At 42.3% G+C, this 110,725-nt stretch overlaps 4 protein-coding genes across 4 annotated transcripts; 2 read left to right on the forward strand and 2 right to left on the reverse strand.

Moving 5' to 3' along the window:
- Positions 1-213: 213 nt before the first annotated feature.
- cep126 (centrosomal protein 126) lies at positions 214-7,819 on the reverse strand (the record flags this gene model as incomplete). The annotated part of the gene is made up of 11 exons (XM_079224495.1): positions 214-305; positions 407-471; positions 560-769; positions 969-1,038; positions 1,401-1,519; positions 2,084-3,986; positions 5,001-5,172; positions 5,263-5,374; positions 5,473-5,618; positions 6,904-7,023; positions 7,785-7,819. The coding sequence occupies 11 exons, from the start codon at positions 7,817-7,819 to the stop codon at positions 222-224; spliced, it is 3,036 nt and encodes a 1,011-aa protein (XP_079080621.1). The 3' UTR covers positions 214-221.
- Positions 7,820-11,919: 4,100 nt separating this feature from the next.
- On the forward strand, positions 11,920-18,307 carry trpc6b (transient receptor potential cation channel, subfamily C, member 6b; the record flags this gene model as incomplete). Its single annotated transcript, XM_079224496.1, has 12 exons — positions 11,920-11,934; positions 12,051-12,854; positions 13,025-13,210; positions 13,500-13,664; positions 14,456-14,672; positions 15,220-15,447; positions 15,789-16,053; positions 16,185-16,380; positions 16,997-17,203; positions 17,432-17,488; positions 17,786-17,861; positions 17,955-18,307. 12 exons carry the CDS (start codon positions 11,920-11,922, stop codon positions 18,119-18,121), a joined length of 2,583 nt encoding a protein of 860 aa, XP_079080622.1. The 3' UTR covers positions 18,122-18,307.
- A 3,161-nt stretch (positions 18,308-21,468) lies between these two features.
- Positions 21,469-27,978, forward strand: pgr (progesterone receptor; the record flags this gene model as incomplete). The annotated part of the gene is made up of 9 exons (XM_079225527.1): positions 21,469-22,032; positions 22,165-22,346; positions 22,875-22,984; positions 23,948-24,064; positions 24,298-24,603; positions 25,045-25,189; positions 25,356-25,486; positions 27,417-27,574; positions 27,689-27,978. The coding sequence occupies 9 exons, from the start codon at positions 21,469-21,471 to the stop codon at positions 27,842-27,844; spliced, it is 1,869 nt and encodes a 622-aa protein (XP_079081653.1). The 3' UTR covers positions 27,845-27,978.
- A 1,861-nt stretch (positions 27,979-29,839) lies between these two features.
- Positions 29,840-86,290, reverse strand: arhgap42b (Rho GTPase activating protein 42b; the record flags this gene model as incomplete). Its single annotated transcript, XM_079225257.1, has 24 exons — positions 29,840-29,928; positions 30,857-30,936; positions 31,041-31,103; positions 32,303-32,456; positions 32,770-33,159; positions 33,344-33,494; positions 33,857-34,016; positions 34,251-34,356; positions 35,175-35,233; positions 35,406-35,490; positions 36,168-36,242; positions 36,403-36,465; positions 36,798-36,837; positions 37,139-37,217; positions 39,711-39,820; positions 40,460-40,560; positions 40,921-41,050; positions 41,883-41,987; positions 43,409-43,519; positions 43,709-43,810; positions 51,889-51,960; positions 66,555-66,616; positions 69,545-69,640; positions 86,137-86,290. 24 exons carry the CDS (start codon positions 86,288-86,290, stop codon positions 29,840-29,842), a joined length of 2,637 nt encoding a protein of 878 aa, XP_079081383.1.
- Positions 86,291-110,725: the final 24,435 nt, after the last annotated feature.

Raw genomic sequence — 110,725 nt, forward strand, 5'->3', positions numbered from 1 at the left:
ATACAAAACTACTTTTCAACTCACCAACTTTAAAAATTATGTTTAGTTTTATTGGCTCTACAGTCCACTGCTGCCATCTCTCAGCTCTTGGAGATAGTCAAGGGGGAGTGGATAGTTAAAGTGGTTGGTATTACAGGTATATTATAGATATATTACAGATATATTACAGATATAAGGCACTGACAGGAGAGAAGACCACTGTGAACCACGAGCGCTGAAAGTCAGAATCTCTTCTGGGCCCGAGAGCGGCTGTTTGCTGAGGACGCACGATGCTTGTGATGGCTTGTGACTTTCACTTCCCTCGTCTGAAAACAGTGGAAGAAGGTAAGTAACACAACATGTTCAACAAAGTCCTCCCATGCGTTAATAAAGCAAGCAACGAATCCCTTACAAAATTCATACTCACAGAGGGTGCGTCAATAAATAGGAGACCACACGAGCCAGTATCACCCCCCATGTGTGCCCGCACACCTACAAAGAGTAATAGGAGTGGTTGCTCTGAATGGAAATGGTGACACATTTAACAGCCTAATGCAAACAGCCTTGACAAAGTGCTCACAGTACAGCTGCTGGTTGAGTCTGTCCAGAGAGAGGAGGATCTTCTGCTCTTCCAATGAAATGGCGGTGGGTCCCTGCTGTTGGCTGCGCTGATGCGTCGTGCCGGGCCTCGGTATTTGGGCTGTTTCCACGGCAGCCACGATGTCCGTTTCCCCCAGCGGGCCTCCGGTACGTCGTTCGGCCAGGTGTAACTGGGCTGCACTCACCAGGCCTGAGAGCACATGTCAAGGTCACTTCAAAGGCTTTCGTTTGTTGGGGCTTTTTATGCATTTATGTGGAAAATAAAGATGTGCTGTTATCTTTCTCAATTCATGGTGTCTTGCAACAAGAATATTCAGAACAGTATCGGCTCAGGCTTTTTATCTTTTGGGTTAAAAAGCATAAACACGGAAACACAGGAAACACTCTACCTTCATATGGAAAGGCCATGTTGTAAGAACTGGAAAATGGTCGGACTGGCTCCGTAGTCTGTTTTGTTGCCTACACAAAACAAATTGAACATGTGTGCATCTTAGATGAATCTCAAATCATAGCCATGTAGCTTATAGTACACTGCAAAACAATTTTTATCTCGGCGATAGGCATAAAGCGCAAAGAACAGGAAAAACAAGTTGTAAACACAAAACATTACGCATCAATGCTTATTTCTTTGAAAAACCCCAACAACTCAAGTACATCCGGAAAGTCTCGTCTTGGGAAGCATAAATCAGCTTTACAAACACGAAGGACGGCCTGAAAGGGACTCAAAAGAACTGATTCGACAAGTTCAAACACACCCGTTTACTGATCTTTAGCAATTATTCTCGCTTTTCTTCCCCCACGGGACGCCCGCATGCACGTACCTGAGCGGCCGCAGGAAGCCTTGTGAGCCCTGAGCCGGGAGGCTGTCTGCTCTGCTCCACGCAGGGCTTCCTCACAACTCGCCCGCTGTCCAGGGCCTGTCTGCGGAGCAGGTTTTTTGCTGAAAGAAGAAGTATTCGCTGAAATCATTGAAATAACACAACCCCTAACATAAATGATAACTATGTGGTGAGCTCAGGCTCCTTGAAAGAGGATACAAAACAAAATAGTTTCCATCGTAGATGACTGAAAAATCACAAGAGATGATGATAAGCTTATGAATAAGAACTGCATGTGCGCATTATTTTTGCCTCAATATGCAAAAATAAAAGAAGATAAAAGTACTACTTTGTAATATTGCACTGTAATTGTTGTTCCGTCTCGTTTCTCGCTCTGTTCGTCCTGCCAAAAGTGAGGTTGCAAGCTGAATCCAATGTTTTGTAGCTCAACCTGGAGCTTCGCAATTTTTAAACTGTGTTAATGTATGAAGAAGCTCAGATGAATTATTGTTCAAGTACATTTGTAGTACTTTTTGATGCATTGGAAAAATGTGGCTTTCACCAGTAGAACGCTCGCTTCTGATGAGACCATCATTGAAATGGGGGGTGACTGGCACTGGTTTGAGCTTTCAGCGTGATTAGGAGGAGATGCTGTGAGTGTTGAGGGACTGTCAACCAAAATATACCTTCCTTGGTGGCTAAGGCGCTGCGGACACCGTGCCAGAGCTGTGAGATCTCCTCATCCGTGGGAGTGCAATGTAAACCGAGGCCCTTGTCATTGCACCCCATCCCTCTCCTTCTGCTGCCGCAGCCCGGGGTTTCCTGAGGGCCTGAGCCAGGCGCGCCCTTCGCGTTGCCCTTTGCGGCAGAGTGGGTGCACGAGGGTGGCAGTGGTGTGTACATAACAGTGCTATCTGGTCTCACTGCGTCATGTGTGTGAGGTGAGAAGAAGCCGTCTGAGGCGTCCTTGTGCAGGGCCTGCTCGGCCAGTGCTTGTTTACAGCTGACACCAGCCAGATCCACGCCGTAAAGAGCCCTGGCAATGCTCGGCGTCCTTTCCCACTCCACCCTCGGGGGTGGGCGGGGCACCATGATGTTCCCTCGGGTTTTGGCAATCTGACTCACCTCGGTGGCAGATTGAGGTCGGATAACAGTGCCCTTTCTAGTCCGTGAGGAAACAGGACCCCCTCCAGCTCTGGCGGATCGCTCTCTCCGAGGGACCCTGGGGCCACCGGGCCTGGTGCTGCTCCGCGGCACCTTGACCTCGTCTGCTCGTTCTTGGGGCGAGCTGACTTGAACCCCGACATCTGCCCATGCTTGCTTTGTAAAGTGATAACCAGCGGAGGCCGCCGGGGTCACGTCGGGTCCAGGCCTGGAAGCCCCTGAGACAGTAGCGAGTCTTGGCTGGTGGTCTTCTGAGTTGTTGTTGAGCTTGGGAGACTTGCCTTTCTCTGCGCTCCGCTCTGTGTCCTCTTCTTCCTCCACATGCACCTCATCAAACCAACGCAGTTTCTTCTTCACGGCGTCGTGGCCCTGCACACCTTTACTTCTGGACCTCGTCAAGTCAACGCTGTCTCTGACCGCTAAGGCTACTTGTCTGGCAAAAATCAAATGTCCTGGGCCGAACGCTCGCGTGGTATCTCCGGGCATATATTTGGACGTCTTTTTGAGGATTCCTTTTAGGAATCGGACTTCACACACCGGATGAGACGCCCTCGCAGAAACAGGCACGCTCTGAGCTTCCTGCTCCGGACCCTGGAGGCCCGCGGGAGGGTCCGACTGAATGTTCGACAAGCCTGCGCGCTGCAGTGATGCTGTCTTGGGCTCTGAGCTTGAAACCTTATTGAGGTTGTTTACTGAAGCACTCAACTCTTTCTGTGCCAACAGCCTGTGGATTTCCTTTCCTGTTTGCTGAAGCGTTCCCTCTCGTGATGCATTATCTGTCGCGCTGTCGCTCAGGACAATATTGGGCTTTGGGGGAGGCCCAAACAAAAAGTCTCTGCTGTCGCCAGTTGGAGCAGGCAGAAGAATTTTAGTGGCTGACAGATGCTTAAACTGTCTGTCATCGTGGACCCCGTTCTGCCTGAGTCCTAACAGAGCCTCCTGTTTAGGACATGAAGAATCAAGTGCTGCGTTGCCAGGGGCAACTCTGTTTGTAGCGACGATGTGGTCACTGGGACTGTTTGGTGAGTTTACCTCAAAGTGCTCCCGGCCTGCACTAACAATTTCACAAAGAGTGAATAAGTTGCAGTTGTGCAGAGCGGGCTGGGTCTGCGTTCTCGGTGTGAACCCCCATGAGGCTTTGGGAACGTGCATCTTGTCGGGCCCTTCAGAGTCCGCTTGTTGTTGCTGCTCAGGTTTGTGCAGTTTTCTTGACGGGGCTAAGTTATCACCGAGGAGCATCCCGGCTGAGAGAGAAGTTAGCTCTGATGGGGGACACATCTTTTCTAGGTCTGGGCGGGGTTTCTCTGAGTGGAGTTGGAATGACGAACCGGAATACTGTAGATTTGTTGTGCTGTGGTCCTCATTCTCTAAACTGTCCTTACTTGAAATGCTTTCAGAATTGCTGCAATCAGACAGTTGGCTGTCCTGAAATATGGAAACAAAAGAGAGGAGCTGATGAATGGAAATTAATAATATGAGTTACATCTTCCATGTACAGTTTAATACAGGGGCGGAGGAGTAGAGAGTGGAAAAGAGAAATTAATGGCTATTGCCACTTTCCTGGGTCTCAAATCAGGTTTCTGTCGTAGAATAACTTTATGCCAGAGTACACAAAGCTGAGAGAGTACAGCAGTGGGAAGAGTCGCTTCACTGTAAAATGTTTGAAGTGACTTTTTTTTTGCTACGTTGAACATGACATGTGAACATTTCATAGCATAACCAAACAACACACAGTGAATGATACAAAAGAAAGTATGAACTGGACATATCTTTGAAGGAGTTTTGGTGGGATCATCTCCTCTTTGAAGCGGTACTCTATCAGTACATTCAAGCTAATTTGATATTGCAGATATCACTACTTGTTCTTGTTCACGCATATCAATTCAAGTCTCACTTAAAAAAAACTCAAGAATCTCTGTCACAAATAATGTCACTTTACACAGCTATTCACACACATTTCAACAGAGGATGGGTGCTGAAGCCAGTGGCAGATGAAAGGGGTGTTTCCGGTGCAGGAAAGGGATTGTGTCACACTGCTGCCCCCTAGGGGTCTACTGGTGTCGGGTGAGCTATAAAAACAAAACACGAGGCATTTGAATTGCTCAAGATGGAAGCCATCTATCACTAACAGTCAGACGTGTTGATGATTTGTATTCTGATTATAGCACAGAGACTCTTCTAAGCAGTAGACAGCGGTCGCTCCAATGACATAAAGTATTTTTTATTTAAACTTTATTAAACCAGGTAAAATTAAAAATCTTTTCTTGTTACGCTGACCTGCCAAGACGTCGTCAAAGTTAAACACGAGTGCATGTCCATTTCATACATAGACTATGAAACGTGGGGGGTTTGTGTGTTAGAGACAAAGCAGCATCAATGGGGAGGGAAGAAAAATATAAATTCCATTACCTGCACATTCAAATGAAGCAACCGACATACCTGAGGACTGCGATCGTGTTGCTTCTCTTGTGTCTCTTCAGTTTGCGGACTGCTCTTGAAGCACGTCACGCTCTGCTCCTGGAGCCGTTTAGTGTAGGCCTCCACAGCAGAGAGCGCCTGGCGGTGAGAGGATTTACAAACTGTGGGCGGCTTAGGAGAGGGAGTGCAGCTTCTTTAGGAGAAAACAGAACAACATGAACACAACTTGGGACTACCTCAAGAAATAATGACACATGTAGTACACATGGATCAGACTGTTTACCTGCTAATGTTAAAGTTGCCGGATAAGAAAAAGGACTGCTGGGTGGATGACCTTGAGGAGCCTTGAATTTGATTGAGCGCATCTTCAATATTTGGGACATTTCTTCTAAAAGCTAGAACACCACAAGGAAAAGCAGACGAACAAAGTGTTACAACTGTCAGTGTGTTATGTCGCCGTTCTTGAAAGGCACATGTTGGATCGGTCACTAACATGGTCTGCGTCTCTGAGAAGGGGGCAAATGGGCTCTTTGGAAGCGCTCAGTTGCATCCTGTACACGCTGTCTGCGTTGCTTCAGGATGTTCTCGATCAGCTGTTGCTCGTGCACGTCCTGCTGCTTCTGTCTTTCCTCGAGAGCCCTGAGCCGAGAGAGAGTGAGAGAGCGTGAAGCCCAGGGCCCATTTCAAGTGATTAAGTGCAGACGGGCCACGATTTAGATGCAGAAACCTGAGTGCGTTCATCCAGATGTATTTCAACACGGTCATCAATAAATTAAAGATTCCACTCAAGACTTGGTTCACGGAGGAAGCCGAAAACAATATCAGGTCAATCAAGTTCAGCAGTAATGGGTTCTATAAATAGGCAGACGTGGTAATCACAAGAGTGTTTTAAATGGCGCCGAGAAGCAGAATTAAAATTTTACAATTTAGATTACACATTCCTTTTCTATTCAAAATAAACAGATCATTTATTATCTTAAAAAAAAAAGAAAAGTTTTGATCTAATATCTTTTTTTTAAATAAATGCTTTAAAGTTTGGGCTTCAACATTTGATATGAAGGCATTTAATTTGAGACTGATAAGGTTAATCTTCAATTTAAAGTGAAGGTTTTTGTTTCTGCTTATCTACTAAAACATAATTGTAGAAAAGCATTAATGTACTCAGGCAGTATTTTGGTGATCCGCATCAGTGTGCTGAGGGACAAAAATGTTAAATTGCATTTCATATTGATTAATAAACTCTGATAGCCTGTAAAAGTTTGTCAATGCATCGTAATAGTTTTCTGTTGGACATTGTTCTCTAAGGTGAGAATCAATGTATTCTGTAGGTTAAAACATATATATATATATATATATATATATATATATATATATATATATATATATTCAAACATGTGTTAAGTTATTTAATGGTTTGCCCACATTATATAATAATGATCACCTTAAACAGATATTACACAATAAATCTGACCTCATGGCTATCCTCGCATAAACCTTCTATTTCTAGCTCACACGAACACTCACCTTTAGCCTCTGCCGATGAACCCACATTTAGAAGTTATTTATACCTGTAAAGGACTTGAGCCCTGCGTGGTGCTGCGCAACTGAGCAGCTTTAGTTGTCAGACAGGTGACGTGTCAGACACTGCTCTGGCCCACAGTTACCCTCTGGGCCAACAGATCTATTTCCAGGTCTAGACAGAAAACCCCCGTCAACAGCACCCATCCCTCAAAGGTGCTCAGCACAGGGCAGGACCATAAGCTGCTGTCCAGGAGGTGCATTCAGTACACCAGTAAAGCAGGGAAAAATGGAAGATGCTACTTGTTTAGACTCCCAAGGAAGCGACGCTCTGGGTGGGTTTGGGCTGCAGACTGAGATGACATGAATTAAAACAACAGCGACGCATAATTAATATCAAACTGACCTCCTGCGTCGGTTGGTTTCCAGGGAGAACTTGCGAGCTCGGGATCTGCATAACTTTTGCTCTTCAACCAAAAGTTCCCTCTCTTCTTCGAGGCCTCCGTCGGCTCCCAGCCTGCAGTTTCTGGAAGTGAGCCGCTAAGTAGAGCAGTTTTAGTAGAGATGTGTCACCTACATGTGACGTGAACCTTGACTTCGTTTAGAGAATGCAACTGAACTTTGTGTTCTCATGAATCGTACAGGCTGGTTGAAATCGGTGGAAAGTAACTTTTTAGGTACTTTAATTGGGTATTTCCATCTCATGCTATACTTCTACTTCACTACATTTCAAAGGGGAAAGTTGTTGCCTACGTTTTAATCTACTGCATTTCATGTTATGTTAAGATGCTTTCCAGATTCAGATAATGAATGATGATTATTATGGATGAAGATGTATTGATCCCATGGTGACATGCCCAAGCTCCCAGGCAGTATATATATATATATATATATATATATATATATATATATATATATATATATATATATATATATATATATATATATATATATATATATATATATATATATCCCCACCATCACCAGCTGCACATGTAATAATACACACATGAATGCATCAACAGTTATAAGCCTAATATTATATAATTTATTATGAAACGTTAGTATTTTACCACTGGTACTATAGGCTGTATATCGATGCTAGCTTGAATAATTTGTAAAAGTCTTACGTAACATGTTGAAGGCAGAACTTCTAACATTACTTGAAACAAAGTACTTCCACACGTTACTCTAGTTTCTAGTTACTAGTTTCTCGACACAGTTAGACGTGTAATACACGTTTCTACAACAACTCTCCGGGACACACAACGCAACGTTAGAGGATACGAGTGGTAGAAGAAGGGGCCCTGGACATCTTGCATCGTCCGAGGCGGCCGGTCCTCGTTGACACCGGACAGACACACACGTCCAGCTCCCCGCAGAGCTGCTGTTACTTTAGCTAACGGAAGTGGAGCTCCGTTTAAACTCCTTCAACCCTTTGTCGGGACGAAGATAAACATGCAACGGACACGTTTGAATCCACATCGCAGCGACTTCTCCTGAAGACCGAGAGCCTCATCTGTCGTTTCAGGAAAAGTCAGAAGTAACACACGGCGGAGTCTGGTCTGTGTACGGCCGTCCCTCCTGGATAGCAACCGCAGACGCAGCTCCATGACAACGGGGACAGGTTATTCCCGCCATGTCCAGCAGAGGGCCCGGGCTCAATACGGGCCTTGTTGCCTTCAGGTACACCTGGAAAGTGTCGTAAAATATGGCTTTCAACAGCAGAATAAATACACTCAAATAAATGGGTTCACACAAATAGCAAATGGGGAGAGTTATAAAGTGAGGTTCAGACAGTGTAAGATATCGTTTACATTTTAGATCAGGAAAAGGCTGCGTTTGTGTAAAAGGAGGCTACGTCTGAATATGAATGTCTGTGTAATGACTGTTTTCAGTTCATCTTGTAAACCGGCAAATTAAATGCATACTAAAGATACGCCCTGGCCTAATGTATGAAGTCAAATCACATATCTGAAATATGTACAGTTTAAACATGTTTAATGACCTCGAGCTATGCGTATTCAAATAAATATATGTGGTGAACTGTGGCCTGTCGACACTTTCATTATCACTTTATTTGATCATAATTGTTTCTGCATAGCATATATCTGCTCAGAGATGGTGCCCCTCGGGAAATAAAAAGGGTCTGACCTGTTATATTTGATGGCACCATTAGTTAAGAGGATTTAGGAAAACCTTTCTTCCAGATTGTTTAGGCTGTTTTAGAGACGGGGATACTCCCATTAAATAATCTATTTTCAGTGTGGCAAATGCCAAATAGACAACGAATGGCGCTCTTTCCTGCAGTTTGCACACGTTACATATAGTATGTAATTAAACAATCTCTTAATCCTCTGCCTCGAATTATGATGCAAAAGGTCTGAGCATTAAATCATCTATTAGTCTGACAAAGTGCTTTAATATCTTTTTTTGGGGGGGGAAATGGGTAACTATGCATTAGTGGGAAATTACGGAAATTAAACTGAGGTATAACCAAGTTATATAATCTCCAAAACAGGGACCTAATGAAGTCGACAAATGCTAATATTCTACGTTATAAAACACAGCTAAAAGAGCTGCCAGGACACCGCCCACTGGGCGCGCAGAGGCAGCACCGTCAGCATCAACCCGAGGTGGGACGAAGGGTACCGCCGGTCAGGCACGTGGTCCAGGGGCTGAGAGGAGTCGGTGTAAGCGGGCTGCAGCTGGACGCGCGGACACGTATGTGGGTCCGGATCTGTACGACCCGGGGAAGTGAAAGTGAAGTTATTTGGCGCATCCGTCTTCTGTGAGGTGAGTGGAGCGTCCTGTCAGAGTTTCTTAATTTAGATTTGACACATATAGAGAGGAGTCGTGTGTAGATAATGAAATTGGTGGCCCATTTCCAACGTTTTAATTGAGATGTGTCGGTGTTTGGTTAGGTTTGTACAGTGAAGTACATGATATTCCTAAAAAAAACAACAGTAGGACAGTACTCAGTGATCTCATGCTGCAGTGTCCCATTTTTCAAATCTCCTAGTGTGCCTCTACTTGTCATCTATACACTGGTGTCTTCTTCTCTGCATGAGGACGCTGATGTGACACATATTCTTTTTTTTCCAGTTACATTAAATGTTTAGTGTTAATATACAAATGCCCACAGCTCACCTATAACAATGTTAATTGCAGAATTTTTTTTTTAAATCATCAAAGTAGTATTGTTGCTGCTAGTTTTGTACTTTTATCGTGTCACAGCATTTGTCCTTTTGTTTTGCTTTTCCATCCGTCATGGTGAAGAGGAGCAGCAGAACAGAAACAGAAATCCAGGAAGGTAAATCCACATGGAGCAGCCTGTGCCATTTTAAAAGGCAAACCACACCAATAAAAACTACGTTATTGATCCATTCCATTTGTGATTTTCACACCTTTCCTCTGGCTGAATGGCATGACACCGTTTTCATTTCATCTGGTCTCAGCTGATATAGACTAGATGCCACAGATGAATCATTTGTCTGTATTATAACTTTCTGTATACTTCGAGCTCTTATCAGATCACTCAGTTATGTAAAATCTCATTAACACTAATTAGGATTGAATGAAGGGACGTTGTCATCATCTATCATCATCAGTGCTGAATTAGCTGCAGAGATAACCATGTTATTCAACTGTATTTACTGGACAGAAAGTACATTTACTTGTTTGATAATGACGCAAAACATATTTACAGTATATATTACTATTAAAGATGGTCACTGTTGTATTAGTTGTATCAGTAAATACAGTTTGCCACTTGATGACATTGTGTTTTACATGACAGTTGACTAAATACAATTCATATTATAATATAAAATGTATCTGGTCAACTTTGCAACTATGCAGAGGCTGGACAGTTCCAGGCAATGAAATGAAGGCGAGCAGATGATGACTCTGTGGGTGGTGTCACACATATAGTGTGAGATATAATTCAGCCGAGACCAGCTGTCCATTGCACACTGTTGTCCATTCACTACTTAGGTCATCGCTGTCTCCTTCCCAAGGCCTTTTCTTTGGAACAATAGATTGGGCTGATGTTACTTTACCTAAACCAGTAGACCTATTAAAGGGGACACATCATGAAAAATTCACTTGTTCAGTGCTTGTGCACATAGAACTGGGAAGTGCCAACCAACTCACAAACTGAAATAAGACAACAGTCAGTTTTTTTATGTGCTTCAGAAAACATGCGATTCGTCAACTTTCTATGTCACATGCAGACTCATTCAAACATACTGCCCCCATCTGAGTATCTCCACTCACGGCTTGAGAACTATCTTTACAGAGGAGACGCGTCATATTAAATAGTAAAATCCAATCGGCACTTGCCTAAAGTACCAAAAAACTCATGTAGCCCAATCCCAATCTCCACCCTCACAGACTTTGAGGCGCACTCCCGCTAACTTCGTAATGGTTTAGGGCTGTCCCAATGTCACATCGTTGAGTGTTTGAGGGCTCTCTGGCAGCCATTTTGAGCCCTTTATGAACACTTTCCGTAAATCAGCATCAGATGCCGACTTTGTCCAAGGGAATTACTCATAATTCATAGCGCTCTGACTTTAAACACGCAGTTACCAATGTAAGATGATGGCACGTGGGTGTTTAGCCTGATAAATGACATTTACACAACAACATTAAGGATTAAAGATGGAACAAAAAAACTCGTGAAATCCGAGGAATGCAAGCAGAGATTATATATGCTAATGTCTTACACAGATTTATTCAAAAACGACTAAATAGATTTTTTGAAATGACGTCTCATCCCGTGAGGAAAGAGCCTGGAAGACGTTCAAATTAGGGAGTTAAAAGTCAAAAATAAATACCCACAATTAGACAATATTTTTTTGATTTTGTCATGGTCAAAGTGCTGTCCCATTCGTATTTACACCAGTTCAAGCCCTCACAGCCTCTCACACTCAACTATTTACCAGGTGACGTCAGTAAGTCCCTGAGGGTTCAGGGTTTGAGGGTTGAGGGGGGGGGACACTGGGATTGGGCCTATGTTCTGTCAGGCCGAGTGCAACCAACGAGCACCGGAGTGGTCGCCATCCTTTATTTATAGCGCCACCTTCAGCAACCCTCGACCAACGCTGCTCCAGTCACACTGCACATTTGTCCTAGTCCGTCGGTTAAGTCTTGTCTTTGCAGCCTTCATTTATTTTAATAGGCCTTGTACCAATGTGGGCCATATTTTTCTCACAAGCCAATCAGAGCAGACTGGGCTTTTTGTGAAGGGGGCTTAAAGAGACAGGCACCGAAACAGAGCGTTTCCGACAGCGGGTGTACACAGGTATATTCAGACAGACAGTATGATCAATATATATACAGTATATACTTTTACCATAAAAGCATGCAGACATCTAGCAGAAAACCGAAACACAATAATTAACCAGACATTAAGCATGATATGTCCCATTTGAAGGTATGTGTCTGCTTTGTAAGAAAATAATAGTACATCTTATTTATCCAGAAATTTGTGTGATGAGGATTTGAGAGTGGGATTTGAGGATTTCGGCATACAGGAATACATTTACACAGACATGGTCTTCAGCCATATGTTCACCGGTGTTTAGGTGGAGGAATGAAGGGAGAGCCATGATGCAGCAGCAAGTCAGAGCCAAACCCCGGCGCCAAGTCTTACGGGGAGCCGGTTACCTGTATCACGCTCAGTCCTCCTCCTGCCTTTCCACGACGGAGGAGCTTTTCTTAGATGCTGCAGAATACGGCAATGCTCCCGAAGTGAGGCGGATGCTCGAGGAGCTGCTGGAGCTCAACGTCAACTGCGTGAACTACATGGGCCAGAATGCGCTGCAGCTGGCGGTGGCCAATGAGCATTTAGAGGTGGCCAAGCTGTTACTGAGGAAGAAGGACCTCTCTAGAATAGGAGACGCCTTGCTGTTAGCCATCAGCAAAGGCTACATCCGTATAGTGGACGCCATACTGAGCCATCAAGCCTTTGCAAACGGAGAGAGGCTGACCAACAGGCCCAGCCAGGCGGACACACACGATGACTTCTTTGCCTACGACGAGGATGGCACGCGTTTCTCTCAAGATATCACTCCGATCATCCTGGCCTCCCAGTGCCATGAGTATGAAATCGTGCATATACTTCTGATGAAGGGGGCCCGCGTGGAGCGGCCCCACGACTACTTCTGCCAGTGCAGGACCTGCAGCGAGCAGCAGAGGCATGACTCCTTCAGCCACTCACAATCCCGCATCAACGCGTATAAATGTCTGGCCAGTCCGGCGTATCTGTCCCTCTCCAATGAAGACCCGGTGATGGCGGCTCTGGAGCTGAGCAATGAGCTTGCAGTACTGGCCAACATCGAGAAGGAGTTCAAGGTACTAAGTTAAACTTATTTAATACTCAAATTACAGTGACAATGGCTGTATGTGATGTTGCTTCAGAGATTGCTGGCTGCAGGTATGACAGGATTTAAGGTAAATTGATGATGGTGATTCATTAAAGTATATGAATAAGGAGCTAGAGATGTTGTCTTTGTCTGTTGTAGAATGATTATCAGAAACTATCCATGCAGTGCAAAGACTTTGTGGTGGGAGTCCTGGACTTGTGTCGAAACACAGAGGAAGTGAAGGCCATCTTAAACGGGGACAGTGAATCATGTCAAAGCTCGGAGACCTTGGGCAGACAAAACCTTATCAGGTTAAAACTTGCAATAAAATATGAAGTTAAAAAGGTAAGCAAAAGCACTTTCATTTTTTTTTTTTACGAATAGAATTGATGCATTTGTTTTCATATTTAATCTTATGTTTTTTTGTGTCCTTAACCCTTGTGTTGTCTTGGGGTCAAAATGACCCGTGTACGAGTGTATATGTATGTGTGTTGATGGGTCATTTTGACCCCAAGACAACACAAGGGTTAAATAATTCTCTCTCTCTCTCTCTCTCTCTCTCTCTCTCTCTCTCTCTCTCTCTCTCTCTCTCTCTCTCTCTCTTTCTCCAAACACACTACTGCTAACGGGGCAGTTCGTCGCTCATCCAAACTGCCAACAGCAACTCCTCTCCATCTGGTACGAAAACTTATCGGGACTGCGTCAGCAAACCACCGCGGTTAAAAACCTTCTTGTCCTCGGTGTGGCTGCTGGGTTGCCTGTTCTGTCCTTCATATACTGGATAGCACCATCGAGTAAGGTGAGTTCCAAAAAAGCCGTACATGTTTCAACTTAAAGGGGAAAATTCTGCCCCTTTAATCTCGGATTTCTCTCGGTAACCAGAGGGCGCACACAAACAGAACTACCTTGTTTTGGCTGACTCGGATATACAGCCGTATGAAATCAAGCCCAGCGTTCTCATTCCAACTAATCCCATTCTGACGCTGTCAGACCCATTGGTGTATTTTTCCTAAAAAACTGCGCGCTGGCAACAAAACCACTTCGTTAGGTTGACGTAAAATATCGTGGCTGGGCTTAACATAACTACGTACGGTAAGTAAAACTTCAACAACAGAAGTACGGAAAACAAGTCACAATCACTTTGGGACACGAACATGGGCCTACTGGTTGAAAGTCCTGTGTTTGTTTGACTCAGCCTTTAACCACAGAGTTGGTGGTTCGATCCCCGGCTCCTCTTGTGCACATTTCAAAGTGACCTTGAGCGAGACGCTGAACCCCAAGTTGCTCCCGAAGCGCTTCACAACAGCACATCCACATAAAAGGGGTCAGATTTTCCATTTAATAGTTTGGTTCTGCATACTTTCATTTATTGTCTTTCAGTTTTCAACACTTCTTCAACAGAGCTAAAATTAGAGTTAACACTGGACGTTGACACGACTCTAATGTTGCTCCATGTCTGCTGGACGTTTTAATAGGCCAGTGTTGCTTGCCTATTAGCCACAAAAAATGTTAGCCGGTAAACGTGGAATTCATTCAGTGCAGCTTAAAATTATGTTTGTTCTGTTTTCCGCTCTCTGACTTCTCTGTCAGGTAGGGAAACTCATGTGTGGACCTTTCCTGAAATTTGTGGCCCATGCGGCCTCCTTCATGATGTTCCTTTGCCTGCTGGTCCTGAACGCGGCGGACCGTTTCGGGGGGACATCGCTGCTGCCCAACATGACCATCCACGATCACCCCTCACAGCTGTTTCGTATGAAAACCACACCCTTCACCTGGATGGAGATTCTCATCATATCCTGGGTCATAGGTCATGAGTGTAAAAACCCTTTTCCCCCCACACACACACACCATATATCTCATCCCTGTTGAGCCGTCAAAACCTTTTCTATGAGGTTATCTTTCTCGTTATGTTAAGTTATTCCTTTCCCATCTTTCTGACACACCCACACTTTTACAATTACACCACTCGGCTGAGCGCTCAGGGTCAAGGATATGACACGTCATTGATGCGTTCTAAATCTCCAAACATCGATCATGCACGGAAATTTCCCCTCATAGATAATTATGTATTCCCACCGCGTTTGACACAATAAATCAGACCGGTAAAGACTTTCCAAAGACGAAAAAAAATGTCAAGGTGACACTTTCACTTATCTCTGCAAACGAGACTTTGGAGCCATTTATCACACTCGCTTTGCCAGTATACAGCGTCAGTAAATTCTATGTGATTTGAATACCAGTTCATGTTATCATGTTTCTATATGTTCACATCACTTATACTATTATTTCATTTGAGAGAGAAGCAGTGCGACTGTCGACCAAATGTGTGATTTTTGTTTTGTTTATTCCTACAGGAAAGATCTGGGAAGAATGTAAAGATATTTGGTCGCAGGACATCCGGGAATACCTCTCAGAACCCTGGAACCTTCTTGACTTTAGTATTTTGGCCATTTTCATGACCTCTTTCATTGCCAGATTAATGGCCTTCTGGCATGCATATTCTGCCCAGTGTTATGTTGACAAGCACCACACTGACCTGTTTAACATGACCTTGCCCTCTGAGATACAGTACTTCCAGCTGGGTAAGTGTCGACCAAAGAATACATTTGAATTATACGTAGTAGTGTTTCGGTAGATTGTTTTTCTATACATATAAAACTAACCGTAAACTTTTATGAAAGAGGATCTCTTGGTTCAGACTTCATTTTTAGGTTGCATCAGTGTTCCACTGTTTAAGTATTTATTTCCCCCCAATAATTTTAGGCAAAGAACTGGATAAAATAATAATAATATTTTTCCCGCCAAGTTATGTATGGTGATCACAGTCTTTCTGCCTATTTCATCATCAAAATACCCAGGTTAAATGATATCATCTGTATGAGTTCTTTAGGCAGGTGGTGATTCAGAATCTGTCTATTTTCAGCCCGAATCAACTGGATGCCCTCAGACCCGCAGCTTATTTCTGAGGGCCTCTACGCAGTCGCAGTGGTGCTCAGTTTCTCCCGGATTGCATACATCCTACCCGCCAATGAGAGCTTCGGGCCACTGCAGATCTCTCTGGGAAGAACAGTAAAAGACATCTTTAAGTTCATGGTGATTTTCATCACGGTTTTCGTGGCGTTCATGGTGGGAATGTTCAATCTGTACTCGTACTACCTCGGAGCCAAGCACAACGATGCCTTCACCACGTGAGTGTCGACTCCAGACTGTTACCTGAAAAAGCTTTGAAAATATGCCTTTGGATAAAATCTGTGTGTTTCGAATACGATGTAATCGGTTGCACTACACATATTTAACTCCCATTTCTCTATTCCTCCAGGCTCGAAGAGAGTTTTAAAACGTTGTTTTGGGCCATCTTCGGCTTGTCGGAAGTGAAATCAGTGGTCATTAACATCGACCATAAATTCATTGAGAATATTGGCTATGTTTTGTATGGGGTGTACAACATCATCATGGTGATCGTCTTGCTCAACATGCTCATTGCCATGTTCAACAGCTCCTTCCAGGAAATAGAGGTACGTCTCAACAATCGACGATAACGACCATTTTGTTGTAGGACCATAATAATAATTCAAATTTAATTTGACAGAAAATGTCAGATGTTATGATCTACTGCTGATTTATGCCAAAGTTTCCCGTTTCAGTTCAGTTTTGTATGTGTGCTGTATTTGGTTTACGCCGGAGTATTGCAGATGTAATGGTTAAGTGTAGATTAGAACACTGGTTCTCAACCTTTTCAGTGATGTACCCCCTGTGAAATATTTTTTTCAGCCAAGTACCCCCTGACCAGAATATTTACTACACAATGCTGTGCCATCAGTGTCTGATTTAATATAGAACATATACAATTCAGTGTATACAGTTCACTTATATTTTATGTAATATGTATTAAATAACTATTTTTAAAGGATTTTTTAATGGATGCTCATTTGAAATATTCTTTATTCTTTTAAATCTCACGTACCCCCACCTTCATGTACCCTCAGGGGTACATATAACCCCATTTGAGAACCACTGGATTAGAAGATGGATGTTGCGCCATAGAAATGCAATCTGCAAACTTCCTGTCGCTCGACAAATGTTTCCCCTGGCTCCTCCCCCGTTCTCACCGTCTCCTCTCCGTGGGTGCAGGATGACTCTGATGTTGAGTGGAAGTTTGCCAGAGCAAAGCTCTGGTTCTCGTACTTTGAGCACGGCGGCATACTGCCGGTCCCCTTCAACCTGGTACCCACCCCCGCGTCCGTCATCTCCCTCTTGTTGGGGATCAGGGGATTTCTCTGGGATGTACCTAAAGGCAAAAACCGAGAAAATTCAAACGATGAGATGGAGCTCAACAAGGTGAGGCATCCACTGCTGACACGGATTATAATTCAAGCAATGAAATGACTAAAATCCTTTTGGTGGATGTAAATGCATGGCTAGAGATGTTTGTAATTCGTCTGGTTCTTTGAAACAGCTCTACAGGGCCCTCTTGTGTCACATTTAAACGTTGCAGATGTGAGTGTTCCTTGAAAGCATGATTTAAAGGTGCTTCTTCTCTTTTGTTGTTGTTGTTTCTAATCTTAGCTGAGGCAACAGGAAGATCTGAGTGTGGAAGCATCACTTTGTCCAACCCGTCACCAGGTAAAGACATTTTTCCCTAATGATGAATAACCTGTCAACAACTGAGCTGTTGAGTCTTAGACAGTGAAAATAAATAATGCAATGTTAGTAAGTTATTTTAATACCTTATATCTAGAGGACACGTTGAGATACTAAAAAAATGTTTTGCTGTATTTCCGGTTAAGCGACAGTAAAATCAGTAACATTTAATAGTCTATTAAAAAAGTTGGCAGCTGTTTTTTCCTCTTAACCAATTCTACATTTTAGGAGCCAATACCTCATCGGGTTAAGCCTGAACTCCTCTGTTCCTAATCACAGAATATAATGAACCGCCTCATCAAAAGATACATCCTAAAAGCCCAGAGAGATAAAGACAATGATGAAATTAATGAAGGTGAGTTCAACAGATTTTGTGGATAAAGTGCTTTTCTTGTCCTGATCACACACAGGTTTTTTTTTTGACACCGCCCCACTTACTGCCTCACAGGTGAACTGAAGGAGATCAAGCAGGACATCTCCAGTCTCCGCTATGAGCTGCTGGAGAGGGCCAACCACGACATGGAGACGCTGGCAAAGCTCATCGACCAACTGGGAGAAGTCATGCACACTCGCCAGAGAGAGGAGAAGATGAATGAGCTGGCTACACTGTCTTAAAAACGTTTTTTAAACGACGAGTGATGTATTTACATGACGAGGAATTCAGTATAGTCAAAGCTATAAGCCACAGACATGTTTTTGGACACAAGCAACTGATGAAAATAGATATTCTTTATTTCAAATAAGACACATGGTTGATATCCTTGATTTCTTTCCCCCTGAGTGTAAGTTTATCTCCCTTTGAGAGGGGAACTCATTGCATTCTCTTTGTCCCTGTATCTGTACAGTTAATCATATGGTGGCACTAAGGATTTTTTTTATCTTGTTTCACAAATATGCACTAATGACTGCTGACATATGATGGTGCTGCCTGCTACCATCTGTTTATGTGGTTTGCTTTTGAGGCCATCTTTTTCCATAGAAGTAGAGAAGCCGTTTAAATACATAAAAAAAGAAGCATATGTTTAGATGTGTCAGGCTCATAAATCGGACTCAACACATAAATAAATGAAGGCTTGCTTATAATTACTGCCTGCAGAGCTTTCTGTGAACCTCAAGTTATGAGAGGTACCATAAAACCAATCAACAGGACTGGTTTTCAATTCTCCAACAGGGCATTCATTTTTAGATTTTTGGAGAACGTTTAGAATCACTGGAGCATGATTCAAATGTGTTGATTATCTTCACGTCATGGAGTACAAAGATTTTATGGGTTTTTAAGAATCGTTGCAACAGACGGTGCTTTGCCCTCCCTTCCTCCCTCTCTCCCTCTCTCTCCCTTCCTGTGAAGCAAGACAAATGTCTAAGAACGGTCTGACCTGTCAGGGAGACAAACAGCTCACCTCCATCTACGGTCGGGCCAGGAGTGTAAAAGCCAAAACCACACTCAAGTCCCTGAACAGAGCCACAGTGAAGCATTTAAACGGAGAAAACTAAGGCACTTGGCCGTCATTTCAACAGCAACACTGATAAAATATCCACACAATTACTACTTAGAAGATGAACATTGTGGGCCCACAAATATGCAGAATTTGATAGGGGTTGCAGAAGAATTTAAGTCTGGTGGTCACCATGAGCCACAGGCGTCCCGTTAACAGTTTAGGAGCCTTGTCTGAACCGTAGGCCGTTACTGCGTTTAAAGAACACATCCTGAAGATTTTAATGTGAAACAGTTATCCAGAATTAGGTTAGGCCACAGCATGAGAAACCTCTCCGATATTGTCGGAACACTGACGTAGGTCGGAAATAGGGCCAAGGCTTATGTGTGCATCATAGCGACATGAATCAGCAACATCCACACTCAGCTGATTAACTCGAATAGTAAAAGCGCTCTGTTATCCAACCGAGATAACGGAAATATAAATTAGACGAGTACTAAGGCGGTTAGAAGGCGTTTGAGAACTGGAGAGGATCCCGATATAGAAGATGCATCGGTAAACAGTCTTCACTTTATCAAAGGCTGTTCATGAATGATCTTTCTTAAGAATTACATTTCTAATTTCATTGACTTTATTACTCTCCATTGACTTAACGCGTGCCTAATTTAACGGCTTACTGTCACTTAGATTGGAAGATGACCCAAAGTGGTAAATAAAACGGTAGCACTTTATAATAACTACACACTATTTAGCATTTTTAAAGCATGAGTAAACACTTCATTCATCATTCATAAAGCATTGTTCCAACATGAACACTCATTAATATGCAATTCACAAACAGTTATAAATGTTTCATTCTTGATTAATAAGCTTGACTATAATGCATTTCATGATTGGGTTTTCATACTTTATAAATGATGAATCCCCCATTTGTAAATTAAGTAATATATATATTGCAAACCAATTATTAAGGACTTATCGATGATGCACTTATTACAACAATGGTGGCGCGTGCTGTCTCAGGACCTCTAAGCTAGTTAGTTACGAACTTGCTAGCTGGCTAACTAAACAAGTCACAGCTAGCTAGCTACATACTCATAACCAATAATTATGTATGTGCCAGCAAACTATGAAACACTTGTGCCACTGACTGGCATCGCCCCCCATCACCATCATAATGCTCTTTATCACTTTGTGTTGTGTCTATTTCCCTTTTCGGTTGAGAAGATAACTGAGACTTTTGTTAGCTTTGAGGCACTGCTGGCCTTTTAATGTCATTTATTAATGCGTAGATAGTCTTCCCTTTAGATGAGGTCAGAGAACATACTTAACTAACGACTAGTAACAACCTGAATTAATCATGAATTGCAGTATTAGAACATGTTTATAAAGCACATGTTAACCATTAGTGCATCATCTATAAGTCCCTAATACTTGGTTTGCAATATATATTACCTAATTTACAAATGGGGAATCCATAATTGATAAAGTATGACCCAATCATGAAATGCATAACAGTCAAGCTTATTAATGAAGACTAAAAGATTTATAACTTTATGAATTACATACTAGTGAGTGTTCATGTTGGAACAATGCTTTATAAATGATAAATTAAGTGTTTACTCATACTTTACTAATGCTAAATAATGTGTAAGCGCGACCAATAAAACTTCAAAAGCACAACGGAAATTATTGTTCTCTTCTGATTCTTCCATTTGTTTCTTTGTTACACAAAACACATATTATCATGGCTGAAAGAGGTATTACTTACCCATAACAAGTATATATATATATATATAAATATATATATATACACACACACACACACACACACACACACACACTAATAATGACAACATATTGGGTCTTGAGCCTCAGCAGTGCTGGTATAGCATGACTAAGGAGTTTTGGAATAATGATTAACTTAGTGAAAGATGGTGTCATCTTTCAAAAGGCAACTATCTCCAATACTTTCTCATTTGGCCCAAACTGTCGTCATGTATCTTCCTCCATGAGCAGTAGGGTGGAGACTAGCGGCCCTTGGCAATGAAGCGATGCCCTCTCCTCATTGGCTGCTATTCTCCTGGCGCTCTGCTGCACCTCCACACATGTGTGGCGGGGCTGTGCACGGATTCTTCCCCTTGGCATCATTCGGAGGATTGGTCGTGTCGTCTGAATGAGGACAGATATTGGAAATCTGTGAAAAAGGGAAAAGAACACCCAGTCCGCTTAGAAACATGCCACCCACAATCAGAGCCACTCGTCATTTACTTAAACATGCAACGTTTATTTTCTGAAAGAGTTCGTAACTGCGCACTTGTAAACCTTTGCCATAAACACGCAAACCTGTCCTCGCTGTCCCGGACGGCGGACCAGACTCCCATGTGAAGGAGAGACGTAGTCACAACTTTTCTCTCGCCGGGGAGGAGGATTACAGCAAAGACTCAGAGCAGCAACAGTTGCTCAGACCGCGTCCAGCCTCCGGGGCGCACTCAGGTCTCTGTTGCGCACTTCGCGGTTCGGAAAATGGAGAATAAAATAAACGGGAGGATGAGCGCCATCAACACCTCTATCGCCGACTCCACCGACACAAGAGTGAGTGACTTAATTGAAGCCGGCTTCATTAATTCTAAACTATCCAACGAGTCACCGCCGCTGACTTGCATGTCCTCCGCCGTGCGTCATTTTGGAAACGTCGGTGCGCTGTTCCACGGTTTGAATGCAAGCGGCGACGGCGCGGTGTTCAAAGACTGCAGCATGCTCGATGCTTCACCTGCTGCCAAACAGTTCTACGACCGCGGCGGAGAGTATCTCAAGTGTGACGCTGTGCCGTGGGAGGATTTTGCAAAAGTTCAGAGGACGAACGCGGCCACGTCCGACAGTTTGCCCGGCTGCGCGAGTTTGAGCCTCTCCTCGGCCACCGGGGCGTTCAAGTTCATCAAAGACGAAAAGGAGCCCTCTGTGATCATGGACACCCCGTGTCCCAACTTTGAGCCGTCGTCGGAGATGGCGGCCCTCGACATGTGCTGCGACCCCGACAGGAAGCTGGTGCTGAGTGACGGGGAGTCGGCAGGCTTCACGCCGGCTGCGGTGTGTCCCCGGCCGGGTTTGGAGGGATCCCCGAACTTCCTGCTCGACCTGAACCCGGCGGAGCAGCTCCAGGTGAGGACGGTGTCCGGGAAGGCTGGCGTCAACTTTGACGCAGACACAAACGCAGGCCAGCAGCTGACGGTGTACAAGACCGAAGCCCCCCGCTGGCAGGCGCAGACGTCTCCGGCCGAACCCCAGTACTGGTGTCAGTCCGCAGGAGGGACTGAGGACCTGTTCGCGCACGGCGGCTACGACGGGTTCCAGACCCCGGCCCTGACTCACAGGAACCCGGCCCCTTACTCCGCATTCCCCGGGTAATTACTGCATGGATGTCAACGTGATGCTCCATCTGAACTGTTCCATCCACACCGAATCACCCATCAACTTTTAATGAAAGTGGACTGCTATATGACACTTGATAGATAGAAAAGACTCTTTTTTTGACATAATTACCCGTTCTTAAGCCAGTTTACTGCTGGAGTGGAAATAAAGTAACTTTTGTCTGACAGAGTCATCTTCACTATTCCTCTTTATCTAAACTCTCTCACAGAAACGTTCATCTGTCTGTTGAAAACACAAATGCTGAGGAGATCTTATCCAATTTGGCCTGGTTTCCCTTTTATAGTTTTATAAGCTTTACATTATCTCAGGGGTTAAACAACAATCATGTATGTCATTGTAGCTTATTAAAAAGGCACATTTACTTTGTGCCTGACTGTACAGTTCATCATGTACAGATATTTAAGTTAAAATTAAGGTTTAAGATCAAGGTGTTCTGCTATATTGTATGAATTTAGCTTCATGGGCGACTTCATCAACGTATGTTTGTATTTTCTTCCCAGCATGCCCCCTCAGAGACTGTGTGTGATCTGTGGTGATGAGGCGTCTGGTTGTCACTATGGAGTCTTAACCTGCGGGAGCTGCAAAGTCTTTTTCAAGAGAGCAGTTGAAGGTGAGTGAAAAAAGCTTTCTGGAGATGTTAGGTTCCATCGACCAAATAATTTAAATAAATGTTATGTTCCATCTCCCAAATAATTTAAGAGAAATGTTATGTTCCATTAACCAACCATTTAAAGAAATGTTATGTTCCATCGACCAAATCATTTTAAGAAATGTTGTTTTTACTAAATCATTTTAAGCACACATTCAAAGTTTTCGGTTCTTTTCTTTTTGTACATTCAGTTACGACCGTCTTAGCCACATATGAACCATATTGGGATTGTTATGAAAGGGAATAAACGCATTAGCAGCAGACAGTTTAACTGCTTTTTTCCCAGAATGTATTCTATTTCAAGATGCCTTTTAACATCTGGCCAGTGACATGTGATCAAACATTCCTGTTTTAATAGCCCTGCACATTTTTTTTTTTTATTTCCCTACTCCAATCTACACTGTGGCAGTGCACTTTTTTCTGATGCCCGTATCTGTGTCTGTTATTGCATGTGTATAGTTCCCAATAAAATAAACTAAAAGATACAAATTAATAAATAAAACAACACGATTATTAATCTCTAATATCAGCTATCACAAGTCTACAGTGAAGGCTGTATCACAGTAAAGGGGAGTTACCACATCAAGGTCATTAGCAACAGTATCACATTAACCAGCGCTCACTGTGTTCTTCATCTCGGACTTGTTTTTCTCGTTATCTCGCAATGCGCGATAGAGAAGAGTCACTATGTCTCACCACGGCCGTGTCACTCTGTCCTCACAGCTTCACTTTTATCTAATTTCATTCTTCAGATCTCTCCTCAGAACGCTGCCTCGGTGCGGATGGAGGGCCCACGTTAATAGTCGAGAGCCCTTCAGCACTCCCGCCCCTCTCGTTACGCGCCTCTCCTCCGTGATACATATTGGAGAATCAATCGCTCGTTAACATCGGGTGCGTTGTCTTGTCCTCTGTTTGGCTCAACAGGCCATCACAGCTACCTCTGCGCTGGGCGGAATGACTGCATTGTGGACAAAATTCGGCGGAAGAATTGCCCCGCGTGCCGCCTCCGAAAGTGCTACCAAGCGGGAATGATGCTCGGAGGTAACCACTTGGTTGTGATTGCTTTTTGCACGGCGACATGCGGCCGACGCACACATGCAGAAACGAAACCGGTTGGTTATGTTACACCGGCTCTTCGCAATTAGCATCAAGTTGTGTTTAAACAGGATCCTTTCGCACATTGGTAATTGACTTGGCATAGATGAAAAAAAAAAAAAAAGAGCTCTGTAATTCGTTATCATCCGATCTAACCGAGCCTTGCACTCATGTCACAGGCAGGAAGCTGAAGCGTTTCGGGGCCTTGAAAGCCTTGGGTTTCGCCCCGTCCCTGATGTTCCAGTCCCACTTGGCCATGTCCAGCGACAACCAGGCCTTGACCTCCATGTCTTGCGTGCCGGGCATTCGTGAGGTGCAACTCTCCCAACAGATCCTCAACATTCTGGAAAACATCGAACCGGAGACCGTGTACTCCGGCTATGACAGCAGCCAGTCCGAGGGCCCGCACATTCTGCTCAACAGCCTCAACAGGCTGTGTGAGAAGCAGCTGTTGTGGATCGTCAAGTGGTCCAAGTCCCTGCCAGGTAACGGCCCTCTGCAGCTCAGGACCAGCACAGTTGTCGTCATGGGGACCCACCGGCAGTACTCGCCGAAGGTCTCAGCCTTAAGCGCCGGCTGAGCTAGAAGGCCATTATCATTGGTTAAGAGATAGGTGATTCAAAGTGTGGGAAGCTGAACAAATAGTACTGGTAAACTGATGTGCTGCACAGATGTTATGATAGGTTGCATCTACTATGACATATACATACATATATATATATATACATATATATATATATATATATATATATATATATATACATACATACATACATACATACATACATACATATATATACATACATACATACATACATACATATATATATATATATATATATATATATATATATATATATATATATATATATATACACACACACACACTCTAAATGAATAACGATACATTTTCTTTTCTTTCTTAGGGTTTCGTAATCTTCACATTAATGACCAGATGACTCTCATCCAGTACTCGTGGATGAACCTGATGGTGTTCTCTCTCGGCTGGCGCTCCTTTCAGAACGTCACCAGTGAATATTTGTACTTTGCGCCTGATCTGATTCTAAGTCAGTAAGTCACCTTCACCACACGGGCAATTTGAGTTCGTTTTTTATTCCTGAGGAACAAGAGTTACGGTTGTTTATTCACAAAGCAGTGGTTTGGGATAAAAATGAGGCTCGAGGCTTTTCAGAAACATTAACCATTTAGTGTTTTTTTCCTCTTTTGTTTCTGTCAGGGAGCAAATGAGGAGATCTCCGATTTACGACCTCTGCCTGGCAATACAGTTTATCCCCCAAGAGTTTTCAAATCTCCAAGTGACCCGCGAGGAATTTCTCTGTATGAAAGCCATCATTTTACTCAACACAGGTAAAAAGCCAGAAGCCTTCCTGGAGCAGGCTCAAGATGAATCACTTTTGTGCTGAACCTTCTCGTTCTAATTAACCGCACACGTAACTGTTGCGAACAGAGACGCAGAGCTTTGATGATCGTCCTCTGCAGAGCTGCACAATAAAGGTAGTGTTTCAAAGGGCGGCCGGACCGCGACGAGCTTTATGTAGCAGCTGCTATCAAGTGCTAGTTTTACAACGACTGAAAAACATTGTTTTTAACAGGAGAATGTGACCTCTAAAACTGCCCATTGTTGACTGCTGCATTTCCATCGTGTTTGTTGAGCTTTTGTCTACATTTTAAAAGTGCATGATAATAATTAAAAAAGGTAAAACAAATGTACCTATAAGCAGAGGTGTCAAAAGTATTCACATTCATTACTCAAGTAGATGTATAGATACTAGGGTTTAAAAATACTTCTGTAAAAGTTGAAGTATCAACTCAAGCTTTTTACTTAAGTAAAAGTACTGGTTTAAAAACTACTTAAAAGTATAAAAGTAAAAGTAATGTAAGGGGAATTTTTTTTTCCATTAAGGACAAACTCTTAAGCTGCGTCTCAGGGGCCTATAGTGCACTACCCCACCTCCCCCAAAACAATAATTTTTATAAAGGCCATAATGACTATAATGTTTTAAAATGTTATGTTGAAAAATGTGGGATGCACTAGGCTACCCGTTTCAGCTGCATATATGCCCATTTAAAATGATCACATTTTATTACAATGCAAATACATTAAAGTACCATATGTGTGCTACTGAGCATTAACATGCGTTTCATGGAGCGGAAGACATGATAACTAGTTGCCTATAAGTATTGTAATAGTGCAAAATAGGCGGCGGCGGCGACTCCGACACAAACACTTAAAGCTGTGGTTCTCAAACTTTTTCTGTAAATAACATAATTGTGTGACTCATCTGTGCTTTTATAAATAACAGAATAAAGAAAATTGCAATCACTTTCAAGTAAATCAGATTGCCCCATCAGTTTTGTGTAAGTTATATCTGTGCAAAAAATTACTCATTTAGTTACTACTGAACAGCTCATTGTGGAAAACAATAAGCTTTTAATTTTTTTTGCCAAACAAAACAGAATGAGTGCAGATATGTGAACCATCACGTTGTATCAGTATTAGTGGCTGCAGTGACCTGCTTTCCTCGACACGTATGTTATAAACGGGGTTGTAGATTTGATACGGCGTCTCTCAATTCATGCTCAATATTGAGCTTAGATCTGTTTTTTTTATTTTGAGAAACGCAACAGCAAGAAAAGACGAGCTCACGGAGCTCACGGCGTCGCGTCAAATCGCGCATGCGCAAGCGTAACCTGTTAACGGCATACCGTAACCATTTACCCGAAAGTACAGGCATTTGTCCATGTATATATATATATATATATATATATATATATATATATATATATATATATATGTATTTATTAATGACTTAGTTTTATATCTGTGTACTTTGTACTTTTGTAATATGTGAAGCAGCTCATTGTTGGTAGAAGACACGAACACTTTGTCTTGTTTCACCTGGAGCAGGAGAGCTGCTCCGGGTTCAGAGAGCTGCTCCGATGCGAGGAGAACTCCACTGCTCCTCACATGAGAGCTGCTGTTGCATCTTCACCCTATGAGCGTTTAAAACGCAGATATCGCGGTCTGCTTTTCACGCGACATATTTTTCGACGCTCACCTGTGTGCGCGCACGTATCTGTGGGCAACGGGGTAGAGAGGTTTTTGTGTGTGTTTTTGAACGATGACAAGCCGGAGTGAAAACAAACAAAAATGAAAATGTAAGGAGTAGAAGTAAAAAGTCGTCTGAAAAATAAATACTCCAGTAAAGTATACCCAAAATTTCTACTTAAGTAAGGTAACGAAGTACTTCGTTACTTGACACCTCTCTGTTTTCAGTGCCTCTTGAGGGACTCAAAAGTCAAGCAGCATTTGAAGACATGAGACAAAACTACATCCGGGAGCTGACCAAGGCCATCCACATGAGGGAGAAGGGCTTGGTGGCGAGCTCACAGCGATTCTACCACCTCACCAAACTGATGGACGCCATGCACGATGTACGCCCCCCCCGCCCCCCGTAGAGCTAAGCACAGCAGCGCTGACCCGCGTCTTTATCTAACCGCTACTTTAATGCCAAGACCAACTTTTTTCTTCTTCTTCTCTCTTGACAGATTGTGAAAAAGGTCAACCTGTTCTGTCTGAGCACCTTCATCCAGGCAGACGCAATGAGGGTGGAGTTTCCAGAGATGATGTCAGAGGTCATTGCCTCCCAGCTTCCCAAGGTCCTGGCTGGCATGGTGAGGCCCCTGGTGTTCCACACAAAGTGACGAAGCCAGCGGAGACATCTCGTGACTGAATTATTTACCCCACAATTACTGGATTCTTTATAGCCTTCGACTATTGTAGTCAGTCATTTATACTTTCCCCAATTGCCTCTAATGGTCTGTAATGGTGAAACAGAATGTCGTCCTTTGAAAATATGTTTTTCAGTACAGCGCTATCTTGAATATTATAAAGTTAGAAGCACCAATCAATAAAGCTCCTCTGTTTAATTCTGGTGTATCCAACCGTTCCCATCCTACAGCTTGGGTATAGATGGTACAAACTAGCTGATGAAAGTAGGTTTTGAGAAACACTAAATTATATTTTCGTAATGAAGCTGAAAAAAGAAAAGAAAAATACAAACAAAAAGGTTGAATATTCAGCAGTCTCACCAACATTTTTTTCAGGAGACACTAATGAAATTATTTTAGGGTGGCTCACTGCACCAGCGTCAGGGAGGAGAAACTGAAAATATGTTAAATATTTGACTAAAAACAAGCAAAAATGTGTTATTTCATTTCAGAAGGTGAGATTTGAAGTGAGTGCAGTAGTTTATAAAAATGCCCCATTTCACAATAAAATGTCTGGATCAGCAAGTACAAACAAATGTTCTCTTTCTCCTCGACGCATTGAGGTCGACATCAAAATGAACTGTAACTAAAATCAGTTCACACATTTTTAAACTGTACAGACAAGAACAATAAATGTGACCAAATAGTAAACACACTGACAATAGATTCTCACTACTCAGTGAGCACAAGTGAAACTCACCAACTAGGACAAATAATTTGGAACACAGGTCAAATCACGCTGTTTATTTAAAGACATGTTCATGCACCGTCAAGATACAGTAGATGATTGCAAGGAAACAAACTTGCCATATATCTATATATATAAACAAAACAAAAAAAGGATGCCAAATGTTGATATATATTTAGGATATGAATATCACTTCCCCTGCAAATTCAGACCGCAAGGGAGTATTATTCTAGCATGAACGCTCAAGGTCGCCTCGCACTGTTAAAAATGTAAATAGAAAAGAACATCATGATCCTGACATTTGGAGCAAATTTTCAGTTTGTAATAACTGAAGTGTGTGTGTGTTGTTGATTATTTTCTTTCTTTTAAGCTTAAATTACTTTCTTTTCAATAATCATGACCATTGTACTCTGGAAATGTTGTGACAGTAATGTCTCGTTATCAGTACGGGTACACCAGTGTACCAGTGAGTCCAGTGCCACAAGAGGCCACCTCATGAAAATAGCAATCATGACATTATATAAAAAAACTAAAACACAAATATTTGATGTGATAATTTATAGTAATAAACAGTTAATAAACAAAGTCAATATTGTTGATTAGCAACTACAGAAGAAGTCAAGAGCGTTACAGGACAGTACAGCTCACCAGAAAGTGCACTGCAGCAGCAGTGAGCAGGTTCAGTGGATGAACAACGATCACAGGCCACAAACATGAGCGTTAAGGTGCAAACCCATTCTGCTTTTCTTTATTAGATTCTAATAGATTAGTATCACTATTTAAAAAATCACAGTTAGTTTCAATTACAGCTAATAGAAGATGTTTATGAAACTGCAGATTTCCATTGATGAAAGGAAAGTGTTCTGTCGATATAATGAGAACGTTAAAAGATAATATATTTCTGAGAATAAAACTTGTGAAATTGATTGTGATCGTTTCGTGACTCTGGAGCCGAAAACTGGGATTAAAAAAACATCAGTGCGGTCGACAGGTAATACATTTTCATCCGACAATAATTTGGGAATCTCTGCAGATTCCACAAACATTTCGCGATGAAGTCGTTACAAAAAGGATACATTACATTATTTGGGATTTCTAGCTCTGTCAAAGCAATTACTGCACTGCTTGATACTTGGTCACTATGCAGAAACTAATAGAAACATTACAACCATCTGCCACATCGTGTATCGTTTTTTCTTCTTCATGGATACCATGAAAAAGATGCAATGTTTACCAGCTTCTTAGAGGAAGACGACATAATTCTCAGGGATTAAACCGGTTTTCCCCTCGTATGTTGCTTGGAGCCAGCTGGGTTCAACAGAGGGGTAGACTATGGGACAAAAAGAGAGGAGGAAATACTGAAATTGAATAGAAGCCACAAGTATAATCACTAAGCCATAATGTGGTTCCAATATTTCCCAGACTTGGTGAATAGTGGCACAAAAAAGGGAAAAAGATGCTGTTAGGCAGAAAAAATAAACATGGAAACCAGATTGAAAAGACTTTGGGTCAGCCTGCTCTTTGCATTCAGTCCCCATGGAGTATTTCAGCAAGCATGAAAGCAGGATCGCCTTGATTAATCACATTTTATATATATATATATATATATATATATATATATATATATATATATATATATATATATATATATTACACACACATACACACACACACACAGTATAAGCCTTAAAAACAGCAACGTTAATTTATGCTCAGATGCCCCGCGATGAGGAGGAATAGCTTTAAAAATGATCTGCTGAAACAATCTGGCAGGATTACATGCTTAAGAAGAATGTGGAGAAAACTGGCCCGTTAATGACGAGAGCAATAAAAGTACTGCTGGTAAGTCGGGAGCGTTTGTTGACGTTTTGGCGTTGGGCTGCTGGCGCTGCTGCCTGTGCTAACAGGGAACAGGCCCTGCTGCCTTCCATCTCTAGGTTACAGTGACCTGCCTGCACTGGTTGTGGGCCAAGTCATCTCCTGGTGGAAACGGCAAGAAGCAATAAAAACAAATAAAATCCCAGTGCTGTTTATACGTCAGCAGTGCATATGGGGGTGTCACGCTAAGAGCAAAACAAAATGTTTTTTGCCTCCACAAAAACACTGCCAAGCCCTTGCAGTGTGCTGCCAGGACACAACAGACTCTGTTGTGTCCACTGTCCAAGTGTCCGATCAGCCTACAGAAGGAGACCCGTGTGCTGTTGTGGGCACTTCTGCAGCAAAGTTGATCCCAAGCACACAATGTTTGCGCCGCTTACCGTTTGAGAAGTGCGCCCCCTGGGGGAAGCTGAGCTCGTGGCTGTGCTCGGCCTTGCAGGAATACATCGCCTTGGCATCTCTGCAACGACAATAAAAAGAGAAAAAAAACGAGCCAGTGTTGAAGTGGTGAGAGAGGGATCGATGAGGGGAAAACCTTTGGAGATGATGTCATATATACGGTACCGGCCGACTGCAACGGACTGCGATGGAGAGGCGTTTTCAAAAAGCAGTGCTCTGGCAGCGACCCTGAAACAACATGGGAAAGTTCAGTCCACTTCATTGTGTTAGGGGTAAAATAAAACAGCAGGTTTGATAAATGATGTCATCCAAATGCAAATATATACCCAGTGATCGCATGGTCAGAGTCGGTAAAAGAGGAAAAGTGTTTTCTATTTTGATACATCATTATCTATAAAATGCCGCCGCGGAGAGAAACAAAAACAAGTCTGTCCACTCCCTCCCGACCAGCATTCCTCATTGTTTTAGATTGAGGTGAAATGCGTAACAGCACAATACGGGAGGTTTCCTTCCTCCGGGCGGACCCAGCTCCAGCATGGCGCTGAATCGAGTTTAAACCGCCAACAAGGCTGCACTTGACCCCGCGTGCAGCAAACCTTGGAGTCAAGGGGACACCGGAGCCTGTCGTGAGCTGGGCGGGTGTTATGCAAGGGAACTAGAGAGAGACTGTGTGACTGGCTTCTCAGACAGGACAAGTCAAACAATCTATTAGTCTCGGGAGAAGGAGTGCAGATAGCTGCTGGGTCACGTCAACCCCAGAGCAGGCAGAGCGTGATTAAAGCCAGCTCTCCCACCAGAGAGGAAAAGGCATAAATCTCCAAACACATACTCATCTGATCTCAGAGAACTCTCAATGCTCATAAACAGAAGGAGGAGGAGGCTGATGACTCAGAGGGGAGCGAGACGGAGAGCAATGTTGCTCTACTGTCCTCGAGCATTATGGACTTTGCTATTTCGTTAAGGGACATTAAACTGCACACGAACACATTGCCCTTATATAAACTGAATATCCACAGGAGGCTTCAGAGGACAGCAACCAACAAATACTTTCATTATCAATTGATCTGTCTGTTGCTTTGGAATAATTAATGAATCGTTGTGTCTATAAAATGACAGAAAATACAGAAAAAGGCCATATTATGTTTCCCCAGAGCCCGTTTTCTCAGACAAACAGTACAAACCCCAATGTTTATTAGATGTACAATGATATACAAACAAAGAAAAGCAGAACATCCAAACCACTAAAGGTTTAGCGATAACTCAACATCAGAATTGTTGTTGATATTCTGACGATTGGCTCATCAATTATTCAGCGCTGGTTTTTAGTTGAGTAATAATGAGAGAAATGTCCACGAGATAAGATTTCATGGATGGCATTAGGAGTTCTAATGAGCGAAATGACGAGCGTTTTAAAAGCCATTAATTACACTGAGCCAGGCCTTTGGTAGCCGTTGCTGACTGGGTCCATTCGGCAGCGGAGCACTCGTTTTGGTGGCAGGTCCGGGTGCCCCGAGGGCTTCAGACTCTCGCTGGGCTCCAGTGTTGACAGACTTTGGATGGATCCAGAGCAGCTCCTGTGGCCTTGAGGGAGACATGCAAGTAGTACGTCTCCTGGTAAATGACACAAAGGCAATAAAGTTTGATACCTAAACAGCTCACACTCTGCATGCACCAAGTGACTGGAATAAGTCATGCAAATCACATTTTACCACTTCTGTTTGAAGTCAAGGGAGTGCCGTCAGTCTGAAGTCCTTCAGGAATAACTAATGACAATATAACTATCTCGTTTATGAATTCTGTCCTGAAAATGACAGAATTCATGAAGTTTCTCTCCGCTTCATTACTGCGCAGGAAACAAACGCAACGACCGGCACGAAGTGACGGATCCTCCTACCTTCAGATATATGCAGTGATTTCAGGGAGGGGCCGGCGGAGCGGTTCAACAGCGCTGGCCTGAGGTCAATGCTGCAGTGTGGGGCTTTTTTGGGGGCGGGAGACAGCTGGGGCGCTGTGCTCACGGAGGACATGCTGAGAGCATCCTCCGACTCTCCGTCCGTACGACCCGCGTCCTCCCTGGAGCTGGACTCCGGGCTGCTGAGACACACGGCGCTCCTGGGGCCGATTGAGAGCTGCGACGGCGTTCGCCGGAGGTCCAGCAGCGACTTGGCCTTGACCTGAGCAGAGCCGGTTGTTTTGGAGGAGCTATTCTGCTCAGAGGAGTGGGAGGACAAAGACTCCATGCTGCCCATGGGGGTGCTGCTTGGACTGCTGCTGAAAGTGTCACCTATGCAGGGACCAGAGAGGAGGCATACGAGGCCCTCATTAAAATCTGCTGCACCAGCTAATATGAGGTCAAGCTTCCAGAAATGTGGCGAGACAGTGTGTGCAGACGTCGGAGAGATTATTAAAGGCCGCCGACGGGGTTTTGTCAAATGATGGTGTGATGGCCCGCGGCGGTTGGTACTCACTTTCTGCATCTGCCAGGCACAGGGTTGGGGTGTAGAGGCTGCGGGGCTTCCTGGGCCCCGTGGACAGACAGATGGCCCTGCTCCTGCGAGAGCCGAGCTGGCTCTGGGGTTGGGGCAGGGGCACGTTGGGATCCGGAGGCTGGTGGAAGATCTGGAGGTCCAGAAAAAAGCACTGATTACGACACGATCTGTGTATTCCTCACCAGTTCAGACTGGTATTCACATTGTTTTTGAGCTTTGATACAAATATTTTAAGACTCTCACTGTCCGGTATAAAGGTGGGGGACATTTCTCAATTTAATTTCCAGAAAATGTAACATATCTACAATCATGCAATTCGAATTCAGTGCCCCGTAATAGAAGATATATCCATATTACCCACCTGCATGCGGTGTCATGTACAGTGTCTTTTAGTCAAGCATAAAAAAGAAAAAAAAGACAGTGCACATAAATGTGTTCTGTGTGTAGATATTGAAAAAGCTTGTTTCAGAGCAAAAGGCAAATGCAACTAACCTTGCTGAAGTTCTCGATAAGTATCTCCATCACTATGTTCTGAAACTTAATGTTCATCATGGCGGCCACGGTTTCCTCCTGGGAGCGCATCAGGGTGGGCCCAAAGATGACACCCAGGTTGGACACCGTCATCAGGTTGGACTGGCTTTGTGTGGAAACTCTGCAGGTCGAGGACATGGGTGTAAGATGCTGTTCTGTCTCGATAATGAAAACTCTTCACCAAGCGTGACGGTTTCATTCTTTACCAGCGACTGACAGTATTAGAAACACCGACAAATGCATTAGGGTGTACCCGAACTGTGAAAACTATTAAATCCGTCTCAGCAATTTTTATCTTCTCTTTTTTTCTTTTTAAAAGGCTGCAGTGTAACTGATTCATTACAGGAATACGTACGTGACGAGGTGCTTTATAAGCAGCTCCAGCATTTCCTTGTTCCTCTCGGGCAGCTTATGAACCAAAGCATGGACAGCACACACCCGGTAGTTCTGGTCATCTGACTCTGGGGAAAGGCAAATGAATATCAAATGATCAAGCGGATCATGTACCAACACACACAAAAAAGACAATTACCTGACAATTATTGACTTTTAGAATGGTCATATTTTGTATTAGGGTGCCTGTGATCAGAGGGATAGAATACTGTATTGTATTACTATTTTGTCACATTAATGTGCAGCCAATGTGATTAGAAATTAGATTTGATCAACGTGAATTACACTTGTATTTAAATAGAAAAATATCCACTTGATATTGTGGAAAAACAAAAACATAAACATGTAAAATGTAGCTCTTCAAATTCACATTCAACTTGAGACACTATATTCACAGAGGTGTAGAAAAAAACCCTCAAATGACTAGAGATTAAACCAGTTTAAGAGAGCTATGTAATGCATATGGCATGGAGCCATTTCCAGAGACGGACACTTTTTAAATTGGTTCAATCTCTTCTCATTTCACTTTCCCGCTGCCTGGCTGTTGCAACCACAAAGCCATCTCATTCTAAATTAATACATTTGACACGCAGTCCAGTTTAAAACTCAATCCCCTTTCAAAAAGGGGGGACCCAAAATCACAATATGTGAGACAAATTCTATCTGATCTAAATAAATGCAAGCGCACAGAATGTTCTAATCCATATGCGCTACCAAATGGCACGAACACAATTAATCCATAGTTGATCAAACATCTCACAGCAAACAGAAGAAAGGTCTCAAGTTTGACAAAGAATCTCTCTCTCATGTGCAATATTAAAACAATAAATGGTGGAATATGTATGTCGTCAAACTACAGCCCTCATAGTAACTTTGGGTAACTTACTGACAGCCATGATGAAATCTTTGTGGAGCTTGAAGGTCATTAGAGGCTCAGAGAGACACCTGGTGAATGAAGAGAACAGTTGGCATTTACTTCCTGAGTGACATGGGTCTTTTGAATGAGAGTCACTGGCAGCGCACAATGCAGGACAAACACCGGGTAGCTTTCAAAGAGGCATTATGGAGCTAATGATGATTCCTGAAAGAGGACGCCTAGCCGGTGGGGCGAGCTGACCTGAGGTAATTCTTGAGGCCGCTGGTAATAGTTTTGTTGTCCCACGTCTCTGGATCCAGGTCCATATCCACAGGTGCCCTGGATGCTATTGGAAACACATTACATTTTACCACAGTGCGTGAGCTGTACATTTCGTGGAGAAAACCAATACAACCAGACACGCCCTGACAGGCTGCCTCATAAAGCATTAAAAACCCCGTCTGTCTTCCTATGTGGAGAGGCTGGAGAGGAGAATCTGAAATTAATGCACACATACACGTGTGGTGTCTCCCGGAGATGGAGATCAAGCTTGAGGGGGAATTTAATAAATCCTTCAGACATTTCCTGTTCAAATGTACATGCAAACAGGATTACCTTGGATCATCTAATAAAGTAATGACAGAGTAATATGGGACCGGGTGGCTGTTACGCTGTCACGCCACAAGGAGGACCTCTTTCCTCACTCTGCAGGCTCATATTGTGTTTGCTAATGCTCCAGATTCAACATGAGGTGGATGGTGGACAGAAAGAGACGAGCTGTTTATACGCTAAAGCTTTATAAGCTAAATCAGGCATTTGGAAATGACAGAATAATCTATTTATGTTAGTTTTGCTACATGTAATGCTGTATATACGACACAAATAAATACTCATTAAAAAAAGCCTTAACATTGACAATATTTTTAATTTGGGCTCAAGTTCTTTTGAACACAGAGCTCATTAGTCGTTTCTAGTCTGCTGAGCTGTGTAAACACGTTATTTTCTGATTTTAAGGCTACTTACAAAATACTGTGGTCATCAGCTTCTGTACTTTGGAGTTGACCCCTCCAATCCTGTACAGTCCCATTGTATTTAAGCCTACGTGGCAATGAGAGAGAAAAGGAAAGGGTTGGAACAAAGTTTTGCTGTTTAGTTAAGACTTATGCAAATGCAATGCGTTGTCATGTCCACTAATGAAGGAAGCGCATTGATATTCATAATCACAGCCAGGCTGCACTCAGAGATGTAAATGCCTCACCTCTAATCTCCACCAGGTCGATGCATTTCCTTACGAAGTTGAAGCCCGTCTCATTAAGAAATGCTGTAATACAACATGAGAATAAGGTTGACGCGTCAATTACCGTCTGCGTAAAGCACGCACTGTGCATGAGGAACAGGATCTCCCCTCTGTGTTTGGCTCTCACTAATAATGCACAGTCCTTGTGCTGAAAGGCGCCGCCATGTCAGCTGAGTGGGTGTATGTCAAGTTATTGTGTTAATGAATGCAGATGGCTACACGTAACAACGTATGTGTTTGATATGTGCAGGCTGGGGATTTTTATTTAAAGTCTTGGAAAGCTAGATTTACACATTTCAATGATGAAAGGAGATTGGAAAGATATATATACATACAAAATAGAAAAACACACTTACTTTCTTCTTTTTTGCTTAATATAGCTGGCAGGTTGTAAATCTAGAGAAAGTTCACAAAATTATTATTATGTTAACGAGCTCTGGTTAAAATTGAAAAAAAAAAAAATATTCCCAGAAAGAACCGAATTCTGGTTTTCCCAGAGGGTCTGTTAAGCCGTCTGTCCTATTATTAGCACAAGTGGACAGTGGGGTCATGGTTTCTCAAAAAAGAACATAACATGAACCCTCCAGATGAGGGTGCCAGTCACAAATAAGTCAGCTTGGGTATTGTTTTCCCCGTCTAAAAGCAGCAGCCTGCCTCATAATGAATATTTCAAAGACAAACAGGCAGAGTTCCTCACCGGCTCCTTGCCATCCATGGCCTCCAGCCACAATCTTCTGTTGGGCTCGGAGAGTGCCTGCAGTGTCATAACGCCGTGCCTGCAAAGATTTCAGAGAAAAGCTGCTCTCAGTCTGATCTCATTGCCTCGGGGGCCCTGGACAGACCTTGTTTACATTGGATCAGACCACTATAAAAGGACTAGTGCGACTAAAATAGCTCATGTGCAAATGCTTGACTTCAAACTGTGCCCTCGCTTGGCTCGGTGCTTCGCATTCCACAGTTAAAACGCTACATGTGCTTAAGATTAAAGTGATAAGTTTTGATTTGTTTTGGCACCCAACATGCATATAAGACCCTTAACATTTGTTCCTCGGTTCACTCGTGACACGAAGCATTACCTGCAGTCGGTACACAGCACTGTCAACATTATCTGACACTGGCAAACAAAAACAAAGCCCACCCGTAGTGATAGTTAGTGCTAGCATGGAGCCATGTCACGTGGCATGTGTTGCGATTAACGGGGAATATTAACCACACTTTCAGTGTTCACCTCCAGTGGCATCTCGCCATGCAGATAGTTTTGCATTCTTTTCACCAAGTTTGGAGACATCTTCCTCGGACATTAATGCGTCTACCCTTGAAAACAGTGGAGGGAATTACATTTCTGATGCTCACAACACTGAAAACATTTCAAAGATTCAACAGCGACACCTTTTTTTCATTGCCATGAGCAGCACAAATTAAATTATAATCACTGCGTAAATGTGTGCAAATAAAATAAAATTGTTCGCATGGCCGAATACTCTTTCGTAATTTGTGTGAACCAACCCTTTAAAAGGAGAGTTTGCCAGAATCCGGCGGGGCTATAGGTGTAACAGCATGTTTATTATAATGAGGATGAATGGATGAGCTTGAAGCCGACTGGAGCTTGGCCCACACTGTCCTTGTGGTTGGAACAAGCACCTTGGGGCCATCGCCCGTTTATGATAAATGAGATGCCCTGCAAATAAACTGCAGTTATTGTCCGTGCTCAGCAACACCACGCCAAGGGTGAGCGGGTGCCGCCGGCGCCGTGCAACAATAACGCACGGTGATGAGCTAGCTCTATATTCTGGAGCACACGTCCCGATAATGAGCTCATTCCGAGCCCTCATAACTCGATCAAGCCGGCCATCGTTCATCAGAATGCTCTTGAAGGCATTTGATCTTTGGCCAAACCCTCATCCCGTTATCAGAGTACCGCGCAAAATACAAATCCGTTATGAATGTTCCCACTCCGCAAAAAATTGTTAAACTTCTGAAGAGAGGCGAAATTATCAATTGATTCTCAGGAGGACGTAAATCAATGTGTTATTTGAGTAATTGCAGGCAAGTAGAAATCATTTTGGAATATGTCTGTGTCCTTAAGCCCATATTGACCAAGTGATTTTGTGAAGCGCCAAGACGACAGCATTTCATTAGAGGGTTCGGGTTAGAGACTGAGCGGGTGACACAAGTAGCAGCGCACATGCAGCACATGCAACTGCCCCGAGAGGGCAGCACTGGTCAGTTCACATACCGGACTTTATAGAAAAACTGAAGTGGCCTGAAAAGAGTTCCACGATAGATGTCATTTCTACATTGACATGAACAGAGAGAAAAGACGGACTGGGTAAATATCGATGTTGTGGACACACAACAAACAAGAGCCTGGGAAGGAGGGGACTGGAGGGACGTGCAGGAGACAAACAGAGCTGAAAACATCTGGTACACCGGGAGTCTTTGAAGATGTTAATCAAACCTGAACGGGTCTTGCAATGCTGAGTACTCTCATGATGATCTGGGTTAATTGCCACAATATCAATTGGGTTCAACAGGACACACAATGCATGAGAACAAGAAAATCCCCACGTGCACGTCCTCAATCTTCAAATAGGTTAGTTGTTTAAAAACTAAAAACATTATTTTTCTGTAGGGTGACTTTTGCTTTGATAGATAGTTGTATGCAAAAACTGCGGTATTTTTCAACCAAAATATCGCATGTTTTGTGTGTAAGTGACATTTAAATGGGAACTAAGGTGAACGTTGTACCGGCAGCTGTCAATCGAGCTGAGAGGGCATGTAACGTTACGTCCACTACAAGTGCTTGTTTTTGCCACTGAGAGGCTTGGAATGTTATTATAAGTGTAACATTATGGAAAGTACCCTACAGAGAAATACAACCAGTGTATTACAAGGGTATCAAGAGACCACTTGATTGACACTTCAGACGGGGGGAGGAGAGACTCCAAACGTTTACATTATTGTCCCTATTAATCAGTTAGACACAAAAACATGAAAAATAGGGTCCAAGTTGAAAAATACCAAAGTTACCCTCAAACTTCAAAATGTATAATTACTAGAGTGATGCCATGGCGACTATCATTATTTACACCACCGCACCGCAGCATGCTGATTCGATCTTTTCTCCAACACGCCGTTCCAACTAGTGATGGAAGACAAATGTCGACATGCTAGAGGTGGTGGTGATTATTATGTTTACTGGATGTTTTCAGTCCATGTAAGTGTGGAGACCTTTTTGGGAACACTTGTTTGATCAAACAGTCACAGACCTCTCCATCACTTCGATATCAAAGCAGAAACGCTTGTCGATGGAGTCCGTTTTCCTCCGAATGCAGGACTTGAGCTTGAACATCTCCGCCTGGTTCAGGACGAGACCGTTCTAAAAGATAAACATACCGTATCAATCAATATAAATAGGAATACAAAAAAAAAAAAACATTTGAATGCACTCGTGAAGCCTTTATCTTTGATTCTTCCCTTCATGCACGTCTAAAAACAGTAGTGCAATCATCTGATTAGTAAATGCAAAAGTTTGTTGGCAGGTGGTTGATCTAATACACAATGACATAATTATAACTGGATTATTTGATCTATATGAAGTCTCGAGAAGTTTTCACTCATATTTAAGTGCAAATGCTTGAAAATGAAGTGAATCTGTTTCGTTGATGTGTACAAAACAAGACACACACACACACACACACACACACACACACACACACACACACACACACACACACACACACACACACACACACACTCTTTGTAATGGGGTTATTTTCATTCCTCATGTCCCCTTTCTTGTTATTTGTGGATTTTGTTGTCTTTGAACCATTTTTGTCCACCTTGAGTTAACAAGTCTTTTGTTTTCTGTCCTGTCATCTTGATTTCTCTTTATTCCCCTCTGAGGCGAAGCATCCGCATCAGCCACGAGGGAGTTCTTCACTTCGCCCACACAGGTGATTCGTGCTCAGGCATCTGTACGTGCAACTAAACTGAACCAAAACTCAAACTAAACTACCTGTTTAGCGGCCGCTTTACTTTCAGTGTTGCTCATGGTGAAGGTCTTGCTGCCTTTCTCGTATGTGCAGTAGTGACGCGTCCAAGTGCATCCCAGGGGACCTAAGACACAAACACCAACAACACACAAGTGCTTGAGACTAAATATTTTTCTCTGAATCACAGGCTTTTGGAAAGACTTCTGAAAATCAATTTGCAATTAAAGTGTGATGAATCAAATGTTGTTTATCGCTGCTGATAAAAATCTACCATTTGGGCATCTCCCCTCCCCCCCGTGTTTGAGAGCACATCAAAGTGAATCGGTAAACAGGATGAATTATGAGCTCTGTGCGAGAGGATCTCCTCTGTAGAGGCCTGGGAAAGCTCCAGACATGTTTATGGTGATGGATGTAAAACCATGCACTTATAAGTGAGGTCTGAAGGGGGCTCTGACTGGCTTGGAGCCCGGCTACAAAGACTCACGTTTCTCCTGGACGTACAGGAAGCCTTCCATCGTCCACTGGCCTGGGGGTTTATAGTCCTGATCTGCAGACCGTATCCTCTTCATCAGCTTCTCCACTTCCTGCTTAGTGCTCACAAAGTTGTTTCGGGTCTGCGCAGGATTGGATTGTAATTGCATTAGCGGAGGAAGTCTTGTGCGACTTCATTTCTTTCCCTGCAGTTTCTCATCTCAAGTACCCCTTACTTTGCCTGCATCAAGGCGCAGACTGAAACCAACAAAGCAAAACACGTCAACCGATGATAAATGCTTCACATTTGTGCAACGGCGTGAGGACACCTGGGGGAAAGAACACATTGGCAAACTGTTTGGAAGTACAAGACGCAGCATCCAATTCCAAAACAGTGGATTCATATTGGAGGAATACACTCGAGGTGATACAAATTCAGGACTCAATCGTTAGCGCTCCCCGGACACCTCTTTTTTTTATTAGTTTTTATTTAAAAAGGTCAGTGTGAGGCTGTCTCATATCCCCTGCTACAGAGATGCTGAGACAGCCTCACCTTGTCCAGCTCCTATTAGAGCCCTCTGCATCTGAGGACATGGAGAGAGGGTCACGGGAGTGGAAATTGTCAGGGCAACGGCGCTGACATTTTGGGTCAGAGCGAAATTTGAGCCCTCAGGCTGCGAGTGGTGAGGTCATGGTGATGGAAAGGAGAGGGCACAGCAGCTGCTGTAGTTTTACACTCAGTTCTACCTCTATTTTCTTTTTCTTGACACAGTACCATTAAATGGCCTGCAGTAACTGCCTGCAATACAACACTCTGAAGATATTGATCCTCAGTGCCGCGCAGAATCTCATTTAATAGCACGTCTATCCATTTTGTGAAAACTCTGGCTTGTTATATTGGGGTATGATAAGCTGCAGAATCTGATTACGTGGCCAGCTGCCTTTGTGTGCAACCCCCGAGGTGTTGAGACTTACGTTCTGTAGGTTGAACTGGAGCTGCTGTTTGTACGGCTCAAACTCGTGAGCCAGCTCGTATCCTTCGTGGTAGAACGTAAACAAACCCTGAAGAAAGGCCAGGAGCTGGAGAGGAACGATATGTGATTTAGAGAGTTACTTTAGAGCTTGATTACTAATTCACAGGAGAGAGCACATTTAAAAAGAAAAAAAGGAACAATGCGACATAAAACGTTCCATTCTCAACACCAAAAATGATTATCACCACTATAATCACACAATTATCATTCAGTCTCTCTAAAACTTGGAGAGTTCTGTCGTGATTTGTATTGTTAAACACTGGATGTAATTATAATACCGTCGCCAAGAATGTGCCCAATTGGCTTTGATTCTGTAAATGTCACACTCTGTGCATATCCACTTTTGGAGTAAAACTCTAATTATAATATACTGTACATGTTGGAAAAAGTAATTAATTCATTATTAAACATATTGTACTTTGTAGCAAAATTTATTTGGAAATCTGATGAAAATTTTATATTTTCATCTAGATGCACTGGCTAGTATACATGATGAAAACTATAAATAACAGGAAAGTTTCAGAAAGTTTTATTTCTGGCAGATATTGATCTTATTTTTTGTATAACGCACAAACATCCTTGACCATTGTGTGTGTGTGTGTGTGTGTGTGTGTGTGTGTGTGTGTGTGTGTGTGTGTGTGTGTGTGTGTGTGTGTGTGTGTAGCAGATCCCATCTCTAACATGGGGGAGCCCACAAACATGGAGCTGGTCTCAGCTCCTTAGACAGAACCACTGATTTTATTCCTTTGATGAGGTGTGAGTCTCGGTATATCAAGTGTTCAAGGATGAACCATCTTATCAGTGGCCAGATTCATCACTTGGCAAGGTTGAGCCGTGTCATTTTTCCCCACCACTACCTACCTGGGGCCTGGAGATTTACATTTCTGGCCCGGGTTCTGGGTGAGCTTCCAGCGGATGTAAACAAATACGAGTCTATATATTATTTTATTTTTTTAAACATTCTCTTTGCTCCGATCTCACATTACCAGCCATTTAAAACCGAGAGAACTCAATGTGTGCTGGCAACTTCTCTGCTAAAGATGTTAGAATTGACTCCACATATCTGGAAGGCGGAGGCTTTGATTTGCACTCACACTGTTTTGTTTTACTTGACAACAACCACTTGATCTAATTTTACCCACTACCTTCCACAAATGGATTCGACTTTATTACAGATAATTTGGAATGAAAATGACAAATGTATGGAATATACAAGCATATATATATATATATATATATATATATATATATATAAAATTTATATATATAATATATATATATATATTTAATATTTATATATATATATATAAATTAAAACGCCACTTCCATCAGCAGTAAGTAAAACCATTCTGTGCTAATCTTTTAACTACATATATAGTAAAAAGAAGGCAAAGCAATTACTGCATCTTCAATATGCATTCAGCACTAACTGAGCGCAGAAAGATGCAAAACTGATACTTTTCTTACCGGCTCAACAAACTCAAATTTCTTCTTCTCTTGCACTTCTTGTATTTTGAAAACATACTCAAGGGACGCATCATAGAAGAGTTGCCTCTCCTTATCAATCTGCGTGTCAGCCTGAAAACGAGCAAACAAACTGGGGGTTATTGCCACAACACGGACGCGGGTCAAAGAGGGAGAGCCCTGTGTGGGCCGAGAGCTAATCCCCACCTGGAGACTGTGTGCACAAACAATGGCTTTATTCTTCTAAAACCGCATTATTCAAAGACATGTTTGGAGATCAGGAAAATTTGTTTTGCTTTTTACCTCCTGCAGATATGCCTCCTTCTTTTTGGATGATAAGCTGAGGTGCCTCTCAAGCGTGGAGTAGTATTTCTCCGTCTCCTTATCGAATTTCTTCTTCCCCTCCTAAACACGGTCCACAAGACACATGAAAGGGATTGAACATCAGCAAAAAAAAAAAAAAAAGTGTCATACAGTCACCTGATGTGGGGTGTGCGTGCCTGAGCTGCCACTAGGTGGGAGTCAAGGTACGTTTTCACGTGCCTGTTCGCCACATGTCATTTAAAATTCCTGTCGATAGATTATCACAGGTCATAAAGGGGGCATATGACTGTAATGACGAGTAGACAATGTCGGCATGGTCAATAAGGACTATTCATTATCAATGGGGCAATAAACGTCATTCAACTCGCAGTGCCCGAGATGGGGACATGGGTTCACAGAAAAGTGTATATCATCAAGGATTGCTGTTACTTGCTTCTTTTTCTCCGCCTGCAAAGAGTCACAGGACCAAGATTAAGAAAGGGTGTCCCAGGAGGAAGGAAATGGGCTTTCTAAAAAATAAATAAAATGCATTTGGATGAAGATACTGAACATTTCACCCCCCCCTCAAAAAATAAAATAAATAAAAAATAAAAATCCACTTTGCAGGTTTTAATCCAACTCTGCCCAAGCAGAGAGGCCCCGTCTGCGCGTGGGCATTCAGGTGTCTCATCTGCATGTTTGACCTGTAAACCAAGCGTTGACCACTGAATGCCCATCTTGCTGTGCAAACATTCACGAAGGTGCTAGTGGAGGGCACGAGGGAGGGGAAGTGCGAGGAAACGGCCAATGTAACCAGATCCTGCTTGTTTGTTTTCATTCCCATGGCCCTGAAATTTAGCAAGTCTAATCTACGAGCTACTGATATGACCTAGAAGACGGTTCTGCCTCAGCAACCCACACAGCAGTTAAACACACCGGTAGAATTCACCACGAGACACTGTAACCCTCCTCCATAACCATTACAAGCACAGCGGGAAAAATCAATAGATAATTTCATGTGGTAGTGTCTTATTTCCATCTTTCTTGTCATGTCTGGCCCAGGAATGATCTTTGTGTAGGGAGGGAAAAAAATAAATTAATACAAATCAATTGCCCACTATTCAGGAACAAAGTGAAAATACACAGGTGGATGGTAAAACAAACGTATGATTAAATATATGATATCACTCTGACAGGAAATACATTTCCCTTTAGGATTGAGTGTTTTTTTATTAGAGAACAAAAAGGATCTGATTGTGACTGCTGTTTGACGTGACATTATGTTGGGAGCATGCATGCAAGCCCTGAGGAAAACAACAACACCCCTCCACACACACACACACACACAACCACCCACCCACCCACCCACAGGCTCACATTAAATTAAGAGCTTTGGGTTTAGCTGAGCCCCGTAGTCACAGCAGGAATCTCCCAGCGCTGCTGACCAGTGTGAGCGTGCCAGAAAACTCCTTGCAAACCCCCACCTGAAAAAAAAACCCTCCTCCGTACGTCTGGACTAACTCTTTCATACTTACAGAGAGTGGGGAGTGAGTCAGAGCTGCAGTGAATCTGTGAGGCAGAGCCAGCCTGATTAAGTCACCCATAGTGTCCTGCCTTTGTTTTGATCCAGGCAGGACGTGTGTAAACTGGCGCTACCCTAATGATACCCTTGCAGAATACCAGGTGTTTGTTGGCTTGTCCATGTGGTGAACCCCCCCTCCCTGGATATGTTTGTGCAATCAGAGTGGAATATGAGCCCAATTCAGACTCCACAGACTCTCCCAGAGATGGAGGGAGCGGTGCAGGCGAAGGCTTTGAAGCCCAGAACGTGGCGGAAGAGGACATGGATGTGAATGTGGATATATATATATATATATATATATATATATATATATATATATATATATATATATATATATATATATATATATATATATATATATATATATCCCAAAGTGCACACGAGGAGGGAGTTTGTGACACAAACTAATGCCAGCCCCCCCGAAGTAATCAGCTGGCTGGCAATGGATGAACCGAGGCACTTCCCAACACTCTGTGGTGCGCAAAACACACATGAACCTGGCACTTGGGAGATTTCCTCGTCTGATTGCTTTGTTCGCCCTCATGAATAAATCAGATTCAGGAAGAAGAAGAATATTCTGATGCGGACTCCTCAGTGGTGAAAATTCAAACCGGCACATCTCGCTGTTTAAGAGCGCTTTGATGCCAGCTGTAGTGTGGGTGAGTTTGCTAATTGCTAATACGACGGTCTCAAAAGGTGGAGAGAAACTGCGGGCGGCTTTCCCTCCGGCCATCAGGTGTTGCTCAGCCTGCTGAAGAAAGGATGCTGAGAACAGGCACGAAGATGGCAGGAGGAGCATGTGGACACTGGCCATGCATCGCCAGTTTTGACACTGGCCCTAACGAGCCCCAGGGCCATCATTTCTGAGCCTCTCGTCACCATGGCAACAGATGTAAGCAGCAAGGGAGTTGAAAACATGTCTGTGTCTGTGTCTGTGTGTGTGTGTGTGTGTGTGTGTGTGTGTGTGTGCAGAGGAGAAAAGCCCCGGATACCACACAACACGATCACAATACACTTCCTCACTTCCGTCAGACATCAATGGCTTGCGAGACACCGCCACATGTACTCTCCGACATGAAAGGGGGGGACTCTGCAAACCTACCTGTAAGCGCTCATTAGGGAAGGCTAATTGATGCAGGGGTCCAGAATGGCGATTAAATAGCAATGGCCGGCATATTTTGATGCTCCGCCACACATGAGCTGGTCCTGCTTCCACGTGGGGAGGAGGATGAGGCAGGAAGAGCACAAGGCTTCAGCCCGAGTTCAGCTACTTCGCTGCCGAGCCAAGAAAGTGTCTCCCTCCTCACCTGAGATCCCACTTCCCGAGAAGGCATCACAGACAGCAAGAAGTTGGCCAATTAACATGGAATAATTACAAACATCTGCTTCTGAGGAGTTGAAAAACAAATCCGACGACTTCTAAAAATATCCGTATTTAGTGCGAGGCAAACTGCAATGCTTGGGTCTGAAAAATGAATATTTATCAGTCCCTCTGCTCTCTCTGACACATGATGTACAACATCTAAAGTAGTTCAAATAAAAGTACAAAAGCCCCGTATACGACTCACACTTTGCTGGTGAACAATGATCTTTCCTTTGTGTTTGATCTGAGGCTAACTCTGAAGGTCGGAGCAAAGCTGCAGCGAGAATAAAAAAAGAGGATATCTTCATCCCAGGTCAGCGATGACTAAGGCGCTCCCTCACACGGCCCTAACTATGTTCGAGGTGACAGGAAGTTATCTAATCTTCTCATAATGTTCAGTTCAGAGTTAGAAATGAGATGCACACTGGAACCGAACAGTGTCCTAACTTGGGAGATGTACTAACAGTTGCTGCTTTGAAGAATAAACACGAGATTCGGGTCTCATTCTCACAACAATTGAAGGACAGAAAGATTTACAGGAAGGGTTCACCACACAAAAAAAAGAAGGCAATGCTGTGAAACTTGAGCACTCATCCTTGTGTTCATTGTCACACCAGAGAACTGTGAAAACACTGTAAGAAAATACGACAGTGTATTTAATCAGACTATGTCAGCTCATCCATCAAAAATTATACATTATGGTGTAGATAAAAGGTTATTATATGGAAACTGTCCTTCAAAAAAATACATGTAATAACAAACTGCCATGACAACTAGAATAACACAATGACACTATCTGTCCTTAAGAACCAATCATCTCTTTTGAGGATTATGGGAAACCATGTCATTGTTTCAAAATGACACATAATAAAAACACTGCAGACTTGCTATACGTTCAGCAACCCTGTCTCCTAAAAGTTACATTCCCCCAGAACTAATACGCATTCCCAATTACGTTTGATCAGAAACGTATCTCCTCCCTGATTATGTTTGTGTTTGACGTATTACAAATACGTTTATAATCGTGTGTTTGTGTTATTGTTTTCTTGCTTTATTTAAGCATATTTTAATTTTTAAACTCTGCGGAGAAAAAAGAAAAGAGGGGCGGGGTGAGGCCAGTGACAGCCGGCCAGTGAGAGCCGGCCGGCCCGGGTCAGGCGCCGCCCGCACCGGGAGCCCGAGAGCCGGGAGGCGAGCACCGGGGGGACCAGCCGCACCGGGAGGCTCGGGGCTCGGTCTTCAGACGCTTGGCGTCGCCGTCGGTAACAGCCTCCTTCGCGCCGGCTCCGGACTTCTCTGAGTCGGGTTGCAGCCCAAAGTGTGTGATAAACTCCATCTAGTGCAGTAAACCACTGCGATCATCAGCAGACACTCGGATCTCTGTGGTCACATCAAGTGCAGTATCTGACGTGAAAAATATTCAAACGGGCGGAAGGAGTAACGGGACCCAACATCCGGTTTTCAAAATACTAGCTGATCTTAACTGTACTGGTCTTACAGAAATATTGTAATAAGTCAAACACAATGTACTGCTACAGTTAAGATGTTTGGATTTGGTCAGAAATATTCTGAACACATTCATATCAGTTAGTATTTTGAAAACCGGATGTTGGGTCCCTGCACTAGATGGAGTTTATCACACACTTTGGGCTGCATTCACAAACAACCCGACTCAGAGAAGACCGGAGCCGGCGCGAAGGAGGCTGTTACCGACGGCGACGCCAAGCGTCTGAAGACCGAGCCCCGAGCCTCCCGGTGCGGCCGGCGCCTGGCCCGGGCCGGCCGGCTGTCACTGGCCGGCTGTCACTGGCCTCACCCCGCCCCTCTTTTCTTTTTTCTCCGCAGAGTTTAAAAATTTAAATATGCTTAAATAAAGCAAGAAAACAATAACACAAACACACGATTATAAACGTATTTGTAATACGTCAAACAAAAACAAAAAAACAATAAAACTAAAATACGTGTATAATCAACATACGTGTTTAATCAACCTATACGTGTATAATCAACGTATGTGTAATACGTCAAACACAAACATAATCAGGGAGGAGATACGTTTCTGATCAAACGTAATTGGGAATGCGTATTAGTTCTCGGGGAACGTAATTTTTAGAAGACAGGGTTGGTTCAGCATCTTTACTTTTGATCAGTGCTGTATGATGTCGCCGTTCGCATAGTAACTCATTCTATACATTCTGCTTTTGCAGCAGGCAGGAAGCTGATCTATTTGTAGAGGACGGCTGCTGCCTTCAAACAGGTAGAGGCCAACCTTTCAGTGTACCGCGACTGCCTCGTGGAATTCTAGCAATCGGGAGAAAACGTAATTAGATTGTGACACAGTTAGATTAATGGCATTTATTATGTATCGACTAAGGCACAACAATGGGGTAGACATGAGAATAATGGAAAGAAATATGTTTATTCATGCATTTTTGTTGTTTTCCGCAGCGCAACGTTTGAGTCATCCGCACTGCTGTCACCTTAATTTCTATTATTTTCTCACTGTTATTAGGAGTTTTCAACGCGAATGCTGTTCGCCCGTCTTGTGTGAGCATTTATTTTGGTGTATTCTGTGATATACTAAGCGACAGTCTGACAAAATGTAGTATGCAACATGAATCGGAATAGGCCAACGGGGGCCACACCCTGTGATGCATTGGTCAAATCAATAGTCGATTAGCGTTCGGCTAGTTTGTCGACTAAATAATAATTAAAGTAATTACGTGTAAGATTGGAAGGTTTCTTTCTTTGGCACCACAAAACCTTATCAGCAAAAGACTTTTGTAAAACAATAACGCAATGCAAATTCCACCAAAAATATATCTTAAGATCACCCAGACCTATTTTATTTCAAGAGACAGATAGAATGGCTTTGAGTCACTTGCATAAAATAGGTACCTACTTATCTACCACAACTTCCCAAGGTTATTCAAAGTAATATAAATATTTTTTGTGTGATTGAAAAGTTTTAGTGTCGCCCACAGCTGGCGAGCATACCTCCATGGCACTTGAATCGATCCCCCTTTACTCCGTCCTGCGTCTTGGGTCGCATACTTTGGGATTTTCTCCGCCTCTGGAGACCATAACTCGCCAAGAATCATCTCATGTCTGTGCACCTTTTGTAGGACAAGGACAGCTCAAATTATCGTGGCCATCTGACTCCCATCTGGGTCTGTTTGCACTAATCACACTCAGCCAGTGAGGGCCCCCTATGGTGCCCCGAACGTTGAAGACCCTTGAAAGGGAGCAGGAATGCCACCCACCTTGGTATTTTCTTGAGGAAGACTCCCTGGGTTTTTTTTTTTAATTTAAAAGGCCATTAAGAAACATTGCTAAACACACACATAGAAAAAAAGAAAAGTGTGAATCAACTTTAGGCCTCTGATAATTGATCAGTCTGTGGAGGAACAACCAGCATTGCAGTGTGAGAGCTCAGGCCCATGGTTGAGGCATTTTAGTGGATGACTGAACAGTAGATGTACCCTGAAACCAGGTCAGATTTTCATTCTATTTTCAGTTCTAAAGGCATCGTTCTTTGCCTGGGAAACTGCCAGCCCACCACAAATGCATCTGAAACTGAAAATACATCTGAAAAAAAGAGAAGAGAAATGCCGGTTTGGCAGCCAGCACATGTGGTGAGTCCATGTTCCAGTGAAAATACACAAATGTTTGATTTCTCAAAGCCTCCTTGCTGTGCATTTGCTAAACTCCGCTCAAAGTTTGAGGGTTTTATTCCAAAACATTTTCTGCTTCAGCCTTGTGTGAAGCAGACTGTGCCTAATATGTCCTGCAGTGCTGCAGTCAATCTGCTGGTGTGTTATGGCCGTGGAAGTGTTGTGCTTGTGCCTCTGAAGCTGATACACTGGTACGTAACCTCGGTGGGATTACTCGCGCTGCATACCCAAATAAGGCAAAAGCTCCCCCGTTTTTGTCCGTCTGACGTTCTCAGACGTGAAGCGCAGTAACTGGAAGGGTCAGGCAGCCTGCGGATCTCTGCAGATTCTCGGAACAGTGGAAAGTTGCTCTGCCACTCGTGATGTCTGCCTTTTATCTCACTCTGGTTTGGGCTAATGTTCAGCGAGAGGGGGCGGCGGGGGGATGGGCCGTAGGAGGAGAGAGCCATTAGGAGGAAGTGGTCGGAGGAAATAAGAGGTAGTGGGAGTGATGGGGGCTGTGGCTTTTAAGGAACCATTTTATAAACATAGCGAGTCGGCGCAATAACACTGAGCATAGTGATTGTGGAGAGAGAGAGAGAGAGAGAGAGACAGAAATGGCAGCAGAATGTGCCGTTTCATTACGGTAGATGCGTGTGATGGTTGAGACATGAAGCGACGATGGTTATTTAGTCTGAGGCAGTAGAAAAGGAGAGTGATGGATGTTCACACCTCAGCACCAAGAAGTGCAGTAGAAATGACTACTTTTGCAGACCAGCGGCTGTCAAGTCCTGTTAAATAAATCAAGATGGATGAGGAGTGAGACTTTGAGGCTGGAATGTCCCTCACAGGGTTTGAGGCTTGTGTAAAGATGTGCAAATGATTCACAGAGTCCGGCGGAGAGTTAGCAGCAGACTCAGGAACTCAGTGGGAGATCTGTGTAAGGGCTTGAGTTCTACCAACGCGGTCATGTGTGATCTCATCAATGGAGAGACCACAAACAAGCTACTGCACTTTCATTTTATGCCTTTGCGTTGGCCGAGAATGAAAGCGTAGCTTGTAGCGAAAAGCCCACACTGTTCTTTGCAGTCACCGACAACAGATCCACTGTGGAGCGGAGACGCCTCCAAGCAGCACAGTGCCGGACCCCTACTGATATCAATCCACTATAGCCAATAGGTGAGAGAGGAATGCTTTGCATGCAGTTTTACAGTAATCTGATTACAAAAAAAAACTGAATGCATTGCATTAGATACTGTAAATGTATGGTTCAGATTAGAAATGCATAAAAGAACGAGTTAATCACACAGAAGTGAAACAAGTGAGAACAGCAGACTGCACACTTACACTGATGATATCTCACACATCTTAATATCTTTTAATATCACAGTCGCAAACTGATGTGTTTATTCATACACACATCAGTCTAATTAAAACACTTCTTCTGACAGCGTAATGTTTGACTTTAATAATATACATACTGTAGAGGGGTGAGGCTAAGAGGCGAGGGTGTCAGAATTATTGTGAATTATCCTGCGCAGTTCAGTTGCTAATAGCGCGTGCCGTGTCTCGCGCCTCTTACCTTCGCAGCGCCGATTTGCTCCTTCCGAAATTTTTCCAGGGGAGTAATCAACACATCATCGGCATTCTGAATCTGAAATGAGAAATAAGGGAAAAAACTAAGTAAGACGGAGAGATGTGATCTGATCAACTGTACCTTTACGAATGGTTCAAAACGATATCTAGACCCGGAATGTATCACAAAATCTAGTAGTGAAAAAAAATAAAAGACTACTAATCCAGTAGTCATTCGGTTTTATTACAAAGGTCTTGCTTTCACCAATGCGCCAGAAAGTGTATGACACACAGGAAATCATAGCCCTGAGAGTTATCCAGCCTGAGTCAAATACAGATGCATTGGGTCCAAACACAAGTGGAGGAGAGAGCAATCGCATTCATTAATATCTCCTGAGCGTGTGGCAATGAACAATGTGCTGCCGTGAGGCACCCAGGACGAGTACAGCAGAGATAAGAGATAGAGCACTCAACAATGGAAGAAAATGGAGCCGTTTTATGTGAGCTGTGAAGCACCGGCGTCGTCAGACCTTGCTGAATTATGACACGGCACAGCAGATGAGGGAGCTCTACAACTGCAGACTGCGATGCATTTAAATGTTTGAGGTATGTCCTCACACATTGGTGACCTCTCCTGCGTCTTGACTGGAGTAAAAAGAAGGGAAAAAAAGGTCTCTGTTGGAGCCTCCACCTTCTCATTCCAGACAGAAACAGATTAGGGGAGATCTATCGCGCCAATTACAGTCTGCGCCCAATCCTTTGCGGGCGAGCGTTTCGGAAAAGGTGCCATTAAGGTGCTTCTGAATTCCCCCCGAAGATGGGCTATCAGCCACCGAGATCAGATGACATCAGACCGGCTGGGGCTGCTCTACGGGAGGCACCGTCACAAACGACATGGCTCTTTGGTTGATTTAAGGTGTTATTCTGTGTGCTGAGTGTATGTGATAAACTAAAGGGCTGAGCTCCATGATACAAGCACTAATTTAGAGGTGTCGGCGCAAACGGACTGTCAGTTTCCCAGCTACAGTCCCCTGAACACACGCCGTCTCGGGGATGTTTTTTTTGTTTTGAGCCGTTAATCACGACGCATTTTCATTGTCCCAAAATAACCCTGTCAGCTCCATCGCCCAACCGGAACGAGTGGCTTCAAAAGGAAGCTACAATCTCTCTGAAGTCCGCGATGTCTCCATCTCTTTTTACATGGAATGCTGTGGGATGTTGTGAGCTTGTATTGTAAACTCCTAGCTTTGTTGTAATGATTTAATTTATTAATTTAATTAAACCGTGGTAATTGTGGTCCGTCAAATATAGACGTTTCACACTCACAACCACAACCTTGTTTGGATTATGGTGGTTAGACTGTATTACAACTGGCAATATTTTCGGTCTAATGCCGTACACTACATTTACTCTATAGTGAGCAGTAAACTGAGATTTCACACATCATGAATTTTCATTGTGCGCCATCACTGGAGGGTGCAATGTTGCATAATGGTCGTTTGTGCTTTGAGAAACAGCCTAGTGTTGCATTGACTTAGCAAAACGTGGTGCACAAGCAGCTGGTTTCTGTTCCATGTTGGTCCTTTTGATTGTGCAGACATTTGATAACAAATTAACAAAAAACTAAAGTGAGTGAAAGTGAAAACCTGCTGAAATGATTCATTCATCAAGTAGAAATACCAAACATTTTGTTTCAGATCACTGTATTGTATTACTGTATCAATATTTGTAGTTTTCGAAACTTTTGACAATTACAGACAGTTATTGGACAGATAGAAAAGATAATCAACAAGAAAAGTGCATTCAGCAGAGTGCTGCCCTCCCAAACAAAGTCTCAATTGTCCCTCCCGGCTCCCCGTATAGTCAAGATGGCGGCGAATATAACAACAACTGGGGTCTTGTATCGGGCCTAGCATTTGACAAGCAGAAGGAAGACAATGACAATAAACCAAGGCAATCTGGTTACAAGTGACACTCCATTAGGAGCGTGGAGGGCATTTAGCGGTCATCAAGTCTAGCTGGTATAATCCTCCAGTCATATCGAAGTCATCATGTTATCTACTGAGTCAACAGCAAGAATTATACGACTCTGTCAGTGTGATAATGTAATTTCCTCTGCCTTATCTCCCATGCTTTCAGTCTAATTGAGCCTGCAGCATTACCCTGTTTTAAATGTAGATTTCCAATATTCACGCCGTACTGTTTTTCATTTTCAGTTCAATAGACAGGCCTATTAAATATACAGCACTGGAAGCCTGTGGGATTATGATCTAATATTTAGAATTGAATGAAAGCATGTTAGTTAAATTATTTCCGAATGTTACCGGTATCTGCAATCTGGATGTTTTAGGACCACAATCAGGCTTACATTTACAGTTTAAATTGTTCATTTGAAATGGATTAACAGTAAAGTGCCGGTGGAGGGCAATTAACGAGCATCCCATCCAAACCAATGCAGAATATAGACAAAAGGCATTTGCGATCAGCATGTCAAGATACGAGAGGCTCAAGATTTCAGATAACTTAATTTCCAATAAGCCAATTCAGATACGTATATTGAAAGAGATCAACTTATTCAAGACTCAATGGATCATTTCAAACTGGCATTGTGCCGAATGCCCTCAGCAACAGCCTCTCTAAACAGGATTTAATCCATATGAGCGAGCACAGTGCAATGCTTGAAAAGATGCAATAGTGCTAAGCAATTTCCATTCAAGATAGGGGGAGGAATGCCAATGTGCTATATTCCCTTTGCTCCTGCTTTTACCCGTCCAAGTATCAAGTGACGCTCGGAGGTTAATTTGCGGAGACAGATCAGGATGACACCAAGGCCAGATCACATTGAATCGTGAAAAGCATAATTTATCCTTTGAGATCTTTAAAATCCGTTTGAAGGCGAATATCTCCAGTAAACAGTTTGGAAACACAGCAGCCTTCTCCGCCTCTTTCTATCCACGAGAAATGCACCGATGTGTATTACACTTTTTTTTCCCATATCTTTTCCAACACATTCAGTACAATCTGAAAACAAAATCTCTTCACATTTCCCTCGCTGAGGAGCTGACAGAAAACCGACAGCCAGGTGAGCCCTTGTTCATCAGTTCATCGGCGCTTCGACGGCACATTTTTTCGGACAGACTCTTGTTGTGCGTTCTGGAAAGGTTTACATTATACATGCATATTGTGTTTCGGATCTATTACAATGGCTTCCGGTGCAAACACTGTAGGTTGTACGCGTCAGATTCATTCTGAGGGGATGTGTTTATGCAATTCCGTTCTCATAAGCCTATAGGTTATAATCATTATAGCATTTAACTGTGAACGGCTCTGCCTCACTGCTTACAGTATGTAAGTCTATAACTGGGTAGTAAATAACTTTTATAGGCTTTTTGCCCGTTCCATTTTGACAATGTCCTCACAATGAAAAAGCCAGCTTAATGCACCTAAAGCCCTGCTGCCTCACTGCAAATCAACTGACTCCCTCTGTGCACACACACACACACACACACACACACACACACACACACACACACACACACACACACACACACACACACACACACACACACACACACACAGAGTTGCTGCTGTGTTTTGCTGGTTGAAGAGGCGTCATAAAAGCTTGCTCGGTCACCATGCTGCATTCAAATGAAAAAGCACTTTTTTTACTGTTGTTTGGCAATTTCACACTTGCATACAAAAACCGAGCAAATGTGGATCCAGGCGGAGGAGAGAGTTCTGGAAAAAGGCCGGTCTGTGTTTTACATTTCAAATCTGCCAACTATGAGAATTAGGTATCAGCCAACACTATTATCATGATTATTATTGTTAATGAATAGAAACAGCCATATCATCAACAAGTTTCGTCGACAGGTAAAGTGAGTAACTGAAGTGATGAGGAGACAAGAGGGGAAGAAACACCAATATTTAGCCTCAGCAAAGATTAATATAGACCAGTGGTTCTCAAACTTTTTCTGTCACACATCACTTTGGAGGAAGAAAAATATTCGGGCCCCACCGCCCCAACAAAATTGTGACAAAATGGTCCAACTTTTTGTGACTCCTCCATCTGTGCTTTTTCAAATAATAGAATAAAGAAAATTGAAATCCCTTTCAAGTAAACCAGATTGCTCCATCAGACAAAAATGACAACATGTGCAATCACTTTGTTATAACAATGCAAATAAAGTTCTGTCTGTGCAAAAAATAACTAATATTTGTCAAAAGATTTACCTATTGTGGCTGCAAATAACCTGTTTTGCACTGAATATATTTTCAAGATAATAACAATAACGTTCAACCTGTGCAAAACAAAATGCAGATGTGTGAGCCATCACGTATCAGTATTAGTGGCTGCAGGGAGCTGCTTTCCTCTACAAATATTTTTAAAACACCGTTGTAGATTTGATACGGCAGCTCAATTCATGCTCAATGTTGAGCTGAGATCTGTTTTCTGTTTTGAGAGACACAACAGCAGAAAAGATCTCACGGAGGCTTTTAGCAAAACGCCAAGAATCGGCAAGTCGCGCATGTGCAACGTAACCTGTTAACGGCGTAACGTAAACATTTCCACTAAAGTACAGGCATTTTGCCATGTATTAATTCATGACGTTTTATATCTGTGTACTTTGTACTATGTAAAGTGATCATGTTCATGGGGAGTACTCGTCCTGAAACCACAAGGTAGCCGGTTCGATCCCTGGTCTCTCCATAGTTTCATGTTGAAGTGTCCTTGACACTGAAGCCCCAGCGCGTCACAGCAGCACACTGCTCCTTAATTACTAATGATGGGTAAAATGCAGAGAATAATTCCCCCACTGTGGGATTAATAAAGGATTATATATTTTTAGAATCTGAATTCCCCCCCCCCCACGCCCCACCTGTAATACCTCCGTGCCCCACTAGAGGGTTGCACCCCACAGTTTGAGAAGCACTGAGGCGATATTTGTTCTGACTGTGGACAGCACCAGGTGGGGTCAACCACACACACACACACACACACACACACACACACACACACACACTTTGTTGAGGCTGCGCAGATTGCTCTGCTGGCGAAAGCAGATGTTTTATTTGCTGCCCTTTGCATTCACATCTTGTCATGGCCGTCTTCTGGTCTGATTGCAGGTGACGTGTCTGGTGTGACGTCGGGTTGCATTTTTCCAAAATTGTGTTTTAACTTTTCACCGCTGTATTTTAGTATTCTTGTGGCATCCCCTGCGATCAACCCCCGTCGCAGCCTAAACGCTCTTCCCATATTGAATAAGTGAATGGGAGGACTATTTTTTTTTAGCCTTGACGCCTGATGTTTATTGAATCCAGCCAAAGAATGGATGTGAACGGGAGGCAAATATTCACCGAAGTTTGACCGTGCCCCAAGTCTGATGTTGTCAACAAGTTATTGATCTTGGAACAGCAGGAAAAAAACGCTAGAAAAGTATATGATACGTTTACTTTAAGGGTAAAAGCACCGGCCAGGTAATTCTGTTTTTAATTAAGCAAGAATATTGGGAGACAATGAAGGAGTCTCCAGGTGATACATACTAATTTAATTAAGCACACAGAAAGTAGTCTTCGTTCTTGGAAGGGATTACATTTCCCTGTTTGGTCCTCACCTCGCGAGTGAACGATCGACTTAAGACTTTGACATTGACATGCAGCTGATTTCAATGTACAATAATGTTGATTTATTAGACGCGAGATCCAGCAGCGAGATCCAGCAGCGAGAACAAGCGTCGACGAGGAATGTTAATGAGTGCTGCTGGTAGAGCTTCGGAGAAATAATACGGGTGTGTTCTCCTTCTGTGCAAAGCCGGAGTCTGAGTGCTGGACATCTGTACTTCTTTGTGAGTCGTATTACAGCTAATGATAGCCAGCAGCGTTAAATAAAAGTACTGGCATCACTCGCACCAATAATCACAATGACAGCAGTGGCAACCAAAGGAAATTAGCCTAACTCATTAAAGGAGGTGTGAGCAAAGCCCCCACAGCCTAATGAATGTGTTAAATGCATTATAAACATTATTGCCCTCGTCATCCTCATCCCAACGTCCCCTTTCATGCAGACGGTGTGACCTTTGTCAAAGGAGGGAATGCTATAGCTGTGTGGCTCGGTCACTTCTGCCTGAAGATTGTTTTGGAGGTGTGTGTGTGTGTGTGTGTGTGTGTGTGTACAGAGGGAGTCAGTTGATTTGTGTCAGCAGGTAACAATCTCATTGCAGAGCTAAATCTTTATCTGGTGCAGCACTGGCACCTGCAGCAAGTATAAAAAAATAAATAATAATAATAATAATAAAAAGGGAAAGTCAGCCTCCCCTTACTTTTTATGAGGCATGGAATAAAAACAGACCTTCTGCAGATGAGTGGATGTGACACATTTGCCCCACACATTTCATCGCAGAGTCAGCTGTTAAGCAAGGATATGAGGCAGACGCTGGAGATGGAGACAGTGCCTGGTTCGTGTCTCCCATGAGGATTTTATGTTGTTTGCTTTGAGTACAGTTGGTAGCCTGTGATGTATTGTAATGCCTTTTTGGATACCTGCTGCTGTAGAGTACTTGCCCGTGTGTGTTTATCTGCTCTCTCCAAATGAAGGGCCGTGGTGCTCAGAGAGCCAATTGACACTTTCACGACACACTTGAATCAAAACTTTTTTTATCGTCATCGTCACACATAGATATGCAGCAAAGCACGCAGTGACATTCAGCTGTTGCATTAATGGGCAGATACTATACAGTGGGTACTATACAGTGGGTGGGGAGCAGTTTAAGTGTCCAGTGGTTGCTTTGCTCAAGGGCACCTCGGCAGGGCCTGGGAGGCACCTCTCACTGGCTACTCTCCATCTAAGAGTCCACACTCTGTGCTTGATCAACGGGGAACAACCACCTGTTTTTAATCCTCTCTATATTTTACACAACGGCAAAAATATTATTGTTATTCTCAACAGAAAAGGCTTGAAACACATCCCATGAACTCGGCTGGGGGGGGAAAGTGCCAAACTTAAAAATAGTGCTATTATTCACATGTGTACTGTGTGTCAAAACGCAAAGCTTTGCCGTCAGTCACGTGTGTGTGTGTGTGTGTGTGTGGGCCAAGATTAGGTTTGCAGAAAAGTACAGCAGTTCCCCACGCTGCAGTCCCAGTCCACCTAAACTAAACATTTACAACGCCGACCCAACTGTTGTCATAAAAAATTCAATTGGATCCTAAAAAATGGACCTCGCTGTCTGGAAGTGCGTAAAGCTGGCAGGGGGAGTTTACTGAGGGCCCTGAGTGAGAGGGATAATTTGTCATTTGAAGTAACATAGATATTTAAGCACCATATTTCATATACTAATTGATGTGGACCTGGTGAACCTTCAGGTTGATGGATCGGAAGACAACAAGAGAGGGTCGCCTGGCTCTGTTGGATCCAGTCCCTCCTTAGCAGACATGAGCGGCGGGAAATAAATACATCATGTCAGCAAACGGCTCTTGTCGAAACGCCTTCTTCGCTCTCCACACTTTCCATCCGCCTCCAGACCGACTGTTGACATCAGAAGAGAAAACGCTTTCCACCGTGGGAATCTGCGACCTCGCTTGACTGAAGTGACGCGAGGCGGGCAGAAAGCAGGAAGACGCGGGGGAGCAGTGAGTGAGCTTTAAAACGGCGACGTTCTCCGGCTCCCGTCTGGTTTGCCGACGCGCGTTCTGATGATCTACAGCTGGAACGCAGCGAGACAATACGGCTCGTTTTGTTGAACTCAAAGGTTTGGCCATTATCTGTCAGACTTTTTATGCTCGTCATTTTCAACAGATTCTTTGTTGATCGATTTAGATTGAGGAGAAACTGTTTCCTCCACCCTTCACTAAGCTGCTATTAAAAAAAGAAACCGGGAACCTAAATTGCCATAACATTGCCTCAATGTAATTTCTTGAACCACATTACATGTAACTGCATAAAGGGTTACATTTAGTTACGTATTGTAGGACTTTCGATTCATAGTTTAAATACGGTTTACTGTGTCTGTACGTGTTGGAGAAAGAAAAACAGATTTGTGTTCAATTTTAAGTTTTCACTTTCAGTATGCATCGATATCTGGGATCGGGGCCAACAATGATGCACGCAGAGATGTCGCGGCTTCCGCTAGGTGAGGTGCATTTTAGCTGCGCGGTGAGCGCACAAAGGTTCGATCCAGTCAGCTCCAAATACTTCCCTGACTTTGATTAAACAAGCCACCAAGGATGTTGCGCAGAACAATGGCTGCCTTTCTTTCACACTGTTGTTTCAGGGTCAACAGGAACATTCCTCACAGTTCACAGTCCGGCACACAAGTTACCCACAGAGCAGAGTTAGTGTTCTGTTAAATCATGAGAAAGCGCCAGCACTTTGCACCATTTGCTTTCAGCTCTGTGGCAGAGACAAATGATGTATAATTGAACGTGTTTAAAGGCCGTTGAAGAAAATGAACACCAAAGGAAAACTCTCAACATGGGAAATAAATGCACAGCAAACCGGCACATGAGGGACTGTGAGGTATTTTGTGTTGTTTATCTCATAGAAGAGGAGGAAATGGGGAACGAAATTACAAGATGCATCTTGCCCATATTACGGAGGGGGAAATGAAGACGCTACAGCTTGTTAAATATTGTTTTAAGATGTGAGCGATAGCTCTTCAAAACAGAGAGTAAGTCATGCTTTTTTATTCAATTGAAATTGAGAAGACTTAGACTCTAAATGAGCAGAGAGTAAACTGAACAAAAACCTACGTCTTAACCATTTTCACCGTTACTGGATTTGAGCCTTTTATAAGAGTTCCCTTTCAGGAACCATTTCTTTACTTGCAATAAGAACTGGCTGAGGCTTTCTTAGAGTGAAAACACTGTGCCCTCACCACAGCCTGAATAAAACTATGGCAACCCTCTTTCACCCGAATACAGCTCGCATTACAAGAGCAGCAGAGGGCATCACAAAAAGCCACACACCAGGTTTCACCATTCAGAAATACATACTCTGTTTTTTTAAAATAAGTACAATTTAACATGACTGTTCACAAGTCAGATTTACATGACACTATATCTATTATATGAGTTGAGAGAGAAAAAAAGAGCCACTGTTGATTTTCTTCTACCTTTCAATAAAAACAACAACAGGAAAACACCATCTGTTTACCACCGCGGTCATAAAAGGCTTCCTCCCAGGGGGATCCGACCGTCCAAAAGGCACAACATCAGGGCACTGCCCTTCCACTCCTAAATGCCATCCGAGCTCAGCAGTGCTGAACCTTCTCAAGCCATGCAGAACTTGAACCACTTTCACTCTTTCTTTTTTTTATGCTGCTGAAAAAGATTATCAGCAAGGGAATTATAGCAGAAATCTTTTTTTTCTTCTTTTTTTTGTTGAAAAGATAGACTTTGGGATGTTTTCCTGTGGAATAACATGCTCAGGGTAGCTGGTGAGCCAATCACAAAGTGCCCAAGCAAAGCAAAAAAAAAAAAAAGAGGATTTCAGGCCTGGCCACCCGCCAAACCAACAGACAATAAAGCGCTTCATGCCTGACAAGGCCAACCGAAATTGAGCTATTGGTAAGAGCCCATCGCGATGCAGCAGAGGCACCGTGTATACAGTATGATAGTTAACATTCCACAAAGGACAGGAGGCCCCTTGTGAGACACACCGGCTTCCTCTCCATCTGCTTTGAACCGTCTGCGTATCCAGTGCCTCTTATCAGTCTGTGTCCTTCTATTTTCAGTGCGTAGATTAAGTGCAGATGTGAAATGTGAGTTAGCGGGATGGGGCCTGGAATCTGGGTTTTATTTCAGGATCAGCTGCTGAAAGTTTAGGCCCATTCAGCGTGACACGTATCTTTTATTTTTTTTACCAATTTGTGGATACAACTGGCTTATCTGCCGTCATCGCCTAGCAGCTACAAACCTTACAAATAGAAGCACCATCTGGGAGCCATTGCAGTTAAAGTAGAGCAGAAAGTCGAGTCTCATCTACTATAATTCACAATATTTCATGTTCGGCGGATAGCATCCGTCCCTTGTTGAGACAGATTTCATGCGTTTGCCGAACATGTGTCGGCTTGAGATGCGCTAATTGAGTTTCGGCAGACCGACTGCTTTCAAATGACATAAAAACCAGAATGAAACCTTCTGGTCATCTCCTCTTTCCCCCGCCTGCCTCGCCCCAACCAGATGCGCACACTATGACAGCGCCGATCTGGGAAACATTTCAGGAATTTCCTCTGTGTGCTCGCTCATGCGACAGTGAACGGTTTATCATGAAGTGAAAAGGTGTTCGATGCAAAGCGCTCTGACAAATGAGCTTTTCGTGAACAATATTTGAGCCAATGACAGACAGCTGAATACTTGGGTTTGGCACTTTTCAACCTGACAATCGCACGCCTCCACATTGTAGTTAGCTCGCCGCTATCCCCGCTTATGTATCTGCGTATAGCTCAATGGGAGGTACGCAGTCTGTTGTTTGGAAACGCCGTCATATGTTCCACTGATGCAGCCGTCAGAAACCAGCACACAAAGCACATACAAAAAAGAAAAAAAAATCTGAATTTCCCTCTAGACCTACTATTCCCCCCTCAGACTACGTCAACATAAATGTCTCCATAAAAGTTCCATTGTGACGCGTCTATTCTCAGCTGTGGCTTCGCTGCATTTTTATCAAATGTAATGAAGTGTGCGGACATGTTTGTGAAACACATGAATAAAAAGCACCATCCTTTTCCTGAAAGGAAAACTTATCTCTGCAGATCGCACTATATTCATTTGTTCCTCATGGGGTCGAAATAATTAGTTTGTTGCCACCGACAAGTCTTTTGTAGTAAATCAATGAATTATTGAACAGCTGTGGCACGATATATCAGTTGTGTATTTGGTGACATAAAATGGACTATTATCCTGGCCTTTACACTTTAAAAGAGGTTTTTGGTCTGTGGAACAGTGATTTAATGACCGGAGGGGGGGGGGGGGGGGGGGGGGGGGGGGGGGGGGGGGGGGCAGAATATAATATGCTCACAATGGGTTTATGGCGACTTTATGATAACTACTGCATTCCTTTGCATTCATTCTACAAATGGGTATGATTAAAAGACAAATCTGACATTATTTACTTGTTATGTGAGCATTTACAAACTCCCCTTCTCTCCAGCTGCTGGTCACACCAACTGGGGCCATTTCAACTTGCGACTTTAGGATGGCTTTATTCCATCTTTTGCAGAGTGGAAAATAAAAACTATATTGCGTAATACCCAACACATCTGGATCTTACACAGTAAACACGATTTATACAAGTTTATTACAGTTCTAGGATATTTGTGAAATTACATTGTTACCAACTTCCTAACTACCGGGTATAGATTGTAGTTAGTCACTGCGGGGTCTTCGCAAAGCTCAGCGGATGTATTTGTAATCATTTTCAAAATGCACATGTTATTCCTATGGTCTAAGAACATTTAAAAAATAAATAAATAAGAAGTCTAGTTAAAAAATAACAAGTACACATAAACAACTTTCTCCCAAATAAAACTACATGTGCGCAAACTCAAATGCACACAGACAAAGAGTTGGATGTTAAAGATGACAGAGAGAGCACCCAGCGGAATGTTCTGAGTATATGGGTACATTTTCTGTTTCACTACTGGCAACCACAACAGAACAAATCTCATTTGGGTTAAAAAGAAAACAAACATTCAGTCTCCCACTATATATTAAACTTTCTTCAGCCATAGTAATACCATATTCGAATTCTTCATTTAGGTGTACAAGTAAATGGTCAACATGTGGATTCAATCTGGAGGCATGTGAAGAGTTATATTTCCAATATATTACTGCATAACTTGATGTTAAAAACATTTCCAAGAAGCTATTTTAATATTTCAAAACATTTATTCCCATTGAAGTTAATGTCATACGTGGGGGGGAGAAATTCCAAAAGAATAATAGCGGGCCTTGGAATCAAACTATACAAGAAGTGAGCATGCTTTTTAGCTCCTTCAGATGATTCAGCTGTAGCGCGGTGGACATACAATTATTTCTTGAATGTTTTTCAGAGAATCTATGAAACGATAAAAGGTTTGTTGTTAAAAAGCTGGTCATCTGGAGCGTGTTTCTGGTGACCAATGAGGACAATTGATGCAGATTTTAAATGCTGAATCTATATTTATTTGGCCTCGACTAGATAAAAGAGAGTTTTTAATTATTTACGATGGAGCTCAATTTATGCCACGGTGGCACTGTAGTGAAAACTGTGAATAAAATTGAGACATACAAACACGCTTGATGTAAGTCACGGTCCTGGCAACCTGCCTAATAATCCCTGAGCTTGGTATACACGGCCTGTTTCTGGAAGAAAATGAGCACAGTATCTATAGTATCTTTTCAAGCACTGTCAACCACAGCTTTACACCTCTTTGTGAGGCAAGTCATTAGCAGCTTAAAGTTCATATGCAGGAGCAGTAAAGGGAAAAAAAGGGTTGCTTTCACTTCAAAGTGAACTATATAAACTGTATAAAAAAGCCCCTTTTTCACATCTTGTGGATTCATATAAATACAACATTTACATATGACATTAGTTGCATTGCTGACACCGGTGTCCCAGGAGATATAAAACACGTGCAGGAGGTGAATAAGCTTCACTTCCCGCATCGGCAACATTACAATCAGCCAGGAGCTCAAAGGGCAGCGATCAGAGCGGCGTTTCTCGCGAATTCCTGTGATCTGATGAGACAGAAGACTGCAAGGGTGAAGAGAAAGGAGATGATGCAAAGAGGGTGCCTTTCAAGCAAGTAGAGAGGGATGCAGTATGAAGGGGTGGGGGGGCAGTGTGTGCTATGAATAGATTTGTACTTATTAAATCTATCACAGCTGAATGTACTGCATCCTATAGCCTCTGTGACGAGTCATCATTGCAAGTTATTGCCATTATTCTCCTCAGCTTGCGGTGTCATTTCATTTCTGTGTCTGTCTTTGTGCCTCATCTTGATTAGTTTTTTATTTCTTCGCAATTAAAGGCTCAATCACAAAATAAACCTGCAAACTAACATGTATTTATCTTCTTTCTGTGTTTTTGCACGTACAAATACAGTAAACACATGAAGCTGTAAAGCAGTTTCCCCTCTTTGTGTCATCTAGATTCCTGACCCCAAAATATGCCCTGCATGTAAAAAAAGAAAAGAAAAGAAAAGAGCGTGGTTTTAAAAACAACGCAACCTCGTGCACAAATCTGCCCTAATCGTCCCCGACAGCCGTCAAATGACCACCGCTGCACCAGAAAGACAGAGTTACCACCATATGCCGGAGCCTAGTTTGAGGCGCCGCCTGAGAGCCAACCGGCCATGTGTCACGCCGAGTTTGTCGGCAAGTATTTCTTTCTCCTTCCTTGAGAAAATATTTTCAAGCTCTGCATAATTGATAAATTAGCAAAAACATTGCTAGTTCAGACCGACAGGGGTGTCACGGTCTACGCTTCCATCTACAGCAATTAAAGCACTGACGAGGATTACAGAGTTTTGAGAAAAACTAAATTAAAATGATGAACGGTGCCTTTGCGCTTGTCAAATTGATTAGGATGACACGATATTCCATAAAGCCACATGGCCTGCACGAAGGTGACCCACATCTTCAAAGGGCAACTCTGTCCGTCGTAAAAGGTAGCCGCACTTTGAATGTCAGGGGGGACATGCTCACATTAGCCACATGAATACCAGCTTTTTATATTAGCGTCAGCCGCTGCTGCAAAACCTCGACGATGCAGTCAAGCAGAGGCACCGTATATACAGTATACATGGGAATGTTGCAGGGTGTGAGAGCTGTAGCACTTTGTTCTTAGAATTACCTCAAACTTCATTGGATTTGTCCTCAAAAGCCTCCCAATTCCAAGTGTTATTCCAAACTAAGTCTCTTTAGTATCCAACACCCCCTCCTCCCTTAGACTTAAAAAAGGTTACCGTTAAAAGTCTGCTCCTTCACGGAGAGCAGAGTCCTAATGAAAATGTGTTGGGCTGTTAGAAAACCGAGGACTGCAAACCTGCAGCTGATCTCATTTGCATATCAGACTTGTTAAATCAGATGCACAGCTAAAGTGTGTGGACGAAGGTAATTCCTGCCTGGAGGCACTTCTCTGAAATGCAGCACGCTCTGAAACGTCTACTTTTGCAAAACAAATGCTACGTGTAGGCCCCGGCCAAGAATGTCGTGCAGTGAAGTACAAAGCCGGAAAGCCAAATTACACTAGAAAAAAGTAAACAATAAAGGAAATACACTCATCGCAGTGTTCAAGCAGATCAATGAACAACAAGGTGTTCCATGTTCTGTAACTGTTTGCTGCAGCAGGTTTTCCCTTTCAGTTCCTGGTACTGTGACTTTGTATCACTTGGAGGAGTGTTGGGGTAATTCCATCCTCATTGTCGTTCCACGGCTGAATAAGACTGGTGTGCAGAGAAAGGATCAGGATCCAGGGGGCCCCTGTCTACATTGGTTTACCCCATTCTTTTCACCAGATGTCTCTACTTTGCCAATGTCCAAATGAATACAACTATGGCAGCACAAACCAATTTCTGTCAAAATGCTTCCCCTCGTGGAGCGTTAAAGTTAGACAAGCATGTGCTCGTCCTCCCTTTTGTTTTACACGTTTATAAATACCTCTATGGTGTCAATAGAAATGTGCATTCTTACCAAGCGTCTTCTTTCCTCTTCAACAGTGGTCAACAGCTGGGAGAACTCTTTGAATGACTGGGCTGAAATACAAAGAAACATCATTCCTACAAAACACCATGGTAAAGGTGAAATACTGCATGTTTGATCAATGAATGCATCAATGTGTATAACGCATCCAACACAATATGTCGTAATTTTAAAGAGACTACGCAGTGATGCACTGTGCTGTTGTATTCAGATGATTGGTGAAAAAGAAACACATTTTAACACAGTAGCTCAGTTGTTAAAACATCAGATGTTCCTGGCACCCCACAAGCACTGTAGCACGGTGCTAAAATGTTTATTTGCACTGCAGCTTAGGAGGTTTCGTTGTCACACATTTTAGAACCTAATAAAATCATGCAGCTGTCCAAAATAAAACCAAGACTTGCGGTAAAAAAAAAAAAAGAAACAAAAAACAATACTTAAATTGAATGGAACCCACTGATTGCGTCTCTCTATTTTCTTCCCCCTGCTAGGCTTTACAATATGCTGTCAACGTGCAGGAGTGACTGATGTGGCCAAGATGTCTTCACGCCATCTGCTCTATATGGTCCTTCGGTAGCTTATATGATGTTCTGAGGGGCCAGATGAACTCGACGCATCGAGCCTCATCTCCCGGGGACTTGTGGCCCCGATAGCTTCACGTCTTCATTAAATGGAGGGCTCGATACCGTGTGGCCTCTGTTGGTCAGCCCCCGTGTCAGCCCGCGTACGGCCATTTAGCCGCCTCGCTTGCCAAACACTGTAACATCATTATCGGCCGAGACGGCCTGGCACGGGGAGCCATGCATCATCTCGGACATTTCAGTCCATTTACACACCAAAGCTTTTAAAAGACCAGGGAGCAATGATTTTGTGCCAGTGATCCTGCAGGCAGGCTGGCCTCCTATTAATGCTGCTAGCTCCTTTATCAACAGCACAAACCTCTCAGGGGGTAAAGGGCACAGCTGGAGCCGTTGATGGGACAAGATTAGACTCAGAAGAAAGGAAATGGGAGTCAAAGTGAGGTTACGGCTTGCATATCATTCTCTGATAAATGAAAGGAAAGCAATAGACCTGATGAATCACTGAGGAAAATAAAATTCACTATCTCAAGAGTGTGGACGAAGAAGAAGGCTAATAAAAATAAATGAAGAGAGACATTTACTGTACAAGTACAGTGTTTTTCTGTATATTATAAGATTTTTCTTAGGATCAATTGAATGGATCTAAATGCCATTCTGCTTGCTATTTAACTTTTTAGATCTATACCGCATCTGACTCTTGGAGACTAAAGGATTGACCTTCTGAGAGAAGGGCATGTAACTTTTCTAAAAATCTAAATTTCTATAGCCACATCAATCTTTTGTCCCCATTGATTCCTGGATAACTGGCAAAGAAATGTGAATGTCACTGCAGGAAGTCGAGGAGCGAAATCAATAAAAGGTCAGGTGAACACGTCTGGCAGCACCACGCAGGATCTCGGCGTTGTGTGGGGAAGTTGGGAGCATCAAAGTGATCTGTACCAATACTGCATCAAGATCACGGCTGGCATTCACAAAAGGGGCCAGCTATGTCAGTCAGAAAGCTCACAGTCATTGATGACTAGATAGATTGTTTCATTCCCCCCTCGCCCCCCTCAAACAGTAATCATGGCCTTTCCTCTTCAAGGCGGTGAGTGAACACTAGTGTAGCTTCGAGTATGAGGAAATAATTTCTCTTTATTGAACGTAATTCCTTGCCCCGTAGTTGCACTAAGTGTGTTATGTTGCCTGTAAGCAATGAGTTTGTGTGCTGTGGATGCAAGAAATTTAAAATCTTGCAGAATAATGATGTTATCTCACACTCTGAATATTGATTTTTAATGTTGTTATTTGTGCCAATGTTGTATCCGCGGCGCTCTTTATTTAAGTCCTCCCAAGTGAATTTAGGGAGTGTCTGCATTATACAGTCAATCAAACGCTTCCAAACAGACGCCCGTGGCTCTGTCGTCTGAGCCACAGGCGCGGGCAAACAACCGGCTTCTTCTAATGGTGCCACTAGTTTGCACTGTAAACACTGAGCCGGTCAATCAACATAAAAACAGGTGGGCAGCTCAAATATCAACTGTTCAATGTGCGATCGATGGCGCTCTTGATCGAGGGCCAGGGACGGGTTGCATTGTCTCAAATTAAAGCATGCTTGATTCTAATGAGGCTTGGATTTGGGTGTGGAGTTCTCCAATAAGCATAATTGGTCGGCTGCACCCCCTGCCCATCACCCAGCCTCTTCAGCTTTGGGAGAAAAGGAGGAAAGCAGGACTATTCATTACGCATTCAGATGAACATTACAGCCTCATGTAGAGGAGGTCGATATCCAGTCTAACCCTCACAGATGGACAGTAATTCAGCATTCTCCAGTGCCGCAGAGCGAAGGACTCAAGCTGGGGATAATGAGCAGTGCAAAAAAAGAAAAGAAAAAAGGGAAAAGAGGGAGAAGAGGCCAGACTGGGAGTCCTGTCCATTAGAGCCAAAGAGGCCCTCTGCACAGCTGCTTTCATATCCCTGTTGGAGGCTAGCACCTCCATTAATCTCTGACACTGATCACAATTAGCTCCTCTGATCCTTTATAGGCTTGAAAAGATACAGGAGAAGCATCATAAGCAAATCAATAGCATCAATTATGCATGTATCGCAGACAACTTTAAGATCTATACACAATGGCCAAATCCCATTCCAAGAATTTGCAGTAGTGTGCCTAGTGTCTGAAAACAGCTCCCAATGAATGATAAAGCACTCCCAGTTTTTTCTATTTACTTATGTACAATTGGTCAAATATAATTATGGCATTTATTGAGCACTTGGTCCCGAGCCAGACGACACGTGTCAGCACTACAGCCAATGGTGTTCAGATATCTTCCAAGAAAATCCAAAGGGAAATGAAAGAAAAGGTTGTGATCGAGGTGACAAACTGACTGATTGGGAAGAGCAGGGAGGTAGGAAGCTTACCAATGTTCACCTCGTCATCTGTCTCTGCATCACCGATGCACTCAAACTGGAACTCCTGCAGGGACTGGGAGAACTTCTGGACGGCAGCGGAGAGATCTGGAAAGTCGAGAGGCATCACAATAAAACATTGCACAAATGAATCACTGAAGGCATGGGTCAAAATTGGCAGCAGGTGACGAGAAAGAGAAACTAGAACGTCCAGGCTCAGTATTAGAATAACTACAGCATCGACGTAGTGGAACTTAAGAAGCATATTGGCTCGATAATTTCGAGGAGCAGCAGAGCGAGATAATGCACTTTTATGATCTGCTGACTGTCCAGTTCCATGCCCACTGACATTCATACAACAGCAGTTCTGCAAGTAGCTGCAATATCTTTTAAATTTAATTTATCACTTGTCCATTGATCATCATGCCGACATCTGTCCGAAAAAATTAAGCCCAGCTGAGCCGTCTAACCTTTGTGTCAAAAATGATACAGTACACGTAGAGTTAAAAACGTTTGGATGCTCTCTCTGCTTGATATACATCCATGATGTATTGCATTCCAGGAGTTTAGTTGTGATAAAGGGTTGTCCCAATTTTTGACAGTCAACATTTTTGTATTACAGCTTTCCAGCTGGAAAAAGTCCTGCCTTTAATTAAAATATTCGCTGGTGATGTCAGTGGAAAAATAGATATACCTAAAGGCTCAGTATTTGAAAATTGAAAATTTGCATTCAACGCTTAACTTTTAATTACTTTAAATAACACTAGATAATTTAAGAGGATACAGGATACATTTTAAATCCATCAGTTTGGAATGTTGAATGGGTCTAAATACTATAGTACCCATGAGCCTTAGCAATCGTTATTGAAGAGAACAATAAGCCAGAATTTACCAAGAGCAACTCTTAAATGTGTATAGTGATGAGTGTATCAAGTCCAATCGAGAGCCAGAGAAGCTTTAGCGCCCGCTTACCTAATACTAGAACTCACGCCTTGTCATTGTTGCAGTTTATCTCCATGTCTGTACAAAATGTTATCACTTCAACATTTTGACATTTGTGTGAAATTGTCATAAGAATTCTGAATTCTTGAGTTGTGTGAGGCCGCTGTCACTTTGACCACCAAAATCTAATCAGTTTATCATTGGGTGCGAAAATTGAAGAAATCCCCCCTCTAGATTCACTTCTCTATTATCTACGGACTAAAAAGACAAGTAGATGTAATTTATATTTACAATTTTTCTCTGATTAAACATACTGTTTGTTGTGACCACTACTCTTTTTTAAGTTGTAACACTAATTGTTTCACTTTTTGGAAAAACTTTCATAAGTTTATGTGGAGTTTCGTAAACTTAAACTGCCCAATTAGCCAACATCATATCTGGCATAACTGCTGAACCGCCTAATAGCTGATTTTCAGGGGTTGGGAGTTCACCTCTCTGAAATAACTATGTGTATAAGCTCAACAAAAATCTTTTGGTATTTTGAGGCAGAGGAGCTGGTGTTTCGTTTTAAAGTGCCGAAGCTCAGTGGGTTAAGGTTTGATCTCCGGCTCCTACTGTCCGCATGTCAGAGTGCCCTAGAGCAGGACACTGAACCTCAAGTCGCTGCTCGGGCGCTTCACAGCCTCGTACTCCTGATGTGTTTAATGCAGCATATTTATGATGATTGAAATAAAGATTAAACCATTAAAACACATTTCTATAATTGCATGATTTATGAGTTACGACTTGAAAATATGTTTACAATGACTGTGCAAGACAAACAACAAGGGTTAAAATAATATATAACATATAGGGTGTAAAATAAAATCTGGATTTTGTCTTAAAAGTTGCTAAATCAGTCTCAAATCAATCTATTTCTCACTCACTCACTCACTCACACACACACACACACACACACACACACACACACACACACACACACACACACACACACACACACACACACACACACACACACACACACACACACACCTTTCCATAACTTTTAACGCTCTGGTTACTGAATCTAGCGCCTTCATGAATAGCTCATAAATGTGTGAAAATGTAGACCTATAAAAGTAAAGCCTATGTATTCAATGATCTGGATCTGATTTACACAAAAATCAAACATGTTGGGAGGAAAAGCGCTACGGCTGTTTTCTAACCCAAGAGGCGAAGTAACTGCAGTGCTGACCAGTGAATAGCTGACCCAGTGCATGAATCACTTCTGATTTTATTTTTTCTTATTATTTCTTATTATGCAACTGATGTCTATTTGTTTCATACCGCGGTTACATAAAGGTCAGTGTGTGGGTCTGCTTTGGTCGCACTGCATGTAGATTCTTGCTTTGGTGAGAGTTACCTATCTTTACAAGTACTTTAAAGAGTGGGATGGATTCAGCACATAATGGAGGCTTTTAACATTTTATAATTCAGCGGAATTTATAATTAAAACGCAAAATGGAGGTTCTGAAATACTCTGACATTTTAGTTGCGAGCCCACACGGTTTGATGTACACACTTTTCGCACTTCCAACTTCCAGTGCCTCATTAATTGCTACTCTCCTTTTCTTCTCTCAACGACAGTCATCTCTTCACTTCAAAAAAGAAAAAAAATGTAAGATTCCTGCCTGGAAAGTAAGAAAAGGCACATATTAATATAGACCGCCTCGTGCTCATAACTGTAATTACTGTGTGCATATACAGTTACGCATGCATTTCATCCTCTGCATGTGCTTCATATCTTGGTATTGTACATGTAAAAGCCCTGAAGAAGGATCCCATATATAACCACATTTACTACAACAAAAAAGTATAAAGTGTGACATTCTCTTGAAATAACAGCAGTCATTTTATCGGTCTCGCCCAACCAAACTTAAATTTTTTTAACGAATAAAAACAGATTTCCCCAAAGTAACTGATAATCTTCATCAACTGTTATAATGACGGCTGAACGTTTAAAGGTATTAAATTACTATCCTTCAAATTTCCAGTGTCTTGTCTAAGTCCATAATGGATTTGGTGTTGAAACCTACACGGCTCCTACTGGGACAACAATAGTTAATCTAACCGGCATCCCAAAGTACAAACCGGCCTTAAAAGCCTACACAAATCAATGCTCTCATCTCCACAGGAACATAAATTGCTTGGAAAGCCCGATAAAAAAAGAATCATGTGAGAATTGTCAGCGGGTAGCTTTCTCTTTCTCAAAGAGCAAGCATTGTTGCATTGTGTCTCAGTGTATTTTAGTTATTGCTTGGAACAGAATAACAAGACTTTTACTCAATGAGACCACAGATTGAAAGGCTCTTAAAGACATCTGCACCATATTGAATGAGCGCGTCTGACCACTTGTGAATGTTGCTGAGTCGGCCCTGAGTGGAACTTTTTCCACTGTATTGTGCCAGTGATGTGCTCCTATCATTCCTGCTTTCACTCAAAGGCTGCTGATTTGAAATCAATAGCTTGCTGCAGTCGTCTGGATATGCTCGCAGGGCTATCAATAATGGACGATGTTCTAGCTGTGGCGTTCAGGCGGGCCCCGACCTCACAAAACAGAGCTATTGTTAGTCAACCGAGTGCTCTGGATGGACACCAAAAACCAAGGAATCGAGAAAAGCTATGATAAAATCAACATGATCATCTGGTCTTTGCTTTCTTTGTAATCATTTTTAAGTAACAGTAGCCAATATCAAGTCTGGCTATGTTTGCGTAGCACAGCAGTATCTCAAACTGCTGATTACCAGACGCTCACATGTAGTGAACTGATAAGTTGTGTTTACTTGTTCTTCAATCAGATGGTTCCTGATTTAAAAACAATTTATTTGGATTTAGTCATTTTGTATACTTTCCCCACAGACTTGGGACCTTTTGAGGAACTCAGTGCCTCTAAATTTAGTTCCAGGGACATTTTCCCCACCAAAAAGGCCCTGGTCTGGGCAGTAGCGTGAGATAGTTAAAACGGGACCCAGCGCGCGCACACTCACACACTCACACACTCACACACTAATTTAAGGGAGCGTTACTACTTTTTGCTCCGGGCGCTTTCTCTGCTTGTCTGTCTCGACAGACGTTGTGCCTAAACAAGTCACTGTATGTACGTTGCAATCGGAATCACTTGCAAGTGCCCATTGAACAAATTATTGGAGGACCTGCTTTCTCTCTGGCCCCGCCCACTTCATAGGCCACAGTGCAGCACATCTGGCTTCATTCACTCTCCTGGGTCGGTGGGTATTAATTAATGAAAGTACAGGAACTTTTGGGGTGAGGTTTGCAGGGATGATCGTCGCCGACAGTGCTGTCGCTTCAACTCGTGCACGCCTCCATTCATAAAACAGCATTGTTTTTGTTTAATAACATGAAAAGTAAAGTTAGGCTGTGGCGTCAGGTTCCGGACTCTTTAAAAAAGAAAGAAAAATGAGCGCGAGAGACCGCTCGAGTGAGCTAAGAGGGCTAAAAGTATGAGACAGTGCTGTAAAATTAATACAAATTTTAGTTTTTTTCGTAATGTTTCAGGACTGTTACTTTCCAAAGCACAAATAAATACCCATCAAAGCCCCCACAGATTATTCACTGTGGAGACAGTGTTTTTCTCCTCTGCACGTCATTCATTAGATCCAGCATGAAAGACTTTGCAGAGGTAAATGTCATCGCAGTGAGACAAACCTAAGGTTTCAACAGATTTCTTTAGATGAAACGGGCGGCCACCGGCTGCAGTATGTTTACCCTGTGACCACTGGCAGTCCCACTGCTATGGTAACGCATACAACGATTGGCTGAAGGAACTTTTTAGTTCCTCGAAAAGAAGCCCCTTGATGATAATTATCAGAGAACGTCTTTGTGTAAATGTGACACAGGGTGAAGACATTTAACCCTTTTTGTTAACTGAAAAACTTTTCATTGCAGAACAAAAAAAATTATATATTGTACTTGGTGGTACATTCTGAGCACCATATCACTTCAACAAAAAAGGAAAATAATGCTCATCTAGCATTCTACAGCTACAGCTCTCTTTGGGCTTTGCCAGCTGCTGGAGTGGAAGTGGGACCAAACTTTGGGTCCATATTCCTGTGAAACAAAAAGACAGTACCCACAAGCTTTGGCTATGTTTACCCACTCGCCTCACGTTCATGCCATCTAAAATAGTGCGTTATTACCATCAGTCGAGCTCTCCGTTCATGTTTCTGCAGCAGCCTCCTGTGCAGGACTCCATGCACGCTGCTTGCTTTTGCCGACTTTAAATTATGCTTTTCGAAGGAGAGAGAAAACAGAGCGTGTTGTGCCTGTTGAATAAATACATTAACAGTTTAATAACTGGATGAATATCCAAAGGTTTGTTTTGTTTTGCATCCCCACTCTAAATGAAAGTGCCTCAACAGCCTAAATGAGCACCGTGTAGGATTTCAGCCGTAGCATACACCAGCAGAGCTTAAGGAAATAGGTTGCCTACATGATGAGGCTCTCCAGTAACACCCTGCTGCTGCTATACCTCAATGGGAACATATGCCTGAGTAAATATGTACCGTATTTTAATTAGAGCAGTGCTCAAGAAAGACCTGGCACAACAAGTTTGCGTTTGTTTTCTCTCCATATGCATAATTTATGGAGTTTGGGAATCGCCACAAATGATTTTGGCCCTCTGCTCATTAGTGGGTACGATGGGAAATATTGCTCAAGCAGTGAAAAAAAAAAGAAACCAACTCAGTTGAAGTGATCACAAGACCGAGCAGCAAAGATAAATGGGAACGGAATTGGTATAAAGGAAGATAAATGAACATCTTATTTATTTTTTAGCCTTAGGCAAGCAGTAAAGACAAGATCAGTGTGACACGGCTGTGGACACGCTTGTGGAAACAATGCAGGAAAGGACTCTGCTGGCCGGCTGTTTGACCCGTTTAAATGTTTAAATGCTAACTGTTGGTCTGCATCCAAATAGCGTTGGTCTACTGATAGTTTAAGTTTTTGTTCATTAGCTTTGTAACTGAGCAAATCCATTTACAGTCAGCTAAATGACAAGGCAAGTGTATTAAAACATGTTTATGGTGCTCTATGCAGGCTTATCTGCCATAAGTGTCCATATTACAAGTATTAGAGTAAATAACACCTCACAGTTGATGCAATACACAGCAGCAGGCCACAAATGCTTCCATTGTAGAGGCAAAGGGGAGAAAACAAGGTCTAAAAGACAGAAAAAGAGGCATCTTCATGCGGGTGTAGAGGAAGCAGAGACTTCACAGATATTTCATCTTCCTCCTCTACATCTCTTCTGACAGAGGCAGGGAATTTGGTGCACTCCACTTTGAGCATGTGTGGAGAAAAAGAGCTGTTCTGTGCAGCCGAGTAATAAAAGGAGAGAAGCGCGTCTTTGATAAGGTCTGAATCTGAAGACGGTATTTACCACATGAAGTGGAGCAGTGGAACTAAAAGGGAAAGAAAGAGCTATTGATGCATGAGTTACAAAAGGTAAAAAAAAGACCTATTTTAGAAATTTTGACTCATTAATACACTATTTATACCACTACCTTAAAATAGTGCCTTCTAATTTTATGACACTCAGCAAACGTTTTATCCCCCATCCCTCCCTGTGTGCGATTTTCAACAAAACACACATTTGACCTGCACTGATGGTTCTTCACACAGCAGGCATGCACAAAGAGGAAGCACAAAGAACGATAGTAATGGTGCAGCTGTCCTCCTGTGCAGGCTTTACAGCACATGGCAGTGCGCTGACCATCCAGCTGAGCCGAGCAGAGCCGGGGCTGGATGGAGCGGCTCCTCAGGTCAGTGCCCGGTGTGTGAGAGCGAGAGAGTCAGAGAGAGAGCGAGAGAGAGAGGACCATGGCTGTCAGTCAGTGCACAGCAGAGCCCCCCCCACCCCCCCGCCCTGGTACACCCTTTATCTTGTCTCCAGAGCAACCGCATAGGCTACTACCAAATTCCGTCAGCTGACAACCCGACAAAACACATACAGCACTGCAGGGGAGTCTGCAGGTTTTTTTGTTTTTTTGTTGGGCAAACAGCTGTAGTGCTCGATTGCTTTGATTAGGATAATGGTTATAAAAGGACAGCAGTTCAGATTCTCACAGTTTGACTTACGCAAAACTATGCATGTACAGTTCTGAGGTTGTATGTAACATTTAGATGGATATTAAATATTAAACTATACTACACAAATTCTGTACTCTCTTGGCTCAATGTGTCATCATGTAATTAATGCATCTATATTTTTAAATTTGGTATAGGTATTGCAAAAACATCAGTATACTCCAGAACCGTGCCGAACTCTAAACTTACTTGACTATTAACCAACCTTATTAGCCATTAGAACGTCAACATTTTAGAAAGGCCCTCCAAATACAAAAAGGTGGTGACATTAACAGCTGCTGTCTTTTAATTGCTTCAGGTTTCAGTGCGACGTGTGAAAAGGCCTCCAAGGACACCAACGCATTTGGACCAAACTTGCAAGCGCATAAGTCATAAAAACTGCTTCACAAATATATGAATAGTCAAAAAGAAATCGCAAACAACAAAGAGCAGATATGACGTTTGAAACAGCGGTGTGACAAATGCAGAAAACATAGTTGTGTTTCTATTTGATTGTCAAGTGGACGAAATGTAGCAAAAATAATGCGAAGAAAATAATGCGCTTTTCCATCAACTGGTTTGGAGCGATTAATATCGCGGCTTGGTCAGAAGTTGGCGCTACAGCTATGGGCTTGAATGGCGGTAATCCGCCAGTAGACAGAGTAGAAGAAGTAGAGATCGCGATCTGGAAACAAAAACAAGAGAAAAATAGAGAAAGGCCTTCGGGAATTTGTTTCAACTGGACGGGTTTTAAGAGTTCTTTAATGTGAGCCACTATCGGCCGTGTTTCATGTCTATCTACATATATTTGGGAAGACCAAAAGGTCAGTCATGTGAGAGTTAAATGTTTACTACTTCACAACTCGATTGTCACAGGCGTTTCCATATTTCATTTAGTGCATCAACTCTTTTTAAACAAGGCAAAAATAAAGTGAATGTAAAAATGTTTTTGAGCAAATTTCTGTTCCCGTAGAGCTTTGCGAATGAGACACATGAATAAAAAGTAAAAAAAAACACACATGAAACATGCGAACAGCTAGTACCTCCAAAGTCCTTTTACACAAAGTTTTTACGGTATTTCTTTGTTACAATTACAGCCTCTGCAAGTACTTAAAACATTAAGTATTTCAAAAATGTCCTGTTGGCTGGCGCGTGTTCAGGCATGCTGGGACGTCAGCGAGCTTCACTTCCAGCCCTGTTGTTCTTCCTCACCTGCCAATATTCTTTGGGGTTTTAATGAAGTACTTTAACACAAATTACCGCAGAAAAGCTTTTTAAAAACACTGGCTGAAATGGCACACACATATTTGTCTTTTTACCTAGGCATAAATGCTTCTGTATACGGCCGTCGTAAAGAGAAACACTCGGTCTCGTCAGCGAGACCCTGCTGATTTCAGATGAGACGCTGTTCAAAGGGAGAATGCCTCCCTGCACCGGCTTAATGAGAGACCAGTAGATCTCTTTGATGCAACAGTAGGGTGCATTGTGCCACTTTGATTCCATTTGGAGGGATTGTAACATGAGGTGATGGGGGGGCTTTCAAGGTACAGGCCTCTTGCACCGGCTTACTGTAACATTCGTAGAGTAGTTGAAAAAAAAAAAAAACTGAAACAAAACCATAACTCTAATAGCTGCACACTCGCTGCCGTAGAAGCGGGCAGTTACTTTAGGTAGCAGTTGGTCTAGTATATATATATATATATATATATATATATATATATATATATATATATATATATATATATATATATATATATATATATACACACACACACACAATGTTCTACTATTAAAATACCAGTTGGTGATGCTATTAAAACAGTATTCACATCACTGATTTACAGAGCAGGCAAAGAAGTTTGGGTTGGTGTAAAGACACAATCGGGAACTCAACTCCTTTTTGTTACCATGTCTCTGGGTATTGTTTAATGGTATAAACACAAGTCATCTATAATGAAAGTAAATTAATCTAAATAGATTTCAGCAATGCACAAGTCTCTGATAATCAGAATGTCATAGGCTAGAAAGTTACCTTTTATACCCACTTACCTCTGCAGAAATCATTCCTGCATTGTTAGCTAAATTGTTTAAAACGATTGAAGAAATGGAATAAGCTCACAGCGGGTCTTTGATATGAAGCTGATGCAATGCAGCGGCCTATTCTTCAGCTCCAAAGGAAAAGTTCTGAGTTATTAGCCCCGCGATTCAGCTAGGATGAAATAAAAGCCGGCCTGGCCAGCCTCCATCATTCATCAGCAAGACCACAGCGAGATTTTCCTTCAGAAGAGGCACATGCAACACATCTGACACAACTTCTGAAAGAGAGGAACTTGCCTCTGAAAGAAAAAAATAATAAGTGTTGGACTTAACACAAATAAGATTTGACACATTATTTTGAGTGAGGCCTTCTTGCTCCTTCCAAGGCAGGCGCAATTAGCAGAGAATACCCTTCAAAGTAAGATAATAAATAATAAAAAAAGGAGGCATGTAAAGCAAATTTAGACCCCTCCATTGTCCAAACGATTCCTGACAAAACTTGGCCACCCACGCTTGAGACTTTCAATGTTAGCTCAAACACTTCTTTATGTCAAATAATAAACCTTGTGGAGGACAAACGCATCACCTTCTCCTTTTCAGTCGGAGGAAGCAACCAAAAGCAGCGGCGCGCATTGCCAGGCGAGAGAGAGCGGCGTGACAATCACTTTGACTGACAGAGGAACAACAGAGTGCTTCAGAACAGACCTCAAATCTGGAGTCTAACACATTCCCCCCGCACAGTCTAAGGGGAGGAGGCTTTAAGGAACACAACGTCTAATCCCTTTTATCAAAATCTGTCCATGGGAGGCCCCTCGCAGTGCTGTGTGAGCCACCTCGGCTTTTTATTGCTAAACAAGTCGCACAACATCCTGCTGTATATTTCCGCTGCTGTTACTCAAATTCATCAGACTGGCTAGAGCAGCAGCAATACTTTATTAAAACTGTATAATGCATATGAAACACATTAGGGGTGCCACGGTTATTACGATACTTCAGTCACGATACGATATTATCACGATACACTGAGTATTGCGATATATTACCTTTTTTCAACTGCAAATTGTCTCCAAAGGAAAACTGTCAACATATTTGATCTAATAAGATAAAGTTTTTATTGCAGCAAAATGGGATTGTCAAGCAGACAAACAAACCAACACTGTCATAAATGATGCAACTGACAAACTGAACCGTTTGTATTAGTCTACATGGACGCGTCATTCTCACTCTACGCACCAGAGAGGGGGAACAGTTATCATTTCCTCCATCCACCATGGAAATAACAACTATTTCTGCTTTATACTTGTTGTGGATATCCCAAAAACGTCAGAACATCAAACGCCCTTGTGTCTGGGTTCATAATACTATCCGTAGGCAGACAGAGCCCATTTTTGTTTTGACCAACTTCCTACCAATCACGCTGACCCGGGACCTCTGCTGACCTCACCACAAAACACAACACCACCTAGTGGACTGAAAAAGCAATTTTGTATTATTATTCTAAGACCAAAAGGTTTGTAATTGATATAATAAAAGATCAATACTTGGCTTCCGTATATCGATACAATATCGCCATGCAAAATATCGCGATACTATGCTGTATCAATTTTTTCCCCCACCCCTAAAACACATACACCCACACACTGAGACAGAATGATGTCCGGCCAAATGCTATCTGCGGGAGGATGGAGGGGGGATGGTTGGTTACACAAGCATGTTTACAGGACATTTCCTGTGGCTGAGCCTTGGGAGCATCATCTGTCCTCAGACAAACAAACAGGCAAAAGTTCCCAAAGCTGAGAGCTATTGTGAAATCCCTTTTAAGAAGAGAAAAAGAAAGCCTTTGCGTCACATCTCCATCAAATTAAACAGTGACTCATTTTAGCTCTATCAAGTTGCACGAATATCTTGGAATTATGCAGAAGCACAGTTGGAGCGAGTAAAGAAGCCGTTAAATACTGCAGTTTTATTTATTTTATAATAACACCCGTGCGTGTCAGCCGTTCATTACTGTGTCCCAGGGAGGAAGCATCACTCTAGCTGGGGAACAGGCGTGGGCACGGGGGTGATGGCTAAGACTCTGTCAGCTAACATAATAACAGGCTGTCTTCTAGTTTAGACTGGGGCTGATCTGCCGACATTCTTTCAGGCTTATGACAATTAAACACTTACTCAGATTCAAGAATCTTCTTAAAGAGCAGCATAAAAAGAAAACAAAAAAAGGTTTTAATAATAGCTGTGAAGAGAATGAGAAGAGAAGGTGAATTTGCATCTTAAAATTGCGAATTATTTCTGAACATTTTAGGCTGCCGGCCTTCAGAGCAGATATCTGAAGTAATTGCAGGAGGACATGTCCTACCTGCTAACTGCTATGAGCGGGGAACAAGCGGCCGGCTCGTTATTTAGCAAATGTGGACAAATTATGTGTGAAGGACACGAGCCGTCGCCCAAAGGCTGCCCGAGTCTCTGAGGACTCCATCACTGCACTGGGACCAGCTGTGGCCCTTTAGCGCAGTGTTTTTTATACACATGTATCAGTGACATTACAATATGATCTATATTGGGCATGTATAGCTAATGTACCACATAATAAGAGTCTGCGTCTTGGCAGTGTGACTAGGAACAGCTTCTTCTTTTCTTTTTTTTTTACAATACTACATTTTCTGTCAGCAGCTCAGTTTAAACCAGTCCGTCGAGCAACTGTGACATCACCCGTAGCCCTCTGAAAGGATGTTGTGGAGCTTCTCCTCTAAATCAATTGGCCTGCTGTATAGCAGCCGCTCTCAGGAGGACACCAGCTCAGACACAAGGCAACTACAGGCTCAGCGTGAAATGACGGAGAGCAAATTAAACAAGTTCTTGTTGGAAAACAAGTCATCTAGGGATGGTGAGCTGAACAGTCTCAAGTATTTTGTTTCCCGGGAGTTGGCCAGTCCATCTCCGTCGAAAAATGCTAATGAATATCAGCTTTACAGTACATGACAGGTGGCGGGAAAGAAAACTGCAAATGGGATGCCCTGTGGTGCTCTGTGTGCGTTTGATGCAAAGTGATCAACATGATGAGTTGTTCCGATTCTGATATACAACCATGATGGAGGAGGTGCACAATTCCTCCGCCATGTCAATCATTTTGTTTAAAATCTTGAGTTAAAATTGTCACACATACACACGCGCACACACAGCGTGAGTGAAGACGACATAAAGATGCAACACCTTCCAGTCCAAAATAAGACGAACAACCGTGAAAACATTTGGAACAACTAACTGTTTTATTATGAACATACAATAGAATTCCAATTGTCCATGAAAGACATGTTACAATGTTTGTGTATGCTGTCAATTATAGTTCTGAGAAAGAGAAAATAGGAGCTTTTAGTCATTGTGACTGTGGCTCCAAAAAAAACTTCGTTAGTTTTCACCTAAAACAGCAAATCTGGGTACACAGGTCTGATAATTAAACACAGGTGTACCAGCTGACATTTTGGGCACCCTATTCCACCCAAACCCTCTCACTATCTGAACGTTACCACATAGATTTAAAGTATACATTAGCCTCCGATGTTGCCTGGCTACCTGCCAAAGTGCTTTGTAGACAAACTCAACAACCACATCTAAAATGTATCATGATTGGCCTCGTGTCTGTGGTTTCTCCCAGCCGACTCACAAAGGGATAATTAGTACCTTCGGTGTATTCAATTACTGCAGTCATGCAGGGGGATTAATAAAAGTCAGCAGTTGTTATTTGTACCAGGTGTGAACAGTCACTGCCAGCCACAGATAGTAAGGAGAATCTATTTACTGCATCTGCAAATAGATACCTCGTACCTGCAACACATTATCCACACCAACAAATAAATCAATTCAAAATGTAATGGGATTTGGGAACATTTAGCCCACAATCCTCATCGTGAGCATTAATACATACATTAAAATGGATGTATGCTTAAGACTACAATGTGTTTTAGCAACAGGTTTGCATAGAGGGGAGGCACAAATGTAGTAGACATTGGTGTATTGTATATTTAGACCAAGAAAAGGCCACGCTGAGTTGATTGATGGCAATTTGTTTGATGCTATGATTAATCCAAGAAAGAAGTAACTAAGAGACTATGCACCATTTCTTACCAGACCAAAGTGACTTTAAACATACGACTGACTTCCCATACACATGTACATTAAACACGCACACACTGTAGTAGTTACACACCGATTAGAAACTGCAACCATCAAAATCTCAGTAATGTGCAGGACCATTTTACAGGTAAGGTATTAACATGAAAGTCAACCTTGGCTCAACGGGGCCTCGTTCGCACCGTCGGCACAAGAGAAGGCAAATGAATTATGGTTTACTATTCAATTTTGAAACATGAGATGATTGCTATTAAAAAAAAAAAAAAAAAAAAAAAAAAAAAAAAGGGGTCCATTAAAGGTCTTCCGGTAATGTCACCACTGCTGACGGGTCATAAATGGGTCATAAACCTCCGTGGCGTCCCAAGTTAAAGACCATCAATAATTTACTTCCGTCTGCTCGCTTCCTGCGCTCTCACTCCGCCCCCGAACGAAACTAGCTTTCCAGTTAAAGGACTGTTCCACTCGTCACATCGAAGACTGGACAAATACAACCCGAAAATCCTCTCCTATAACTGGTTGAGATGTGTGAGTTTGTGTGTTATTTACTACAAAAGTTTACTCATTTAGGTGCATCTCCAGTTGATCTTACATCCCTTTATTTTAACTTTTAATTTCTCCAGAGACAGGCCACTCGGAACATGAAGGGCGGGATCCAATAGGGTCTAAACTAGACCGTTTTTCTGCATCAATAAACCAATCAAAAGCAATCAAAGTCTCAGTTCCCTTCCCACTGTCTTATATGCATAGCACAAGCTGGAGCATTAAGGTCTTATTTAGTATTGGTCCTCAGACATCCTGCTGCTGAGTATTCTCCATGAATAAACCATTCCACAGGGTATTCCTGTCCACCTGTGGTGCCCTGCCCAATGACAGAACAGCTTTCCTGCTTAAAACGAAATAAAGAAGTATGAAATAGGTTTGGCTTAAAGATTCTTCCAGCGGTAAGGCATGATGACCAAAATGCTAAGTGCGCCTCAATGTTTTTGTTGACATCAAATATACCCGTAGAGACATGGAACTGAAACCGTGTGAACAAACTCAAGTATCTTGCTCCAACAAGCTATCACTATATTGCACATTTTTTGCCCCCGACATCCGCTGAGAAAACCCTTTATTAACATTCAAATCTCTAAACAATTAGTTACTAATACATTCAAGCAAATTTCTTGTGTGCAAAAGAAGAATGAACAAAATTGCGTACAATTTGCACAATTGACCCCTGAGTTGACTCTCAGTGAAACTGTCATATTCTGAACAACTTTAAAACATTCTTGCAAAGTTGGAGCCATCAAACATGCATGTATGACATGGTGTTGCATACCGTAAACTACGGCAGGTTATTTCATAAATGTAGCTTCTTTTTTTTTCCCATGGATGTCATTTTGAGGCAAATTCCATACCGTGCATGTAAAACCGTTAAAACATACAAATCCTTTTCTGTGTCCTACAATTTTGTGCAGTACAGAATTGTCCCAGGAAAACCTTTTTCCTGCAGTTAAATCTGGAATCTGAAAAACGTAGCGGCATCCATAACAGCATTCAGCGGGACACACCTGACATTTGTGTACAGAACAATAAGCTTTCGGTGTCAACAAAAAAAACATTTGTACAAAAGAAACATTTCCAGGGTTGACAGCCATGATGGAAAAAACTAACTTTTAATTTTGGTGGTGTTCGCTAATTTAGAGACACAATAAGGTTTTGAGCATGAATTAAATGTTTTGGGTGAGAAACTATTATTTGCAGACATGCGGTAGAGTTGTGATGTTACATGAAAAACTGCTTTGACAATTGCGTTCGCGTCTTAATGAAGGTTAGGACAATAAAAGCGATTGAGAAAAACTTTAAATGTAAAAGTAAAGGAACTTTTTGTGAGTAAAGGAACTGTCTTTTGCTGTAGTTGTATTTGTGTTTATTTAACCATCATTATCAGCTTCATCATGCTTTAGAAAAAAAAGGGATATATCATGCACACCAGTCCCATTCCTAAAATAACTGATTAGTCCAGGAGAGGCGATTAGTATCCCAAAAATAAGCATAATTTCTAAAAGGACAAATACGAAAAGGACAATCTTGCTTTCCATACGTTCTATGGTTTCTACTGCCTGAATATGACTTGACCTGTTCACAAGAGCAGCACAACGGCATGACATGTACATGTGGATGTGTAGAAACGGTGAGGAAGAGTGAAAGCATGAATAGGAGGAGGATTTCTCACAGTAAAAAAGTTGACAGGGACATGTTAGGTTGAACCATGGGGTGGGGGGGAGTGTTATTGCACTGAGTGATGGGTCAGTGAGTGCACTACAACACACCGCTGTGGCCTTCCCATCATCCTCCTCCTCCTCCACCAGCCGGGCTTACTTTCCATATTTATAAGGCCAAATATTTCTAATCTTTCTCCATTTCACAGACACACTTTTTTGGACCGGAACAGACCTCACTTCACCCCCTTTCCGGGATTCTTCCAACGAGAACAGGAAGAACACTATAAAAATCAGCATTGTGGTATTTGAGATGGAGAGAGGAAGTGGAGAGGCCAGTGACCCATGACTAGAAAGTGTGAGCATCCTCATCAAGACAAGTCATAAAGGTCTCAGGCTGGGACATTTTTTCTTTTTACTCACTTCTCAGAAGTGACTTGAACGAGGGTTGAAGCACGTTTCAGTAAAGGACAGAAGTGTGTGTGTAGATATACACACACACACACACACACACACACACACACACACACACACACACATACACATATATATATATATATATATATATATATATATATATATACATACACACATACACATATATATACACATACACATATATATATATATACACATATATATACACATACACATATATATATATATATACACATATATATACACACACACACACACACACACACACACACACACACCTACCTACCTCTGCACTAATACTCTCCGTTAGATAGATAGATAGATAGATAGATAGATAGATAGATAGATAGATAGATAGATAGATAGATAGATAGATACTTTACTTATCCCCAGCTACAGAGTAAATATACAAATATTAAGTATGAAACCAGTCACACAGACAGAAAAGCAAACAAAGTCCTGGAAGTATAACACACTCAGAGTAATTAATTATCTGTGTGTGCGTGTGGCGGCTTTTTGGGTCCAGATTTAAAACCTTTTAAATGGAGGGTTATGAGCTCGCGGTGTCTTCGCAAAGGGACGGAACCATTCAGACACTTTGCGCAGTGGACTTTCAACACGCTGCAATGAATGCACCCGCTAATTACAGGTCGCCCGTGGCTTTCAGGTATTTAGTTTCTTCGAAAAGGTTATTTCTGGACCCCGTGGGAGCGTTTAAAAAGGACTACTTACTCTTAAGCGCCGTGATTAGCATGTTCCCATCCTTGATCAGCTCTTTGATGAATTTATTGGTCCGCTCCAGCTCGATTTCGTGGCATTTGAGGCGCTCTCTGAAGTCCGGACTGTCCAGGAACGAGTCACTGAACTCCAAAGTGGGGAGTCCCATTGTAGCAACCTTAAACGACGAAGTGTGCTTTCAAACTTTACTCGAAGTAGACGCGGCTTTTTCCTTTACATCACGTAGCGCCGCTGTGATGCGGCTGTCTCACTCTCCGTCAAGTTCCCCCAAAAACCTTTTACAGCTCCGCTTTTTCGTCTTTCACTTCCGCTTTGATTTTTTCCCCTTCTTTTTGGGCTATACCTGTGGTAAAAACATAGTGGTCGTGTGACTCCTGCTGGTTAGTTTCGGCTACTTTGAAACAGTTTCTGTGGACCAGCTGTCGGTCTCTAATCTCACACATTCAAGGACTAGATAGATTATACAGGTCAAAACGATACAAAAAAACACATTAAACACAAAAGCAGACAAATAAAATGAAACGTATACATCCATAGTCCTTCCTTTTCACAGAGCTGGCTCAACAGGTTTCGGGGGTTGCTGAGGAGAATATCCCAAGGCCCACTTCACTCACTTAATTTGAATCAAAAACCACCATCATTAATAAACAGGGTTAAACAGGCCCTTCTGGATATGCCACATTTTGACACAGTAGGAAAAGCACAGGTCTAAACAATGATTTTAATGATGACTGAATTCCATTTCGCTGCTTATTATTGCAGGATTCCCTTGCATCCACGCCCACTGACACTCTCACCGGACACTTGAATAGAACCGAGCCATCGTTAGCTTGATTTGTAACACCTGTGCTTTAGGTAAAATGTGGCTGTTGTGAGAAAGTGCCTTTTGAATTTGAGTTTCTGTGCAAATACAAAAATAGTACAAAACCTGTGAGATAATATTCGTGTGCGCACACACTAATCCTATGACAAATTAGTGGCCACCATGCCCAAAGCGCCGGTGCACATGCTTTGGGGCCACTTTTGAGTCAGCGCAATGTTCAGCAGCAATATGCTCGAGCCATGTCGACACTGATTTAATGAAGCCTTTTAAACAATGTTACACCTGCCTGGCTATTCTTATATTTCTGTGACAAATTTCCTTCCGCTTCACATCCAAATACAGCGACACAAACAGCAGAATTCTGTTGGCTTCCCCCCCACCCCCCCGACAAATACAATATATGTAACTCTTGTTTATCAGTGCTCCAATTTGCTATATTATCCTATGTTTTGTTTAATTCTTATCTTATTATTACACCCTCAAAGCTGTGACTCAGCCAGCATTTCTGGTTAAATGATGCCATGGGGCTTGCTTTACTAAAGCAATGGAGTGTGCTGTGTAGAAAATTATAGGTGACAATGCATCATACTGGAATTAGTGAGGAGAGGGATCTGAATTAACACATTGGTAAATGGAAGTAATTAAACTAGAGCATAATTTGAGTTAAAGGAATTCGTCACATTCTCCTCACGCAATGGGGAAGGATAGTGATAATGATGTCACACCCCAAAAGAGTATTCTTGGTAGTCGTGGAGCGGAGGCTCTGTCTTTGAGATGCCTCTTTCTAACTGATGGTGCTTTAGAGCAACATGGGGCTGAGAAGCGGTTTTATCTCTGAGCAAAGTGCAAAAAAAAAACAATCTCCACGGAGAGGCGGATGCTGCGGCACCGGCTGGAACCAACACACGTAAATGAAAGCGCATTAATAATGTAATGCTTTGCTATTGAGTGTGGATGGGGCTTTTGCTCTGTGTCATTTGAAAAGCAGCCTCGCGCCCATCTTCCTCAATAACTAACTAGTGGCCTAATAACCCATAACCCCCTAATAACCTGCTTTGACTGTAGGTAGAGGAGAGATAAATCATTGGAGACAGATAACCTTCCTGGGCAGTGTCGTGTGGCTGCTTGTTAGAGTGCGTTAGCATCACATTCCAGCAGCGGGCCATCGGTCCCGTGGTCAAAAACTGCATTCTCAAAACAGATAACAATAAATTGTATATGATATATTGTTATTGCATAAATATACCGTGCTCATGTGAAAGTCATGCCACGTTGCTTCATCTGACCAGGTAAAAAAAAGAACAAAAGAATATACGCAGCAGGAATATTTTGTCAGAGCTTTGACAAGCTTGCCTCATGCTGCACCTAGGGGACCACAATGACATTATGAATCTGCCAAAACAAGGGGGCTTAAAAAGGTTGCTTCCTATGTGTCCTATGACTGAATGGGACACGTCCACGGCTTCAAAATGTTAATGTCCAAATGAGAATACATTACACAAATGAGAAGCATTCTGTGATGCGAGACGGGGCTCCGATGCCCTAACGCCGGAGAGTCTTATTGGGAAGCACACAACACAAATAAAAAAATAAGCTTGGATCTGATGAACACAGTGAATATATACATTACAGTACGTAGGTTCAACAATTCAAGGCTCGCTGGCTCTCAGGTCTGCTTGGATTATCTACGTTCCATGATGCAATGGCACATCAGCCTCTTCTCTTAGCGTCTGTGTAGGTTTGACTCCAGTGTGTTTTCTGGCCCGGCAGCACACATGCAGGTGTGAGCTACAGTTGTGAGGACATGGAACTGAAACAAAGACTGGCCTCTGGCTGCACCTGAGGTACCAGCAACAACGGCTGCATCTTTTCTTTCGCTCGTATACGCATTCAGTGATGAAATCTCACGTCTGCTAATGAAACCGGACGAGCCCCCACCCCGAGTGATTTATTGGGGCGGTGTAACGTTGTGGTCACAACTAAAATCACATTAAACTTGCGTTTTAATGTGGCAAGGCTTTGCCTGTGGACGTGTGATTACGGCAACTGTGATGATGCCCTTGCACGCTCCTATTCAATAGGTGGGCCAGACCGTGGGGAAAGCAACAGTTCAATAATCAGGTAATTCCATGAAAATAAAGATATGCAGTGCATCCCGGGAGTTATGCTGCTTTTTGGAAGAATTATGCGAAGAAGCGGTCTAAAATACTGCCTTAACAGCCCACCGGTTGAGACTTGTGGACAAACGGTGAGCTGGATGAAGCATGGGTAATTGCAATCTAAAATAGCTGCCTGTAGAGTCTTTGAGGTACATTTGGTTTAATTAAGATGATGCCCAAAAGAAAACTGTGTCCCTGTGCTCCTCTCTCATGAAAAAGGGAACACGTTCGTGTTAGTCATGCAAAAGCATGAGTGGAACAGAGAAGCAGTGCGCATGTCTTTCTCTGTGACTGAGACTATGGAGACCAACCAACAACCCCAAAGAGACACACAGACAATGCACACGTCTCTTGAACCACACACACACACACACACACACACACACACACACACACACACACACACACACACACACACACACACAAACTGAGCGAGTGAGACATCATGCAAATCTAAAAGAAATTCGATATGAGCCACACATCTTCCCTCTGTCCTCAGTCCCTGTTCTCACTGCATTAAAGGGGACCACTCTGGCCTTGACTGATTGAATTAAAAACAAGAAAAGAAAAAAAAACAGGCTTGAACTTCACAACAGATATCAATAATCCATGCAGAATGAGCATCGATTAGTTTTTCACTGAGTTATGCGCAAGTCAGGCGGCCTCTGATTAGATTTCCTGGGATATCGCTGCATCACCCAGCGGGTGCAGTCAGTGCAAGCGAGGGGGGTGTCTGGTCTTCCGGTGGAGGATGGAGGGGGGTTGTTGGTTCCTAACATGCCCCGTCAATTCCAGCTCTCGTGCCATCATTCTGCGGCAGCAGCCCTCGGGGGTGCCGTTTGTTACTTCGACGCGGGGAAACGTGATACATTAACGGGAACCCTGTTGCTCCCATGCACTTAATTGCCGTGTGCACTCTGCAGTTCTGGACTGGGCTATTGGGTAAAATGATGATGTCTGTGAGATGGACTATATGAAAACTAATTGGGACATGTGTATAACTGGTAAGGATGCAGCTTATAGTCCTGACTGTGCCAGAGGAAGACATCATCAGTATCAGCTATAGCTGCAGCAGTGAAAATAAACAGCATGAGATATGACTGAATTTTAGGCAATGAAAGAATATTTCACTGTAGTGTTGTTTTAATTATGCACTTGAGAAAAACGGATGCATCAATAAAAAATAAAAAAAAGACAGGATTAGATAACTAGACTTTTTGTGATGGCAATTACATCTAAATGATATGAGCTGTTTTCCCCAATTAACAATTGACAATGCCATGCATGCTCTTCATTCAAATCAGGTATTAAATCAGGTATTAAGGTAATTGCACAATTTCCGGGTGGCACTCGGCTCAGTTTCAGAGGAGAGCTTTTGAGAACAAGACCTGTCACTGTTTCTCCCTGCTCGTGATTAATGAACCTAATTTAGCAGTTTTTTGTTTTTTTTTATAATCCAATCGTGTTCTGACATTTCTTATCAGATGAGTCCTTCCTCATTCTTTCCGTTGTTTACCTCTTGACAGTACAATCTGCCAAAGTGGCAAGTGCCCGGGCCCTCGTTTATGACTCCCATGTCCAGATGACGTTTGAGCAGTTATGCGTGATTACCTCCTCTTTACACAGAGAGGCATCTCCAAAGCATGCGAGTGTCCACAGGGACTCCGTTTATTGCTCTTGAAAATTGGGACGGTGAGCTTCTTTAGCTGGAAATGCCACGGTGGCATGCGAGTCGGGCCCCGGTGTCAGGTAAAGGACACGTCCCTCGGAAAGTGCTCGGGAGCAAATGCAATCCGGCACACATGAAAGTCTCGTCCGCGCCTCTGCAGCCGCGTGGCTTTTGACTTGCACATCTTCTCAGTGCACATAAGAGGGGGCTGTCCTTCTGGAGCAAAGCGGTTTTATTTTATTTCTTTGCCTCATTGACCTTCATGAGGTGATACCTGTCCAGGCGGACCCCAGGCATGAATTTAAGTCTGGATGATGAATTACAAGAGATGCTCCATAGCAGCGTTGTAAGCAAACAGTTTGTGTGCTTCCCCGGGACTTTGGCTTTAATTTGAAGCAGCAGATTTTTAAAGAGAGGCCTCTCGAACGCAGTGCGCGGCCCCCCGTCGACCCAAATAAACTACTGTTTGGCACCTCCAATCTTTTGGCCACACGCTGTGAGGGTGTTGTGATGCATCACCAGTCATCACACTGAATGTGATAGTCTGAGGCAGTGAGAAAGAGATTCATGCTTGAGAGCTCTTAGAGTCCCTGCACTTGAGAAAAGCCTTTGTTCCCATTTAATAAAATGGGTGTAGGATGCAGGTTAAGTGTTGCCAGCTACTTCTGATTTCCTCTGAATCTCACAAAGGACTTGTATTCCATTAAAGCTTGAAGAAGGATATTTCACATCTAATGCATCTTTGGAAAATGGATGACTCACTTCTCTTTAAGGCTCAGAAAACCGACTTGATCCACCCTGCCCTTTGATCCTGAAGACTAAGTTTCTGTTTGGATGAAAGAGAAAAGCCACATTTACAGTGAAAGTGATCTATTTTTTAATCTGTGCACGGAATAAAATATGGAAATGTGATTCTTGGTTACAGTTTTTCCTAATCGTCACAAGGTTGTTGTTTTTTCACTCTCCAGATAAGTTTATTTTCAGCTCTTTCCTCTTAGAAACACATGAAATCCATTATTTGGAACAGTTTCTGTTGCGGTTCTACCCAACAAACATACTGGTTCATTAGTTTTAAAAATGACAATTCCAAAGAAGCATGCAAAAACCAGTCGCGTGCAGTAACTGGTGTAATTTATTGGACGATTCATTTGAACCATCTGGGCGTTAATAGCCAAGGATCCAGTCGATTCTCTAGTACCGACAGAAAACAACAGATTGCATGTAAAACTGGACCATTCTCTCTGGCAGCTTATTCCATCTGGACACCATGCTTTTGACCAGACATCCTTTTTGAGTGCCATTTTGGTTGGAAATGATGCCATGGCTTTCCTTTTTTCTCATCAAATACTGGGCTTGGTAGCTTTTATATACAAACAAAAGTGATACTCAGAGAAGTTCAGCATATTATTTCACAGCAGTGAACTGCGCTCTTCTTTATTTGCAGTTGCCTTGTCATTTTAACTGTGTTTCGAGGTCTCGCTTACATTTTCTTTTCTTTTTTCGTTTCTTTTTCTGATACCGTTCGTGTCATCGCGCTTTTAGATTTCATTTTTGCAGGTTATGTATCTATATTGGAATCCTTATTGTTGACTATAAGTGATCATAACATCTATTTTGAGCAGAGACAAATAATACACAAAAAGGCCATCACAGTTATAAATTACGGTGTTGTTTGTTGGCCTGCATCCTGTTCAGTTCTTCGCCGAGTGAGGCTTTCGCTGACTGGTTTATTAGTATTCCTCCAGCGGACCTGAGAAAGCTGTTGAGACGCTCTTGATCAGATAAATCAGTATTACGGTTTTCATCAGAGAGAATTACACAGGTTCTCTGATGCTTCAGACTCTATCTCGGAGACGCTGAATTATAATTTTACATTGTTCAAAAAGTTTTCCAATCATATTCCCTTCTCATGGTTACATTTAAAGCCCATTAGTTTTATGTCACCTCAAGTTTCTCTATCAAATATATATTTATTTTTTTCTGACAGAAAGAAAGGGGGACGAAGGCATTAACTCCCACAGAGTATGTTAAAGATGAAATCAAGCAAACAATTCCCAGAAATTCAAAATTGCGCCACTGCGATACTGCTAGTTTCAGAGGCAAAGAAGGGGTTTAATGTTTCTGAGAGAAGCAATAAAAACATCAGTAAGTGAGCAGTTAGACGTGGTAACACTGGGTGGCTCCAGGAAAGTACAAATTACTTTACGGTATAAAGTAAACAGACAGATTATGAAACAATGAGCTCCTGAACATCCATATACACACACACACACACACACACACACACACACACACACACACACACACACACACACACACACTTCATTGTTGTTTCGCCTCTTTTTGTTGTTTCTGTGTGTCAATCTGGAATTGTTTTAGTCTGTGTGTCGTAATATTTTGTCTGTGCTCGCTTTGCCCCTTTTTTGTCTTTTTGTGTGTCATTACGTTGTCTGCTGTTGTCACTTGTCCCTTTTGAAATTATGTTTTGTCTATGGTTGTTTTCCCCCTCTTAGATGTCATTGTTTCTCTTTTCAGTGGTTTTGTCTCTCTTTGTGGACATTTTTTGTCTCTCTTTGCAAATCTTTTTGTGTCTTTGAAGTTGTTTTGTGTGTCTTTGAAGTCGTTTAGTGTCTCTTTGAAGGCATTTTGTAGTATTTTTATTTATCTTTGTAGTATCTCTGTAGTCTAGTTGTATTCACTATTAAACACTTTCAGGTTTTTTTGTATAAATTAGTGAAATAAATGACACGTGCTGGAACTTTTACTTGGCACAAAATGTGTAAGATTGACTTTTACAGTTCTTTTAAGGCACAACTAAAGAAATGATTGGTGCAGCTCTGTCAGCATTACATAACTCTTTGCCTTCCTCAATCTGTCCATGTTGTACTTTCTCTCTGTTTGTCTGTTGTTCGCTGTCTGTCTGTCTTGACTTTGCCAGTTGACCATCATCTACCTGCATCATGTCTTTAATTGTTTTTTTTAGCTGTGTTTGACTGTTGTGCACGTATTGTAAAAGCGTCAACATTTTATAATCCTTGTATATTTTATTTTATTTCTGTTTTTAGGTTTGTTTTAGTTTTTTTAACATCTGCCTCTCGGGACTACGGATGGAAAATAGCCTCTTGAGTAACTGGCACTTTTAACAGAAATGTTTTTATTAATGTGCACTGTCCTCTTATTAAATACACCATTATCAAAGTAACTGGCACAAAGGCAATCTCTGGCCATTGGTAAGGAAAACTAAAAATATGTTGGAGATCAGGCTGGCACATTTTGAGTAAAAAATATTAGTGAGCTGAGAAAAGCTCCCTCAGAAAAGATCAGGGTTTTTTTTGCAGGAGGGAATGCGCCTTGCAGAAAAGGCTTAATAACAACATATAGCCTCCAATTTTAAAGGCACACAAGTACAGGCCTGTACTGCTAGTGATTGACTGATAAAAGCTTTGTTTGCTCTGTTCGGGATCCCTATAGCTTTGAGCCAGGTAATTGAAATGGAAAAAAAAGTCTTTCTGTAGGTCAAACCTAAAAAGGAGCCCACACAACTAAAAGCAGTATGTGGCTAAAAGGAACACCAGTCTCCACTGTTATTCTGTTCAACACTTATTAATATAGTGTACGCTTTCATGCCTAAATGCATCCAAATTAATTGAAGATGTTCGCAGTGCATATAGAACATCATCTGACAGCTGAAAGCAGAAAGAAAGGCTAAATCCTGAGCGTTGGCACCGAAGAGAGACAACAAATCCATAACACTATCCCAGCCTCATCAGCAGTTACATAATGCTGCATGGGCTCAAGGCTGTTGCCTCACAGAACATGAGCCATACTGCATCACAGCTGTGCCTTGCTACCAGCTACTTTGGATGTTTTGTAATGAGACCCTCAAACAAGGAATTTAATGGCAGGTAGATACGCTTTCCAAGTGGCTAATGGTACTAATACAGAAACAACTACAGCTACGACCTGATGATAATAACAACAAATAAATGAAAAATGAGTTAAAATATACAGAACTTCATGAGCATTTTTTTAAAGATCTATAGCCACCACTAAAACCTCCATGAGGCTGTAATTCTCGTAACAAGCCCAAAATTAAATAGTTAAAATGTAGTATAGTTCCCCTTTTCCACCAGATAAAACTCCACTGACACTTACAAACATCTGGCTTTTGCCTAGAAAGGTTAAAACCGGCATTTATTCCTAGACAAATGACTCTGCAGGAGTCATTATATTCCTTTTAATCATTGTAAAACACACTTAATTCACACTTAATAAAACGTTTCAAAACAGTCTTTATTAATCTGTCTACAGTTCCAACAATCACCAACTCTGGGTTGGTTGCAATAACACTAATTACATCAATTTAGATGTGAAAAGAAACATCGATCTGTGCTCCTCAAAGATACCAGACTCCATTGATAGAATATTTTGCCTCTGTGATCCTTGTAAAACACTGGTTTGAGAGTTTAAAACAGAGACTTAATGAGTAACAGATATATAAAAAAGAATTTGACTAAACATCAACCCTGTTTCCTGTCATTTCATGACATTGAATGTACCAACAAAAATCAAACAGAATGGCACTCGTGTAATGCATGGTCTACTGGCATTTTTTCCTTCTTCTTGTGTTTCAAAAACCTGCATACACACACTAACTTTGGTGTAAAAGGGGTACAACAGTAGCAAAACCGACTCTGCTATTGTTGTTACTACAGTACTATCTTATGTTTGCCAACATAAGCCATTATAAGCACCAAGTTAGGCTGTAGCCATTGAGTATACTCAATTGTGCAATGGTGTGTGAGATTGCTCATTGATTTGACTCTTCCCTATAGTAAGACAAATATTATGATGCATCTGTTTTCAAAAGTTACATTGTCTCACTCTGACATACTGTTGTCTGATACTTTGGTGGTAAAGTGGACGTTTAGACCTCGTGGTGGCACTTAAAAAGCCTCAATAGCAAAATGTCCGGGGGTCTCTAAAATCATTTTTTTGTCACCTCTAATTGGTACAAAAATGTCTTATAAAAGTGTACTAATGGCAAGCTGTTTTCATTATTTAAACTGCAAAACATTTCATAAAAAAAATTGAGTGTGTGCAAATGTGTCTAGACAGAGAGAATATTCTGTTGCAGGATGTAGTTTTGTGAGTGGCGTTAGTCTGTTGGGTATTTTGCACACGGATCCAAGTCATTGAGATTTACAGTATGTCTGTCCTAAATCACTGTATAAGAGAAATCCATTGAAGAGTTGTTGATCTACAGTCAATTATGTATATAATATGCATATATGTACGATGAGAGCAACGTGAAACCGGAGTCAAATTCTATGTGTGAAACACATGGCCAATAAAGCTGATTCTGATTCAATGTCAAAGTTTTGGACTGGCAGAACAACCGAACCTAAAAATAACAATGACAATTAAAGCTGCTTGCAGCTGTGACTGGGCCCTCGCTTCAAGCACATTGGGGACGCCTGCGGGTCGCCGGCTCTCCCGGCCTCGAACATCCGCCTGGCAGGCGAAGGTTCTCGGACGGACGAGCCGGCGACCATTCGGCTTAACCCGACGTGCTTGAAGCGAGGGCCCAGTCACAGCTGCGAGCAGCTTTAATTTAGAGGGAGATATATATATATATATACATATACGTATATATATATATACATATACGTATATATATACGTATATATATATATATATACGTATATATATATATATATATATATATATATATATATATATATATATACGTATATATATATACGTATATATATATATATATATATATATATATATATATATATATATATATATATATATCTCCTAAATTAAGAGATATCTCCTCCTATCCTAACTTTAAAAAAAACCTAACTTTACTCATGTGGTAACTCTGTTTAGGTGATGGAATTTGGTTTACCAAAGGTTTTAGATTCACAAAAGCAGTGAAATATATGAATACAATGGTAGATACATGTAAATAAATGTCGAAAACTACATTTTTTATTATCGTTTTTTGAGTAGAAATATGGTCTTTCAGACCTTTCACCAAAATGATAAAAATGGGACTGAGAAATGACTTCATACTGCAGCTAAAGCTTAATGGAGTGTGTGCAAATGAAAAATGACCTTCACAACAATTTTTTGGGGGGAAATAAAAATATGTATTATAAAAAAAAAAAATGTACAGAATATATATTGAGAAATATAAAACAGAACAAAAACTAGTCAGACTATTTACAATATACGAGTATGGCTTGCTTTGCTTCAATGGCATAAGGATATGGAGCAGGAGGATGTGGAGCTGGAGGATATGGAGCAGGAGGATGTGGAGCAGGCCAATACTTGCTTCGTGTCCATCCACTTCACATAGACGATGGGGCCATCACGGATCCATCTCATGAAGCCTCTCGCTGACTTCTTTGTGGCTGGTACTCCTCTCTGTAAAATAAATGAATACTAGTCAGTTGAAAGAAAGATGATGTAACGATTGAGCATACTATGTGTAAATATTACTCAGATCATGACTGTGGTAGTAACGTGAGCAGCAGTGTGCACCGCGTGTCGTGCTCTCGTGCTCTCGTGCACAGTGTACACATTACTAGTTTGCACCATGCAGTCTTACAGACACGTAACAAAGTTTAGTAACTACACTTACTATCTTCCTCAGAAGAACTAAAGCCTTCGAGCTCTGACGACGATGCCATGTCGTCCTCCTCGCTGCTCTCCAGAATCATGCGTCTTGCTTCCTCCGTGTTGAATCTCTTTGTCGTCATGATGTCGCTTTTCTCTGACTAAAAACTGTAGCGTGTGTATATGCTCAGGTGGGTAGTGCTTTGAGACTTCCTGAGTGTACATTGGTTGTTTAGTTCACGAAATGGCGACGGACATATGATTCAACAAATCACAGAGAAGGATTTAACCAGCGTCAGATGACACACTGCTGCCTTTCTCTTGCTTGATGATGTTAAAATGATGCTGGGCTCTGCCTGGGCAGGCACCCGGAAGCAGGAAGTCTCCTCTTTCCGCCAGACGTAACATTATATTTCTGCGATGTATAATCGTGGTGCTGTGAATATTTTAGAAACTTAGAGAAACGTTTCGAGTGTCACCACGCGAAACTGCGGGCTCAGTGGCCAGACGTTTAAGGGCCACGATGTTGACATATGCTACAAAGTTTGTGAAGATAGGCCAAGTAATTTGGAAGTTATGTGTATTGACATATTGAGCCACGCCCCTAAGAGGTTAATTGGTTAATAACTTCTGAACGCAATGAGATATCAACAAAGTAGGAGATATACTTTGATCAAATTGAGCCAATGATTATCCACTGAAAATTTCGTAAGAAATGGACGCAGTGTTTAGGAGGAATGGGCAAAAATGTGTTTTTTACAAAATTCAAAATGGCGGAAAATCTAGTGAAGCGCATTTTAATTTCACAGATGAGTTTTTTGTAGAGCAGTCCCACCCGGACATGTGTGCAAAATTTCAAGTCAATCGGTCAAAGTTTGCAAAAAGGGTGGGCTTTCACAACTAAAGGGGGCGCTATAGAAACATTTTCTCAGACTTTTGGCCGACACCCAAATTATATTAAAATTTTCGCCGAGTCGGATGGGTGTGCCAATTTTGAAGAATTTAGGTTCATCCCAAGCACCTCTTTTCCCTGCGCATTGGTGAAGAATAATAAATAAACATTTGAATAACAATAGGTCCTCGACTCTGACTTCAGTGCTCGGGCCCTAATAATGACATCTCGGTTTACACAAATATAACCACAACGGAAAGGCACACAGGCGTGTGGCTGATTGTTTATTATTAGCATAGGAAACGTCCCCGTCCCCCGAAACAATATATAAAAGGCAGGTGTTGTGTCGTGTGGAAATACTATGGCACACGCCCAAGAATTGGAAAGATGCCACCAAAGAAAGGCTGAACAAATACTAATACGAACATCAGCAGTCGTGCAATTGAGGTCCTTTAAAACAAACATAAACAAAGTAGACACAGGATTTTCCCGAGAGTCAGTACTGGCATTACAGGAAAATACAAAAAGCATCGAAGAGCAGTATGTATGCCATTCATGGGCAGGGTTTTAATGGTCTCCTTTGGGATCAATAATATTTATTTAGCCCACAAATTGAATAATCAAACATATAATTATCTAATTGATCTGATTATATGATATTCATGCATTTTCTTATGTTCCTGAGTGCTCTCGACCACTTTTTTTGTCTTACCCAAGAGAGGAGCAAAAGTAGAAGAAGACATTGTATCCAGGATTTGTTTTGATTTAGTTAGTTTGCATTGATATCTGGAATTCACTAAACAAAAATAAGAAGAAATCTGTTCTTATATTGCTTCCTGCATGAGGCCAAATATCCCCCAAATCAACAAGGCATGCAAATAAAAATCCCGTACTTGACGGTTAAAGCAGACTCAAATGTTACTCAATATTACCATGCCAATTATTAACATTCAATAATACACTTTTACTTCATACAGTTTGGCACCTGTTCCAGATCTAGGTCTTCTCCAAAGCCTTGGAAACCAATAATCTAGTTGTAATTTAGTACATTAGTTAAATCTACATAACTTCAATAAACATATGGGCCCAGCCATTATCTCAATGGTGTCCAAAGTATTTCCTCAAAATGGACAAACGAGAGCACATTCCCATAGCGCCCGTCACAGACCTCGCTGTGCAGCAGATGCTGCTCACAAATGTCAAGTAATTATTGTCACACAAAAACTCTTGCAAAAATTATGTTAAACATGGAAGAACAAACCACTCGGCCCGCTTCACAGTGCCAGGTGAGGTCAGGGCTAATGGCAGTCTTGAGTGTCTGTAAAGACAGCCTCAAAACTGTGGTCCATCTCTTCCCCAGAATGTCCTTACACAAGCACAAAGCTGCTATAAGCAATGGGGAGCGCAGGCTGCAGTTGACAGAAGCTCAATAATCCAAGGTCAGGGCATTTAACAGACAAAGACAAAAGGCTTATCTCGCCTCTTTTCGTTTGTCTCACATCACCAGTAATGCCAGTCAAACCAAATGAGTGACAGCTCCCACTTTAAAGATTTATGCTAATCGAAAAGGTGGAGCTCGCCAAATCGGCTGTTGTTTCGGTGTCGGGCTCTTTAACCACGCCGGGACAAAAGAATCCCCAAAACAATTAAGACAATCTCTGTGATATTTAACAGGATGTAATGTGTTGTGCGGAGAAAGGCTTGAGCGAACTTCTGCTCAACATTTTTCTGTAAAAAAAACAAAAAAAAAACACTGAGCTCAGAGCAAACCACACTATCACCACCTTACTTTCAACCCATGTGTGTGTTTTGATTGATCCTTTTCTTGAAAGCAGATTATACCCGTAGCTTTCACACATCATGTGATTCGATGCAGCATTGCCAGACATCTCTTATTATAAAATGTGAGTTACTGTGGTGGTGGGTATCTGATGCTCAGGCGAGACAAATCCCTTCTTGAATTTCGTCGCAAAATAGCTGCGGATTATAAACAGTCCGCTGAGAGAGGGACATGACACAACTGAATCAAACAAAACAATTAGTTATGTGATTCATATGTATATTTACCACTCTTGGACTTCATTGATGGGTCACTTTGAAAAGAAGTGGTAACCTGTACATTTTCTGGGAAAAAAACGTGTTGTATTGTGATAAATTGTGCTTTTGCTATTGATACATTCAATGAAAATGTACAATGCTTCAATCTGTCCCACAGGGACAGGGCTACTTTTAGGATAAGTATAAAAAAAGAACAGTGCAATAGCTGCAAAACATCCACTTCATGAATATCATGTAGATGTATGTGCTACATAGTTTGTTCTCTAGCAAATAATGTACACATATTATTAAATCCTTTCCAGTAATGCAATGTGTAGCTAAGTTACGAAACTAAATCAAACAATTCCCAAAGGAGCTTTTAATGTCTACATTCTGATATCACTAAATCATTACCATATAGACATTATTTACAGAAGCGGAGGAGATGATATTCTGTGTGAACGGACACATTGATCTGCCTCTGCATCCACTGGACAGCCAACAGGAGAGCAACACGAAGCCTTAGGCAAAGAGGAGGATGCGGAAATGTTCCCAGGCTACATGCAACCACAGCCCACTGAAGGGAGACGCTACATTTTAACACGCCTATGTGATTCTTACGTTTTTTTGCTAGAAATGATCCCGCAGTTTTATATATATATATTTTTCCTTCTCTTGGATTTCAGACTATTTCAACACTCTGCATGTTGTTGCTTCAGTCTTCTTTACACCGCTTTTATTTGCGGTCCCAGTGAAAAGCTGTAAATAGCCGGCGAGCGCAATATTTGCCGGCTAGCGCGAGGGTTCATTAGCATGCACGCGGCAGGAATGATAAACCGAGTATGGATTTCAACAGGGCCCAGTGGAGATGCTCATGTTGTCATAACATTATGCTGGAGCTGCAAAGTTGCTTTTCCAGCGTTGCCAGGAGGTCTGGAGTTTGCGTTCAGAGACTCTTTGGTTGAATGAAAACAGGTGTGATGATCAAGCCTGCAGGTAGGACTCTGCATCATCATTTAAACAAATAAAGAAGTCACCTCTATGCATGCAATGCTAATTTGATCCGACCTACTATTCCCGTACATCTGTGTAAAAGTCTCATTTGAAGCATGCTGCTGGGACTTCACCATGTGGTTGAAACAAAGACGTGGTCTTCATGGCATTTCTACAGCCTGATTTGGGTTACACCCAGTCCCTATCAGATGTCAGAATCCACCTATGTGGGTCATACCCCATCACTGGCATCTCATTGGATAAGGGCCATAGGCACCACAGGGATCCCTGTGACACGGCCATGACATCACTGAGACTGTAAACATCAGCGCTACCTACAGCTCTGTGCCGTCCTACGCGATTCGATTTGTACGCAAGGGGACGCCACAATATTGTTTGCTTTTAAGAAAACCACAGTAGTAGTTCTACGTTCGCTGGTGGAACAATAGATCGTTTTAGGTAGATAGATAGATAGATATATACTTTATTAATCCCCAAGGGGAAATTTCTTGTCATAGTAGCGCCGTACAACTTGAAGATACAAATAAACACACAAGATAAAAGATCAAATATATAAAGAAGCAACAGGGATGAAAGATATATACAAATAAAATAAAATGACAATGAAGTAAAATATAAACTTTGCAAAGTATGTATGTGAACTGTAATAGCATACACGTATACAGTGATGAATTAATCCACAGAGGATCTAGCAAGCGGTGACTTGTTGTAAAGTCGTATTGCCGTAGGCAGGAATATTCTCCTGTAGCGGTCCTTGTTGCAGCGGAGCGTGAGGAATCTCTTGGAGAAAGTGCTCCGCTGACCGTGCAGCAGGTGGTGGAGAGGGTGGTCCGGGTTGTCCAATATGGATATCCCGAAGGATAACTTCCGTAGCCTGTGTTCAAATTGAAACCGTCACTGTTCACTCTGAAAGTGGAATAGTACTTTGACTATAGACATTTTGAGTGAACATCAACTTTGAGATTTAGTTTACGGTGGCGTAGTGGCTAGCACTGTTACCTCACAGCAGAAGGGGCCTGGGTTCAATTCCCAGTCTGGGCAGTCCTTCTGTGTAGAGCTTGCAGTGTGGGTTCTCCCTGTCCAAAGACATGCAGCTCAGGTTAATTGGGGACCAGAGGTGTGAATGTTAGTGTCAATGGTTGTCTGCCTCTATATGTGCCCTTTGATAGACTGGCAGCCCAATGTCAGCTGGGATGGGCTCCAGTGCCCCACGACCCTGAACAGGATTTGCTGCCTGCGCCCAATGACTCATAAACATAGCAGTGTTCATACCAAAGGATCAAGGCGCTAGGAACAGTCTGGTGGGAGAGCACTTGAGCTGTGGCTTACAAGCACCAAACTGCTGTTTCAGAAGATGGAGGACTGAGGGCTACGGGGCCTTGTTTTCACAAACGGCCTTAACTGAAATGTCTAGCGGTCTGCCATTGTTTGGGCAACCAAAGACAGCTTTTGTGTGAAAATGCTAAACTGAGATTAGCTCCAGCAGTCGAGCAGGCTATACACGGAGCCTCGGAAGAGCTCGCGGTGATCACACATTAGCTCCGACGGCGCGCAAAGCCCTGTAAACTGAAGCGCTTGAAACAAAGTGTACAGCTGCTCCAAGAGAAACCCAAAGGAAATCTCCGAAGATTATCTGGCAATTGCACGCGTTAAAAGGCGTCCAACAGGATATTCAGGAAAACGTATTTCATTGATTTTGCGCCAGTGTACAATACAGTAAACATATCACTGGCTCTATTAATTGCAGTGGTTCTGTTCTTGCAGGATAAATGTCCGTCTCGATATCAAGTACGTTCACGCTGAATCTCTATTTTATTCATAACCTCCCAGAATCCTGAACATGGGTTGAAAAATAGCACGTTACAGCTGCACTTTATTACAGCCATCTATCAGAACATGAGGTTGACATTGGCGCTGTCATGCAGTGCTTCTTACAATCATTTAAATTGCACTGCGGTATCAGATAATTTTGATTTTTCCAACATAAAATGGATATCCATAAATCACTTCTCTTTCTGCAATTGTTTGTCCCTAACCCTGATACGAATTACTGGTTGTTAAAATGGATAAATGGTCTCAAAAATATGCTTGTCTCCTCCCGTGCAGTGTCAAACATGTGTGCGTGGCCATTGTGCAATGAGAGGCATCTCCTTTACTGCGAGGCGTTTGCATGCTGTGATGTGTGGCGACGATATCTCCGACAGCACCCACTATTATTTGATGATTTATTGGAAATCTCTCAGTACAAGCATCTGCTTTTGTTTTCAGATGTATACTCTGCAGCTCCCCGCGGCTCCTTCCTGTCGTGTATTTTCGCCTACGCTTTGTCACGACCATAAAGGAGTCGTCTAACGTGCCGATTTGTCTCGGAGACAACGTTAATCAAGAAGCCCCTCTCAACAGTGAAAGACCTTGATGTCCGGTCCACCTGAACAGACAGCGCTGCCATCTGTGGCCCATCCCAGCTGTTTGTAGTGCATTTTCATGACTAATTTGGCTTGTTTTCCTCTGCACTGTAAAATCGGTCAGACTAATCTGCCATCCGGGGGAAACACGATCCGCACATGTGACATACGGGGTCTGAATGAAGGCTAAAGTGCACTGCTCTTGAGAGCAATTTCCTCATTTGAGCAATAAGCCAATAAGGTCAAACAAGGGACATTAATCACCAGATTTAAACAAAAGAAAAAAAAAGGGAAAATCTCTACGTCTCAGTACAAAAGAGAAGTGGCTCTCAGCTCAACCTATGAGCGTAAACGTAGGCTTCCCCACCCTTCAGCTCATTAAATCTGAATTGAATTTCTTTTCAGTCGCCTGCGTTTCAGATCTGTATTCACCTCGGGTGATAAACCTCTTCTGGCTACCAATTAAGGGGAAACATTTACATGCACAGCCCAATTTAAATGCACCACCATCAGAGTAGACTTGCTCAATCACCTCCAAGGCCGTCTCATCCATCAGGTTGCAATCTCCTTGTGTATCGGCTCTGCAGCATGCGTGTGCGTACCTGTTTTCACTCAACAGTCTGGAGCTGGACTGGGACGATGCACGGGGCTGCTGTTGGGCTTTGAGGGTGTGCAGCTGTCACACGGGGAGGACCCGACAGCAGCTTGTGTAAGACATCACAGGTGAACGATTTAAGCCTTGAGCGTATTGGCAGTCTGTAAGGTATTGACGCCACTATTGATTTTACAAGTATCATTGTTGTATCCACCCGTTAGATGTCGGTTGGCTGCGGGGCATTTGAGGTGTACACCGACATGACCTGCTGGAGCCAGCTAGTGTAGACTGGGAAGTGTTCATGTGGTCGAGAATAACGTTTTTTTTTTTTTTTTGAGTTGTAGACTTTTAAAAGGGTTGATTCTTAAAACGATTATTATTTTTTCTTTCACTTCAGTCAATGAATCTTATTATTTCACTATAGTTATCAGTGTTGTATTCAGGACCACCTAAACCATAAACAAGCATGACCAAGACCCGAGAGTATCAAGACCGAGATAAGACCAGAGACGTGGGAGCCACACTGCATGACACACTTACAGTAAAATGTGAAACATGCAAACCAGAAGCACTCCTGATATTGATCTGAAAGGTCAGCAGTCTCATAAAAAGAGCCACAGACGATTCCTCTTCATTCACCGCCTTTATTTCCATACATACTGTATAAACAGGTGTACCATGTGTTCCAAGACAGAGACCTTCAAAAAGTGGAGCAAAACTGATCTTGGGTATTACAACACTGATTCTTCAGACTTTTGCTCTTCTTATTATAAATAAAATAAAATAATCTACTAAATAAAAAAGTAACATCAGCTGTGAGTTTTTAAAATGATGTACTGTGATTATTAACATGAAGGACAGCCATATGGCTCCTGTCTGTAATCTTAAGTCACACACTCACTTATCTTACTATCGCAGATAAGCAAATTAACACTGTATGAAAACAAACTATTAAAATGCCATGTTTACCATGAAACCTGTATACTGTTACAACCCTAAGCATTGAAAAAATACATTTGAAAAACTCACCATCAATGTATCTTTCCAGAAACAGTATCCCAGATAATTGACCTCAATGCAAACTGTGTTCATACAGGCTATTTCTTCAGTAGAAGTCTTTGGAACGCTCATCTGAAGTAACTTACATTGGTGTTTGAAAGTCAAAATCATGTTACGGTGTTTGAACCCTGTGAACACAAACAAAAAGGTTATAACTTGCATAGAATTTGAATGCAAGGCTTACAGATGGATATATAAAAGATAACTCATAAACGGCCAGAAAAAATTCAACTAGTTCCGGTTTGTTTAGACTAATTCAGTCTCACGGTTGCTTTTGCTTAATTGTACATTCTTTTTTTTTCTTAATTAGAAGCTAAAAGCAGCCTATAAAAAATAGGCAAACAATAAACTACATATCTTTTGGAAAACAGATCTCACAAAAGACCTTTTGATACATATTTGAGCAATAATCTGCCACTGTGCGACACACTTCAATGACAGTTTCCAACTGTGTCTGTCTTTTAATGTCTATTCTAAAGAACTGTATGTACATCTTCTCATGGTTTGTTAGCGTTTTACAGACCTTCTGAATAACATCTTGCAATAAGCTCATTTATATTTCTACAATAAATACTGTCTCCAAGGAATCTTAACAGCTAATTGAAACACTTTCTGTTTCTGAACTGAGATCAGACTTAATGAGTGGTTTGTGCTGTGTACATTTTATGCGGGTTGTCAGATAATACATTTTGATTTCATGCATCATGAAACCAAGAGTGCTCCACTGAATTATTTGAGAGGCTTTCAGAAACTCCCATCCCAAAACACTTCAAAGTCAGAATCATAGTCAGTGAGACAGTTGCTTTTCTACTAAGCGAGTATTGAAATGTCACAGCTGTTGTTACTTTGCACATTGTGAGTTCCATTTAAAATCAGGCACATTTCAGTCAAGCGCATATAACAGCACAACTGCTAAGTAGCCGGCGCGAAAGACCGCCAACTTTCAGACATGGAAGTTCTTAGATTGCTTCCACTGCAGATTCTGAAACGGGTAAATATGGGGTTTTCTGATAATTCAGCCAATTTAAACTTGGAGAAGAACAGCAAAAAAAAAGGGCAGGGATACGAGGAAAGTGTGGCCTCCTTACCGTTTTATTAGTTAATTTCACTTTGAAGGATCAGATTGCTTCAACTGATCCGGATTTTTACTGTGGCCTACCACCCAGGGAATCTTTATATCAGCTAATATGTCAGCCCCATGAAAGGTTCGCTGCACCTGGCTTTACTGTAAAGTAGGCAATGAAGTTGTTAAAGGCCAAGCAATGAACTGGATGCTCCCTTGCACAGCCGGGCTCCAACACTACAGATAAACCGAGCATTTACTTTTCTCTCCTCCCAGCGTGGAAAATGGAGGGTGGTGGGGGCGGGTGGCTGCGGCAGGGTCTTAGCGACAGGTCAGTACGGTTCAATCCGGGAAAAAGCCAGTGCATTAAAGGAACTGATGAGACTTTGATACATCGGAATCTAAGAGCGATGAATAAAACATTGGGTGTTACCTTCAGAACCACTTGTTATTAAGATCTTTAAAACAATGAATATACCCAAGATAAAAGAAACAGAAGGTGGGGTTATTCAGTACAGTTTAGAGACATCAGGAAACTGATGTCGAAATTATTGTAGTTCTGTCAACTTACACACATATCCAGCTGCACAAGATCAGGTGCTCGGTTGAAGAATGACCGAGCAAGACTTGTTTTTAGTAGGAACACTGTAACCTTTAAAAAAAAAAAAAAAAAAAAACAGAACAGCAGCAAATGTAGCATTATTTTCTTTTCCGAGACAGTTAAAGCCACCAGGCAACCTAGACACAATTAGATGTGACCATCTGCAGGCACCCTGCATCCCCTGATTGGTGACAAATGTAAAAAAAAGCTTAACCTTTTCACTTGGTGTTAAAACATGGAAAGGTTATCTTTCTTTCCCATTTAAGAAATAACTTTGACCAAGTGGAGAAGTGAAGGCGAAGCTCTCCATTTACTGGTCGGTCTACGTTCCAACCCTCAGCTATGGTCACGAACTCTGGGTCGTGACCGAAAGAACGAGGTCTCAGATACAAGCGGCCGAAATGAGCTTCCTCCGTAGGGTGGCCGGGCTCAGCCTTAGAGATAGGGTAAGGAGCTCGGATATCAGGGGGGAGCTTGGAGTCGAGCCGCTGCTCCTTCGTGTCGAAAGCCTCCTGGACGCCTCCCATTAGAGGTTTTCCAGGCACGTCCAACTGGTAGGAGACCCCGGGGAAGACCCATGACACGCTGGAGGGATTATATCTCCCGGCTGGCCTCGGGGGTCCCCCAGAATGAGCTGGAAAGTGTTGCAGGTGAGAGAGAAGCCTAGGTCGGCCTGCTGAACCTGCTGCCACCGCGACCTGACCCCGGATAAGCGGTTGAAAATGGATGGATGGATGGAATTCTGAACTTTGAACTAAAATGTGCAATAACATACTTGTTGCCTCCTCTTTTAGGAAAAGTTAAATGTCACTCAGCTGTTAGCCTGAGTCTCATGATAGCAATGCGGGTCAGTCTAACACTTTTGTCCAGACATATTTGAACCACTATTAAAGTGAGAAGAGATAGTTACGCACCGCAGTGGATGAATCTGTATGACATTACATTTCAGGTCACCAGCATTCAAGCACTTTAAGGTGGAGATGTTTTTATTCAACCATTTGTGTTGTGTGTGTTCTTGAGGTAAAAAAAATGTGTTGAATGCATTTCCTTTCTCCTAGAACATTTACGAAGAGGATATATAATCCTGTATTGTTTTGTTTCTTGACAGACAAAACAGGGACCCATTTCAACCAGGTCCATTGTGCTATAGGCCCAAAACACCACAAGTTTGCTTTCATCCGATTACAAAATAGCCATAGACTGTACATAAATGGAGGTAGTCACCATGATTTGCAGACTACTGTTCTGAAGCCATGAGTTGTGCAGTTTGACCCTCACCAATTGTTTTTTGGCCGTCGCCATCTTGTTTTTTGGAACCAGAAGTGACACGAGTGGATCAAGAATCATACCACCGTACACCGAATAAAACATTTCTAGGCAACTAACATGGTTGCAATTAACTTGAATGAACTGAAAAAGCTGTGAAAGGGTTAATGTTAGAAGACAAAAACATGGACAACTCCCAGAGTGGACAGCGCTGTTGAAGCGCCCTGTCAATCACAAGTTAGCCATGCCCTAAAGCATACCCTGCTTTATGGTATATTTATCTCTAAATGGGACCATAATTCATGAAAAGGACTTCATGCTATATTGAAGAAGACTTTTCAACTACAGATTGAGACCATAATCCCATGTTTACTGAGGTAATAAATCAAATGAGAAGTAGAGTCATTTTCTTCTATAAACTTCTATACAATCAGACTTCTTCTTTTTTTTTTTTTTACAACCAGAGTAGTCGCACCATGATGGCTGAAAACACATCTACAGTAATGGTTGTTTTCCCATCAGCCCCAGCAGTAGTCTCTGACAAATGTTTACGTTATAATGACATATTGTAATGCGAGAGTGCCAGTCATAGTCGTGGCTGACAATTCTCAAGCCCTGCAATGGAGATGAGCAAACCCATGAACCAATATAAAAATATTTTAAATACCATCAGAGCACCGTGACTTCAGCAGCAGCAAACACACAGCAGACGCAAAATAATCTTTTATTTCTTCAAGCTAAGAAGAGAATATAAGAAGTGAAAATTTTATTTGCTAAAACTGTATGTATGAAGCTCTTTAGTTCAGTCTAAGTAGTCAAGAGTTAACAATGACCAACTGTTTCTCATTAATGAACTGACTTCATTAAATCCTCTGAAAGTAATTACCTTTAGTAGCCAGTTGTTGAAGTGCAGTCAGCTTCTGATGGACGACATGGACGTTTCCCTGTTTGGCGATGAGTTGGACATGATATTCTGCTCTGTTGGACGACGACATCATGGGGACTCTGGCCACTGCTAGGGTTAGTCAAACTAGCCTGATGGCTAATAGACTCACTGATTAGCTAAACATGGTGGACCTCCTCCCACGTGAGCAGTGTTCAAAAGGCCCCATGTGAGTGGGCGTGTCTGAACCAAAGCAAGAGGTTTCTTGAAGCGGTAGATCCCCACAATGCCTACCCAAGACATTGGCATGTTACATGTTGGCAAGCGAACAAGCTAAACATTAAATACAAGGATTAGCATGTTAGCAATTCAGTTGAATGTGACTGGAACTGTAGTGATAGATGTGTTTCCTCTTCAGTGGACACCAAACACCTCCAACGCTGGCATACATCTTGTCATGCACAATACTGCCCCATTGACCAGCGCCACAGGCTCAAATTGTAATCTGTTGAATCACCACTTCCTTTTGCACATTTATGCTTCCATCAGAATTTTGGTGTCTCCTTGACCGTCCCGCTAGTGCCACCATGGAGTGAAACTTTGGTCACCTTCACATACCTACTCAGTTATCTACAGTCCATGGTCCAATACTGACTGAAAGTTACGGTTAATTGGGGAGATTATAAGGTCTTGGCAGAGGTCTGCACTGAGCTGCCTGCTTTCTTGCTTAACCTTTAAATCTCCTTATGCAGCCCTCTTCCTCCTATACACATTGCACTAAGATTATCCCCAGATTTACAACTCCATCCCATTGTATTTCCTCACACAATGGCTCTGGAGAGAAGAAGCTTGGAGCTCCTAAATTAATCACCACCTTCACCAATCTGCAGGGATTTGGAACTGTATGAACACATTGGCACATGTGAGCATTTAGTAGTTGTAGCATGACATGCCACATCATTTTATACATGTTTGCAGTTAGACTTCATGTGGTTCTCCCAACATGTTGGTATACCAGGTCGTTTTCTGTTCCTTAACCCTTGCAATAAGCTTTCTGAGGCTCAAAGCACTGTTTCCCTCCACAGAGCTTTGAGGAAGGTATACAATGCCTCCCATTGCTACATTTCAGTATTCAATTTGGCAAATGTTTTGGAGTAGAAACACACAAGCCCTTGACGACAAGGGGTGGAAAGTTTAATCAACAGGATTTGTCTTCTTTTCTTTTTCTTCTCAGATTTACTCTTAAATGTGTTTCCATAATGAGACTTTTTACTTTTGATTTCTTATGAGGGAGCGTTTACAATATACAAAATTAGCTGGTGTTTCTTAAGAAGCTTCCCTCTAATCGTACACCATCTGCTATCACACATGCAAGAATAAAAATACAACTCAGTTCTACAACCAGTGCATCTTGGATTTAGTTTTTAATGCTGTATGTTTGATACAGACGGTTTTAAATCTTTGGTTCTAATAAAAAAAAAAATCTT

This window comes from Taurulus bubalis (assembly GCF_910589615.1).
Source record: "Taurulus bubalis genome assembly, chromosome: 10".
NCBI lineage: Eukaryota > Metazoa > Chordata > Actinopteri > Perciformes > Cottidae > Taurulus > Taurulus bubalis.